The sequence below is a fragment of the Sorex fumeus genome, unplaced genomic scaffold (assembly GCF_029834395.1).
Source record: "Sorex fumeus unplaced genomic scaffold, SorFum_2.1 ptg000047l, whole genome shotgun sequence".
NCBI classification, from domain to species: Eukaryota; Metazoa; Chordata; class Mammalia; order Eulipotyphla; family Soricidae; genus Sorex; species Sorex fumeus.
Genome location: NW_026606104.1, coordinates 36,810,373 through 36,953,455, shown reverse-complemented (window position 1 = coordinate 36,953,455; position 143,083 = coordinate 36,810,373). Strand labels below are relative to the sequence as shown.

Genomic DNA, 143,083 nt, shown 5'->3' with positions numbered 1-143,083 from the left:
TGGTAGATCCCAGTTCCATTCATGGCACTGCCAATAAGAACCCCTGAGCACATGGCGGGGAGTGGTCCCTGAGCACTTCAGGATGTAGCCCAAACCTCTCCCCCAAAATTTCCCCTAAAACTTAGGAGGGGCTCTGTATGTCTGTTGGTTCTGAACCAGTTGTTGAAGCAAAGAAACAGGAATGTTAGATAAGGGGCAAACATAGAATATTGGAAAGAAATCTTGGACACGGAGTCACACACACGTAGCACAAGACAGATCAAAGGAGTGAAAGTTAGAGAAGCAAAATGCTGACTTTTTCCCCCCAGGGAGCAAAGTATTGAGGACACATCATCAGTATTCAGTGACTATTCCTGGTCATTCAAAGGTCACTCCTAGAAGAGTTAGTAATTCATATGTGGTGCCAAAGCAAGTACCTTGACCCTGTACTACCTCTGTCCCAAAGTTGGCAAATTTTAAGGACAACAGAAGTTGTGAGGTCAGAAGCTGGTAGCCAGTCTCAAAGTTAATTGGAAAAACCTGGGGCCCAACCCAGAATTCCCAAGACCCAGGAAGGCTTTATGAAAGACTCATTTATTGAACAGGTTTCTCTCCCAACTTCAGCAAATGAGACAATGCCTGCTTTATTCACATTCAACATGTAATGTGAAGCTAAGATGAGACTTTGTAAGTGACAAGGCGTTAGAGAACGCTTGTGAAATATTCAATGGAATATACCCAGAAAGATCCACTTTGAACATAAATGAAGTGTAAAGATGGTTCTATGAATCAAAGTCAATGTCACTGACTTTGATGTCCCTCGCAATCCGGCAGAAGAAAATGCTCATTATCTGTCCCAGCTAATGAGTTCTCACACCTCTGACTACTGGAAAATTCCATCTCAGTCCTTTTTTGAAGGCTCTCCTCTCTTGAGGATGGTGCAAAAGTCCTTGGGAGTTTGTGCAGTCTACACTATTGGGAAGAAACCTCTGCCCACACTATTAGGTCCTCTGTCTCTGCCTACGTGAAGGAGAAATTTCTGCTGCACTGGAGTCAAGCTTGCTCAGAGTCATTCCTGCATCTATGTCCAGAACTCCTCTACTCAGCTTATAGCCTTTCCTATCAGATTCCTTGCCAGCTCTTCTTTTCTGGACCCATAAAATCGCTCAGTCATAAAAAAAATCTAAAAAATTAAAAAATAAATAAATCTCTCAGTCTTATTCTACCTGTTCTCTGGGAGAGACAATTTCCCAAATTTCTCTTCTACCCTCTCCCTTCTCTGAGAGGCCACCCCAACTCTGGATGCCATATCTACTCTAAAACTATCTCACTCTGGTTACCTGTGAGGGTGGGTTGGAGGGGAGAGCTCTGAGTTCAGGGGACCTGGAAACCTCTGCTATGACTACCTTCTGAGGATGAAGGAGTGGAAACTCCAATGTGAGACCAAAGTCAAAGTCAATATCTCAGAAAAGTAATCACAGACACACAAACATTATGCCCCTCACACTATTGAACAAAGGCTGGTTTCTGGTACATTCATTATGTTGCATTTGATTTTACTTTTAATAAGAGATTTTGTGAACAAACCATGTCCCTGGGCAGAATGTTTCAAGGTTTCAACTGCCTGCCATGTACCTTGACCTCAGCCCCACCAGCAGTTGAATTAAGTCTCCATGTTTGCTGGCTCAGTGGTTTGGGGGAGGCTGATCTGGTTCTTGAAGATGAATGGGCAATGCTGACTCTGTATGGTGAGGCCAGCCCCCACAGATGGTTAACGAAGAAAGGGAAAGATACCGAGCACTACACTTCACCCTCCCTTCGCACTTACTTACATTAGGAAAAATATCCTGTCTCTCCTCCTTCTGCTTTTTGGGTCACAGTTGTTTAATTAAGAGCATGAGGTCACTGTGAAGGAACAGTCAAACAATCCTGGGGATTGTTTCTGTGGAGGAGTGTGAAGATCACAAAGCAAAACTGGATTGGAAGATGGAAATAAACTTTCTCAAAGCTCTTTGGAGAGAAGAGTAGCATAATTGCTGGGGACAGGACTCCATGCTTTTCCTTTTATGAAAGAAAAGAAACTCAAGGCTGATAACAAATAAGAGGGAGAAGGCGGGTAGACTTCCTGTCTGTGAAGAATACTAACAATACCAGGATTGTCAAAGCTGATTATGTATTTACTGTCCTGCGAGCTCAGAAGGAAACACAACATAATAACCGCAGGTCTAGAGGAGACAAAAACTGATGAGAGAATCTCCCCCCACAACAGAACCTGGAGTCAGAGGGTGGAAGGAGGTCAAAGAGAAGTTAGGTGTATCTATAGTGTTTAGAGTGGGTGTGTATTCATGCATTATTTGAGTAACTAATATGAAGGCTTAAAGGTTTTAAAAAGGAAAAAAAAGTGAGAGTTGGGGTCAGGGGGATGACTTAGCAGGCTGAATTATGTGCTTTGCATGCAGAATCCGCAATGTTCATTGCCTGGCACCATTAGGAATGACTCCCAAGCAACATGCTGGGAGCAGCCCCTGAGCACTGCTGGGTGGAGCTGAAGCACAGGACAGAAGCAAAAGACATTTTCAATGAGGGATATTATCCATGGTGGTGGAAAATGGGCACTGGTGGAGAGATGGGTATTTGATCACTGTATAATCGAAACCCAAGCACAAAAATTTGTAAATCTACAACTGTACCTCATGGTGTTTCACTAATAAATTTTTTTTAAAAATCCATTTTATGTCTGCATTTATCCATCTATATATTAAAAGCCACCCCCATCGCCCCCAGAAGAGATCAGCAAGCTTCAGCAATGCCTCCAGGACCCATGCCAGGCTGAATCTCATATCTGGGGCACCCTGGAGGGAGGCAGGTGAGTCCTCCACCACCCAAAGAGACCCAGCAGCTGAAAACCTTCAGAAGCCATCACTACCATGCTCATGGCCGACCTCCATAAGCTTGGACGAGCCTCACCTAGGAATAAATCTGCTGAAAAATTCAGGCATGCAGGTTTTGTTACCAAAATCTCCACGCTTTCACGGAGTGGAAGTCAAAGATGGGTGACCTTTCCCCAAGCCCCCGTTCTTTGGGGACCCTGGCAGTCACACCCCCAAACTGCCTCTGGCACTATATAAGTTCCTTCATAGCCTTAATCCAGAGACTCACAAATAAATCTCAGAAGAGATCAACAAGCTGCAGAGATGCTTCCAAGACCTCAAAGTTGCTGGATGGCAACTGGATGGTTAAAAATTTAACTTCAGGGGCTGGAGCGATAGCACAGCAAGTAGGGCGTTTGCCTTGCATGCAGCCAACATGGCCGACCCAGGTTCGATTCCCAGCATCCCATATGGTCCCCCGAGCACCGCCAGGAGTAATTCCTGAGTGCATGAGCCAGGAGTAACCCCCGAGCATCACCTGGTGTGACCCAAAAAGTAAAAAAAAAAAAAAATTAGCTTCAGTTGTATCACTCCATTCAAAGATTTAAAATTCCTGGAGCGACATCTCATACTCTCTACCACTGATGTACCAGGAGTAGCACATTCCACTGGACAGAATGTAAAGTAGAAGGCAACCAATCTCGATTAAAAAATAGTAGTGCAGGGGGTATGGTGCCAACAGCAGGTCAATCTGTACCTCTGAGGAGAATGTATCAGCAGCCTGATGGTGCCTTCAGATTCCCAGATACCCCAAAATTACTGCTGTGCCTTTGGCCAGACCCCAAAAACTTGGGGCAAAGTTTACCAAGAAAGTAAACGGTAAAAAGTTAGGAAAGTGGGAGACACACCCACAAACCATCTCTGGCTCAGCTATATAATTGGAAGCAAGGCCTCTCTGGTTCCTGATCAAACTGCTTAATGGCCATGATCCCAGAGACTCAAAGACAAAATCTTGGAACCCAGTGGCTTTTGGCAGAGGTGTGTCCGGTCCCTGCAATGGGTTACCAGCACTGGACCACCCCGGGGGGGGGGGGGGGGAAGGTGTCGTCCCTCTGCCTGCACCCCCTTGGCAGCTCAGTGGCCACCATATTCCAGAGGCCATTGGATAGTCAGGTTTGGGCCTACAGTGATGAAACACGTGGGGCCTCACGGGATGGGGGTGGAGTCAGCCCTTTCCTCCCTGCCCCAATGAGACCCCCAAGTCACCACCCACAAATGGCCTTTCTGGCTCCTGATCAAGCTGCTTAACGGCCATGATCCCAGAGACTCAGAAACAAATCTCAGAACCCAGTGGCTTTTGGCAGAGATGCATCTTGTCCCTACAGTAGGTTACTGGCGCCGGGCCACCCCAGGCGGGAATAGGTTTCGTGCCTTGGCCTGTTCCCCTGTCAGCTCGTTGGCTGCCATCCTCCAGAGGCAATAGGATGGTCAGGTTTGGGTCTGCAGTGACAAGACACACAGAGCCTCACGGGAGGGGGGTGGAGCCGGTCCTTTTGTCCCCACCCCAAGGAGACCCCGAATCACCACCCACAAATGGTCTCTCTGGCTCCTGATCAAGCTGCTTAACAGTCATGATCCAAGAGACTCAGGAACAAATCTCGGAACCCAGCAGGTTTGGGCAGAAATCCCTCCAGATTTAATTGTTAAAATTTCAGAAATCCAAAATCATGCAGCCACTATTGCAGCTGAGTGACATCATATGTTATTCATCCAGCAATAGAAAACAGATTGTCTACTGTTGCCTTTTCAGCAGATCTGAGTGTTGGGGTAAAATACCAAATAATAATGGTGGGTCTAGTGTCGAATTATTGAATGTAATCAAAGTAGAGAGAAAGTAATGTGGAAATCATCTGCCCCACAGGTAGCGGGAGGGTGTGGGATGCGGGGTATACTGGGGGTTTTGGTGGTGGAAAATGGGCACTGGTGAAGGTATGGGTGTTTCATTGTATGACCGAGACTTAAAACCAAAAGCATTGTAACTGCTCTCATGGTGATTCAATAAATAAAATTACAAAAAAAAGGGAAAAAAATAAAAAATAATAGTGCACAAGGCTCAACTTGTAACAACATGTTAGTAATCACTTAAACAAGGGCTTAATGGCTTCAGGGTAAGATACAACAATCTTCATGCAATTTCTTCTAAGGAAATCTTTTTTGATCACTTTTAGTGTATTATTCACAACAAACAATACAAAATAAATTATTTAGGTCCTGCTATTGGGGTAGGTTTGGGTGGTGGTTGGGAAAATAATGGTGGTGGGAAGGTATATGATGGTGGTATTGGTGTTGGAGTAATGAATGTAATAAATTATTGTGAACTACTTTATTAATATTAAATTAAATTAAAAAATAGTTGGGCTGGAGAGATAGCACAGCGAGTAGGGCATCTGCCTTGCACCCGGCCGACCTGGGTTTGATCCCCTGCATCCCATATGGTCCCACAAGCACCGCCAGAAGTAATTCCTGAGTGCAGAGCTAGGAGTGACCCCTGAGCAACACTGGGTGTGACCCAAAAGGCAAAATAAATAAATAAATAAATAAATAAATAAATAGGGAAAAAAATTTCTTTGGTGATGATAGGCCCAATCTCTGAGCCCAGATCACCGGAACCTCGAGATGGGGTAGGTAGCACAGAAAATCAGATGGGAAAATTGCACAGAAGCCCACTAGGTTTAATGAACAAAAACAATAGCACAGAAAGTTCAACTAGCACCTAATAGTCCAGCAAATCCTCAGACAACAACTTTAGTAACACCATTATGAGATACATGTTGTAACAAGCGTTGTAAAGCATGTTATTTGGGCCCGCTAAGGAAACAGGCAGGCTGGGTGGAGAACTTGAGACATTGAGGGAGGGAAGGTCACACTGGTGATGGGCGTTTGTGTTTGGAATACTGAATACCTGGAAAGTCTGTATTTTGAACAACGTTATAAGTCATGGAGTTCAAATAAAGTTTCAAACAGAAAAAAAAATCTATTCGGTGAGATGCTGGAGAGATAGTAAAAGAATTCTTTTCTTGCATGCAAATGCTTTTCTTGCACGCAAATGACCCCAGCTTGATTCCAGCACCAAATATGGTCTCCTGAGCACCTCTGAGCTCAACCAGGAGTAGCCCTTGAGAAATGTTGGGTGTGGCACAAAAACAAAACAAATCTTTATGGTCTAATATTTGGATAACCACTCGGCTCTCTTTGTTATTATTTGGTATGTCTTTTTCTACCCTTTCAATTTATTTTGTATCTCCTTTTCTAAAGAGCTCAGGATTTTCATCTCAAAGGAATGTGGTTTTGGTGCCTTTGGGCTACTTCAGGACTAATCTCTTCTTAAGTTTTATTAAAGGTAAAGGCCCTCCCGTTGATCGTCGATTTGCTCGAGCGGGCCCAGTAACGTCTCCATTGGAGACTTTGTTGTTACTGTGTCTGGCATATCGAATACTCTCGGTAGCTTGCCGGGCTCTCCGAGAGGGGCGGAGGAATCGAACTCGGGTGGGCCATGTTGGCCGCTTGTAAGGCGAACGCCCTACCCGCTGTGCTATCGTTTCCAAAACTACTTTACCAACCTACCCCCATCTATCTGCCTAAAATAGTTTCGAGACTAAATTGTTGAGATAGAAAAGGAAAGGGCACAGTCTTCCATTGAAGGCAAGAAAATAAAAAAAATCAGAACAGCTAAGTGACTTGCTCAAACTCACACAGCAAATGAGAACAGAAACAGACTCAAATCAACTGACTTCAACTAATTCTAGTCCTTCTCCATTGTATTAGCTCAAAACAATGACTAGTATTTGAATGAACATGTCTGGGTCATTCAGATCTCAGTACAACTCACTTCCTGACCACCCAATCTAAGTAGTCCCTCAATCACTCATGACCATGCCACTGTTTTTGTTTGTCAACTAATTTTATTTTATTTTATTTTATTTTAGGCACCATAACTTAGCGATAGCACAGCGGGTAGGGCGTTCGCCTTACAAGCGGCCAACATGGCCGACCCGAGTTCGATTCCTCCGCCCCTCTTGGAGAGCCCGGCAAGCTACCGAGAGTATTCGATATGCCAGACACAGTAACAACAAAGTCTCCAATGGAGACGTTACTGGGCCCGCTCGAGCAAATCGACGATCAACGGGAGGGCCTTTACCTTTTACCTTTTACCATAACTTACAATACTGTTAATGGTAGGGTTTCATGCAAAAATCGTTCCAGAACCACAGTCTCCACTAGAGTGGCCACTTCCCTCCACCCTTGTCCCGGTGTCTCCCCATTCTGTTCTTCCCTCTTACTCTGCTATGGTGGAACTTTATGAACATTTTTTTTCATTTTTATTATAGAAACACCATGAGGTACAGTTGTAGACTTACAAATTTTTGTGCTTGGGTTTCAGTTATACAATGATAGAGTACCCATCCCTCCACCAGTGCCCATTCTCCACCACCACTAATCCCAGTATCCCTCCCAACCCCCAACCCCCTATCCCACCCTGCCTCTGTGGCAGGGTATTCCCTTTTGTATGAACATTTTTTTTAAATTCAAATCGCCACTGCATTTTAGGCACACTGATTAACAAAACTGTTAATAATAGGGTTTATGCATAAAACATTGCAGCTAAGAATACTTTTGCACTAGTAAGGACCCCAGACTCCTGGCTAGGCAGTACCAGCCAGTGGAGACTGCACGATAGACCCCTTCTGGACCTGCCTCTTCTCTCCTCATTACCGCAATTAAGAACACAGTCCCCAAAATGTTTCTCTACAGTTTATGTACATGTGTACTCAGTTGTTCATGCTCCCTCTCCTCCCTCATGAATATGTATGAGTTTCCAAAAAATAACCTAGTGGAATATGTATAACCTGTTTCATCTCTCCACCTCCACTATGCATAAAGCCAGCCCACCTACTCCTGCTCTTTGGAGTGTTCTGAAGTTCATGCTGGTAGACATCTTCCCAACTTCAATTGTTTCACTGACAATAAAGCCCCTCTTTCTATTTCAGGCATTCCTGCATTTCTTTTAACCACAACAGACTCAAGGAGGTTAGGTAACTTTCCTAAGGTTACATGCCAACAAAAGCTTCACTCATTGGATTAGGTTTCTGCAAGTGATACTTGCACTTGCAGAAACCCAATCTAAGAACATCAAATTTTACCTGTGCATGCGTTCTCTTACAGCTGAATACATGTGGTTAAGTAAGACGTAAGTGGGATTGACCTGTGCCAACTTCTGGGATATGTCCTTCAAGGTGGACACAACACTTGTTCCCCTCCTTTTCTGCCTTCTTGTAGACTAGCATGCAGAACTGACCAGCTATTCTGGAGTATGAATTGGACTGGGCAGTGCAGAAGATAGGAGGCCCTGACAGAGCAGAGAGATGCACTGACCCTAGATATCCATCCAAGCCTTACTGAGAGTGAAATGAAAATGTCTCTTATGAAATCAATTGCGTCTACCCTCCCTTAATTCATGTTGAACCTTTAGCTCTCAATGTGTCTGCAGATAGAACTTTGAAGCAAGAATAAAGATTAAGCCAGGGCATTGAGGTCAGTCCTTAATCCAATGGGACTGGAGTCCCTAGAAGAAGACGATGAGAAATCAGCACCATGTGAGTCCAAGAGAAAGGTCATGTGAGGCAAAGCAGAGATGTGCAGCAGCCAAAGACATCGAGCTGAATGCTTTCACGGTTTATAGGAACAGCCAGCTATAACATCTTTAAGCTATCAAAACAGAGTTTTTAGGGTCAGAGAGATAGTTCAATGGATTGAGTCATACTTCCTGTGCAGGAAGTCTGGGTTTGATTCAATAACCAGAGAAACAAAAACATATCAGGTTTTATTTTTTTTTTTTTGGTTTTGTTTTGGTTTTGGTTTGGTTTGGTTTGGTTTGGTTTGGACGTCACACCTGATGGTGTTCAGGGCTTACTCCTGGCTCTGTGCTCAGGCATCACTCCTGGCAGGGCTCAGGAAAACACATGGGGTACCAGGAATTGAACCCAGGTTGGCTGCATATAAGAAAAGTGCCCTACCCACTGTATTATCTCTCCAGTCCAAAATACAGTTTATTAAGTTATAAAACATATAACCATCACAGAGACACGATTACTTATAGATTATTGTTCATCAACAATTATTTATTAAGAGTCTATTAGGTGGAGGCTAGAGAGATAGTACAGTGGGTAGGGCACTTACCTTGCATATGGCTGACCCAGGTTCAATCCCTGGCACCCCATACGGTCACCCAAGCCCTACCAGGAGTTATCCCTGAGTATAGAGTCAGAAGTCAGTCTTGATCACTGTTGGATGTAGCCCAAAAACAAATTTAAAAGTCTCCAGTTCTGCTCTAGGCATTTACTATACATTCATGAACCCAAGAGCCCCAAATATCTTGCCCTCTGGGAAGACTGCAGTTAGATTGATTTTTGGATTTTTGTTGTGCTTGGAAATAGGGAACAGAAGTTTAATTTGGGATATGCTGAGTTTGAGATGTCAGTCATACTCAAGTGGGAGAAAATAGATAATCAACACAATAAATATATAAATTATGTAACACATTATACGTTTATAACAATGGGGGTGGTGTGCAGCTGGAGGAACCTGGAGCAGGACAAGTGGAACGAGAACTATGAGGTGGTGAAGAATTTGTTATATTTGTTATAATAACAAGGCAGTCTGGGTTGCAATGAATAGGTGATATTTCAAGAAAGATTTGAATGGCAAGTGGATATGTGGAGGAACAGAATTCCAGGAAGGGAAAACAATTATAGAAATGGCCCTGAACATGAATTGGCCTTGGCATGCTAAAGCATTGTGAGAAGAGATTACACAACAAGTCAAAGAAAAATAGGGCCAGCCAGCTCAGGGAGAGCCTACTAGGTCATGGTAATGTCTTTGGCTTTTATCAGAGGAAGTTTAGAGTCATTTCAGGGTTTTGAGTAGATAAGTGACATGAAATAAATCATTCCATTTTTAAAGAGTCATATTGAGAATTGATGTTGAACAAGATTGCAGGATAAGGATCTATTAGGAAGCAATTGTCAACAACTCAGGTGATAGATGTATATGTTCAAAACAACTGGCAATAGTGGCAATGGTGAAAACTAATTAAAGGGGCCAGAGTGATATACAGTGGGGAGGGTGCTTATCTGGCACATAGTGACTGAGTGTGATCCCTGGTACCCCTTATGGTCCCCTGAGCCCACCAGTAGTGATCCCTAAACATGGAGTCAAGGGTTAAACCCCAAGTACTTCCAGATGTGCCAAAAACCAAACAAAGGAAAAAAAGGTGTTTAAATTAGGGATGCAGTTCAAAGATGGAGCCAATTAAACATCTGATTAACTGGCTAGTAAGCACGAAAAAAAGAAGACATACAAGAATAACTCCAAGTTTTTCATCTTAGCAACCCGAAAGATGGAGTCATTATCAACTGAGAAAATGAAGTGAGGGGAATATTGCAGACATTGAGTTTTTTGGGATGAGGAGGCAGGAGGAAACGGGAATTCAATTTGGGATATATTGGGATTGTGATGTCAATCATAAATTCAAAGAGAGATAGAGGCAACTGTGTATGCATAGTTTAAAGGTACAAATTGAATTTGTCAGCAGCTTAATAATATTAAAGACATGAGAGAGTGAGATTCTCAAGGAAGTGAACATAGATGGAGAAGGAAGAAGATAAGGCCAGAAATCAGGGAATCAGGACGTTCAAAAAATCTGGTGAGATAAGAGAAAAAGGTCATGTCCAGAAAAAGTAACAAAGGGAGAGACTGATCCATAGGTCAAAGGCTATTTGTATTAGACACATAAACCAAGGTGCAACCACTACCTGCTACACTTAGCAACATAGAGATTGCTGGCGGAATTGTGGACGTGAAAGCCTTAAAAAGGCAGATTCAAAAGAAAGAAGTCATATTAAAACACATATATTTTATTGTATATAAATTTTACCACAAGAGGGAAAAAACACTAAAAAAATACTCATATATGAGGTTACAGTATGCAAACTATTTAGAGGGAGGAAAACTGATAGCTGTCATGTACTCTATCTCAGTAATCGAGCAGAAACATCAACAACTGAGAATAAGGTTGTGAAGGAAATGGAGATCTAAGCAGGGAACAGAGTTGTGCAATGAATATGCTGAAATGGGTAGAATGAATGAGCTGAGGACATGTGGCATTTGTATGGAGACATTCGAATCCCACTGGAAGATCACTGTCAGTGTAGTTGTGTATGTCTCACCTCACTGGTGTAGGCACCGAATAGAGGAAAATCCAGTTTTACAGACCCAGTTTTAGCCGATCACGAAACTGTACCTGGGGAAAGAGAAGAGTAAGGATATTCAGGGAGGAGAAACCGTAAGTGTTCATGGAATTACTGGAGGTGCCAGTGTCTGATGGTTATCAGTAATTGGATAGGCAGTACTGTAGTTTGTAAGATATATATGTATGTAAATTTCTTAGAAAATATGTAGTTATTCAAAAGATCAAAATTTTTCTCATACATCTTTGGTCTTCATCCACTTTTACTGACTCACATCTCTCCAAATCCTTATAATTTTCAAAGTATTAAGAGTGATAAAGGTGAATGTTGTTCTATGAATGAGATGACCTTGGGAAGCCATAAGGATGGAACCCAGTTGCTTGGAGAACCAATATTGAGATTAGAAAAGAACTTCAAGTCCCATTGCTAATGTCTAGGGAGGTGAGAAGTTCTGGAGATAGAGTTCCATTTCCAATGACCAGTGAATTAATCAATTATGCTTGTGTAATAAAGCCTCCATAAAAACCCAAGACAGCTTCTGAGTGATAATCAGGTGAAGATTTAGGGAGAAAGGCACATCTGAAAAGAACATGAACACTCCACATCTTTTTTTCCTATATTTTGCCCCTGCATCTTTTCCATCTGACAGTCCTTAGATTTTTACTTGTGTATAAATTGATATTCTAGTGAGAAAATAAATCTCCTGAGTTCTGTAAGACACTCTAGCAAATTGATTGGATCTCAAGAAAAAGTTATGGGACACTTCAATCATCAGGTATTGACGAGAAGCATAGGTAACAGCCTAGAATTGTGACTGCCATGGGAAGTAGAGGATGGTCTTGGGAGACTGAGACTTTAATCTGTGGAATCTAATGCATTGTCCAGAATGTGTCAGAACTGAACTGAATTTTCAGATACCAGTATCTGACAATTGCTTGTTAGTTTAAGGAAGTCCATACAATATCCACATTTCAATTAGATCCAGGAACTCTGAAAAGATTCTGGTTACTAAAAGAGTAAACTGAAAGACATGACGTGGTAGGTTGAGAATTGGATGCATGAAATTGATAATGTCACTCATTGTCATTGGCAAAAGCAAACAGCATGGTTGGGGAGTGAGAGCTAAGGCAAGTGCAGATTATTAGAGGAAAGGTGCTCAAAGAAACTGAGAGGCTTGGAAGTGTTGCATTACATTGGTTTGTCCTTTCTCCCCCCACACCCCCATCTCTTGCAGGGAGCTTAGATTTATTGAATTATACCCATTGCAATGCTCCCAAGGCACACCCAGCTCCATCAATCACTCCCAATCTTCTGTGTGTATTTTTTACCCCCTTTTTATGCTCTTCTTCCCCTATCTGCTAATCACAAATATCCCCAAATCAGACCTTGCAACATGTAGGTTAAATATTCTGAGGGCTCTGATTTTCTGTACATGTTAGTGAAATCTTGCTTTCCTCTTTCCTTCATATCCTTTGCATAGTTAACTTTAGAACAATGTCCTTTTTGTATGGACACAGGAAGACAACTAATGGTATGCTTTTATAGCTTGGGAGTTAACTGACTCTGAATAATATTTACTCCAGGGCATCCATCATATTTACCTGACTTAAACCTCAGTTGCCCTTAGTCCCTAACACCCAAAAGGGGGCTCTCAGATATGGTCTTGGATGGACCCAGGGCAAGTTATAAGCTACCCTGACATCAAAAAGAGACAGGCTAAGCACTGTAAGAAGTATATAAATTAAGAATATGGTCATGACAAACTGTTATGACCCAAAAAGAAGTAACTGAATAAGGATGCTGCTAGGCTAGAAAGGGTTAGAAAAGGTTAGGTTAGAAAAGACTAACCTAGCCTGAAGTCTGTAGTCGGGGATATATAGTGAGATGTCCCCAAGAAGAGCCACCCTTTGAGCTTACTATATCTCTTACTGTGTTCATTAAAAAGTGACTAGAAAAATTAGTATCACTGTACCACTGTCGACCAATTGTTCATTGATATGCTCGAGCAGGCACCAGTGATGTCTCCATTGTGAGACTTGTTGTTACTGTTTTTGGCATATTGAGTATGTCACAGGTAGCTTGCCAGGCTTTGCCGTGTGGGCAGGATGCTCTCAGTACCTTGCCCGGCTCTCCAAGAGGGATGGAGGAATCAAACCTGGGTCGGCCTCGTGCAACAAGTATTAGTAAGAAGTAAATTTAATCTGACTGTTTATATGGATTACTAAATTACTGAGTAATTATTTAGCTAGTAGTTACTAGGAAAGAAGAAAGCAATACGTCCTTAGATGGAATCCTGCCCTTGGGTGGATCTCCTAGTAACCTACAGTGCTGAGCTTTTAGATGAGATTTTGTCCTTAGGCAAATTCCCTAGAGGAATTTCCTTTGAAGGAAGGGCTTCACAACTGTTCATTGTTATGATAATGTTACACCTACATGTAATTGCCCACCCCTAATCCTTCATGATTTCTATACAATTTATGCTGTGAGACTTGAACAAACACCACTGATTATCAGCCAGCCTGGTGCCCCTTTCCTTCATTCATTCATCTGTTTGTCATCCATCATTGGCCAGCTGGGGGGATGATTCGAACCGGTACTCACCAAGGGGACTCTTGGGTCACCGCAGGATAGTGACCACCCCAGAATAACAACACTTGGAAGGATTGTCCGCATGGATACAGACAACATAACAAGTTAAGACTGGCATCAAGAAAGAAAGCAACAGAGAGCAAGCCCCCCTGGGAAATGAGGGGAAATGATCCAAAAATCAGCAGATGATAGTGAGGGCAGAAGGGATCCCATGTAGAATCTGATGTTGTGAAGTTTTAGGATGAGGTGAGGGAGAAGTTGTTTGTATGTGACCATCAGGAGGAAGGAGTCCTCAACCACCAGAAGAAAAATAGCCACTGCATACCCACAAACTGCCTCTGGCACCATATAAGCTCTTTAATGGCCATGAGCCAGAGACTCACAAATAAATCTCGGAAGAGATCAACAAGCTGCAGAGACACCTCCAGAGTGTCTCTCAAAGTGATCAGCCAGTTAAAAATTTAACTCTAGCTGTATCACCGTATTTAAAATTTTAGAATTCCTGGAGCATGCAGCCACATTCACGGCCACTTGACATTTCATACTCTATACCACTCATGAACCAGGTTTAACACACCACATTGAATACAGTGTAAAGTAGAAGGTAACTGATCTTAAACAACAACAACAATAAAATATATGTATACATACATATATATATATATTAGCACAACCTGCAACTATATGTTAAAAATATACAAGGGCAGGGTGAGCTACAATAATCTTCACACATTTTCTTCTAAGAAAACATTTTTTTATTATTTTTAGCAGGTTATTCATAACAAGCAATACATAATAAATGATCCAGCACCTGCTATTGGGGTAGGCTTGGGTGACATTTGGGAAAATTCAAAATAATGGCTATGGGAAGGTGTAATGGTGGTTGTAATGGTGTTGGAATATTGAATTCAATAAATTATTGTAAACAACTTTATAAAAATAAAATAAAATTTTGAAAAGAGAAAATCAAGGAAAAAGGAAAACACCCACTGCTTTGGAAGGCAGCATGAGCAGCAATGATGGGAAGGAAGTCAGATCTCCTTTAGAGAACACATAGGTCAAAGTCAAGATGTGGACACTTAATCATGTAAAGTGATTGAGAACTCAAGAGAGCTCTGTAGCATGTTTCCAGAAAGCAGGGAGGAGTGGGAGAAGGAACCAGACTAGGGCATAATCGAGTCTAAGAGAAGAGTGTAAGGTGCCCCAAATGAGGGTGATATATGTGGGATCTGAGGTCTAGTGGTCATTGACAACACAGGATAAAGTCCTTCCAGAGAGGAGCCCTCGGGGCAGAGCTTTGTGGTAGAGAGGGCTGAGTGTTTGGGGCTGTTTAGCCCTGAGGCACAAGTTCAGTCTTGTGCCTAGAAGGCAAGGAGGGATCTAAGACAGGTTGGGACAAGTTGAAAAGCCAATGCAGGAGCGCCAGGCTTGCTCAGACAGAATCAAGTGATGCCACTTACCTACACTGTGACCTAGTTTTGTCTCACCCAGAGAAGGAATCATGCCCACTTTCTGGGTGTTAGTGATCAAACCTTGAAAGCATTTGAAACATGGTAATGAGAGTCATGAACCTCATGAGCCACCTGACTGAGGCCCCAACTCAAGCCTGACGCCCTCGGAATGTGAAAGTCACATAAGCCAAGAAGTGCACTTTGTGGGTGGAGCAAGCTTGAATTGAGTTCTTTGACTCTTTTTGTGGGGCAGGGGAGAGGGGGTTACACCCGGTGGTGCTCAGGGCTTCCTCCTGACTCTGCACTCAGGGATCACTCTCAGCAGGCTCAGGGTATCATACAGAGTGCCAAGGATTGAACTCAATTGACCATGTGCAAGGCAGTACCCTACTTTCTGTACTATCACTTTGGCCCAGCTCTCTGATTCTTAGGACCAAAATATACCTGTTATAAACAAGACTATTTTCATCCATTAGATAGATGAGGAAATTAAGGATCAGAGTGGTTACGTAGACTGTTCAGAGTCACATAGTCAACCTGTTCAAAACAGGTTGTGACTCAGAGTCACATAGTCAATCTGTTCCTAAGACCAGAGTGATAGTACAGCGATAGTACAGCAAGTAGGGGAGTAGGCTGTTTGCCTTGCACTTGATTGACCCAGGTTCAATCCCCAGCATCCAACATGGTGCCCTGTGCACTTCCAGGAGTAATTCCTGAGTGCAGAGCCAGGAGGAACCCCTGTGCATCGGTGGGAATATCCCCAAAACAAAAACAAGCAAGCAAACAAAACAGCCCTGCGACTTGTAACCAAAAATTCTCAGCTCCACTTCTGCCCAAAATTCACAGTTGAGCAAAATAGCGACAGGCTGGAAAAAGAGCTTTATGGGCAAGGAACTGGCAGGTTAGAAGACGGCAGATCAAGTCCTCAAAGTAATCATCTTGTTTGCACGTCACAGAGTAAAGAAGAACGGAACAGGGAAGCACATTTTCCAGAAGGGTGGGTAGCAGACAGGTGGACACCAGAGTGATCAAACAATTCCCTTGTGGGCTGGTCCACTGAGGAACACTCCAGCTTTTCTGTAAACTCCACCCTCAGAGGTTTCTGAGTAATCTGTACTTATCTTACAGTACGGGAAAAGGACAAAACAGGGACAACTCTCCATTCCCGAAAGTGCTGCTTTGTTTTGTTTTGTTTTGTTTTGTTTTGTTTTGTTTTTGATATTTGGGGCATACACAACAATGCACAGAGCTTATTCCTGTCTCGGCACTCAGGAACCACTCGCAGTGGGGTTGGAGGAGGGACCATATGGGATGCTGGGGATTGGACCCAGGTCCTCCTCATACAAGAAAAGTGCCTTATCCGCTATACTATCACTCTGGCCCCAAGAGTTGCCTGAAGAGTTGCTGGTTTTAAGTTTTGTGTATAACTATTAATTTCTTTGGGCCCTGTTTCTATTCCCACTGTAATTCATCCTTCCATTGCTATGGAAGTTGAGGCATCAACTTGGCTAATCAGGGCCAGAGTGAGAGTACCTCAGGTAAGGTGCTTGCCTTAAGTACGGCTCATCCCTGGCACATCCCATGACACAAGCACAGGCACCTCTCTCTCTCTGTGCCTCTCTCTGTGTCTCTATCTGTTTCTCTCTGTTTCTCTCTGTCTCTCATCTCTGTCTCTGTCCCTCTCTGTCTTTCTGTCTCTGTTTCTCTCTCTCTCTCTCTCTCTCTCTCTCTCTCTCTCTCTCTCTCTCTCTCTCTGTCTGTCTCTGCACTACAATTTGCAATACAGGTACTGAAAGGTTATCATGCTTGTCTCTTTATCTACTTTCATCAAGGAGATGCACATCAAGACAACAATGAGCTTTCATATCACACCACAAAGACTGGCACACATCAAAAAGAACATAACAACCTAACAACCAGTGCTGGCTCGGGTGCAGGGAGAAAGGGACTCTCATTCATTGTGGGAAAGCTGACTGGTCCAGACTTTTTGGAAAATAATATGGGTATTCCTCAAAAAACTAAAAATTAAGGTTTCATATGACCAAGCAATACCACCTCTGGGAATATACCCTGGGGGCCCAAAATCACACTGCAGAGAAAACATTTGCACTTCTATGTTCATTGCAGCACTATTGACAATAGTCATAGTCTGAAAAAACAGACACTAGAAGTTTTGAAAGTATGGGAAGAGTTAAAAGCTAAGCCTTTCAGTTTAGCTCACAATAAGATGCAAGTAGCTGCATATGACAGTTTTAAGAAGAAAAAGCATTTTGATATGCAAAAAGTTAAACATACAGTTTCAGATTTAAAGATTTTTCAATCTTTCTTTAAAAATGTCTGAATAGGGGCCAGAGCGATAGCATAGCGGAAGGGCATTTGCCTTGCACGCAGCCAACCTGGGTTCGATCCCCGGCATCCCATATGGTCCCCCAAGCACCACCAGGAGTAATTCCTGAATGCAGAGCCAGGAATGATCCCTGAGCATCGCTGGGTGTGACCCAAAAAGCAAAAAAAAAAAAGTCTAAGTAGTTTATTTCTATGTAGAAAATCTTAATCTCCTGAAATTTTTGAAAGTCCAGATTTTTCACAAATTCTGGAATTTCATCTTCGTTCCATAATAATTTTGTAGTCTGCAGGCTTATGCAAGTCTTTTCCCTTAGACTTCTCTGAACAAAAATGTTCAAACAATTCTGTAAATGGCAAAAGGCTCCAGAATACTCACAGCTAAAGACTATTATAACACAATTGACGCAGAAGTTTGCTCAATTTTGAAAGAAAAGATCTAGAATAACATTCAGAACCATACAACAGATAATCAGGAATTCCACATAATTTTTATAATATTCATATCTACATTTATGTTAAGAAGGGAAAACATTTCTCTTTGTGTGGTAATACTTTTAATGAGGCATCAACATGCCAAATAAATCTAATTTGTTGATATTTATTTTTTCTATAAGGGGAAAGAATAATTATTATGGGATGCTTTAGGTATTCTACATCTATCTCCCCACACTTATTTTCCTTCTATTTATTTATTTATTGTTTTTTGGGTCACATCCAGCGATGCACAGGGGTTATTCCTGGCTTTGCACTCAGGAATCACTCCTGGCAGTGCTCAGGGGACCATGTGGGATGCTGGGAATCGAACCCAGGTCAGCCATGTGCAAGGCAAACACCTTACCCACTGTACTATCACTCCAGCCCCTTATTTTCCTTTCAATCAATTACGATTTCCCCCCTTGGTACTGGTATTTATGTAAAGTTTTGATAGACATTTTATCAAATGCAGGGTGGGTGTGGATGTTTGGTGCCACAGTGGGAGATGTTCAGACCTTACTCCTGGCTCTGTGTTCATGGATCACTTCTGGCAGTGTTAGGGGAGAGGGAGAGAATCATATGTGGTTCTGGAGATCAAACCAGGATGTTTGGATCTTGTGTAGATGAGGTCATGAGATAAAACCATATTTTGTGGATTAGTATAGCCTCTCTAAGTCTTGATTGCTGTGAAGGCAGGAAAATGATGATAGAGGAGCATCCTGCTATGTGGTCTTGTCTCCAACCTGCATTTCTGTTGAATCAGGTGGAAAAGGCTCTGATAGCTCACCATTAGTTTTTTCCCCTGAAACATGGAATCCCTTCTGGTCTATGAGGAAAGAGATGGTGGAGTCAGTACAGGTTTGCCAAACCCATTTCCCACAAAGTACAGATTTATTTTAAGCCGCTGTTTAAGATTTGAATAAGGTCTAATGACCTGTTTGCTACATTTTCACATTCATATAAACCATCAGCACATTTGTGGAAATGAAATTGTCTTCCACTTCCCATATTTGCATAACACCCTTCAGAAGATTTCTGGTCTCTTCCTGCCTGCCAGACAACTGTTTATGTACTTTCCACTATTAGTGGATTCATTTGCATATTTTAGGATATTGCTAGGTTCTCTCATCAGGTGTTTACATAGCTTCCTCCTGAGTAACTTTGTGTGGCTTATTTTTCAAGATTTATTAAAGGTGCTGATATGAGTAATTCATCTTTTTTTTTATGTTGCTAAGAAATATATTGTTGGATATACCACCACTGATTTACTCTTATGTCTGTATGCATATTAGAGTTGTCTCCAGGTTTTTCTACAAGAATATTTTCTACAAGATATTTTAAAGCGAGAAAGAGAAAAAAGAGGATGGAAGTTGAGCTCAATGTGGATGGGGCTCACATTGCCTGGCGTGTGTGAGGTCCTGGGTTTGATCTGCAGCTGAGTAGCACTGTAGCACTGTCCTCCTGTTGTTCATCAATTTGCTCGAGCGGGCACCAGTAACGGCTCCACTGTGAGACTTGTTGTTACTCTTTTTGGCATATTGTATACGCCACAGGGAGTTTGTCAGGCTCTGCCTTCAGCTCAGTGAAAGAAAAAAAAATTAGTGAAAGCTTAAGACTGAAAATTTTCCCTTTGGGGCTGGAGCAATAGCACAGTGGATAGGGCTTTTGCCTTGCACATAGCCGACCCCGGTTCGATTCCCAGCATCCCATATGGTCCCCCAAGCACCGCCAGGAGTAATTCCTGAGTGCATGAGCCAGGAGTCATCCCTGTGCATTGCCAGGTGTGACAAAAAAAAAAAAAAAAAAGCTTTCCCTTAAAAAAAATTAGAAAAAAACAGAGAGAGAGAGGAGAGAGAGTTCAGGGATCAGGAGCACAAAACTGCATTCACAATACTTCAATACTGAGCACTGCATGGTCCCCTGAGATTCACTGGAAATGGCCCTGGTGGCTTATGGCACTGATGGACCCAGAGTAGCATCACACAGTGAGGGTCTTATATTATCTTGAAAATTTTTGGAGGTCCTCCCCAAAGTTGCTCAGGGCCACCAAGGCATACCCAGTCATGCCCAAGAGGCTTTGGGGAGCCAAGCATCAACCCTAGAGAGCCCATGCATGCAGACGCACACTCCAGCCCTTTAAACTATCTCCTACCCTGGGGGCTACCACCAAGCCTCTGGCTCAACTGACCAAGTATGACTGTCCCTGGTCCCTAGATAACCTCAGGGAGAGTGCCTGTCCTCCAAGGCGTAAAAGAGGATGTGGGGGCTGGGAGCACAATTTCAGGAAGGAGAAGTTGCAGACTGATGGGCACCAGACTGATCAATCAACTCCCTTGTTCCCTGCTCCCATGAGACACACTCCAGCTTATCTGCAGACCTTAAAATTAGGTTTCTCTGTCAAGGCTCAACCTGCCCTGTAGCCTCAGCTTTTGGGTCAATTTTTTTCTACTACTAACTTAAAACCTGAGGGCCTAGAACTCTTGGTTACTTCCAATTAAGTGTCTTCTTCCCAGGGAGACTCTACAAAGAGACCAAGACTAGACATTTTAGAAGAAAAAGTGGGCTGGTTTGGCACCTGATTCCCCTGCAGTCATTTCATGGGTGACTGGCAGTGCTTGAAAAGATTAATTTCACATGGTCTGATGGTCTAGATGCCAGGCCCACGCTCCCTGGAACGTGGTGAGACAAGGGCAAGTGGAGAGCATTCTCAGATAAGTCCATGTTGTCTTGAGGCCTCCATTGTCTTAAACAGCAAGAGTCAGAGACAGAGAGCCCTGCACTTTCATTTGGAGAGCCAGCGTAATGCCAGTCCAGTGGCTCCCCAATGGCTCGACTTTCTATCCTATGTGTACCAATTCTTTTTTTTTGTTTGTTTTATTCTGTGTTCATTTTTTTCTGTTTTTTTTAATTGTTATTATGTTATTATGAGTCCATGATTTACCAAGTTGTTCATGATAGTTGTTTTAGACATTAAATGTTCCAATAACCAAACCCACTATTAGTGTGCCCTTCCCTTCACAAATGTCCCCAGTTTTTCACCCACCACCCCAACCTGTCATCTTTCATGCAAATCAAAATTACTTCCTATTGTTTGTTACAACACAAAGACAAATGGAATTTTTAAATCTTAGATCAATTAATCAGTCTGTAAAAATTGTTCGATTACACAATGATGTCCCTAAAGTCATTGTCTGAGGATCTTCGGTGCTGGATGGTGTTAGTTGAACCTTCTGTGTTAGTGTTTAGGTACATTGAGCTTGGTGACCTTCCATGCAACTTTCCAATAAGATTTGCTGTGTTCCTACGGGGCTGATGATACTGTGTAATTTTGAGGTGTGAAGACCAAGATCTATAGATCTGGAATAATTTGGTTACTTGGAAGTTTGATGAGATTAAGTTGTGAAGCTGGGCTGTTTCAAAATTCAGGGTGTTGAGTATGGCTTTAGGCTGCTGTGCCTTCAGGCAGGAAGGGGAATCTGCCCACCCTCATCCTGAGAAGACCCCAGAGTTCTCAGCCTGGACCAGTCTACCCAGGAAGATTAGGAGGTATCATGTTCTTTTGGAGATGTGACACCAGGCTGTTTCTCAGGTGGCAAGATCTCATTTGTTTTCTCATCCTTTTGTTTTTCCTAAAATTTTTAGAATCATTTACAGAAAACATGACTAAGTGAATTACAAGGGCAAAGCAGAAACACCAGACATTTAGGCTAAATAAACCACAGACAGGAAAGGGAAGTGAAGTCTCATGGGTGGGAGGGGGTGGGGAAGTTGTAGCCCCACATGCCAAGAGTGATACACCACAGTGTCTCTGGCTGTGTTTCCAAGTGGCCAAAGCAAACACAAGAAACAAAGGTTTTTCCAACACTTGGCTCCAGAAAATTCTTCTGCCTACCTAAGGTGCTCCTGAGCAGTGTCAGGCACAGAAACCTGGCCACCCGCCTGAATGTGCAAGAGGTCATGGTTCAGAAACCTGCTTCTTGGAAAACCCTTGGAAGAAAGCCAGGAAACAGCCCCCAAATACAAGACTCTGATAGTCTTTAGAAAGCAGAGTCCAAACTGTATTTCTCAGAACCCCAGAGTTTAAGGATACAAATCTACAGAGGGGCCGGAACAGTAGTACAGTAGGTTGGGCATTTGCCTTGCACAGGGCTGACTGGGTTTGATCCCTGGCTCCCATATGGTCCCCTAAGACAGTCAGGAGTAATCCCTGAGTGCAGAACCAGGTGTAATCCTTGAGCACTGCTGGCTGTTTTCCTCCCACCGTCCCCCCCACCCCCAATAAATCCATAGACAGATACATTTGAGATAAAATCAGAATTAAACAAAATAAGAGCTTTAGTTCCTCTATAAATCTCTAGGTATTTTTATTATATATTATTTTCCTTGCCTGTGAAAATCTCCTGACACCCCCCCCACACACACACATACCAGCTTTTTCCAGAAGTAGTATTTAGAAGCTCACAGAAAACTGAAAACATAAACCCAGTTTAAGAAAAACTGATACATACACTACCCCACATCCAAAAGAACAAAAGCAACCGGTGTTGGTGTGGATGTGGCGAGAAAGGAACCCTCATTCATTGCTGGTGGGAATGCCGACTGGTTCAGCCTTTTTGGAAAACAGTATGGACGATTCTCAAAAAATTAGAAATTGAGCTCCCATTTGACCCAGCAACACCACTCCTGGGAATATATCTGAGAGAGGCAAAAAAGTATAGTCAAGGTGACGTCTGCACTTGTTTGTTCATTGCAGCACTGTTTACAATAGCTAGAATCTGGAAAAAACCTGAATGCCCAAGAATGGTTAAAGAATGAATGAATGGTTAAAGAATAATGAATGGTTAAATAATAATAATGGTTAAATAATGGTTAAAGAATAATAAATAAATAATGAATGGTTAAAGAAACTTTGGTACATCTACACAATAGAGTACTATGTAGCTGTTAGGAAAGATGAAGTCATGGAATTTATATACAAGAGGTACTACATGGAAAGTATCATGCTAAGCGAAATGAGTCAGAAAGAGAGGGACAGACATAAGATTGCATTCATCTGGGGAACATAAAGTAACAAAATAGGATACTAACACTCAAGAATAGCAGAGATAAATGCCAAGAGGTTTACTCCATGGCCTGGAGGCCAGATGCACATGTTAGGGGAAAAGGCACCTCAGATAGAGAAGGGAGGACCAAATAAAGCGTGTTGGGAGGATCCTCCCAGGATGGGAGATGCATGCTGAGAGTAGACTTTAGATCAAACATGATTGCCACTCAATGCCTCTTTTGCAAACCACAGCACCCAAAAGGAGAGAGAGAACAAAGGGGAATGCCCTGTCACAGAGGCAGGGTGGGATAGGGGGGACGGGGGTGGGGGGAGGGATACTGGGATCAGTGGTGGTAGAGAATGGGCACTGGTGGAAGGATGGGTATTCAATCAATGTATAATTGAAACCCAAGCACAAAAATTTGTAAATCTACAACAGTACCTCATGGTGTTTCACTAATAAAAATCTTAAGAAAGAAAGAAAGAAAGAAAGAAAGAAAGAAAGAAAGAAAGATACACAGGAATGGATGAACTCAATGGCTCCAAATAAAATTCTTTGCAACAGGTGTTTAGTAGTATTGACCATCTGTTGGATTATAGTTCTAAGCATTAAAATAAATAACATTGGTTTGTCCTTGCTCCTCCCACAGGAAGCTTAGGTTTATTGAGTTATACCCATTACAGTGCTCCCAAGACACACCCAACTTCATCAGGCACTCCTAACCCTCTATGTATATCTTTAACCTCTCCTTTGTGCTCTTCTCCCCCTATTTGTTAATCACAAATATCTCCAAATCAGACCTTGAAACCTGTAGTTCAAATCTTCTGAGGGCTCTGTATTTTGTATAAGTAAGTGAATCTTGCTTTTCTCTTTCCTTCATATCCTTTGCATAGTTGACTTTAGAACAATGTCTTTCTTGTATAGACCCGGGAAGACAACTAATGCTATGCTTTTGTAACTTGGGAGCTAACTGACTCCAAATGATATTTACTCCTGGGCATTTACTTGACTTAAGCCTCATTGCCCTTAGTTCCTAACACCCCAAAAAGGGGCCTCCCAGAGAAGGTCTTGGATGGACCCAAGGCAAGCCATACGCTACCCTGGCATTGAAAAGGGATAGGCTAAGCGCCAAAAGAAGTATAACAAATTAAGAGCACGGCCATGAACAAACTCTGTCATGACCCAAAAAGAAGTAACTGAATAAGGATCCTGCTAGGCAAGGAAAGACTCACCTGGCCTGAGGTCTGTAGTCTGGGATATATAGCAAGATGCCCCCAGGAAAAGCCACCCTTTAAGTTCAATATATCTCTTACTGTGTTTATGCAAAATGACTAGAAATATTAGTAAGAAATAAATTTAATCTCATTGTTTATATAAATTACTTAATTACTGAGTAATTACTTAGCTAGTAATTACTAAGAAAAGAGAAAGCAATACGCCCTTAGATGGAATCCCGCCCTTGGGTGGATCTCCTAGTAATCTAGGGTGCTGAACTTTTAGATGAGGTTTTGTCCTTGGGTCAATTCCCTAGAAGAACTTCCCCTGAAGAAAGGGCTTTACATCTGTTTATTGTTATGATAATGTTTAACCACACCTATGAGTAATTGCTACCCCCAACCCTTCACAGTTTCTTTATAACTAATTGCTGTGAGACTTGAGAATAAATGGCCAATGATTACCAGCCAGCCTAACGCCCCCAATCCTTCTTTTGTCCTTCACCATTAGTGGCCAGGGGGAATGGTGATTGGCTCCTAGAGCACCAAAGGAGGTCTCAAGTTACCGCTAGTGGGCCAGTGACACCCCCACCAGAATAGCACAGCCATTTTAGGGCGTAAGGCCATAACCTCTGATGTGCCCAGACTTCCAGGCTTTTGTGATCATATTAAAAGGGCTTTCCTAAAACTCCTTCTAGAGAAGAACTTCCCAGACTCACAGTCTTAGTCCAAACAGCTAGAGAATTTAGGAAAGGAGTGAAAGACGCAGAAGAGAACCTGTTACCTGGGGTTGTTCCCTCCCCATCAACTGACTAGGTGGTATTCTAGGGTCTGGGTCAGGGGGTTCCTAGGCCCACTTAGCTTAGCTGCCTAGAACTGAGTGATTGGTTAAGGCAATGGAGTTTCAGGGGATCAGATCGACAGTACAATGCGTAGGGTGCTTGTCTTGCATAATGTCAACCCAAATTTGATTCTTAGGGACCATTATGGTTTCCTAAGCATTACCAGGTTTGATCCCTGAGCATAGAGCTAAGAGTAAGGCTTGAGCAATGCCAGGTATGGTCCCCTAAGGAAAAGAGGAGGAGGAGGAGGAGGAGGAGGAGGAGGAAGTTGTTTCAGAAACATATTCTAAGTGGTCAGGCTGTACAGCAAGTAGGTGCTTGCCTTGAAAGAAAGCAAGTACATGTTCAGCACTAGGTATGGTCCAAATGTCCCCATCTAAAAAAGAGAGAGAAAGAAAAGAATTCCAAGTGGAACTCCCAACTAGATGTTGGCCAAAGATAGACAGTAAGTTCAGAAGTAGCACTGTAGCACTGTCCTCCTGTTGTTCATGGATTTGTTCGAGCGAGCCCAGTATTATCTCCATTATGAGACTTGTTGTTATTGTGTTTGGCATGTTGAATACTTCATGGGTAGCTTGCCAGGCTTTGCCGTGTGGGCAAGATACTCTCGGTAGCTTGCCGGGCTCTCTGAGAAGGGAGGAGGAGGAATCGAGCCTGGGTTCGCCAGGTTGGCTGCGTGCAAGGCAAATGCCCTACCCGTTTCATTTGGACCCTATAATCATTCCAAATTCAAAGAAAATGTGGCCTGAAGGCTCATGATCTGCTTTCTGGAAACTTGAGAATAGAAGCACTTTGATCATTATGAGTTGGACACTAGTGGTTTCTTCCATTTTTCATTAGCTGATAGTTTCTAACTTTAGGGCTTAAATCAGGTTCACCAACAACTCAGCATAAAGCCAAGTTTGGAGTCTGACTCTCTAGACGTGCTTCAGCCACAAAGGAAGAGGAAGAACTACCCTGCATGTTGTTATTTTGAAAGAGCCGACATGACAAGCACATGCCCACGGATGCACGTCATAGGACTGACAGTGACAGTGGAAATGGAGAAGTCTGAGAAGTCATCAAAACACTGTGCATTCATAAGACAGAATACCTGCACCCTTCACAAATAAGCTGAGGTACATTTTTCAGAGGGAAAGAGATATAAACTCTTAAAATACAGATTGCCAAAATATAATTGGCAGCTTCCCATTTTAACAGGGAAAATTTGTTTTAGTTGTAAGTATGCACACAAAAAGTTTAAAAGAAGACATCAAAATTAAAATTAGGTCAGGATACAGAGAGATATTGCAGTGGGTTAGGCGCTTACTTTGCATGTAGCCAAATAGGATTCGATTCCAGGCATCCCATATGGTTTCCCAAGCAATGCCAGGAGTGATCCCAGTGCAGAGCCAAGAGTAACCCCTGAGCATTGTTGAGTATTCCCCCACCTCCGAAAAAAATTAAAACTGGGTGTCTGTAGGCTGTGAAACTGTAAAAGTCTGGTGCTTTGTCTTTCTGTTCATCATTTAGTCCTTTTTCAAATAATGAGCATGGGGCAGAGTGATAGTACAGCAGGTAGGGCATTTGCTTTGCACGCGGCCAACCTGGGTTTGATCCTCGACATCCCATATGGTCCCCGGAGCACTGCCAGGAGTAATTCCTGAGTACAGAGCCAGAGGTAATTCCTGAACATTGCCAGGTGTGACCTAAAAAGAAAAAAAAATCAAATAATGAGCATGGATTGGGTTTTTAATATAATTATTTTTGCAAAACAAAATACAGTGTCTCCCTGTTTCATTTGAGGCTGGGACACACGTCTTGCAACATCACTCCTTCTCCAGACATAGTCCTCTATGGTCATTATCCTCTATGGTCATATGGTTCAGGATTCTCTTCCTTTGCTCCCTGCCCACCCACACCCCAATATACCCTCAGATGTGTGGATGTTTGGAGGCAGGGTTGGGGGTTGGAGACATATTTAGCCAGGCACTGGGGAGCACAGAGTCAGGAATTCTGGAGTAAAAAGCATGAGGTAAGAAGACACCAGCTTGGCAATGGCTAAGACACAGTTTTTCTCTCTCTCTCTCTCTCTCTCCCCCCCCCCCCCCCCCCCCCGCTCTGGAGTGTGTTGCAGGATGCATCAGAGATCAGAGGCCAGGGATAACACAAATAGATGGAATTCCTGACATTACCATCTCTCCCTCCTTCCCTGGTGAACCCGATAAAGAACCTTTAGCTCAGATCAGAAATGTTGTGGGGGACTTGAGAGATAGTGCAGCAGTCAGGCACTTACCTTGCACATAGTCTTCCCAGGTGCCATTCTTGGCAACAGATATGATCCCCTGAGTTCCTCCAAGAGTGAACCCTGAGCATAGAATCAGGAGAAAGGCCTGAGTACAATCAAATATTACCCAAATACTTAGAAGGAAAGAAAGATAGAAGGAAGGAAGGAAGGAAGGAAGGAAGGAAGGAAGGAAGGAAGGAAGGAAGGAAGGAAGGCTGTGGGTTTGTGAATATCTACAGGGTCCATTGAAAGAACTGAATTGCCTCTGGATTCCTCTTTCTCTTCTGATGGTGAAATTCTAACTTCACTTGCCTTGGGCTTCCAAAGTCTCTATAACCCCAGGGATGCATGAAGCCACAGGAGGGAAGAAACCATGTTTCAAAGGCAAAAGAAAAAGCTATACTAAGAATTAATGGGTTCCTATTTGTACTGCAATTTGAAAGAACAAACATTTTATTTGAAGATTTGGAAGGACTCTGAGTTTTCCAGTTGTAATATTACAGTAAATTCAAAACTAATCTGAACTGGAACTTTAAAACTAGATAAATGCAACCTCTGAAGGCTCCAGGCACCTTTCATGCTTCTCCGGGGATAGATCTGCTTCAGGCAATGCTCTGTTCAAGTGCACATTCACTTTTCTTTAAGAAGCATCAGCCTTGAGGGGCTGGAGCAATAGCACAGCGGATAGGGCATCTGCATTGCACGTGGTCGACCCGGGTTCGATTCCCAGCATCCCATATGGTTCCCTGAGCACGGCCAGGAGTGATTCCTGAGTGCAGAGCCAGGAGTAACCCCTGTGCATTATTGCTGGGTGTGACCCAAAAAGTAAAAAAAAAAAAAAAAGCATCAGCCTTGAAGGTTGCCAAACACATCCCAAGTGCAAAGTAGATCTGGAATAGAGGTGGGGGACTTAAGTTACCCCATAATTTGCTAGTGTGTAATTGTTTCCATTGTATCAAATTAAAAAGCTGACCCTTGGTGAAATTAAAGTAACTTGTTTAGGTCAATCAGCTAGCAAAGTGAGACAGATAAGCATAGGCACAGACTTTGCCTGCAGAAGCCCTAGATTTTTTTGTTTTTGCTTTATATTTTTTATTGAACATCCATGAGATAGACCATTACAATGCTGTTCACAATTGGGTTTCAGTCATACAATGATCTAACACTCATCCTTCCACCAATGTACCTTTCCCACCACCAATGTCTCCTGTTTCCCTCCCACCATTCCCCAACCCTCCACCCCCTACCCTCCCCCCCACCCATCAAACACAGCTTATCTCTATGGGAGGCACCTTTCTTCTTTCTCCCTCTCCTTTTGTGCATTGAGGTTTGCAATATAACAGGTCATTGTGCTTGTTCAGGGAATTCAGTATTTTTATTGGGAAGGTAAGGCTGGAGTAGCTTTTTTAACTGGATGGCAACTTTGGGGTGCGGATGTGACTGCCAAAGCTTCCAGAAGTATAGGGAGGTGGGGGGAGGTAGCCCATCCTGACCCTGAGAAAGCCTGGAGATTTCAATCACAAAACCTCTGCTGCAACAAATAATGGATCTAACTATAGATCAGGATTTAATATCTTTGCCACACAGTTCTATAAGCACCACTTGGAGTGACCCTCAGAGCACCATACTGTTGGGTGTAAAAGCAAAAAGAAGAAGAGAAAAATGACTCCAAAATCAAGATAGTGGGGTGGGGACAAGCAGGAGCATGGAAAAGCCATTCTTTGTTTAGAGTGACAACAAAAGAAGAACTCTCACCTTCCACGTTTCTAAATACTCCTATAGTACTATTATGGTGTTTTATAATACTGGTATAGTTTTGTATAGCATATTGTTCTTTTTATTTTTGTTTTGCTTTGTTTGGAAGCCATACGTGGTAGTACTCAGGGGCTACTTCCGGCTTGGTGCTGGGTAGGGTGTCACTCCCAGAAGAACTGAGGAAACCATGCAGTGAAGAGATTTGAACCTGGGAACTCAAGCAAGCAGAGCATGCATGCATTGAGCTTGCTCTCTTTGCCCAAAACTGGGTTCTTTCTTTCTTTCTTTCTTTCTTTCTTTCTTTCTTTCTATCTATCTTTCTTTCTTTCTTTCCTTCTCTCTCTCTCTCTCTCTCTCCCTTCCTTTGCTCATTTTTGAGGAGCAGGATAACATTTGGGCCCATACCTGGCTGTGCTTGTCTCAGTCCAGATTAGGAATCGCTCCTGGTGCTGTTTGGGGATTTACATGCAGTGTCAGGGATTGAATTCTGGTCAGCCTCATGCGTGTAAGCACCTTACCTGCTATACTATCTCCCCAGTCCCAAACTGATGTGTTTCCTCCTTTTTTGTCTTGTTGTTGTTATTGTTGTTGCCACTTTGGTTTTGGGGTCAAAAACACGATGGTACCCAGTGCTTACTCTGGATTCTGTGCTTGGGGATCACTTCTGGCTGGGCTTGGGGGACCTTATGCGGTATAAGGGATCAAACCTGGGTAAGCTGTGTGCAAGGCAAGTGCTCTACCCACTGTACTATTTCTCCAGCCCCTCTCCTCCAAAATATAGTTCTAAATGGTGTTTTGCCAAACACTCAAAAGGTAATTCTTTGAACACTAGGCCCAAACAACCCCCCTCGTCTCTTTCCTACCTCACCCCACTTTCTTCTTGATTATTTGACTTCTCATTGAGCTGGGTAGCAGCTTTTTGTTATAAATGAGTGCATTTCAAAACGTTCCTTTTTCTTCCTATCTCCAACCCTTCCTATGGTGTAGCAAAGAGAGAACATTTGGCAATGGTACTTAGAGCAGAAGAAAGACAATGCAAGGCTGGAGCAATAGTATAGCGGGTAGAGTGTTTGCCTTGCATGTGGTCGAACCTGGTTTGATTCCCAGCATCCCATATCATCCCCTGAGCATCGTCAGGGTGCAGAGCCAGGAGTAACCCCTGTGCATCGCCAAATGTGACAAAAAGAAAGAAAGAAAGAAAGAAAGAAAGAAAGAAAGAAAGAAAGACAAAGCATCCCTTGAGCTTAGGGGCACACAGGCCTTAATTCATCTGGGCTGTCTTCAGACCGATTGTCCTGTGACTATTTGACCCTGGGTTAGGCACTAAATAAAGATTTCTTTTCTTTGTGTATTGCTGTGCTACTCAAAAGTCTTGCCTTTGTTACAGACATTGAACTTGAACTGACTTAAAGGTAAAAACTTGGGGGGTGTGGAGATGAGAAAACCATGTATACCAAAGCCACAAATGTCAACATCATTGCAAACACATTACCTTAACTTTAATACCTTTTTTTCAGATAAAAATTAAAACTGGGATATACATTTTATGTTATTATAACTTTTAAAAAATCTAAGATAAAATCTCCCAGAATGACTGGCCAGATCCAGGCTTTCAAACTCGGTCTTTCTCTACCTCTTTTCTCATCTTCCCTTCCCATTGACCTGCCTCCCTTTCTAGCAGGAGCTCCACACCAGTGGGCTTCAAACTTTCACATCTGCAGGCTGGTCGGTGACTTGGGGATTAAAAACCACTCTCAGTTGAGCAGCAATAAATATTCTGGTAGAATGACAGGAAATTTCTGTCATTGTGCAGATCGGCACAACCCACAGACAGGATGTTGAAAACCATTTCTTCGCACACCCATTCTGGTGGAGACATTAGATCTCAGAGACAGAGCCCAGCCAAAGGAGGGGGCAGGGGGTACAGAAGCCCAAGGCCAGAGCCCAGGGAAAGAGATGAGTCAGAAATTTGGGACCATGTGACATGAGTGCCTGGGGACTATTCAGCACAGACTTCTTCTGCGATTGGCATGACCGATGCACTATTTTTGTGGGGGGACAGTGTCACCCTGTCCTTCCAGGCTTGCATCATGGAATCACATCCTCTCAACTGCCATGCTATTTGTCTCTGTCTGGCCCACAAGAATCCTGCTAACTTGAGCCGGCTCCCTGAACTCCCCATTCCCACAAATGCCTCTGTGGGACGTTACAGACCAAGTTTCTGAACCATGAGACCATGGACGCCAGTGGATTCTATGAGACCCTGGAAGGTCTCTGGTAGGCAGCTGGCCAGCCTGCTCAGACCACACCCTGACTTTCCTGCCTTCAGCAGCACCTCCCTTACACCTGACTCTCTTTTTGGATTCCTAGAGATGGCAGAGGAGGACCCCTGACTCAGGTCTTGACTCACAATAGTCTCCAATCAACAGTAATCATTTGTCTTGCCACTGGGTATGCTCTGAGCAAGTGGCCCACCTGTGGAATAGGAGAGCCCACAGCAGGCACAGAGGAGGGCCTCAGGCAGGAGCTGTCCCTGCAACTGTGGTTGCTCTAGAGGAAATATTCGCTCCAGTCTACCAGCCAGAATTTCCTACTGTTCAGGCTTTTCCTGGATCCTTTGGGCTTTTGAGGACAGAGGATCCTTTTCCTGGATCCTTTCTCTCCCCTCACGCTCAGAATACATTTTTTCTACCCCTTCTTGCCTCTTCACAAGGCCACCTGCTTGCAGACGTGCTCAAAACATACCCTTTTCCCCTTTGGGCCTGACACCCAGAGGTTTTCATTTGACACCCTTCTAGACATGCCCCTCCTCCCCCAAAGATGTGGCTGTGTTACTGGGAGAGGGGTCTCCCAGTCCACTGTGATAGAACCAGCATGTATATTGACTTATAGAGAGATTCTTAGCCCCCACCCGGATCTGCCAAATCCCCATCTTGGGGCTAGAGGCCTAAGTCTTTATTATTTTAGGGGTGGGGAGAGGTTTGGGGCCACACCCAGCCGTGCACAGAAGCTACTCTCAATACAGTGCTTGCAGGTGCGGCAGGGAATAGTTCCTCGTGGTACTTGAAGGACCACGCAGTAGTGGGTTTTAAATCCAAAGCCATAGATCCATATTTTGTAGAGGTGTGCATGCAGTGGAGGGAGGGGAGTTGGCCACACCCAGCGATGCTCAGGGGGTATTTCTGGCTCTGTGCTCAGCAGCGACCCCTGGCGGCAATCAGAGACCCACGTGCGGCGCTGGAGACGGATGGAGGATTAGCCGCTTGCAATGCCAAAGTGCCTTTCTCTTGTACTATCTGTCTCTCCAACCCCTTGCTCTGTATTTTCAAACGCTTAAAAGAGAAGCTGGCCGGGAGGGGATTCAAATGCAACCCCAAGCTCACAATGCGCAGACCTAGGAAGCACCCGGCCCCAGCAGGAAACCAGCAGGAAAGTCCCGATTCCCGTGGTGGCCCTGCCCCTTTTTGGCCCTCCTACCAGGCAATTCGGTCTCCAGGCCCTCGAGTTAGTTACTGATTAATCCTCGGCTTCAAGGAACGAAATAGTAAGACCTGAAGGGACAGTGCAATCCCAGACACAAGCCAGGCGGCCCCAGGAAAGTTGTGCCAGACAGTGGTCAGCAGGCTCCTGAGAAAGAAAAAGAAGCTTGAAAAGTCAGCTGAGACCACGTCCACGTCCCAGGTGCGCTCGTGCTGATGCCCAGGCTCTGAGCAGCCACATCCCACTGGTGCCTGTGCCCAGAATGGCTCGTGCGGAGGACCCACCGCAGCCAGCGGAACAGCAGCCCCCACCCACCTCTGCCGCGCCCACCGAGGACTTCCCAGGAGGTCATCGGGGCTCCAGCCAAGACGACCTGGAATGCCTGGTGTGTCGGGAGCCCTACAGCTGGGTGCGGCCCCCCAAGATGCTGGGCTGCCAGCACCCCTTCTGCGTGGTCTGCCTGAAGCTCCTGCTGTGCGTGCAGGACGACAGCTGGACGGTCACCTGCCCCCTGTGCCGCCAGGTCACCATTGTTCCTGGGGGCCTCATCTGCAGCCTGAGGGACCAGGAGGCCTTGGTGGGTCAGCTGGCCAAGTCCTGCGCAGAGGTGCGGCTCTGTCCTCAGGGCCTGGCGGACCCGGTGACCTCAGCAGCAGGGCTCCCCATCTTGGCGGGAGAGGACGGGCAGGGCTCTGCCAGCGCCAACCGCGTGGCTGCACGGCGCCTGGCTGCTCACCTGCTCCTGCTGGTCTTGCTCATCATCTTCATCCTGCCCTTCATCTACCCTGGGGTCATCCGGTGGGTGCTCATCTTCATCATCATCCTGGCTCTGCTGATGTCCACCCTCTTCTGTTGTCCCTCCACCAGCCAGAGCAGCTGCTGGGCCCGGCCTCAGACTGTCTTCTGCAGGGAGCAGAAACCCAGTGAGGTCTCATCCATTGCCTGAGTGTTCCACCCAGGAGACAGCCCTGGCTCCTTCTGCCTCGGGAGCCACTGATGAACAGTGGACAGGGTAAGGGGCCGTGAACGAAGGCCGGTGCCCTTGGGAGAACAAATGCCAGTTGGATATGGAAGCCAAAGGCAGAGTGACTGAAAGCAGTAGCTACACGCTTGGGTGACGGACTCCCGCCTGCCAGGGCCCAGCTATTTGTAAGGGGGCAGGAGACCCACGTTACTCAAAGCTCCTGGGGGAGGTTTCCTGTTCCCCTTCTTCTAATGCTTCTGCTCTCTGTTTGTGTAACTTCAGGGAAGTATTACTGTCGACCTTATTGCACAGCCAATAGAAGCAGGACTCTTTCCTATTTGCAATGTATCAAGCTGGTCTTATCTATTTATGCTTTATTTTCGTCTGGTGTTTTGAGTCAGGGGCAGTTTGCCCGTCTCTTGGCTGCTCCACGCCTTCCTCCCCAAGATGTCAAGTCCACCTGTGCTCCTATGAACGCTTGCCCATTTGGCACCCAACCCCTCCTAGCCTAAGTAAAGTCTTGGAGATTTGGGGGGTCCCACTGTGTCACCCGAAGAATGGAGGGAGAAAAGTTTATGAAGAGCAGTTCTGGTGATGATTCTGGGAGACCCCTTCATATAATAGCAGAGATGGGGCCAAGGTGGAGAGGAAGTAGGTGAGTCTGGGAATTGCTCCCCTGAAGTTGCCCAGCTTCGTGCCCTCAGGCCCCAATTAAACAGAAAACCTCGGGGCTTCAAGGGCTTCCCCCTGAGAGGGGCCAGCAGCTACCTAGTCCCACACCCCAGAACCCAGCTCGAAGGCTGTTCCTCTTTTCATTTGTTCATCTCGATTCCTATTTGAGCATATGTCATAAAGATAAGAGGCCCCATAAATGCAACGGTCCTCTCCAACAACCCCACCTTTCCCACAGGGCCAGAATCATACCCACTCCAAGGCTTCCTTGTTTCCCCTGTCTACCTATGCTCCCCAACTCTGGGCTGCATCCCATCACTGCTAGCGGGGGACAGCCTTTCCAGTGGCTGGGAGAGTGGGGGCAGGGGAAAGGAGGGAGATGACATAAACTTCCTCCATGGGCCTTATTCAAGCACTGCCCAGGTGGCCTGGGAGCACTCCCCCCTCAAAGTTCATTAAGGTGACTTTGCCTTTGCTAGGGAGGAGAGACAGAGTACAGTCCCGGGAGGGGGCACTGGCCCAGCCCATGCTGATGGGTTGCTGGCAAGGTGCACTTCCCTCTGAGCTCCACCCCCTGCAAAATGATCCACTTGGACTAGATTATTTCTAACCGCCCTCTCCCCAAAGCCCAGGAACTGGGGACACTGGTGGGTCCCAAACAATGGGCTTGGGTCACATCCCTGTGCATTCACACCAGAACAAAGTCACAGGAGGCGTGAGATTGGCTGATCAGAAAATTTGGGTCCCTTCTCCTTCTCCTCTTTTTTCTTATAAGGTGCCTCTAGGACAACTTGGTGATCCTCAGTCTATGGGCCTTACTAAGTCCTGATGCTTAAGAAAGAGAAAAAGTAAGAAGAGAAAGATCCTGTGCAGGTGTGGGTGGATCCATGTGCTTTTCTGGCAAGGCCGAAGGGGCCTCAAGAACATCCTGACTCCTGGGAAGGAGTCATTAATGAGAATTATTTGAAATTTCCTGGACTGGCCTCAGGCATATGCAGTTTTGAGTGGATTGTCCATGGGAGAGAGAAAGAACATTCTCTTCCTACTCACTTCCATGCCCACTGCATCTAGTTCCTGGACCCTCTACCCAGAAGTCCTCCTCCACAAAGACTGATGACACCATTTCTCATAATAATGGGAGGTGGGGGTGTTTATTCTGTGCTCACAAGTACCGGACTCTACCTAAATGCATTATTACATCTATTATCTAGTTGGAGCATTGTGACAACTGTGTGCAGTAGAGACCGTATTGCTGATGAGGAGGCTGAGGATCAGAGAGGGTAGTTCACCTGCCTAAATTTGCACAGTCAGCTATTACCAGCGATCCCTGGAAAATTAAGCCAGAGATTCATTTTTGCTTCTTCATGCTGCCCTGCTTGCTTACAATCTATCTATGAAGATGGAGTCTGCCTGTGGGCACGTGCTGGAGGAAGAAAACTTATGTCAGGTATTAGGAACACATAGATCACTCTAGAGCTCCTGACTCTGCTAAAGAGAAGGAAGAGAAAATGATCTTAAAAAAAAAAACTGGGCTGACTTTCCTGCAGACCTTTACCACCCAGTATCATTCTTCACTTCTAGGGAACTGCATTGGTACATGGTCCCCAACGGATGCACTCTGCTATCTAGCCTCAGGGTAGACGTCAAACCACAGTCGCCATCAGCATCTCTAGAGCCCAGCAGGTCCCTGCCCGCTTAAGGCCCCTGAGAATCTAGGAACAGAACCCCAGAACCCATCAGCAGCCCAGGCTTCCCCAGAGGCAGGCAGAGGAAACAAGCAGCAAGTGGTGCAAAAGGACCAGAAGAGATGACATTAGAGGCAGGCCATGGGATTCAACTCTGAGCTCTGGCCCTGTGTGTGCACAAAAGAAGATACAAAATTTGAAGCCTTTGTTTGCTCATCTGTAAATTGGGGAGAATACTGCATCCTGCCCAGGGCTTCCATGAAGCTACAGGCAGAGATGCCCAGGTTCCACTGGGAGGCCTTTATCACAAATGATTGTTGCCTTTGGGTGAATGGGTTTCTTGGGGCCTCTCAGCTGAAAGAGAGGGAAAACACGAGGGCAGCCTTAATAATGGGATAAATCTATGCGCACTATCTGCCCATCTAGCATTGTAGCACTATCCATGTTAGCCCAAATCTGAAAACAACCCAAGTGCCCAAGAATAGGTGACTGGATAAAGAAACTATGGTATATATACACACAGTGGAATATTATTCAGCCATAAGAAAAGATAAAGTTATGAAATTTTCTGCTACATGGAGGGACCTGGAGAGTTTTATGTTGAGGGAAGTTAGTCAGAGGGAGAGAGACTGACATCAAATGATAGCTCTTATATGTGGGGTATAAATACAACGATGAAATAATGAATACCAAAGACAATGGAAACTAAGAATCTGAAAATTAGTCTTCATTGGGAAACATGCCACTTGAGGGGCAGGGGATAGGACAGGGAGGGGGCAACATCTTGTGGTGGAGAGTAGTGAAAATGTCTTCTTAAACCTGGGACTGGAGCAATAGCACAGTGGGTAGGGCGTTTGCCTTGCATGCAGCCAACATGGTCAACACAGATTCGATTCCCAGCATCCCATGTGGCCCCCCGAGCACCGCCAGGAATGATTCCTGAGTGCATGAGCCAGGAGCATCGCCGGGTATGACCCAAAAAGAAAAAAAAAAAACCTGGAGAAGGGGCTGGAGGGCAGAGTCTGGCAAACTCCCCGTGGCGTACCAAATATGCCAAATACCAGTAACAATGATGGGTCTCATTCTCCTAAAGAGCCTTGAATATAATCTCAGGGATAGGATGAAAGAGACGTTACTGGGGCCTGCTCGAGGCAATCGACGAATAACAGGATGATGAAATGAAAATGAAAGGGGCTGGAGTGACAGCACAGCAGGGAGGGCATTTGCCTTGCAGGTGGCCAGCCTGGCTTCAATTCCTGGCATCCCATATAGTCCCCCAAGCACCACCAGGAGTAATTCCTGAGTGCAGAACCAGGAGTAACCCCTGTGCATCACTGGGTGTGACCCAAAAAGCAAAACAAAACAAAACAGAACAAAAAAAAAAAAACCCAGGAGAAAAAAGTGGTGCTGAAAGTTGGTAACATATTATGTAAGAAACCCCATCAGCAACAGTACTATAAACTACACTGCAAAAACTTATTTAAAAAACAAAAAAGGCATCTCTCAGAGAAGCAGATCAGTGGGTGGGAGGCAATTGGGAACACGAAAGTATTGGTGGAGTGAAGTGGACACAGGTAAAGAGATCGGTGTTGAAACATTGTATGCCTGAAACCCAATTATGAATAACTTTGTCATTTCACAATGACTACATTTTAAATATAAAAAAAATATTAATGGGTGGAGAAGCTGGTTTAGAAAAGGAGCATTTTCCAGCACAGACCAGTCGGTAGAGGACTTTATGTTTGGGTCAGGGGAGAGTCTACAGGTAGAGAGGAACTGCAGAGAGGAGCAGACTTCTCTACTCTGTGCCCTGGAAATCAGCCCTTGCAGGTATGAATTCTGGCTTCATCACTTACATATCATCTCTCTGAGTCTCAGGTTCCTCATCCATGGAACAACCTATAATGCATTCATAGCTTTGCTAGGGGAACTAATGGAATCACCCATGGGAGCACATTTAGGATCGTATGGAGGTAAAGAAGCATGGGAGGAGATAAAGGGAGAGGGATATGGTGAGTTCTGGGAAGCCCTAACAGGAACGATAACAACAGATTCATTTGATTCAGGCTTATTGATAAGAAAGTTTATTAAAAACTTCCTGAGCACGATCAATGTCCTCAATAACAGTGTAATGAAACAATCATTCTAATATAATCCAAACATGCCCTGAGAAGAATATTGCCACATGTTATCACTCAGGCTATAAAGGATTATTATCCAGGGAGATTGCGTCATGGAGAGGTTAAGTAACTTGCTTGCGATCACACAGTAAAGGCATGGTAGTACTAAGGTTGGGGTGCAGAAGCCTCACTGCAGCCTTTGGGCTTGGAGACCCACTGATGTATCAGATGGAACACCCCAGCCAGCTAAAGCATTCGGAAGACCAGGTACTCTCAAACTGGGTCACAGTTACTGGTGTAGTGGGCCCCTGGGGACAAATGCGAATTTGTCCACTTAGCCACCTCCTCTCACCTTACCTTATACCTTTCAGATGGCTGCAGGAAGTTTTCTAGTCTGGGCTAGAACAACAATCCATTCTTTGTTGGGGGAAAGGGGGAGGAAAAAAAAAGAGCATTTCCAGGAATAAAGAAGCTGTCAGCAATTTCCCGAGCTGTGGACAGAGCAGAGAGGCAGAGAGCACCTTCAAAGGGAAATCAGGCCCCAGTTCCCAAATCTGCCTGAAGCTGTTCTTCTGAACTTCACATTCTTATCTAAGGATCTTGAACTCGCTTTTTTTTTTTTTTGAAAGTGGAGGATGTTTTATTGGATCAGGAGAAAAGTCTCTGGAGAGTTAAAAATGCCGTGAAATCTATGCCTCATCCATGTAGTTATTTAACAGATGTTTATTAAGAGCCTATTCTGCTCCAGGTACTGGGCAAAGTATTTCATTTTATTTAATAAGGATGTTTGATCATAAAATGTGCTGAACGTCTTATGTGGGTTCAACTGTTTTATTTTTCCCCCCTCAAAAGATAGATCTCAAATATGACCTTATTTGGGAAAAGGTTTTTTACAGAACTAATTGGGCTGGAGCGATAGCACAGCTATAGGGCATTTGCCTTGCGTGCAGCCAGCCCAGCTGAGCCGGGCTCAATTCCTCCACCCCTCTCGGAGAGCCTGGCAAGCTACTGAGAGTAACTCGCCCTCACCTGTGACGTATTCAATATGCCAAACACAGTAACAACGGGTCTCAAAATGGAGACGTTACTGGGTTGGCTCAAGCAAATCGATGAACAACGGGAGGACAGTGTTGACAGTGTTGTTGACAGAACTAGTCAAAATAATATGAGGTCATTAGGGTGGTTTTAAATCCAATAAGTCTGACATTCCCTTTAAAAAAGGAAAATTTGGGGAATAAGGGGAATAGCTAAAAGAGCTACAGGGGCCAGAGCAATAGTACAGTAGGGTGTTAGCCTTGCATGCGGCTGACCCAACCAGGGTTCAATCCCTGGCATCCCATATGGTCCCTGGAGCATCGCCAAGAGCAATTCCTGAGTACAGAACCAGGAGTAACCCCTGAGCATCGCCAGGCGTAACCCAAAAAACAAAAATAACATAATTAATTAATTAATTAATGTAAAGGGCTAGAACTCATGCCATGTATGAATCAGTCACCAAGTTCAATCCCCAGCACCAAATGGGCCCCAAACACTGCAAGACATGGCCTTACTGGTGCCCAGGTCTTCTGGGCCCAAGTATCTGCATTAAATTGTCCTTCCTGTACAGCTGGGTCGAATCTCACTGGGGGTAACACCAGACCCCCTGAATATTGCTACACACACACACACAAACAGAGAGAGAGAGAGAAAAAGAGAGAGAGAGAGAAAGAGAGAGAGAGAGAAAGAGAGAGAGAGAGAGAGAAAGAGAGAGAGAGAGAGAGAGACAACAGTATATTTGAACAGACCCAGACATGCTCAGGGGAAGATGACATGGCCTTGTGGGGAGAACATCATGTGAAGATGGAAGCAGAGACAGAGGTGACAAGCCTCCTACACCAGCCACTAGAAGCTGACATGAGTTTGGAATTGTCACCTCTGCGGTCTTAGCAGCACCACCCTGTTGCACCTGCATCTTGATCGCTGGCCCCCAAAGCTGTGTGTGACAATACATTTTTGTTGTGTAAGCCACTCCAATTGTTCGGGCAGCCCTAGGAAACCACACAAGGCCCTATCCTGTGTCAACATTGACCTGAGCCCCCAAACTGGCAGCAGTGATGGTGACCGATGTTTATTGAGCATATTCACATCTAGCTACTAGTGCTGGAACTTCCTGTCTAAATTAATTCTCGTTCTTCTATAGCAACCCTATGGGATTATTATTTTTTGAACTTTATCTCATTGAATCAACACAAACCTCTATGGAGGTAGGAACCTGAAGCGGAGAGAAGGTTAAATCTGTAACTTCTTTAGGTGGTCAAGCTGGGATTTGAAAACAAATAATTCAGTTTAGCTCTGAAGCCCTCTTGGGACTGACTGAGGTTCAATCCCTGGCACCGCATCACATATGATCCCCTGAGCTCCATCAGGAGTGATCATTGAGGATCCCTAAGGAAGCATTAGCTGGGTCAGAGAGATAGTACAAAAGTTAAGGCACTTCCCCACATCTGCACCATGACAAAGGTTCAAATCCTGGCACCATGTATGATCCCCTGAGCATTGGCCAGAGAAGAAGAAATGGGAAGATGTTGTCAAAGGGACAAAGTTTCAGTGTATGTAAATGAAATTAGTTCCAGGGGCCATAGTTAACAACACTGTGTTCCTGAACTATGCTAAGAGGTTAGATCCTAAGGTAGATATGAACACACACACACACACACACACACACACACACACAGGATCTAGGTGACTATGTTATTTGTCTTGGTTGGGGTGATTTAAGGTATATATACATATATTAAAATATAAACTTGTGCACTGGAATATATATAATTTTCAAAGGTCAGCTATATCTCAATAAGGTTGTTTATTTAAAAAGAAATATAGGACCAGGGATATGATTCAGTAGTAAAGTGCGTGCTTTGCATGAATAAGCCCTGAATTCAAGCCTAAGCAATGCAAATTAAAAAAGGGGGAAAAGTCATGCATGTGAATATACATATAGATGTATTTGTGTGTATGCATAGTTTATTTTTGTTTCTGACTTAAATATTAAATCACAAACAAAAAAGGGTCTTAATATGAGTTTAATGAAAGTTATTGATTAGTAGCACTGTAGCACTGTCCTCCCATTGTTCATCAATTTGCTCGAGCGGGTCCAGTAACGTCTCCATTGTGAGCCTTGTTGTTACTGTGTTTGGCATATTGAATACATCACAGGTAGCTTGCCAGGCTTTGTTATGCAGGCAAGATACTCTTGGTAGCTTGCCAGGCTCTCTGAGAGGGGTGGAGGAATAATTTACAAGAAACATAATGTCTAATAAAAAAGATTCAATTAGCATCAAGCCAATGTAGGCCTCCTGGGTGACTCCCCAAATGATATTGGTAGGATTACTAGGAAGTCAGGAAGGTAGAATCTGTTTGTGTGTGTGTGTGTGTGTGTGTGTGTGAGAGAGAGAGAGAGAGAGAGAGAGAGAGAGAGAGAGAGAGAGATACCATCCTCCCACTTGACTCACCTTGGTCTCCTGGGGCAGTGCTGGGGTGGGGTTAGGGTGTTCAAACTGGTAAAGTCGGATGAGAACTTGTGTCATATAGACCCTTGTGTCCCATTAGCCCCATTGGTATCCCATCAAGTTGCACTTCAAGTTCACTGGATACGCATTGTATAGGAGTTGATCTCCATCACCCAAGTCCTTAGGAAGTCATGGCCCCAGCCTGGAGCGACAGGTTCCTCTTGAAAGGAAAGAAAAGTCATTTCTGACCTCCACCGGATTTCATATTTCTACACTCACAGAAATGAATTTCAGGAAAAGACAAATAATTAAATAAATTTATTTTATTTAGAAAATATGATGAAGGGAGGAAGAGAGATTCGTGACAGAACATGGGTTTCTCTAGAGGGGTGATAAGCTGAGGACACCCCATAAAGTAAAAGAAAAAAATTATACATTCAAGTTGAGATGAGAGTCACGCCCAGGGGATATACCCTACTTGGTTTTACAAAATTGTTTTTATATGTTTTTTCCCAAAATGCCCTGCTTGTGACTTTCTATGTAGACAATCTATTTCTAGGGTGTTATTAAGGAGAAAAGCTCCAAACTCTTGGTGATATTTTTTTAATGTTCATGTCAGTTGTTTTGTGTTTTTTTTTCTCTTGGTGGTGCTCTGGACTATATGTGGTGCCAGAGATCAAACTGGGGTTGATTGCATGAAAAGCAAACACCTTACTAAGGACAAATGCAAAGTATCTTAGAGAAATATGCACTAGATTCACCCACTAGATATATTAAGGCTACAAAATGACTACTTAATATACAAGAACTGTGGTTGGGGGTGGGGGGTATTAACCCAAGTAGCTTTCTGCCCAAATTTCTGCCATTTAACTTAGCTGATTCCAGTTGATGACCCAATGAACAAAAAGATGGTCAGTTCTTCGGGTCAAAAGTGCCTTGGAAATACTAAGAGCTTTCTCAGCAATGTAACTGTCTCCATGGAAATCAAACTATCTACAACACCCTCCTACCTGACCTTCCTTGGAAGGCATGCTCAGTCCTTCACTACATGTAGGATCCCTGTTTATTTCTGAGTGCAGGTCAGAAAGGTGGACCCATAAATACACTGAGTCACTCGGTCTCAAGTTCAGCATAAAGCATGGTAAGAGAAGTATAGCTCTTTTCAGTGGCATCAGCCACAGAATTCAGTTTCATTCAACAAACACCCAGGCAAAAAAGACCCTACTGATTTTCTAGAAGGCCAGACACCAATGGACATAATTAATAAGTCTTCTGGGGATTTATTATCAGCAACTCATCTATATATAGTTCAACCCATCTTGATATTTCAGCCTAACACAGGACAAGATAGCAGAATCACCTAGATCTCGAATCAAAACCTTACACTCTCTCCTTGTAACTCAGAGATTCCAGTCAAGTTATTTCACCTCTCTGAGCCTCAGTTCCTTCCTCTGTAAGACAAGATGAAAAGCAATATTAAAAACTGCCTGGGGTTGATATAATGTATGTATGTATGTATGTATGTATGTATGTATGTATATATGTATGTATGTATAGCAAGGGCTCAAGAATAATGCTCAAGTCACAAGAATAATGCAAGAACATTTATAGCTCTATCTACAGAATTTCCTGAAGGATTGAATCTAACCATTATTTCAAACCTAATGTTTGATCAACAGGACCAGCAGAGGAACTTCTAAGTTAAACAATTTTATACTCCCAAGGGACGGAGTGATAGTGGACAGGGCATTTGCCTTGCTTGCGATCTACCTGTGTTCAATCCCCAACACTCCATATGCTCCCCTCAGCACTTCCAGGAGTGATCCCTGAGCCCAGTCACGAGTAAGCTCTGAGCATCACTGGATATGGTCCAGAAACAAGCAAAACATATAAATTCCCAGGCTTCTACATTCCTAAGATATTCTAAACCTAAGATATCTATTCCCAAGATAATATAATAGGTAGAACCTATACATTCATTTACTGTGCCTGACACCTGGGACATTGCCACAGCAACCTAGCCAGCCACCTGCATCCACTCTTACTGTCTGTCCTCCACAGATAAGAGGACATAGAGTCAGAAGAATTCTTTCAGAAGGTGAGAGTATCTTACATCATTGCCCCAATTCTCTACAGAATACAAATTCCCGGACACAGTATCAAATACACAGATAAGTCCCTTCATCAGAATATACACTAGAAATACCCAGGGTATCTGTGAACACTAGCTATGCCCGGCTGAACCAGACCCCAGTCCCTGGATATCAGGGTGAGCCCAGGGTGAATCTCAAATAGAGTCACAGATAAAATAGAAGATATCAGTTATATTTGAGTTTCAGATACATGAAAATTAGTATTACTTAGTATAAGCATGCCTGGACTATATAGGAACATATACTAAACCCTCTCTTGTAGATCCTAATTGTTGTATACTTGATATTCACATGAAATTGCACCTCCTGTGTTGGCACATTATATGACTGAAACCCAATCATGAACAATTTTGTAACTGTGTATCTCACCAATTCAATTTTTAAAAATTAATGAAAATTTTTTTAAAAAGAAACTGTACCTCCTGCATTTTTATTGATTAAATCTGGTCACCTAGGGCTCAGCATCAGTATTTTTCAAGTTGACTGTGATAAGGCCCCCAGTATCTCACTCATCTCAGCTCACCTACATCTCTCTCCCTCCTTCCTGGGAAGCATCATATTTCTCCTCCTGGGGCCTGATGCCTGGGTTTCTCCATCCCAGGGCCTGCTGACTGGCTTCTCCTCCCTTCCAATAACCCCTGCGAGCCCCCCTGCCCAGAGCAGTATATCTCTCTACCCTGTCCTGCATTTTCCTCTATCACATTCACCACTATCTGATGGATTATCTTTCTATCTCCTCTTTCACCCCAAAACTTGACTGTCAGTACTATAATTTCACTGAAAACACTTTGTTTCTTTTTCTCTATATCTGCAATAACAAGAACTCAAGAACTCAATGATACTTGGTTTGATGATAATGTTTCTTTTAGCACATTCTTTTGGAGAAGAATTTATAAAAGATATCTAAGTAGAATTTGGGAGGTTTGGCTGTTTTGGTTTTTTTCTAGATGTATCCAGGTGCTTCTCTTATCTCAGTGCTCAGGGGTCACTTACAGTGATGGTGGAAGACCATGTCAGGGATACAAATCATTTATTCTAGCCCACTAAGCTATCTCCTCAACCCTTTAGGGAAATAATTTATTCTAGTCCACTGAGCTGTCTCAGCAGCCCTTTGGAGGAAGTATTTTTTCTGAGAATAAAAAGCAACTAATTTTTATTGAGCGTGCCTTGTGTGCTGAACATCATTTAATGCACTTTTCCAATACTTACACATTTAGTCATTATGACAATATTTCTGGGGGGGTAGTGCATGTAATAGTGCTCAGGGACTACTCCCAGCTTTGTCCTTTGGGTTCCCTCACAGTTGTGTGCAAAAGTCCATAGGTTCAGGGACAGAGAAATAATATAGTGGGTAGGGTACTTGTCTTGCACGCACTCAACCTGATTAAATCCCCAGCATCCCTCTGAGCACCTCCAGAAGTAATTCCTGCGTGTAGAGCCAGGTATAACTCCTAAGCACTGCCAGGTGTGGCCCCCACACAAAAACTAAAACAAACAAAAAGGTTCTAAGATTCAGGGGAAACCCAGATTTCCTGTATGCACAGCATGAGCTCTAAGTCAACTGAACTATATCTCTGACCCTAATGTAAGTACTGCTGGTCCAGGATAGAGTGAAGTAAGGGGAGTGGTTCCCACTGTCCTAGCCTCTCAGTGAGCACATGTTTGGGTTCTGGTCTGCAGGCCACACGTGCAAGTGCCAGGAATCAAACCCAGGTACCATACATGCAAGACAAGTGGCTACTGCTGAGCCACGTTTCAGCCCACAACAACCTTTGAAAGTCATGCGAGACATGACTATCCTCACTTTATAAACAAGGGAAACTCTTAAATGTTTAGTTATGGAAGCTCAGAAGTCTCAAAATCAAACATCAAATTTGTGAACGTGTTTTCTCCATTTTTCCTATCGGTATCCTGGATTATAAGATACTGGGTAAATTGATGCTGTTCATGGGATTTCTAGGATAAGGGGTGGGTGGGTAGCAGGTGTGGTTGTAACTAATCTAACACTCAGAGACCAGTGGTCTGCCCAGGGGCTCTAAGTAAATTAGAAACCAGGCAGAGGCACTGTGCAGTCCAGCAATGCCAGCCTGGCGGGAAACAGCCCCTAGGCAGAGAGTGAATAGGGCAGGTGGAAGTGTTCTTGGCATCCACGTCCACAAGATTATGATGAGTCCATCTTGATAAAGCCCAGAGCTCCAATATAAACCAGATAACCCAAGGGCGCACTCTATAGACCCATTTAATCCCTGCAATAGTCCTGTAAGTGGGAAGAGCTGCTCTTCGTGTTACCCATTGGCCAGTGGGAAGATGAGGAGACTGAGCATTCCACAGGAGCATGTGTCACAGACTATGCACTGGACACTGGTCTCTGACCCCACAGTGTCTTTCCCCTTCCCAACACTGGACTGTCTTCTCTGGGAGAAAGAGCAACTGACTTTGTGGACCCCACCACTCATGATCTGACTCACTAGCTCCGTGGCTTTTGCAAAGCCAAGCCTAGCATCTTGTTTTTCTCTCCACAGAATGGTATGATTAGAAGTCACAGAACAGCTGGGGGAAGACTAACCACTCAGGACCCAAGAAAGCGCTCAATGGACTGATAACACGATTTATATGCAGGAGGCCTAGATTTGATATTTGGTAATAATTGGGTCCTCCAACACCACCTGGATCAACCCACGGATTACCATGGGGTGTGGCCCCCAAAACAAATGAATATCCACTGAGGGGTTAGAGCCATAGTACAGCAGGTAAGGCAAATGCCTTGCATTCAGCCGAGTTAGGTTCAATCACTGGCACCCCCATATGGTCCCCTGAGCACTGCTAGGAGTGATCCCTTACTGCAGAGTCAAGGGTAAGGCCTGAGCACTGCTGGGTGTGGCCCCCAAACAAAACAAAGAACAAAACTAAGAAGAATATCCAGGCTGGGGGTATGGTGCCGCCAGCAGGTCAATCTGTACCTGTGAGGTATGTATGTATGTTAGGTATGTGGGAGACACACCCACAAACCACCTCTGGCTCAGCTATATAACTGGAGGCATGGCCTCTCTGGTTCCTGATCAAACTGCTTAATGGCCTTGATCCCAGAGACTCAGAAACGAATCTTGGAACCCAAAGGCTTTTGGCAGAAATGCATCCTGTTCCTGCAGTAGGTTACTGGTGCTGGGCCACTCCAGGTGGGAATAGGTTTCGTGCCTTGGCATGCTCCCCCTGACATGTCCCCCCGGTGACCGCCATCCTCCAGAGGACACTGGACAGTCAGGTTTGGGCCTGCAGTGACGAGACACGCGGGGCCACACCAGATGGGGATGGAACCAGCCCTTTCCTCCCCATCTCGGGCGAGACCCCGAGTCGCTGCCTACAAATGGCCTCTCTGGCACCTGATCAAGCTAATTGATGGCCATGATCCCAGAGACTCAGAAACAAATCTCGAAACCCAGCGGCTTTCGGCAGGACCACATACAAGATGGTCACCGCCTCAGAGCTTATAGGAAAGCCAGGTATGAGCCAGCGGTGACAGGGCAACTGCAGTCTCATGGGAAGTGGGGTGGTACTGGCTTGTCCTTCACGCCCTACTGAGGTCATGAGTTGCCCCCCACGAGCGGCTCTCCGGCATAGCCATAACACTAGACACATAGAAACCAATCTCGTAATTATCTGGCTCTTTGCAGAAATTCAAAATTGCAAGGCCACTATTGCGGTCACGCAAGATTATATGTTTCTCATAACCAGCTATAGAAAACAAAGTATTTCACAATGCCTTTTTCAGCAATTCTGATTGTTGGGGGGCAGGGGGGATTCTAAACAATGATGGTGCATCTTTTTCCAAAACAATGAATGTAATCAATGTAGAGAAGAGTTAAGTGGAGGTCATCTGCCTCACAGGCATTGGGAGGGGTGGGAGGGAGGTATATTGGGTTCTTGGTGGTGAAAAATGAGTACTGGTGAAGGGAGAGGTGTTTGATCATTGTATGACCGAAACTTAAACCTGAAAGCTTAGTAGATTTTCCCACAGTGATTCAATAAATAAATATAAGAAGAAAAATAATAAATAAATAAAATTACGGGAAAAAAAGAAGAATATCCAGTCAAGTATTCATTAAATGGCTGTGAGCACATACCAAATACCAGACAAAGACCCTAAGGTTGGGCACAGAGCAAAAGACAGGGCAACCTATAACCCGACTCTGAGGACTTTTCAAGTCTAGTAAGATGCTTTCTGTGACAGAACATATTGTAAATTCTAGTGGAATTGGCAAATGATAAAGCACAAACAGGAAATGATCAAAATAACTGTTGGGCCAGGGGGATGGCTCAAAGAGCCTGAGCGAATGCATTGCTCACAGGAATCTCTTGTTAGATCCCAACCCAGCATGGTCCCCAGCACCATGGGAAGAGTATAACCCCCGCCCCACCCCCCCCACCCCCAAGCACTACCAGGTATGGCTCAATTTTTTTAAAAGATTTTTTTTATCACTGTAATATAGACTCTTACAAAGATGTTCATGATTAGGTTTCAGTCATAAACTGTTCCAACACCCATCCCTCCATCAGTGTACATTTCCCAGCACCAGTGTCCCCAGTATCCCTCCTATCACCCCCCACTCCACCCCCAGCCTGTCTCTATGGCAGGCACTTCCCCCCTCTTTCTCTCCCCACACCCTTTGGGCATTGTGGTTTGCAATAAACTGAAAGGTTATCAGGTATATCCCTTTACCTATTTTTAACACTCAGTTCTTGTCCAGCGATCATTTTCAGCTTTTATTGGCATATTGGTCCCTTCTCTATCTTACCTACCCTCCACCCCACACACACTTGTAGTTCATTCCAACCAGTTCTCCTAGGCCCTCTTTTTTCCTGGCGACAAATGTTAGTCTTTATATATATATATATATATATATATATATGTTTTAAATATACCACATTTTTTTTTCTTTCCTGTTCCATGAACAAGGGTGGATGAGATAGTTCTCTGCAACAAGCAAAACCACCTAAATAGGTGTTTGCTAAGCTCCCTAGGTTGGAGGTGCTCAGTATTTGTGAAATGACTGAAAATGCTCCGTAGTCAGCTAATTGGGGTTTGCAGATGTCACCGCAAGAATGAAAACAGATACAGGAAACGAAGACCTGGCGTGCGGGCACTGAACCTCAAAGGCGGGGACCGGGCAGGCTCAAACCCGCCATCTGAGACACTGAAAGCAAAGTCAGAGCGGGTGCTCTGGCTCCTTCAACTCTGAACCCCAGGGTGCTGCAGACGGGCAGGAAGGTGGTCTCTGCGCCAGGGTTCCGCGCTCACGTCCTGCACCTCGGACACTGGCCCTCCCAGAAGAGGGGAAGGCGGAAGGGACGGGCCCTGGCGACCTAATGCTCAGCAGCCCTCCGGCTAGCCACGAGGGCGCGAGCCACAGCCCGGAAGGCGGCCTAGCCCGGCGAGAGCGAGTCCGGCTGCGCAGGCCCAGCCGCGGGCGGGTCGGTGCAATCCCCGGACCAGGGGACGGGAGGGGCGGGACTAGGCGGGGCGGGGGCGGGGCCATGACGAAAGGGGCGGGGCACTGTGGGAGGAAGAACTGTGTGGGGCCGCGGGGGCGGGGCTACAGCGCCTGAAGGGCGGGGCTAGGCGGGAAGGGCGGGACTTGAGAGGCTAAAGGGGCGGGGAGCGCCGCGAGGGGCGGGGCCAGAAGGGGCGGGGCGCGGCGCGGCCGAGCGGGAGGAGCCTGGGCCACCGCCGCCGCTGCCGCCGCCGCCGCCGCCGCCAGGTAAGGGGCCAGGGTCCAGTGGGGCCCATGACGGTGTTTCCCACGCCGGGCCGTTCCCTGCCGTTCGCGCGGCCGGCCCCACGCGGACCGCCCTTGTCCGGCCGGCCCCCGCCGGCCTTTTGCCCCTCCTCCACTCCGACCTTCGTCCCCCGTGTGCCTTCCTAGCGTGACCAGCGCTGCCCCCCCGACGCCGCTCGTCCCGCTGTCAGAGGCTGTCAGAGGGTGTTGCTTGCTAACTTTCAGGGCCGGGAGCGCCCCTAGGAAGCATGCTGGGCGGCAGATGGGGAAACTGAGGCCGGGAGGAGCAGTCAGGCAGCTCCAGAGCGTCGAACACTTAGAGGTCACCCAGTCACCCCTTGAATCCAGGACACTACTCAGGGCTGGGGAGGGGCGAGGCGAAGGGGCTTGCCCAAGGTCACACTGCTTAACTGAACTAACTAACCCTCCCGCCAGGGATGCCCATAGCATGCAAACAATTCTGGGGGCGTCTGGCATTGCCTGTTAGTGGGTTCCTTCTGACTGGCGCCCGGTGGGCCTTGCCCCACTCATGCGGGGCCTGTGGTGATAAGAGAATTACTGTGCTGACTTTGGGTGGTTTTTCAGGCTGTAGAAACTGAGGCTCCAGGAAATGACTTCCCCAAGACCGCACTGCTAGGATGAAGAACAGGGTAAGAACACAGGTTAGGAGCAGGAGTTAGTACCCAGTTAAGGGGCTCTTCTTGCATGCAACTGACCCTGCTCTATATCCTCATGGTCCCTTGAGCACCACAATGTGAAGCCCAATGCCCCCACCCCCACCCCCCAAAAAAGGAAAGGAAAAGAACGTGGTGCCTGGCATAGAATAGGCCTTCACTGTGTCCCTTTGGGGGTGGGGGTAGCGGGTGGGCACACTCAGTAATGCTTTGGGTTACTCCTGGCTCTGCACTCAGGAATTACTCCTGGCAGGATTCAGGGGAATGGGAATTGAACGCAGGTAAGCTGCATACAAGGAAGCACTTTCCCTGCTGTACTCTCTCTACAGCCCCTTCATCGTGTCCTTTCTCTGTCCTCTGCTTACCTGCCATGGGGTCACACTCGGCCTCACTACACTCAGCCTCAGGCCCAACCACTGTAGCTATGTACCAAGTCAGAGTTAACACTTTATTCTCTCTCTCTCTCTCTCTCTCTCTCTCTCTCTCTCAACTTTTTGGAGGTTTTTTAACTTAACTTTTTTTTTTAACTGAACTTTTAGCACACCACCAATGCTCAGGAGTTACTTCTGGTGGTGCTGCTTCCGGAGACCCTATGGGATTTCGGAGATCAAAGCCATGTGCAAGACAAATGCCCTGCCTGCTATACTGTCTCTCTCTCTAGCCCCAACACTTCACTCTTTTTAACCCAGCTTGGGGCCTCCATTCATTCATTCCACAGATGGTGTTTGAGTACCTACTATGGGCCCTTGTGCACCGTTTAGGTGCTGAGAATACAGCAGCAAACAGGACAAGTGTTTCCTTGGGGAGTACACCCTGGAGTGGAATAAAACCTGAGTTTTGGTGTGTGGAGAGGGGCTCCATAGAAAGCACTTCCTTTTAGGCTGGGGAAGTGGCCTGGCCAGAGAGAGAGAGTCCAACCTTCACAGCTCTGAGCCGTCCGGGGCCGTGTCTGAGAGGCTCTGCCGGACTGAGCTTTCCCATCCCACTCCCCAGGGTTGGAGGGAAAGGGCTGTCTGGGGAGAGGGGGATCCAGATGAAGCCCTAGCCTGAGTTGCTGCCTGAAACCTCACACCGGCATCTCCTCCCTGTGTGACCTTGGCTTGACACCAGGTCACCCCACCTCTCTGAACATCCGTTTCCTTATCTCACAACAGGGCCATCATAAGCCAGCACATCAGGGATGCTCTGTGTGCTCATAAACCATAAAACGAGATGCAGAGCGTGGCCTCTGTCGGAGGCCTTGCCCAATCGGGGGTAACAGGGTGCATTTATTCCAAGCACCTTATTCGCGTGGCTTCATGACCCTGTTTCTGCTTTCAGCCAAGAACCCTGGGAGGCAGAGCGGGGAGGCTGAAGTTTCTGCCAGGCTGAGAAAATGCGGTGCTCAGGTCACAGTTGGCATTGCCATGCTGCCCACCCGGTGCCCCCTTGTGTAGGACCACGTAGCTGGGGGAGCAGTCCTGGCTCTGGGGCTGTTCAAGTGAGTCATCTCAGACAAGCTGTGTGTGATTGCTCTGTGCCTCGGTTTCCTCATGGGTGAAAGGCCAGAACTGTGAATGGGAAAGAACATGAAGGCAGCGTCAAAGCTCTGCACAGAGGCTCTCTGGGGGCCTTTCGCCATTTTTCTTTTAAAACATACCTCCCCCCCCCATCCCAACCCTACATCCCAACCCTACTTTCCTTCCTTTTGTTTTGCCTGACCAGATTCACACCTTATTTTAGTTGCAGGACTTGCACTTGCCAGGCTGTGGTCACACACTTTCTTGTGGCACAGCGGGGGTAGGGGGTTTCTAAACAGTGGAGCGGCCAGAACCATGCTCGATGCATGTGGGCAACACTGGGGCTTGTAGCCTCACACTTGCAAGGCAGGTACTTCTGCCACCGAGCCGTGCCAGGGACACCTTGTATAGGCCTAAGTCCTAGGAGCAGTGGGCAGTCCCAATTGACTAAGTAGGTTGCCAGAGCTCAGCACTGTACGTCTCCTAATGTTTGGGCCTGGAGAATTTCTCACAAGCCTGAAATCCCTCTCTCTGTCCTGCCCTGGAACCACCAGGCCACAGGTGGGCCAAACCAGCTAGGCCTGCACCTCTGAGACCTGAACAACACCCGTAGGCGGGGTTTGCTCGTGTCCTTTCTGACCTGTGTGTTTTTCCAAGTGCTAACCAGGACAGACCCTGATTAGCTTTGGAGATCAGATGAGACCGGTGTGTTCAGGGCGGTTTGGCCACGCACGTGATCTGTGTATTTTGTTAACGCCCTTATAAACTCTGGGCTGCAGAGATGAGGGCCTAGCTTCCTTGAAGGTGCTCCTACAGGCAAAAGGGGCAGGAAGGGAAATTTAATCCAAGATTCTACCCTGCTCTGTCAAACCCCTGTTGTGGCTTCCTGGTGGCCTTTCTTTTTTCCTTTTCTTCTTTCAGGGTGTGTGTGTGTGTGTGTGTGTGTGTGTGTGTGTGTGTGTGTGTTTGGGGGGGAGGGGAGAGGGGGAGCCACACCCAACAGTGGCACTCAGCTCAGAGGTAGGTCTCAGCAGAGCTCAGGGCCCCCGGACCTCTGACTTGTCGAGCACGCGCTTTGCCTGTGGAGCCATCTAGGCAGCCCAGCTCTGAGAAGGGAAGGTCCGTGTCACTTGGCAAGTAATGTGGAATTTAAACCTGCTCCTGTGTCTTAACCCAAAGGGAGCCATCTTAAGGATGCTCCTGCAATACCCTGTCTTTGGTCGAGTTGAAACCCTGAGGTGGTCATCAAAGATTTCAAGTGATTCCCACTGCTCCCGTGGGAAGTTGGTGAGGTTGCTGGCTGTGTGGGGGCCTGTGGGAACAGCATTCCTTGCAGAAGGAACATTGTGTGGGGGTCTGTAGGAACAGCATTTCTTGCATTCCACGGAAAGGCCAGAGAGGCAGGAAGGGCCTGCTGGGACCCAGAAGCAGCAAGGGAAGGGTGTAGCTGGAAGAGAATGAAAGGGGGGAGGGGAGAGAAGGGAGAGGATGGGAGGTGATGACAGATTCCATGCAGACAAACCCTAGAAAAACCATGTGAATGGTCAAAGGGTGTTGGTGTGGGTATGGTACGGAGAAGACCTACCTCAGTTAGTGATAGAGCTCTTTGAGTGTGGTGGTGGTGGATAGCTAGGGGCGAGGCAGAAAGGACCAGGAGACTGGGAGGGACTCCAGCAGCGCCGCCCTGAGAGGTAATAGCAGGTGCACCAGGGGCTGGTGGGAGAGGAAGGGCACAATCATTAATGTGCACAAAATGTCACACAGCCTGGGAATCACCCTACCCTTCCTCTCAGTAGCCAGAGCAGAACTGGGAAAGGAATCTTCCCCTTGTGGCATCATCTCTTGGCAAAGGGTGGGGGTGGGGGGAAATGGGGTGGTGCTCCCAAACAATGCTCCAGGCATCTAGGGGTCACTTCCTACAATCCTTAGCCAATGGAGTCAGACAGACAGGCCTGGTGATAGGATGCTGCTCCAATCCAGTGATGCTGGGACCACCCAGACCGCTCCGGAGATGCTCCTGGGCCTCGGGGCTACAGTGTTGGTGCTGGGGGCTGTGCAGTGGTGGAGGTTGAACTCTGGGGCCCTAAGCATGCAAGGCCTACACACCTGCTGGGTTTGGACTGAGCCATCTCTTGCCCCTACTGTCTCTGTCTTACTTTGGTCTGTAGTATGATTATCCAAAATTCTTCTCTGTTGAAACTATTGCCTTGGGAACCTCAGGAAATGCTGCATTTACCACTAGCTTCTGATTTAATTTCCAGATAGAGATTTAAAATAAATGGATTTCTCTCCTAAAATGCTGGGGCAAGAGGTCCAGTTTATAAATGAAACCTAAGAATTCTCCTTTCTAGACCAATGCAGGATACTCTCTCTGTTTCTCTCTCTGTCTCTGTCTCTTTATGTCGCTGTCTCTTTCTGTCTCTCTTTCTCTCTCTCTCTCTCTCTCTCTCTCTCTCTCTCTCTCTCTCTCTCAGTTTCTGTTTTACTTTGAACTTCTGTATTTCTCACCTAACAACAGTGTCGTGGCTGTTTTTATTGTAAAGGGTTTCCCCAGTCATTGCTTTTCCTTTTCCTGGGCTCCAGAACAGTTAGGCCTTCTGGTGACCCTGTAGTCATCTCTCTAGTGATGCTGGTTTGACTGTGCTGTGGACGCTTTTAAAAAGCAGTTGTGGGGAACAAAAGAAAGACAGTAGTGAGGGCACATTCTTAGGATGTACCCGACCAGGTTTAATCCCTGGCATGTGACTCCCAAACACAGCCCTGCAGGACCCTGTTTACTACTGAATGGCCCAGATAATCCTGGAGACTGCAGGGCCTGAGCAGCGCTAAATCCTCCAGACCTCACATTGAATCACCAACCCCCTTGGCTGTATAGCTGGGAGTGGCCTCTGGGCCCCCTAAGCACTCTTGGGAGGTCCCCCACAAAAAATAAAATCAGCTAGGGGGACCAGGGAGGTAGCTCTAGTGGTGGAACACAAGTCTAGCAGGTGTGAAGCCCTAACCAAGTGTCCCCCTTAGCACCAGGTAGCACCATGGGACTGAGCACTGAATTAGGAGTTCCCCCTATGACCAGAAAAAGGGAAAGTGAGAAACCCTTCCCCTCCCAAACACACAGACACACATTTATATGTGACCTTGGCTTTCACGTTCACTGACAGTTCCCATGAAAAAGGTTACTGCTGGCTAGCATGTAAGAAAAACACTAGTTCATTCCTGCATGTTGTTAATAAAAGGCCCAGGTCATGGAATTTTTCAGAATGGTTAAAGCATTTCAAGGTTAAGGACTGGAGAGATAGCACAGCAGATAAGGCACTTGCCTTCAACACAGCCCACTGGGTTCAATCCCCTGCGCATCACCAGGAGTGGGTCCTGAGCACAGAGCCAGGAGTAAGCCCTGAGCACTGCCAGGTGTGACTCAGACCTCTCCCCACCTCCACCCCACCAAAAAATAATAATTTTCAAGTTTAATAGGGGCCATGTTTGATTTTCTCCTTGATGCTGTCTTTGGCGTATCTCGTATCTCCAAAAAAGAAATCCCATCACGTTAGTCACCAAAACAGTGACTAAGCACCTCCTGGGGGTGCTTGCAGAGCTGAGGACCTGTTTGTGGAATGACTCTCTCCCCACATACTTACAGAAACTGCTCAACCACATTTTCAGATTAGGTGACTGGAAAGACAGATATCGTAATTATAGACAGTCAAGATGAAGGACCAGCGAGATAGATGGCTCTTAACAGGCCAAGCACAGGCTTTGCATGGAAGAGGCCCAGGAGCAATTCTCAACACCATGTTGTCCCCTGAGCACAGCCAGGTGTGGCCCCAAAACCAAAAACGATAATAGAAAGAAAGAAACGGAATCCCCAAATTGATGAAGCCTCCCTGGAAAATAATCCAATTCATCCGAGCTCTGAGCTTTGTGATTATAAGGTAAAGGTAAAGGTAAAGGCCCTCCCGTTGATCGTCGATTTGCTCGAGCGGGCCCAGTAACGTCTCCATTGTTGTTACTGTGTCTGGCATATCGAATACTCTCGGTAGCTTGCCAGGCTCTCCGAGAGGGGCGGAGGAATCGAACTCGGGTCGGCCATGTTGGCCGCGTGTAAGGCGAACGCCCTACCCGCTGTGCTATCGCTCCAGCCTTTGTGATTGTAATGGGCGGATATCCATCCTGCCTGGACTCATGACATGGTACAACCCTGTCCCTCTGAGTCAGACTCTCAGCCACAGGCCTTTCTCTTAAGTTCCCTGGTGTTTTCACAGCATGGGACACAGACAAGACCCCCAGGGACCTTGAGAGCTGGGAACTGTCCATGTTCCTGGCAGAGTTCCCTAACTCTGACCTGCAAGGTCCCTTCCCTGCCTTAGGACTTTCGGCTGTCTCTCTGTGAACCACTCTGGAGAATCTCAATTCAGCCTTGCACTGATTCTGATCCCACTTTAGACCGAGGGCAGGCACCTCAGAGATGCCCACTCTCCCTTAGCCGGAACAATGGGGGAACTCCCACCCAACTGAACTGCCTGTAGATTTCCCACCGGGTGCCCACCACCTCCAAGAGCCAATACGTGCCCGTCACCCTCCCATTTGCCCTTTCCTTTCATCACAATACCTACTAGTGATCCGAGGACTAGGACTCCACTGGGACCTCAGCCCCTCCAACTGGTCAGCCACCCCAGGCAAGGGCTCTCTGAGAAAAAAAAAAAACTCCTTTTCTAGGAATCAAGAGCATTGTTGTCTGTAATTAAAATTATCTTTCACTTTTAAAGCACCAATAAGCTTAAAATAGAAAAGTGAGAGCAAAAATGTTGACCTCTAGTCTCATAGCCCCACCAGCGAGACTCAAGGATCATTCATATTTTGATGCACCTTCGTTTTGTTTGGTGAAACCTTGTTTTTGTTTATAAAACACATTGAGTAGTGCTCAGGGGTTATGCCTGGTTCTGTACCTGGGGGGCCTTGCTATGCCAGGGATCAGTCATACCTGGACTGCTCACATTCGAAGCATCTGTTCCAACCCATTGAACTAACTCTGGCACCTGAAACACTTTTTTAGAAACATAACTGGATTTGTATTTTAAATCCAGTGGTATGCTGCCACATACCTCCCTCGGAAATGAAAAATGAAAGTCTCCCTGTCCTTAGGGCTTGCACATTTCTACAGTGTAAACACTGCAGCCTGCTGTGAGTGCTATCATCTTCGGGTGTGGAACTGGGAAGATCTTATGAATCTGTCCTTACTGCCAGCCTGAGCCATCTTAGCATACCATATTGGAATTTAAAATTACAGCATGCTCATAAAAATTAAATACAAAGAAAGGAATTGAATCATCCAGGAACCAACACGCATGCACAAACACACACACACACACACACACACACACACACCCCACCACCACCACCACCACCAAATAGCCACTGTCACCATCCTATGTTGTGGATAGTCTCCTCTACTTTCTGCCTAGTTCAGAAGTAGTCCATATTTATGACAAACAAAAAAATGAGAAACCCAGAAAAGTGTCTGGTACCTCATCCTTCAGAGTTACAAGAGAATTTCTTTCAGCCATTTTTCTTCTCTTATCTTCTAATGCATGTTTGGAGCCGGAGAGATAATACAGGGGTGTTAGTGCACACAGATTGGATCCCCAGGACCCCATTATGGTCCTCATTGTGCTACTAGGAGTGATCCCTGAGCACAGAGTCTGGAGTAAGCCTTGAACATAGCTGAGCATAGCCCAAACCCCTCTCCACCACCAAATAAATAAAAAATTATAGGAAATAAAATTACGCTTGCACTCCAATCTTGAACTTCCTAGTTTGTAGGCAGAGCCGAGCCTACTCAGCTCCGTGACCTCAGGCCTTTGCACTGAGCCCCCAGCCCTGTCAACCAAGCATTGCTGGGAAACCCTGACTTGGGAGCTTCCTCCCAAGATTAAAAAATAAATGAGCAAATAAAACTCCTACTAAAGGAAAAAAGAGTTTTTTTTCTTTTAAAGAGGCAGAAAATAATATTCTGGGGTTTTTGCCTGCACAGGGGCTGCTGGGGTGAAGCATGGACCGTTTGACATGTGGGGAGACCCTAGATTTGGGGCTCTGGAGCATCCTGGGAAATTCCTGATGCTTGGTCTTGTTTTGTCTCCCTTCCTCATCTGAGACAGAATGTGAGCCAAGGGGTGCCCATGGGGAGAGACTTCCTAGGGAAAATCTAGCTCTAATTTCAGCCTGAAAGATAGTTACTAGATGTGCTCCTGTCCGTAGACATTTCGGAACATGGCGAGGACCCTGGACCTAGTGGTTGGCGGTGGGGGCCTCGCTCCCCAGGGCCACTCACACCACCGGATCCTTCTCTCCCGCAGGACTCAGCTGCGCCCACACCCCATGGCCCCACAGGCTGGTTTTTCTGGTTTGCTCCCCACCGGCAATTTGCATATTTCTCTGAAGAACCATCCCGGAGCTGAACAGCCTGTTTCCAGAGTCAGAGAGAGGAAGCCCATCCTTGCTTGTTGAAATCTGGGTGAGTAGTTAAGGTTTCCGTCTCCCAGGAACCCGTGATGTGATTTTAAGTAGTCTTATTTTGAGTATCTTCCCCCCCCCCATGGTATACTTTATATTTATTTATTTTGCTTTTTGGGTCACACCCGGCGATGCACAGGTGTCACTCTTGGCTCTGCACTCAGGAATTACTCCTGGCAGTGCTCAGGGGACCATATGGGATGCTGGGAATCGAACCCGGCTTGGCCATGTGCAAGGCAAATGCCCTACCTGCTGTGCTATTGCTCTAGCCCCTATTTTGAGTGAACATTTTATCTCTCTCCCTCCCTGGAATATAATCATTGTGATGGAAGATCCATGTGGGTCTGTCTCAGGGTGGCCTCCTGGGTCCCCAGCTTAGGGCCTGGAGCCTGCTGCCTCCTCAAGGGACAGCTCATTAAATTAACTGGATGATTTGGGGTAGAGGTGAGCACCTATTAATTTACTTAGGTCTTAGATGATCTTTAAAATTCAAGCAAAACATCCTACTGCTCCTTTTTTTCCAACTTCTTTAATTTTAAAAATTTGAGTAATAATTAATATATAATGTTATTTTAGTTTGGAGTAAATCATGTAATAGTTCCATATATGTATGTTATGGGCACCACAGTCTAGTTCACATCTGTCACTACTTTTCTTATGCTGGAAGTTTCTAAGATTTGCTCTCTTAGCAACTTTGGATATACACACAGTGTTGTTAACCATAGTGATCTGGCTATATATTACATCCTCAGGAATGTAAGTGGAAATGTGTCCTTTTTTTTTCTGTTTGGGCCACACCCAGCAATACTCAGGGGTTACTCCTGGCTCTGCACTTAGTAATCACTCCTGGCAATGCTTGGGGAACCATATGGGATGCAGAAGCTGCAACCTGGATTGACCGTGTGCAAGGCAAACACCTTTCCCCTGTGCTATCACTCCAGCCTTGTCCATTTTTTTTTTGGGGGGGGGATGGTCGGGGCAGAGGTGGGGGGCGGGGCGGGTAAGGCGGGGACAGCCGTATTTCCTAGTGCTCAGGGGCTGCTCCCAGCTTGGTGTTTAGGAGTTACTCCCTGCAGTGCTCAGGGATCATATGCTTCCAGGAGTCAAACATGGGACTTCTGCATGCAAATATGTGCCCCGGCCTTTTGAACTGTCTCTCCTGTCCCGGGAGTTTTTGTCCTTTTTGATCCCCTTCTCTTGTTTTGCCTGCTTCACCCCCTACCCTCCCATCCCCACACCACCAGTCCGTTGTCTATAGCTGTGAGTTTGTTTACATTCCATATACTCTCACCACGTGAGAATTTACAGCACCTGCTTTTCTCCATCTGGTTTGTTTCACTTTGCATAATGCCTTCAAAGTCCATCTAAGTCTTTGCATGTGGAAAGATTGTGTTCCTTTGAATGCTGATTGATATTCCGTTGTGTGTGTTTATACCCCCACTGTCTTATCCATCTATTCACTGAGCCAGATCTTGTCTATTATAAGTAATACCACAAGGAATGTGAGATGCATGGGATTTTTCTTTTTCTCTTCTTTTTTTTTTTTTTTTGAGTTAGTGTCTTTTGGATAAATACTCAGAAGTGGAGGATTAGATTATGGTCCAAGACCATAAGTTTAAACCCTAGTGCTGCCTATATGCACTGAGGTTATCCCGACCACCCCACAGTCTGGGGTCCCCTAAGAGTCAAAAAGAAAAATCCCTAAGTGAAATTTCTGGGTCAAAGGGTAGTTCTATTTTTCAATATTTTTAGGAACCTTGCTTTGTTTTCCACAGTGCAAAAGAGTCCCTTCCCTTTGCTCACCTTGCCAACACTTGTTATTTCTTGTCTTTGTGATAATAGCCACAATAACAGGTATGAAGTGAGCTCACTTTGTTGTTGATCTGCATTTTCCTGGTGTTTTGGGATGCTGCATCCTTTGTAAAGTACCACTTGGCCATTAGTCTGTCCTCTTTCGGAAAATGTCTGTTCAGATTTTCTGCCCATTTTAAAATCAGGTTGTTTGTGGTTGGGACTTTTGGTGTGTTGGTGGTTTGAGTTTCTATTTCTTGTCTTGCTATTTAGTTGTATCAGTTCTTTGTATATTGTGAACTTTGGCCTTTTCACATGATCACGTGACATCCCGTTACTCATCGATTTGCTCGAGAAGGCACCAGTAACATCTCCATTTGTCTGTGTTGCGTGCTAGTGTAGCCCAATGGTGTCTGCCCATTCTAGGAACATGAAGAGCCTCAAACTGATCGTTCAGGGTCTTGACGAAGAAGTCTGACCATCTCATAGGTGGGCGGCCATGTGATCTTGGAATCGTGGAATACAGTCAGTAATGGCTCTAATACAAGCGGTCCTCTCCAAATCTCATTACATGTCCAGCCCATCTGATTTTCGACGCCTTGGCAAACGAGACAGTGTCCCTGATTCTTCACCATCGACAGAGGTCGCAACTCCAGATTCTTTCTCTCATTTGAATGAAGTGTGATACTCCAAGCATAGCTCTTTCGATTCCTCTTTGGGAGACCCGAATAGCATTCTCATCCTGTTTTTGTAGGGCCCAGACCTCTGAGGCGTATGTTAATGCAGGAAGAACAGTAGAATCGAAGAGATGTGCCTGGAGTCGGAGATTCTTCATTCTCTTAGATATTTCTCTGATGCTCTTGAAGGTGTTCCAAGCCACTCTCTTGCCAGGTCATTGGTCATGTTAACTTCTCAACCTGCATACACATAACTGTTGCATTTGGAGATGTTCATTCCACTGAGAGTGAATGAAACGTCAGGAACGAGACCGTTTCTCATAAACATTGTCTCGTGAGATTCAGCTGCAGTCCGACCTTTCCACGCTTGCAGTCGAAGTCGGCCAGCATTTGTGCCGCTTGGGTGTTTGGTGTTATTAGAACGATGTCATCAGCGAAGCGGAGGTGATGTAGCTGCCGACCCCATTCCAGTCGTCGCATGACGTTCTCAAGGGTAGCACTGAAGAGTTTTGGTGAAATGGTATCACCCTGCCAAACTCCTCTATTGACATGGATGATCACTTCCTTGTAGAATGGTGAAATCCTGGTAGTGAATCTGTAATACAGCTCACGGAGGATCCTGATGTATTGAGTTTGAACACCTTGTTTGGCTAGGGCTTTGATGACCGCTTCCATCTCAACAGAATCAAAGGCCTTCTTTAAATCAATGAATGTTAGACAGAGCGGCATCTTGAACTCCCGAGGAACCTCAATGAGCTTGGTTATCATGTGGATATGGTCGATGATGCTGAAACCTTTTCAGAACCCAGCTTGCTCTCATGGTTGTCCTTCATCGAGTGTTCTGCCAATCATATTCAGGATGACTCGTGTGAACAGCTTTTAGACAACAGACAATAAGCAGGTTGGGCAATAGTTGCCAATGTCGTGGATGTCTCCCTTCTTGTATAATAGTACAGTCCTGCTGGTTTTCCATTGGGATGGAAACTTGCATTCAGACAGGTAGCATGTGAAGAGCTGAGCCAGTGTAGTGATGAGTACTGATGGCAGATTCTTCAGGTGTTCAGGCCTGACCTTGTCTGGGCCAGGTGCTGTTCGCTTCTTTACTGATAAAATGGCGTGTCGGATTTCGGAAGGGAGAACTTTGGGAACGACATATTCATCCTGCGGAATTTGGTATGTGGGCAGGTGGCTATTGAAGAGATCCTAGTAGAAGTCATGGATAATCTTCTCCATTGCCCTTCTGGAAGATGTGATAGATCCATCAGGACGTCGGAGGGCAGTCATCTTGGTCTTATAGTTGGCGAAGGACAGGCAGGCATTGCTAATGCTTTTCCTGGCTTCTGCTGCATCTGCCAGCACTGCTACTCTTCTCTCTTTTAGGTCTTCCTTTATCGCTTCTCTGCACTGCTTTGCGAGCTCAGATGTTCACTTGCGGTTGCCTGAGGCTTGCACCAACCACATTGGCAAATAAGCTCACGAGTTTTCGAAGACAGGAGTCTTTTTGTGGCTATCTGTCTCTCGGTGTTCCTTGCACAAGCATGGAGGTGCTGAACCAGTTGATCATATTTCTCATCAATGTTGTCAGCGATGGCATCTTCCCATGTTGCCGCAATAGTGCTGAAGAGACCACTTGGTGGTCGTTCTGGGAGTTCTCTTTTTAAACTTTGCAGCCCTTTCTCCCCACTCTGTGAAGTAGAATTTTGCACAAAGGAGACGATGGTTCAATCCTGTTTGGAATTTTGGGACAACAGTGACATTGGTCAGGCAAAACCATCGATTGAATATGATTGTGGTCAATTTTGTTGTGGAACCGTCCACCTGGAGACTCCCAGGTCCAACATTTAGATTTGGCCTTCTGGAACTGTGAGTTACCATGGATGGTCTTGGTCGACATGATGAACTCAGACAGTCTCTCACCCTGTTCATTCCATTCTAGGCCAGGGGTCCCAATGTGGAGTTCTTCGGCTGATCTTCTCAGTCCTATCTTTGCATTAAAATCCCTGACAGTGATCTTGTAGAAGGTGTGGTCTTCTTTATAGAACTTCTCCAGCTCCATGTAGAACTTCTCAATTTCTCCTTCATCATAATTGGATGTTGGTGCATAGACAACGAAGATAGAAACTGCCAGCAGTGAGCCACATTTATTCAAGTGTAATCGTCCAATTCGGGTTGTTTAGGCATTCGAATGAATCAATGCTTATGGCCAACTTCGTGTTGACAAGGACACCGACACCACCGATGCCTCTTTGTCGCATGTTCCGAGGAACATTTCTTCTTCAGAGTCGAAAACGGTGTGATGTGATTGATGCCTTCTTGTCTCGGTCAGACCAATGATGTCATCCTTGATCTTTCATGCTTATATCATCAGGTCCTCGATGGATGCATCCGATGCCAGCCTACATGCATTGAAAGTGCAGACAGTCATTTTTGTCCTTCTTCGTTTAGGCAGCCTGGTTCGGCCTTGAGATTATATCGGCCTCTCCTTCCTCATCCTTCTTAACACTGCCGAATTCGATATGCCAAAACCAGTAAATTGGCCTTTTATCAGATGACAAATGATTTGCAAATATTTTCACGCACTTGATTGGTTGCTTTTTCATTTTGTGATATTTTACTTTGCTGTACAGAACTTTTAGTTCAGATCCAGAGAGAGAACTAGAGCTAGAGCTAGAGCTCATTCTTTGCATGGGGACCAGCTCATGTACTGGCAAGGCAGAAAGACAGCACATGTGTAGTGGACAGTCAGGCCTGGGCATGAGCAGGAGTATAGAGGCAGGTGGACCGGCTTAGATAGGCATGGGTTGGCCTTGTGGAGGGGTCGGTGCTCATCCAGGTGCAATAGCAGCTGAGTGACATGACCAGCAGAGATGACAGAAAGGCCTCTCAGGCCCTGGCATAGAGACTAGATTAGGGGCCACCAGGAATGTCTTTTGTTGAGTGAGTGAAAGAATGAACTTCACCTGAGTCGAGGTCTGTGCACGTCTGTCTCTCAGTGGTTAGAGGCAGGGCATGAAATGCTTCTTGGATTGGAAGGATGTTTATTCACAAACGAAGAACTAACGTGTAGTTCCAGATACCAGCACACTCGAATGCCATCTGGCTCTCCTGGGTCATAGGTACAATTATCACAGCCCCCATTGGGCCCTGGAGTAGGTACTAAGCCTCTGGGTGCTGCCTCGGTACACTGTCCTTGATTCTTGGTCTATTATTTTATCCACCCCATGGTCTTGGCTGACCCTCTGAGCCTGGGAAATCTGATCCAAGTCTGAGGTTCCTGGAAGTGTTGGAGGTCAGGCTTCCTGGGCAATATTGTGCAAGATGTTAACTGCACTGGGCCACAGTTTCTCCTTCTAGAGCATGGGGTGGAGGATCACCATGCAGGTATAGAAAAAGAGCACTGGGACTGCCATCAAAAGTCTGGACTGACAGTGACTTACTGTGTAACTTTGGGAAGATCACTTGACCTTGTTGAGTTTTCAGTTATCAGAGGGAATCATATTGGTTGTGTACTACCTACCCTTACATGCTAATTGTGAGAATTAATGGATCAAAAAGTAGTTTACAAACTGTCATGTGCTACAGAAATGTTAGTTGGTTGCTGCCTCAGGACAGCAACTTATTTTGAAAAGCTAAGGAAGTTTTAGCTGGGAATGTTTTTTTTTTTAAATTAAATATTTCCTTATTCACTAATAATTTATTTGGCACCAAAGTTTAAACCCAGGATCCTATATATGCAAAGCAATTGCTCGTTCTACCATGAGCCATACCCCTGACTCTATTCTTTTTTTTATTATTGATTTTTATCAAAAACAATGTGATTTACAAATTTGTTCATTATACAGTTGCTTCAAGCATTTAGTGTTCACCTTCCCTCTACCATGATACCCAGTTTTCCTCCCAATCCCAACCTGCTCCCTTTGACACATAAAAAATTTATTTTATATTGCTTATTCCAACAAAACTTTAAGAACTGGTAAATAGAATGATCAGAAAATAAATCGGTAAAGGTCAATTGGTCATTGTTTATAATTTTGACTATATAAATAAGAAAATTAAAACCATTTAATACAGTATTTAAAAAGCCTGTCTGGGAAGGCTTTTAAATACGTCCTCCAATATTTTGAGAACAAAACACTTTATTGCTCAGCTGAATGAGAGGGAATTTATGAAGAGTGGAGGTATCAGACTAGAAATCTCTTGGCAATATGACAAGTATTTAAGACAGAAGTCTGAGGTCGGAGAGACAGTACAAGGGGTATGGTATTTGCCTTGCATGCATCCGACCCTGGTTCAATACTCAGTGCCTCATATGATTCCCCCAAGCACTAGTAGGGGTTGCTCCTGAGTACAGAGTCAGGAATAGCACCCTGAGCAGTGCCAGGTATGGACCCCCAACCCCCCCAATTTATTATTGATTTAATTCGGTTTTTTTTCTTTTTGGGTCACACCCGGAGATGCACAGGTATTACTCCTGGCTGTGCACTCAGGAATTACTCCTGGCAGTGCTCAGGGGACCATATGGGATGCTAGGAATCAAACCCGGCTTGGCCACATGCAAGGCAAACGCCCTACCCGCTGTGCTATCTCTCCAGCCCCTAAAAGGGAACAGAGGTGATGGATGAGAGCTCTGGCTTTGGGCTGTACTCTGCCAGACTCTGGCTGTGTAACCTGGGCCTGATGGTTCCTCAGCAGAACCCACTTCCTTCTCTGCAGATGGGCCTGATGGTAGTACCTGTCCCACAGGTTGAGAACATGCGTATAAACTGGTAGGATCAGTGCCGGCACCCAGCAACACAGACCTTTTAGTCTTCCTGTTACTCATCTATCTTTGCTATGTGCCAGGTACTATGCTGGTTATTTTGTGCATTTATTTTACTTTATTTTTGGCTTTTTGGGTCAAAACCAGAGATGCTCAGGCGTTACTCCTGGCTCTGCACTCAGGAATTACTCCTGGCACTAATTACTCCTGGCAGGATTACTCCTGGCTCGGGGGACCATGTGAGATGCCAGGGATCGAATCCATGTCAGCCACGTGCAAGACAGAATTCTTGCTGCACTATTGCTCTGGCCCCTTGTGCACTTATTTTCTTTAGAAATATTTTTATATCTTTATATGAGTGAGCCCTATGCCAGCCTCTGGTCTAAGTATCTTACAAATACCATCTTGCATGACTACATTATTCACTGCTAACACAGCTCCTCCAAGTCTGTACTATTTGGTCCCTTGTAGGGGAACAATATAAGAAATATAAGCAATATAAGAAACCCCAGTGCCCAAAAGCAAAGAGAGACAGAGACAGAGAGAGACAGAGAGAGAAGAAAAGTGCCTGCCATAGAAGCAGACAAGGGGTGGAGGGTGGGGGGTAATGGGAGGGAACCCGGGGATACTGGTGCTGGGAAATGTACGCTGGTGGAGGGAATACTGTATGACTGAAATTCAATTATGAATGGCTTAGTAATGCTCTAAAAAATAAACAACTTGAAAAAAATACAAGAGCAGAGAGGTGAAGTTGCCTGTGGCCTCAGTATTAGGTGGCGCTAACATGCACCCAAGGCCTTTTCTGCCTCCTCGGAGCCTGACATGATTTGTTCCCTCTTCTCCCATCCTCTGCCCCTTTTCTCCTCCTTTCCTGTCTGCTGGGAGTGAATGGAAGTATGAAGGAAGGGAGAGAAGAAGCGGAAAAGGACCTCCCTCCTCTCCATCTCTCTGCCCTCTCTCTGAAGTACTGCACATGCAGTGCACAGGTGCTAAGGGTGCAGTTCAGTCACTTTAAAATACATGTGTGGGGGCCTGAGCGGTAGTAGAGTGGGTAGGGTGCTTGCCTTGCACATGGCTGACCTGGGTTCAGTCCCCAGCATCCCATATAGTGTCTCAAGCCCAGATGGACCCCTGCCAGGAGTGATCTTTGAGTGCAGAGCCAGAAGTCAACCCAGAACACTGCTGAGTATGGCTCCCCACAAAACAAACACTGTAGCACTGTAGCAGTGTCCTCCCATTATTTATCAATTTGCTTGAGCAGGCCCAGTAATGTCTTGTTGTGAGACTTGTTGTTAACTGTGTTTGGCATATCGAATACGTCATGGGTAGCTTGTCAGGCTTTGCCGTGTGGGAGTGATAATCTCAATAGCTTGCAGGGCTCTCTGAGAGGTGCAGAGGAATCAAACCCGGGTCAGCTGCATGCAAGGCGAACGCCCTACTGCTGTGCTATCCCTCCAGCCCTCGAAACAAACAAACAAAAATGTATGTATGTGTGTATACCCCTGTAATCACCACCAAGTCAAGATACTTGATATTTTTACCACCTGAAAGTCACCCACATCCCTTCTCAGCCAACATCTACTCATACCCAGTGTGGGAAAACAGCTGCGTGATTTCCAGTGTGGGATTAGATAAATGAAACTTCTTGTGCGTTAATGTACATGTCTAAGTCTTCATGTGTCAGAAGCAGATTTGCTGGGGTCTGGAAAAGAGGTATCTTTGCTCTGGTGGATAATGTCACAGCACAACGTGCACCAGTTTACATACCCGAACGTGTACCAGTTTACATGCCCACCAGCATCATATGAAAGTTCCCTTTGCTCCTTATTCACACCAGTACTTATCAGTGTCAGTCTTTTTGGTTTTATCCATTCTTGTAGGAAGTTCTGACATCTGTTTTTCTGATGACTACTTTCTACTCACACCAGTGTTCTGTGGAAGTCCCATTTGTCTCAATCCTCTCCAACATTTGATTCTAATGGTCTTTAGTTATCTATTCTGATAACTGAGCAGCAGTATCTCACTGGAATTTTAATGTGTTTTTCTGCTGAGTAAAGATACTTCCTTTCTTCATATGCTTATCACCCCTGGGTATATTTTATAACATACCTACTCAAATTCCCCCCTCCCCTTCTTTCATTTGTCTCATTTGATTGTCTTAGTGGCTAATAGTGGTTTCATGTATCACAGATAGAATTCCCATGTTAATCTATATATTTAAAATGTGTCTCCCCAGTCCATGCTGTTTGTTTTCACCAGAGCAGCGGGTAGGGCATGTGCCTTGCACACAGTCAACCTGGGTTTGATCCCCAGCTCCCGCTATGGGTGCCTGCCAGGAGTGATCCCTGAGTATAGAGCCAGGAGTAAGCCCTGAGCATCACTGGGTGTGGCCTAATCCAGTCCCCTCTCCCCGTAACAAAGTGATCAAGCAGGCCAGGGAGATAGCCCAAAGTGACAGAATGCATACCCCACTTGCACGAGACTCCGAATTAGATCCCCAGCTCTAATGGCTCATAAGCACTGCCATAAGCAACATTGCCACAAACAAAAGCCCTGGTAGTCTGCAGTATCTCGGACCCCTGAGCACTGCTGAGAAGATCCCTTCCCCCAAATAAGGGATGAACCAAAGTCCTTAGTTTTAATGGAAGCTAATTTTTCCATCCCTTTTTTGGTAGTTGGTGATTTCTGTACCCTATTCCAATAATCTTTTCCTATTCCCGGTGCATTTTTATTTGTTTGTTTTTCTCCTACAGGGCTGGAAATGGCCACAAGAGACAGATCAAGCCAGAGGCTGTCCCAGGGGACTGAGCCTGATGAGGAGGGGGAGATGCGTCTGCCCACAGGCCGGGAGCTGGCCGAGGCCAACCGCTTCGCCTACGCTGCCCTCTGTGGAGTCTGCCTGTCCCAGCTGTTTCCTGAGCCTGAACACAGGTGAGTGCTCCTGTCTCACAGCCAGGGTCCTGCATTTTCAGGAAGACTACGGCTGGCGGCCAAGCAGCCTTCAGGCAGTACTGGACACTTTAAAGAGTTCGAAGCCATTGTCCTGGCCTTGCAGGGCCTCTAGCACCCCTCTCTCAGGGACCAGAGATAGTACAGCAGGTCGGGTGCTTGCGTTGCACACGGACAACTCGAATTCTCTCCCCACATCCCAGATGGTCTCCAAGTCCCGCCAGTAATGAGTCCTGAGTGCAGAGCCAGGGGTAACCCCTGAGCATAACCAGATGTGGTCCAAAAGCAAAAATAAATAAATAAAAAATAAAGAAGGGCACTCAGTGCCCACTTACATGCCCTTCAATAGACAATTTCCTTTTTTGTGGGCAACACCTCAGAGACACCCCTGGGAGATTCTCAGCCAAAATGTGCCAACAGTTCCAGGTGAGGGCCCAAGGATGTGGTGCTGTCAGGGCCCTGTGGTACCAGGAATTACCCATCCCAATGGTGCTGGGGCTTCTCCAGGGCTGAACCCTGCATTGCTCATGGTGTCGGCAATCAAACCACTGTCAGCACACCCCAGAACTTGGGCTAGAGTCTGTGTTCAAATCACCTCCGCCAATTTTTAGTTAGGTAGGTTCATGGGTAGGAGATGTGACTTCCCTAAACACCAGTCTGCCTGGGACTGGAGTAATAGTACAAGAACACTTGCCTTGCACACAGCTAACTGGGTTTGAACCCCGGCACCCTATCTGCTCCCCTGAGTACTGCTGCGGGTGATCCCTGAGTACAGAGCCAGGAGTGAGCTCTGAGTACAGCCAAATGTGATCCAAAATAATTAATAAAATTTAAGGTATGCAAATAAACATCAGTCTGTCCGTCTGTAGCCTGGGACCCATGAGGCCCTCCTGCTGCATCGTGGCAACATGAAATGAAATAATGTCCATCTGAGTTCATGAGAGGATGAGGTAGGTCGCCAGCATGGTGTCTCAGCCACGCAGCAGGCTCCCAGTTAGTGGTCGGGCTGCTTCCTGTTGATGAGCACTTACTTCATTTGGCCCCATTTCCTCACCTGTAGAATGGAGAAAAGACTAAAGCTTTCTACCAAAACAGGCCTTTGTACTGGATCAATAGTACAGCAGCGGGGCTGGAGCGATAGCACAGCGGGTAGGGCGGTTGCCTTGCATGTGGCTGACCAGGGTTCGATTCCCAGCATCCCATATGGTTCCCTGAGCACCGCCAGGAGTAATTCCTGAGTGCATGAGCCTGGAGTAACCCCTGTGCAACGACCAGGGTGTGACCCAAAAAGCAAAAAAAAAAAAAGTACAGCATTTAGGGCACATGCCTTGTACGTGTTTTTATGATATTTAGGCATGATGATTGTCTAAACCCACAGGCATATCCTTGAGCTCAGAGCCAGGAGTACACCCTGACTGTGTGCCCCACCCCTTACCCCACCCCACCCCCGCTGAAAATAAATCAAATAGAAATAAATTAAAGGGGGCATTTCTGGCTACAAGTAATGGAATCATACTGAAAGATTTCAACAGAAGACTTGCTTTTATCACATAGCAATAAATCCAGAGGTAGTTCATTTCAGACTTGATTTAGTACCTCAGAAGGCCTTTGTATTAGCTTCACTAAAGTTCTCTTGGAAGTCCCCTCCTGTTCACAGAGTGGCTGCTGCAACTCCACATATCACACTTTCCCCCAGCCAAAGTCCAGAGCAGGAAGGAGAAGAGCAGGAATTTTTCTCAGGTCTTTGACCCAGTGGGAAGTTTTTCCTGGAGTTCCCTAAGAAAATCTTCTGAATATCCCTGTCATTGGCTAGGACCAGTCACATGTTGAAGCCTTAGCTATAAAAGAATCTGGGAAAATAAAGGTATTTGTCACCTTCTGGGGTCTGGGAGATGTCTCAAAAGGCTCGAGCACATTCTTTGCCCTTGGAACCCCTGGGTTCCATTTGTGATACTGCACAGTCCCTCTACTCATCCCACCGCACCACCAGGAATGCTCCCAATCACTGTGCTGAAAAGTACGTCCCCTTGGTAGGCACTCCGCACCCCCCAGAAAAGGACACTTGCCATGTTCAACCTCAGGGAAAAGGGGCTGGGGAATCCTGCAGTGAAGAAAGAGCATGTGTGAGAGCCTGGACTTGAGGAGGGCACATGATGTTATTCCCTGCAGAGCCTGACACGGCACTGCTGCCAGACACCTCTGGCTTCTTTTCTTATCAATGACAAAAAAAGCCCATAGTCTTCCTGTGCAGGTCATGGATCCTACTTCCACCCCCACGAAGAAGAACGTGCTCCACTCTTGCCCCCTGCCCTATCTTATGATAAACGTAGTGGGCCTATCTCTGATCCACACCTGGCGGAAAAACTGTCCCACCATTAATATATTTCATAGTTCCTCTTGGCTTCCTGTGTTACGTAATTAGCTCCAGTATTGATTCAGAGCCTCAGAAGGCCTTGGGCAGGGCTTCCCTTCCTGATGACAGAAGGGAGGCAAGAATACATCTCCCTGTGCTCCATCCCTCAACACGCTGGCACCCAGGGCCTGCATAGAGGTGGGAAGAGATTTATAGAGTTTGCTCACATAAACCGTGGCTGGGGAATGTCCAGCCGTGGGCCCTATGAGATCGTTCTCGGGTGCATGATGAGACAGACATGAATGTTTCTCATTGGCTACCCGAGGCCTGTCTACCTGTGCTGTATGGTCCATGGACGGTGTTACAAATTTCCAAATGGCCCTGGGCAGAAAAATGGTTCTCCATGCCTATATACTTGCTCTGGGTGCCACCCAAGAGGGCATGCGGAAGTGAGTTATTGCCTGCGTGCCCCTTTCCCATGTACCCCCTCGTCCAAATCTTGTTACAAATTGGGCTGACTTTGTAAGCAATTGACCAGGGATGTTTCCTTCCTGAAATTTTCCAATTTGGCCTGCCAACTTTTTCCACATGGCTGATCTCCATTTTCTGAGACCAAAAACACATTTCCAAAACCCCCTCGGTCTTTCACAGCACACACACACACACACACACACACACACACACACACACACACACACTTGGCTTCAGGACGCTTTAGAAAACATTCCAGGGCTGTCTATCCTCCTGGGGCATTTAGCAAAGCCTTTGAAATACTTGTATCGTGATCATACGGTCAACAGTTGTCCCAGCTGCTGTCCCTTAGAGTTACTCTATTAACCATTGAGAAAGGTGAGGCCGGAATGACAACACAGCAGATAATGTGGCTTGTACACTGCCAAAGGGGATGGATCCCCGGAACCACGTATAGTCCCCCGAACCCCACCAGGAGTGATCCTGAGTGCAGACCAGGAGTCAATCCTGAGCATCGCCATCCAGAAACAAAACAAAAGCATAAATAAACATGGAAAAAGGAGTAGTTTGGAAGAAGAGTGGCAGCCAGTGTGTCCTGGCAGGCTGTGTGGCCTCGAGTCCATCTTCCATCTTCGGAGCCTAAAAGCAGGGGACTTCCAGGGTCCCCATCCTTATCTTAGTGATGTGGAGCCCTGCAACTGAGGCTTGCGTTCAGAGCTAGCATGAAACCACCTAATGACACATTGCCAAGAAGGTGTTCCATCACTAAGGAATACGTGAGCATACAGGTCAAGGAATGTTGGTGGCTGTCTTCCAGTAACAAATGCTCACAGAAGCAGCTACAGACTCAATTGGCCCTAGAGAGGAGGAGGAGCATTGAATGTGGAGTCAGGAACCGGGATTTGTGGTGAGGCTCACCTGGTCCCTTCACTGGTGCTCAGGAAATCGCCAGGGATGTAACTGGTGGTTGGGTTGGGAGGGACAAGCAATAGTCCAGTGTGGCCTCAGGTGCCACCCTTCTTCCAGGCTACTCCTTTCTCCATGTTTATTTATGCTTTTGTTTTGTTGCTGGATGGCAATGCTCAGGATTGACTCCTGGTCTGCACTCAGTATCACTCCTGGTGGGACACGGGGGAACTATATGTGGTTCTGGGGATCCATCCCCTTTGGCAGTGTACAAGTCACTTTATCTTCTGTGTTGTCATTCCGCCTCACCTTTCTCAATGGTTAATAGAGTAACTGTAAGGGACAGCAGCTGGGACAACTGTTGACCGTATGATCACGATACAAGTCGCTAGCAGTCCAGTGTGGCCTCAGGTGCCAGAAGAAAGTGGGCCTGAACCCGGAAGCTGAGTCTCCTGCTTTTCAGTCTCTGTGTCTCTAGATTAGGGGACCAGAGTGATAGTACAACAGGCAGGATGTTTGCCTTGCATGCAGCCAACCCAGGTTCAATCCCTGGCACCCCATATGGTCCCCTGAGCCCCACCAGGAGTGAGCCCTGAGCACCGCCAAGTGTTTCCCCAAAACAGAAACAATAAAAACAGAATAGGGGTGCCTGCCTCCCCATCAGGAGGGAGCAGGTGAAAAGTCATTGAGTCTATGCACAGGCTCTTAGCACTAGTACAGGACAGTTGCTCTGTGGCAGGGGTTTATTGGCCTGGTGGCTGTGGATTTTCACGCATTGCAGCTAGACCACCAGCCACACAAGCAGCTTCACCAAGGCTCTGCAGATCTGAAACGAGCGTCCTTATGGATTAGGAGAGATTGCCAGCTGCCCCTTCACAGAGAGACTGGCTCATTCACGTGCTTCCTCAAAGAAACACATCAATAACACTTTGTGTGTGTCAAATCACAGCACCTGACAAAGCCAACTTCATCCTTTCCACAACTGCATCAAGTTGGCACCATCCGTAGCCCCAACTATAAAGTAGCGGCTGAGGCCCAGAGAGGCAGAGGGACTGGCCCCAGTCCACAATGCTCATGGCCGAGTCAGTAATTGAGCCAGAGTCTGTGCTCTTGACACCTTTGCCCTGCTCACAAGATGCTTCTTGCCATCCATGATCTCCCTCATAGTCGTGACTTGGGCTGTGCTGCTGCCCATATTGATGCCAAAATGGTGCTCGATTCCCTCAGCCATGCCCTGCCCTACAAACACTCAACCCCGGAACATTGCAATAGGGTGAACAATAAGAATCAGAATGGCAAGAGGTGAAATTTATTGCGGGTTCTTGGGTGCCAGATGGTGTCCCCTTGTCACGGAATCTTCTGAAGGAGCCTGTGAGGCCAGCCCTGCCCCACCTGTATTCTCCAGTGGAGGAAAGTGAGGCCCTGACAGAGGAAGGAGGGACCCAGAGGCTCAGCCTCCCTTGGTCTCCTTGCCAAGAAACGAGCTGAGCTCAACCAGCAGTGGTTGAACAGCACCTTCGTGCTAAGTCTTGCATGGAGGGAATTCTCTCCCTCATCTCCTCTCACTTCAGGCGACCAGGGTGGGGGGTTGGGGAGTTGGTTTATCAACCCCTCGTGCAGAGTCAGGGCATCGAGGTCCAGAGAGGGGGTTCCTTTTACTAGGTGCTGTGTCACCTCACTCTCCCTGGAGGAGTGGCAGACTGACCATCTTCCCTATCCCCCATCTCTGAGGGATGCTGGACAGCCTGGCTGCCCCTCCATGAAAAGAGCCCTTGGCCCAGGGTGGGGGTATCAGGGCCCGGCCTCACACTCCTTTAGGGGCAGCTCTGAAGGGTCACCCCCTCTTTGGCACTCCCTGAGGCATCCGTAGAGACTGTAGTAGGCAGCCCCCAGCCCTGTCCGGGAATCCCCTCTTGGATTTGACCCGTGGTGATGCCATGGGTGGGTTGGGGTCGGCCCCCTAGACTCCTCAAGGCTTGACATCTGCCTCTGAACAAATGTCATTGGCATCATTTCAGTCAAGACCCCATCCCACCCACTGCCAGCTGCTGGTCAGAGACCAGTCCCAGAGTCCGGTCTGGCACACACCCACCACAGGCAGATGCAGCTCTTCACTGCCCACGGCCTCCGTTCCTGCAGTTTCTACAGCCTCTTTGCTCCAGCCTTGGTGGGGAAGGGCCCAAAAGCCACAGCATATTTAGGGCTGTCTCTGCCCAAGATCCCCAGTTTCTGTGGATTTGGGTGGGTGCCTACAGTTCACCGTTGTGGACGTGTCAGCTCTAACCCTTCCAGGGGTTGGGTGGCAAGGGTTCTCCCAGGGTTATGGAGGGCTCCTTGGGGCTGTGGTGGCCTCCAGGGCTAGGGTCTCACAGGGTTGTGGAGGTCTTCCAAGGCTGTGGGGTCCTCTGGGGTTGGAGTCTCCCAGGGTTATGGAGGGCTCCTTGGGACTGTGGGGGCCTCTGGGGCTGGGGTCTTGCAGGGTTTCTAGGGCCTCCTGAGGCTGTGGGGGTCTCCCAGAGCTGCGTGGAGCCCTTCACAGCTAAGCCGGGTGCTTCTTGCAGCTCCTTCTGCACGGAGTTTGTGGCGGGCCTGGTGCGGTGGCTGCAGCTGTCCGAAGCCGTCTTGCCAACCATGACCGCCTTTGCCACTGGCCTGGGAGGCGAAGGGACAGACGTGTTTGTGCAGATTCTAATGAAGGACCCCATCTTGGAGAAGGACCCGATGGTCATCACTCAGGTACGCCCATCCCCCCCCTCGCGCCCCCCCCCCCCCCCCCCATCCCTGGTGGCTGCTGGGACAATGGGACACAGCCTAGTCTTGCAAGTCTGAAAATCCCTCAGAGTGCAGAGGGGAAGTGGGACTAGCAGAGTCATGATCAACTCCTGCGATGATGGCCATAGCGCAAGGTAAATGGCCTATATTGAATATTGACCATTAATTTGATTTCTGGCTTAAAGAGCACCTATGGGGTCGGGGAGATAGCACAGGGGTAAGAGAGCAAACCCAGCATAGGACCCCAGTTAGATCCACGTCACCATGTGGACCCCAGAGCACCGCTTAGTGTGGCCTTAGTGACCCTGAGCCCGGCCAGGTCAACCCTGTCATATTCCCAGGACCTAGCATCACGCTGCCATCAGGAATGGCCACCCCCGTGTACTGCTTGGGGGGCACCCCCTGCCAAAGAAATAAATCATTTATTATTGCTGGTTCCTTTACATATATTAATTCATTTAATTCTCAAGGCAACTTTATAAGGTAAAATAATCCAATATCCCCTTTCTTAGAAGAGAAAAAAGTCACAGAGAGGTTGAGTGACTCTTTCAAGGTCACACAGCAGACGTTGAAAGAGACTGAGCCAGGGCTCAAACCTTGGTGTTCTGACACAGAGCTCCTGTTACCCGGCTTCTAAGCTAGGGTGCCTCCTCTTAGAAGCAGCAGCTTTGCCGTGTGCCTTTGGGCAGGTCACTCGCCAGCCCTGTGCTGTGGAGCTGACAGAAGCTCCTGACATGGACTTCTGGTGGGTCACGAGTGCTTCACATTGGGAACAGCCCTGCCCTTCACCTCAGTCCCTGAAATGCTCATGCGTGGCTGTGCTTCCCTTGGGGGAGCAGAAGGAGGCACACCCACCCTTCAGTACTCCCAGCTCAGTGCTCAGCTGTTCTCCCAGTGGTGCCCAGGGATCCTAAGGGCCAGGATCTGGGGTGGAAACCAGTCTTCCCTGAACTCTGCAAGTACTCAGCCCCTGAGTCCTCTCCACACCCCTTTGTGTCCACCTGTGCAAATATAGAGCGGGGATTTTCTTTCTTTCTTTCTTTCTTTCTTTCTTTCTTTCTTTCTTTCTTTCTTTCTTTTCCTTTTGGTTTGTCTTTGCTGTCTCACTTAGTAAGAATCAATAAATACTTGTCAAGGCTCATTGCATTGTAACCTCATTGCTAATTCCCCTTTGCTTCCCTCCTAGGACCTTCTGAGCTTCTCACTCAAGGATGGTGAGTTGATTGTCGATTTTCTAAGTTCTTTTTTTTTTTCTGTTTGGGTCACAACTGGCAATGATCAGGGGTTACTCCTGGCTCTGCACTCAGGAATTACTCCTGGTGGTGCTCGAGGGGGCCATATGGGATGCTGGGAATCGAACACGGGTCGGCCGCATGCAAGGCAGATGCCCTACCCATTGTGATATCGCTCCCAGCCCCAATTTTCTAAGTTCTTAATTCAGGTGGGTGTGCTCTCAGCTAGTAAAGCCAGAAGCCCCTCCCCACCACCACTACCACCAGTCTTTGTGTTTCTGGTGCCGTGAAGGACTGTGCTTATTAGTAAAACTGGGAAGCCAGGGAGCCTTTCATCCATGCCCAGGACTGTGTGGTGATTTATTTTTTGGGGGAGGACAGGGTGTTTGTGGAGGGGGGGGGGGGGAGGGTGCTGCACCTAGTGTCACTCAAGGCTTACTCCTATCTCTGCATCAAGACTCACTCTTGGCTGACTTGGGAGACCATATGGGATGCCGGGGATCGAACCTGGGTCTACTGTGGGCAAGGCAAGCATCCTACCCACGGTATTATGACTCTGGCCCCTAGGTGATGATTTTTAGTATATATTTCACTTATCCTCTTGGGGAAAAGCCCTCTGCTTTTATTACCCATATATATATGTATATGCATATATACATACATATATGTATATATTTGCACTGTAGCACTATCCTCCCGTTGTTCATTGGTTTGCTCGAGCGGGCCCCCGTAACGTCTCACAACAAATTGTGAGACTTGTTACTGTTTCTGTTGTTACTGCATATCAAATACATCACCGATAGCTTGCCAAGCTTTGCTGTGCAGATGAGATACTCTCGGTAGCTTACCGGGCTCTCTGAGAGGGGAGGAGGAATTGATATATATATATATATATATAATTTCCAGATCCTGCCTCATCTCCCCATCTCCACCCACTCCACCCACCACCTGGTCTGGGCTCACCCCTTCTGACCCCCCACTGTTTGACCACACAGCAACTCCAGCCCCGCTCTGGAGGAAGACCAGCCCCTTCCCAGAGGCCCTGGAGGATGTCCCCCGTCTCCCTCCACCTCTGGGCTCTTCATCGTCCCCTCCCTTCTTCCCAGGCCAGCCCCTCTCAGTGTTTGCTTGGGCACTGGGTCTTTGCCCTTGTCCTCCTCCTTCCAGAGAGCTTCTCTCTCTCTTGCCCAGTGACCCTCCTCCAGCTCATTCCTCTGCTCGGCCATCACTTCCCTGCAAACCCCTCCTGGCTGCGCCAGCCCCCACCACAGGGCACAGACTCCTCGCCATTCTGAGGTCCTTGGCTTGAGGCCTGGCTTCCCACCAGCCTGCGCATTGGTAGGTGGCTTCCCCTCCTGCATTCTTCTCGGGCACCTGGCCCCACAGTGCACATTCAGTCGGGGTCTGTGTCGGGACTCAGGAGATGGGACTGAAGATCCCCTTTCTAGATAAGGAAGCGACTCCAATAGGTTAATCAGTTGCCTTGGGGATGCTCGGTAAGTGACAGTGCAGGATGCCACCTACATTCATTTCTGAACTAATGAACAGAGGCAGTGGCTTATAGCAATAGAAGCAAGGTTGGGGTGTGGCTCAGTGGCAGCACACTTATCTTGCATGTGGAGTACCTGGGTTCAGGTGCCACCACACACACACAGACACACAGACACAAACACACACACACACACACACACACACACACACACACACAACTTCTGAACCCTGAAGTGTGAGCAAGGTTTTATAAGGGGCTTTGGGGGATCAGGCCTGCTTTTGGTCTCTTTTGCTTTTTCTGGTCCTGGTAGTCCCTGGCAGGTGGCTCTGCTCCAGCCTCTGCCCAGGCTCTCTGCAGCCCCTTCTCCTCCCGTCCCTCCCTGTCCTCAGCAGGTCTCTCACAAGAACACCTCTGGGTGATGTCATCCTGAGATCTTGAGTCATGTCTCTGGGATCCACTTTCCAAATAAATCCCCACTCGTGGGTTCGGGGACACGTGTCCTCTTGCCCTCTTCCCTTTGCTGCTGTCATTGCTGTACACTGAATCCCACCCACACTTGGCTCTGGGGCGCACACAGTAACCAAGGTCTTGCACCCCTTGAGCTCACCATTTAACTCACTCCTCCCCATGTTCCAGAGCTACCCCTGAACCACCATCCAGCCCCCTGCCCCATTCCCCATCTTACCCCACGCAGGGCTTCCTTTGTTCCCTGAGCTTCCAGGCACGGAGTCTGATGATGAGCAGGGTGGAGCAATGCAGCCTTGAAACCCCGTAAGCTCCTAGCCAAGGAATGGGAATGGGGTGACATTGACTCCCCATTGAGACCCTGGCTTATGAAGAAGCAGATGGGGGAGGAGGAGCAGGGCTGATGGGAGGACACACATGGCAAGGAGCTCCCCAAAAGGTGACCTCTGGGGAAGGAGCTCACGGGCATTGTCTTGGATTATGGATGGATGGATGGATGGATGGATGCATGGATGGATGCATAGATGCATGAGTGGATAGATGGATAGGTAAAAGAAAGGAGATAGTTGGAGAGATAGTATAGGGGATTGGGCACTTGCCTTGCAAGCAGCCAACCCCAGCCCAATCCCCAGCAACACATATGACCCCCTGAGCCATCCCTGATCACAGAACCAAGAGTAAGCTCTGAGCACAGTGACACCACCACCACGTCCCCCGCCCCAGAAAAGGAAGGAAGGAGGATGCATGTATAAAAGGAAGGAGGAATGGGGAACCAGAGTGATAGTACAGTGAGTAGTGTGCTTGCCTTGCATGCAGTCAACCTGGGTTCGATCCCTGGAATCCTATATGGTTCCCCAAGTCCCTCCAGGAATGATCCACGAGCCCCACTGGGTATGCCCCAAACCCAAAATAATTATAATAAGATAAATAAAGGGATGGAGGGGATAGGAGGATGAGTAACTAGAGGAATGAATGCTTTCTTTAGAAAAGGGCTTACAAGCTGGTGATTTATATGCATTTGAGGATTAAACCGTCCTCTGCATCAGAGATCGAGGGGGCAGCGTACACAGCCAAGGAGACTGTGGCCAGATTTCTCCCTGCTGTGAGGTGAGGGGATTAGTCACAGAAACAGCCCAAGAAAGAGACACGAAAAGCTGCATTTCTCAGCGCTTCCTGGAAGGAAGGTTGACCTTTACCGACTATTGTGATCTTAGTCACAAAACGAGGCCCTCCTGGCAGCGGGGTGGAATTTTTGTGGATGCTAATCATTTTATCCCACTCACAGCACCCAGAGCTCTTTGCCTACGCAGCTGGGGAAAAAAATAAAGTCAGTGTTAGATGGAATCTTGAGCTGATGGTTCTGAGCCTGGGTTTCTCCCTCTCCATACTGTTGACATTTGGGGCCAGAGAATGGTTGTGGGGCGTCCTGTGAGATGTGGGATGTTCAGCAGCCCTGGCCACTCCCCTGCTAGATGACGGTGCCATTTTCTAAGTCATGCCAACCAGAGGTGTCTGCCTTGCCAACTTTCCGGGGACAAGGCAAGCATGGCCCTGGCTGGAAAGTACTGCTTCCTTGGCCACCCCCAGGTGGAGGCACCATTTCCGAGCTGTCAGTAATGCTTGTGAGTTATAATTCGAGTTGCTCTCTTGGTCCTCCAGAGAGATAGTGGGCTGTTGTTGCTCAGAGCCCTGCCTGGGATTGAGAGTGTGTCATCCACACCCCACGCATCAAGGTAAGATTGACGCAGACCCCCCAGGGATTGTCCTGGAAGCCCCGTACTTCACGTACTTCGAAGCCCCTGTCCTTTGAAGGGCAGCCATAGTGGGGTGAGTAGAAATGTTGGCATCCTGGAATCCTAGACCCTAGGTCTGTTTGTTCATTCGTTCATTTCTCCAAGTACTCCATCCCTCAGTCAGATGGTGGGGTTTCAGCCTCAGCTCTGTTTTAAGCTTATACCTGGGCGCTAGGAAAAGAGGACAGTTTGGAGCTTATCTTCCTGAGAGGAGCTCAGGTAGCAAAGTTCTCAGTCAAGTCTTCCATGGTGATGAGGACAAACATCTGATGGTTAGGGATAGAAGCAGCTCCAAGTAGATGACCGACCTTTTTTTTTTTTTTTTTGGCTTTTAGGGGTTACTCCTAGCTCTGCACTCAGGAGGAATTACAATTGGCGGTACTCAGGGAACCATCTGGGATCCTGGGGGTCGAACCTGGGTTGGCTGCCTGCAAGGCAAATGCCCTTCCCACTGTACCATCATTCCTCCCTCAGAAGGTGACTGTTGAGAAAGGAATTAAGTGATGCACAGGCCAGAGACTCTGGGGGTTAGGAGACCACACAGTGGATAGAGCACTTGCCTTGCACGTGGCCAACCCCAGTTCGACTCCCAGCACTCCCTCTGGTCTCTTAAGCTCCACAAGGCGTGATCCTTGAGTGCAGTACCAGGAATAAGCCCTGAGCACCATCGTCATGGCCCAAAAACCAACCCAAAAAAGACTGTGACACGTCACAGTAACTGAGCACTCTAAGAGGCGACCTACACACACACACACACACACACACACACACACACACTGCACCCCCTTGGGGAGTAGGACTCAGAGGGACCTGGAAAAGGGAGGGAGGACAGGGAATGGTATATTCAGTGCTCAAAGTAGACAGGCACGTCAGCAAATCCTGGAGGGGAAGACCTTCATTCATGAGCTCCTGCGTCATGGTACAGGGGATCTGCAGATCCCCAGATGGTCCTGGACGCAGGGGGAGCAGGAGCAGCAGAAGTGGCCAGACCTCGAGAAACTGGCATTCCAGCAGGGAGCCACATGACACGCCAACCCACAGATGGAACAGAGGTGGGACAGGGTGCTGGGGCCGAGGAACGGGGGCCTCGGCTGCTCCGCTGTAGAGGCTGATGCAGGTGTTGGGGGTCTGGCTGAGGGGAAATGACTAGGGGCTTTATAGTTTGAACAGCAAATGCAAAGGCCCTGAGGCAGGAATAAGCATGGCTTCTCAAAGAGGCAGGTCCTGGTGCATTAAACAGGGACGTGTAGAAAGTAGGGAAGGACAGGATCACAGGAAGAGACCAGATAATGTCCAACTCTACAGACCCATGGGAGAAATAAGGGTTTTAGTCCATGGGCTTCAGAGAGTTTGCAGAAGGGAGGAGAGAACAGTGCCGGATTAGTGACTTTAGAAACTCAAGTCTCCATGGCTACTAGAGCGTGGGGCAAGAGTGAATGATTAGACACCAGTGAGACAGCCTTGAATAGAAGCTTAGCTCCACGCCCAACAGCCTGGCCCCTGTCTGGCCCCTCACCCGGGGCTGACAGTCCAGAGCCCACGTAGGAGACACCTCGGGAGCTTAATCACCTCTGCAGCTGCCTGGCTGCAGCTCCAGGCTGACTCACTGCTCCTTTGATCAATAGAGTCTGCCTTCGCCACTAATTATAATTGCCGCCCATTAATCATCGTAGCCCAGGCTTGGTTCACTTCTAGAGCTCGGTTATCACCTGGGAGCAGTAGTCTGCAATTCCGTGGCCGTGCGGGAGCTCTTTGGTTAGCAGAACCCTTGCTGACCTAGTAACCCCACATGCAACTGTCTGTTCCCCAGCACGTAGGCACCCCCCACGCCCCGAACCCCTGTGCGGGCAGCTGGACAGGGGCTGCGGGGCTGTAGCAACTGGAGATCCTTGGAGGGACCGAGGGGAGGGCTGGTTTCCTTAGCAAAAAGTGAGCTCACAGCAGCACTGTGGTGTGAGTATAAGACAGCTCAGCATTGCAGACACCTGGCAGGGCTCTCTGAGTCTGTCACACTCATTAAAAGCCCACCGTGGGCCCAACTGCCTTCTCCTGCATTTTTTCCGTTGAATCCTCCAGTGTGCACCGGATGACAATACTGATCCTATTTTCCACCTGAGCAGAGATAAGCTCTTTGCCCAAGAGGAGATGCATAGATACAGTCCCTCCCAGGCCTGCTATGCCATCACTGAGCTGTGTTCTTTGTGCCAGGTTGTTCTAAGGACGGGAAGATAGAGCAGTGAAAAAGACTGTCCTTATAAACCTTCTGTTTCATAGGGAGAAACCAAAATAAACCCGGAGGAGGGAGATTTGGGGGACCATCCTCAGCAGTTCTCAGGACTTACTCCTAGCTCTCTGCCCAGGGACCACCCCTGGCAGGGTTCAGGGGACCCAGTGTGATGTTGGGGAGCAAACCAGCAAACTGTCACTTGCAAGGCAAGTGCCTTTTCTGCTGTCCTATCTCTTCAGTGCCAAGAAACAAAGCTTGAATGGATTATTTGGGGGTGGAGCCACACCCAGTGGGGCTGAGGGGAGCAGGTGGTGCCGAGGTTCAGGACCCTGGGGCTCCCAGGTAGATTATGTGCTCCAGTCCCTTGAGCTATGTCCCCTGCCTTCGATGGACCCTTGATCTGTTTGTTTATTTTGCAGGGCATTGAACTCAGGGCCCCACACATGCAAGGCAAATACCCTAACACTGAGCCACATTTTTTTAAATTTACAGCGGGTAGGGCGTCTGCCTTGCACGCAGCCAACATGGCCGACCCGAGTTCGATTCCTCCGCCCCTCTCGGAGAGCCCGGCAAGCTACCGAGAGTATTCGACATGCCAGACACGGTAACAACAAAGTCTCCAATGGAGACGTTACTGGGCCCGCTCAAGCAAATCGATGATCAACGGGAGGGCCTTTACTTACTTTACTTACTTATAAAGTAGTTCACAATATTTGATTACATTTAATATTCGAACAGCAATCCCTCCACCATTACACCTTCCCACCACCATTTTTATTTCAGATGTGTCCATCCCAAACCCCAACCCCTGTCCCAAAGCAGAACTGAAATAATTTATTTTGTATTGTTTATTATGAATAAACCGCTGAAAATGATCCAAAAAAGTTTCCTTAGAGGAAATTGTGTGAAGATTGTTGTATTTCACCCAGGGACCATTAAGCCCTTCTATAAGAGATCACTAACATGTTGTTAAAGGCTGAGCCATATATATATATATATATCTCCATATATATAGCCATATATATATATATATACATATATCACTGTCACTGTCCTCCCGTTGTTCACCGATTTGCTCGAGCGGGCCCAGTAACTATATTTCCACCTAAGATTGGTTGCCTTCTACTTTAAACCCCGTCCAGTGTGGTGCGCTACTCATGGAATATGAGTGGTGTGAGGTATGCCATGTCGCATAGCCTCGTGGTACAGGACTAGGTTCACTCGTGGGTGAGACTCGGCCCAAGCGTGTGGAGAGCAGCCATGTGCATGGCAGCGGTTGAGTTCTGGAGGTTTTTGGCTGCCAGGGCTGTTGGAGCCACATTTTTAAAGTAAATAAATATGCTGGGCCAGGTACAAATGTCTGCCCTGGCTGTGATCCCCAGCACCACGTGGCCTCCTGGGTGTCGTCCCTGGGTGTCACCCTGAAGGCCCCCAGCAGAAGGTAACCACCCCTGTGGCTCCTGGCACCTCAGGACCCCATCAGCACAGCCTCCACGGGCCCTCACACTGAAACACAGTCAGGTTGGCCACGTATTGCCCAGAGTGACCCCTTGGCCCCTGGGCAACCTCTGAGTGTATCTGCCATGGCAGAGGGGTTTGCCCTGGGTGGAGCAAAATGCAGGGGAAAGAATGGGAGGAACTCTCTGGGGAGGGGGCGTTGAGCAAAGACCATGAGGAAAGTGAGCCTCCCCTAGAAGGGCTGAAGAACGAGCCTGATGTGTTGTGGGAACAGGAAGTGTCAAGCAAGAACTTTCTAGAAGGTTATACCAGGGGTCTGTGGGGTCGTAACAGGGTTTGGATTGGGTTCTAATCATGACAGGAGGGCCGGAGCGATAGCATAGCAGGTAGGGTGTTTGCCTTGCACACGATCGACCCGGGTTCGATTCCCAGCGTCCCATATGGTCCCCTGAGCACCGCCAGGGACAATTCCTAAGTGCAGAGCCAGGAGTAACCCCTGAGCATCGCCAGGTGTGACCCTCCCCCCCAAAAACAATCATGACAGGAAATCCCTCCCTCCAAGGGAAACTCCTGGAGCCCTGGGTTCTCAGACCTGACAGTGCAAATTCAGATTCTGGGTCCCGTCCCAGACCCCTGAGCCTCTCTGTGGGAGACCCTTAGGGTCCCAGAGGGTTTTTCCCCAACTGAATTGGAAATAATTAAAAGATCTCAAAGGACTGAAGCAAAAGGAGCTCCTGTGTCAGTGATGGGGGGAGATGGTGGCACGTGGCTTTTGGGGTACACCAGCATGTCCCACCAAGAGGCACTTGGCAGCCCCGCTTAGCCTACTTTATAAGGGAGCAGGCAGCTGGACCAGGGTCAGGGCTGGGGGACTTCCAAGCAGTCTGGCCTGGTACACGATGGATAGACACAGATGCTTCTCTTCGCCCCTGGCCCGTCTGCTTATACATATGGTTTGGGGAAATTATAAATATCCAAGTGGCAAGATTGTTTCCATGCTTGGTTATAATTGCAACAATATGGTCTCTGGTTAATAAACACTTTCCACATTTGTTTCCTTAAGATGAGAATTCTGGAAATGGAAGTTTTCCAAAAATGAAACTCTTGGGCCAGAGGGAATGCACCTTTTTGTGGTAAAACACTCAGAACATAACCATTTAGTTTCTGATCCATTTGGGAAGGGGTGGGGGAGAGCAGGGACAGTGAGGGGATGGGCCATACCCTTCAGTGTTCAGGGCCGATTCCTGGTTCTGGGCTTAGGAAACCATATGTGGTGTCGGGGATTCATAGCATCAGCCTGAACCCCTGTACCATCTCTCCACCCTCTGACACAGTTCACAGTTCAGTGGCCCTGAGGACAACAACTGCATGGGTCACCTCCACCCAAGGCCTAGTCGAACTGTCTTGCAAAACCAGAGCTTAGTCCCCTGGAACCACCTTCCTACCCTCTCGCCATGGTTTTGTGCATTTCTTTATTGGGGTCACACGCACCAGGTGCTCTGTGACCATCAGGACCCCACAGTGCTCAGTGACTGCTCGGTGCTAGGGACCAAACTCAGAACCTTGCGTATGCCAGGCACATGCTGCACAACTTGTGAGTTAACCCCCCCACCCCAGCGCCCAACCCCACAGGCCCTCACACATGCCAGGCGAGTGCTTCGCCACAGAGCTTTGTCTCTGGGGCTCGTGTGTCAAAGCATCTGAGACATGTTGTCCTGTGTCTCCTGACACTTACCTGGGCGGTCTCCCTCCCACTCTAGTCTCATCGCCTCCACAGCATTCAGGAGTGTTTAAAAGCCGGTCTTTGCTCATTGGGTGAGAAATGCCATCTTGATGATCGGGATTCTTTGTCACGGCGCATGATTCCCTACAGGAAGCTGTGCTCTGGTTTGTGCCAATGGTTCCTGGGGGTTGGGCGCTTGGGATGTTTCCAGAGTTTGGGCTTGGCCCATCCCCCTGGGGCTTCCATGAAGCTGAATCGCCGCCATGTCGTTTCTCTCCCTTTCCAGGGAGCTACGATGCTCGGGCACGAGTCCTCATTTGCCACGTGACCTCCCTCTTCAGCGTGCCCCAGGGAGAGCTGGAGCTCCTCGAAGAATCGTTCCTGGAGAGCCTGAGGGAAACCAGAGAAGAGGAATCTGAGTAAGGGGGCCCCGTGCGCCTGCTTCCCCCTTAGGAGACGGTGCAGAGAGGTAGAAGGAGCCCCTGCCAACCATGCCCGAGCCGTTGTGCGGCCTCTGCGGGTCACTTCCCCTCTCTGGGCTGTCCTCTGTGTTTGCAGAAGGAGACCTGACTTGAGGATTGCTCAGGGCCTTGACTTTCACATCCGCTGGCCCAGAGACCCCACTCCACCTCTGGTTCTCCAGAACAGGCTGGCTTCTGGTCCTTCCTCTCCCATCCACCCGCTCTTTGGCTCTGAGCGGCTGCTTTCTCAGCCATTGAATCCTTTCAGATGGCACCAGAAGGAACTGGAGTACAGTACATATAAGCCTTGTATGTGTCCCACCCCCACTTCAATCCCTGGCACTACATACGGTTCCCTGAACATCAGCTGGAGTTCCCTGAGCACCAAGCCAGCAGTAAACCTTGAGCATCTCTAGGGCTAGTCCAAAACAACACCCCACAAAAAAATAAATCGAGTGCTTACGAGATAATACAGCAGGGAAGGTGCTTGACGTGCACACACAGTCGACCCAGATTCCCTCTCTGGCAGCCCATATGGTCTCTCGAGCTTTTCCAGGAGTGATTCCTGAGCACAGAGAGCCAGGAGGAAGCCCTGAGCCAATAGGTGTGGGTCTAAAAGAGAACGGAAATAAATAAAATGGGGCTTAGAGGAGAAAGGTCAAGTTTGATTCCCCAGCACCACATGGTCCCCTAAGCACTACTGGAAGTGACCCCCAAGCACAGAGCTAGGAACCAGGAGTAGCCCTTAGGCACTACCAGATGGGATACTCCCCGCCCCCCCACACACACACCCCATCATCATCACCATCATCATCATCATTATCATCATCATCATCATCATCATCATTTAAAAATAAAAGACAGGGCTAAGGATAGCATTCTCTGGAGTCATCGTAAAGATGAACGTGCTCTTGCGACAAAGTGCTCGCCCAAGAGTGGCACGTAGCCCAGTAGCTGAATCCTCCGCCTCCCCCTGCCCCCATACCCCTGGGCCACAGAGCAGCCTTGCTATCTGTACAGTAGGGAGTGTGCAGAGGGAAATAACCCGGGTAACTTGGCTAGAGCTCAGTTTTTTTTCTCTGAATGCTTTACCCAGGACGATAAATCTGGGTAAATCCTAGCGCAATAAGTCTGGCCCAGTCTCAGTCCGACCGCCAACACCTGGGCTCAGCATGCTGGCCCCAGTGGCTTTCCCCAAGTGGCCAGGTGGCCCCTGTTCAGCCCAGCTGGGAATTTAACTCTGAAGTCCAATTCAGAGTTGGAGCTGCCTTCTTGCCAGGGTTAGTAGGGCAAAGGCGACGGGACAGGGGTGGAGAACAGAAGAAACCCCGTCGTTTGGAGTCACCTCGAGACACCTGCTCACTTCTCAACCCTGAATCAGCAGTGAAGGGGCGGGCTGTGGGCTCATTTCGGGGATCCCAGGGGCTGCCCGGGTCCCTCGGAAAGTGGAGCTTTACAGCCTCTTCACCATGCCTTGGAATGAAAGAACTGCTTAGCTATTCCTTGGACGTCTTGCTGCCAGGGAGGGCATCTCCCCCACCCGCCCACACCCCATCCCCCCCAGGCAGTCATGCCAGATCCCCCCATAGGACTTGTAGACAGAAGTTCTGGCACAGCCCAGCTCTGCCACCTGCCCCCTGGGTGGCCTTGGCAGTGTGATGCTCAGTGCCCTGGACCTCCATCTCCTCTCCCACCGCACAGGCCCTGTCCTGTTGCCCTCCTGCCAGGGCTCCTGGGACTCACACATAAAAGGTTTCAAGCAGCATGACTTGCCCAGCGGGCCCAGTTGATAAGGTATCACTATTGACTGGCGCTGCACGGTCACCTCTGTCGCTATTGTGTGTGAACCTTTTTCTTAGAAAAAGACTCCGTGTGTGTTATTATAATTAATAGTATGTTTTATGTTCTGTTTGGGGGCCACACCCAGAAGTACTCAGGGCTTTCTCCTGGCTCTATGCTCAGGGATCATTTCCAGTGGGGCTCAGGGGACCATATGGGATGCCAGGAATTGAACCCAGGTTGGCTATGTATAAGGCAAGCGCCCACTGTCACTGTCACTCTCCTCCTGTTGTTCATCGATTTGCCCGAGCGTGCCCAGTAACATCCCCATCGTGAGACTTGTTGTTACTGTGTTTGGCATATCGAATATGTCACGGGTAGCTTGCCAGGCTTTGCCATGCAGGAGAGATACTCTCAGTGGCTTGCCGGGCTCTCTGAGAGGGGTGGAGGAATCGAACTCGGGTCAGCCAAGTTGGCCGCTTGCAAGGCAAACGCCCTACCTACTGTGCTATCGCTCCAGCCCAGCCTGCTATATTAACTGGTACAATACAGGAGCATCCCTTTATTGCTCCAGCACCCATAAGTATTTTGTTATTGTTTTTGTTATTTGTTTGTTTTTATTTTTTACTCAATCTTAATTTACTTAATCTTGGGACTTCTCCGATTGCATCGACAAGCTCCAGGAGGGTCTGTGACTCAGGAGCGCTGGTTCTCAGCGGGTTCTGCTGTAGCTTCTCTGTATGACCCGGGGCACCCCAAGGCCCTCTCTGGCCATAGCCAGCGCTTTATTCACTTACACCAAGTGGAGGATCAGGTTTTGTGGAGGGTCAGGTTTTGTGTTTCTGCAAGGTGAGCTTATCTCTCAGCACCCTGAGGTGATTCTTGCAGTGGGGCGTCCAGCACGAGGGCCCGCCTTTCTGTTGCTGGGTCCCCATCAGAGCCCTGTGGCCAGCCAAGCTTCTTCCGCTTGTCTGGTGCCAGTGCTTCCCCGCCCCTCAGTGTCTTGTCTCTGACCCAGGGCTCACAGAGGTCTCCATTCTAGGCTCACCGAGAGACCAAATGAATACTCTGCAAAAGCCCAGGCCAAAAGGGGCCGGAGCTATGGTACAGCGGGTAAAACACTTGCCTCACATGCGGCCAACCTGAGTTCGATCCCCAGTACTACATATGGCTGTCTGAGCCCTACCAGAGTGAGCCCTGAGCATCGAGCCAAGAATAAGCCCTGAGCACTAGCAAGCAAGGTGGGCCAAAAACTTTAATAATAATAATAATAATAAAACCAAGTCAGGGCAGCACCAGCCAAGTGTTGGGTCTTAGTGGACCCTGGCAAAAGCACTCCTGGAGATGGATGACTCCTGAGCACATCCTCAGACTCCCCGTTTATCCAGTGCCTATTGCCTGCAGGTGGGAGACAGAGCTGGCTTGTGCTCTGCAGACAAAGAAACAATGTTGCAGGGCGGGTACACCAACAGCCAAAGTCCCAGCAGACCTGTGGCCCCGTCTGGTCCAGTCCCCACCTGCCATCTAAGCCAGTTCGTGCGGAGGCATGGTCCCCCAAAGTCATAAAGATAAGCAGGTTCTTAATGGGACTTTCAGAGCTTTTGCTGGGAAAGTGGCTCCCGGAGATAAGCCCTCCCTCTATCAGCTGGAGGACGTGATTCCAAGGGAGAGGGTGGTGAGGGGGAGGGAACACTCCCTGGCAGGAGGTTGGATGGCGGTGAGTGAAGTTTATTTGTGGGCCACAGGAGATGGGCAACAGGGGGCGGTGAGTGGGAGGGGACAGCTCCCCATCCCCAGGAATGTGTGACCTGAGCCTGCAGTCTGGCTTCCTTCCCCTGTGTCTTCAGGAGGCTGACGGGAACACCTGCTCCCTGTCGCCTCCAGCACTCCAGGGCCGTGGTGGAAGGTGGAAGGCCATGGCCGCCAGATCAGGAATCTTGTTCCTTTATCAGCGTAGTTTGTGAAGAGGGAAACCTGTTCCTTCAGGGCTCAGGCTGTGGTGCGAATTCTCACTTCCAAATGCAGTGCAGAGCTGCCACCTCCTCCTGTGTCTGAATTCAAACAATTGGAGTAATTGTAGGTGTAAAATGCTGTGATAATTAGCAGTGACTGGGGACAGCTCTTCATTTTATATACAGAACCGCTACTAAGAATGTTCAAGGGCTGGAGCGATAGCCAGTGGGTAGGGCGTTTGCCTTGCACACGGCCAATCTGGGTTCAATCCCCAGCATCCCATATGGTCCCCCAAGCACTGCCAGGAGTAATTCCTGAGGGCAAAGCCAGGTGTGACCCAAAAAAAGCCAAACAAAAATAAGTAAGTTTAAAAAAAGTAAAAAAAAATGTTCAAGTACTTCAGTAGAGAAAGGGATCGTCAGTTCAGATTCATATAAACCTAAGAGAGAATGCCTTAGCTAAATAAACTTTAGGGAAAATATTCCCTTTGATTCAACAAATGCTTCTAAGCACTTAAATAATCCAAGTTCAAAATAATAATACAAGGGCTGGAGAGACCCTAGAGCAGGAAAGGAGCTTACTTTGCAGGCATCCAAACAAAGGTAGATTCCTGGTACCCAATATTGTCCTCTGAGCTCCTCCAGGGATGATCCCTGAGTATAGAGCCAGGACTAATCCCTGAGCCACTGCCACGTATGGCCCCAAGGCCATTGATGGTGGTGATGATAAGCAGTAGTCCAGAAATTAGAGTACATCACCCAATGGGATACCCTGACATCCATCTTTTTAAATAAGGCAGCATTTAAGATGACTTCCTGTTTTCTTTTGACGATTCATCTCCTCCTGCCTCATCTCAACTCAAGGCCTTGGAGCTGCCTGTGGCATGGCAGAGACCACTCAACGGCAGGCAGTGCCCAGCACACACTGCCCCTGCTCTTCAATCTGTCTCGTCATTGTTAGTATACAGGGCTGACTCCTGGCTCTGCACTCAGGGATCACTCCTGTCAGGGCTAAGGGGACCACGTGGGAAACCAGGGGTTGAACCCATTGTCAGCCGCATGCAAAGCAAGCGCCCTGCCCGCTGTCCCATCTTAGCAGCCCTTCTGCCTAGAAATTTAAATTAAGCCCAAATGGCCACATTTAGGATGTGAAGAGCGCGGGAGGGAGCCGATGACGGCAGCACGCTGTGTCCATCCAGTGCTTGCTGGGTTCTCCTCGGGAACCGATTTCTTGCAGGTTCCAAGTCCAGTGTCTGCTGCCGGGAGTGAAGGGAGGAAAGGCCTCCTCCTTGATGCCCCAAAATTTATGGTCACCAAAGCTCACAGTTGCGCTGCAGCAGGCCCCTGTGAGGACTCACAGGGAACTTGTTCTCTCACTGGCCCGGGGGCAGGAGAAAGCTAAGTTTTGACCTATGACCCTCTGATCCAAAGCCCACCCTTGGCTGATCTCCAAGTCCAGGTTAATGCGTACCACGTTCAGGGCTGCAAGCCAAGCATGTGGGCCATGTTGGGGCTCAGGCCGTGTCTAGAGGAGCTGGCCGTTGAAGCATGAGTCATGTTTAACCGCCGAAGGAGGCCAGAAAAGTCTCTACATCCAGGCCGGTAAGAACTCAGGGAGAGGAGTGTGGACCACATGCCCACATGCTCCGATTTCCTGGAGGGAGAGTGTAGGTTAGGAAGTGATGGGCACTAAGGCGGTGAATAAAGTAGGACCAGGGCCTCAGGGTGCGAGACGGTGGACACTGTCCTCAGGGCCAAGGGATGGGTCCGGAGGTGTTTGCTGACGGTGCCTGTATGTAGGGATTCCTATCTGCCAACCCTGCTGTGGCCACACTCCCATCATCCTTCCCAGTCTGGGGAGGCTCATGGCCGAGCTGGGTTCAGAGACCTCCCGCCCCCCGACCTGGACCATGTTTTGGCCAGTGTTTGTGGACTCAGCTCCTGCCGACTCGGCACCTCCATGCTGATATTCCCCGGCGCCTGTGCCCACTGCTGCTCCTCCAGGGCTTAGACATTTCCCCCTTCCTGATCTTGAGCTCTGCCAGCAGCAGCAGAAATATGCAGTCTTTCTGTGTGCCCTGAGCAGTGAGGGCCGTTGAGGGCCAAAGTATCTCCCCAGTCAGCTCAGGGGAAAATTATCAGAGTGATGAAGAGGAGAAATGGGAGTGGCAGATACTGCCCCACCAGTCAGTCTGTGTGCTGAGCATCTCATCCGGCTGCCCTGGAGTTGGACACGGGGTCCACACCTCACATGTCAGGTGTGGGGAACTCAGATGGGACCAGGTGATAGTTGCTGGGTCATAGACTCAGTGAGTGGCATGGTCTCTCTGGGTAATCTGGGTTTGACGGCATTCGTCGCTGCAGAAAGGCCAGCCTCAGTCCTGCCACATGTTCCCCGCTGCATGCTCTCTTGGTCCTGGGTCCAAGCTTGCCCAAGTGACCTGTCTCTGGAAGCACCACTGCTCCACGGATCTGCACTCACTTTATTTTGGTGAGGGATGGGAGGTCACTCCTGGCAGTGCTTGGGAACAATGTGGTGCTAGGATTGAACCCAGGACTCCTGCATGTAAAGCTGCACCCACTCAGCACATTAAATCTTTCCCTCTCTTTCTCCCTCTCTGTCTCTCTCCTTCTCTCTCTCTTTCTCTATTCCTCTCTCTCTCCCTCTCTCTCTCCCTCTCTCTATCTCACTCCCTCTCTGTCCCTCTCTCTCTCTTTCTCTCTCTCTCTCTCTCTCTCTCTCTCTCTTTCTCAGCCCAGCCCTGACTTTCAAGAGTTCTTTTTTTTTTTCAATGTAGGAGTACTGCTATTTATTCAGCCATTGATTGAGCTGATTGAACTGGGCATGAACTCCACATTACTTTTTTTTTTTAATTTTTTAATTGGATACTTGTGAGATAGACCATTACAAAGCTGATCATAATAGGGTTTCATTCATACAATGATCCAGCACCCGTCCCTCCACCAGTGTACATTTCCCACCACCAATGTCCCCCATCTCCCCACTACTATCCTCCAACTCCCCACCCCCTATCCCCAGCTTCCCTGTATGGGAAGCACTTTTCTTCTTGCTCTCCCAAGAATCTTTTTGATTTGCACATTTGATCAGGGTCGTCACTGGGGCGCGCACGTCACCACGGGGCTCATGCCCCGGGCCCCAGTGCTCCTCGGGAACCCGCACTTTCTTAAATGGTGGTCAAGGGGGCTCACGGGGGGGTGCGCACGCCCCTGACCTGCACACATCCAGGGGGAGGTGTTCCATCCAGGGTTGCCGGGGTACCGATCTGTGCCCCCTGAGCATCGCAGGCCCACGCCCGGACCTCCTACGTGCTTTTGTTGGGGTGTCTGCTGGGGGCGGGGGCGGGAGTGGGGGTGGGATCCACCCTTTAGTTGCCCTGCGTGCGTGCGTGCATGCGTGCGCAGACCCGACTGCACCGGACTGCTGGGCACACACTCTGCCTTGATGCTGGCCGTCCCGGAAGGTGGAGACTCCGGGCCACTGCTCTCCGCACGTATGGGTGGACACGCAGGCTGGGCTGGGCAGCGCCCTCCTTGGGCTGCGCCGTCCCCCAGGGCACCCAATAGGAGAGGAGCCCGCCAGCCTGAGGGGGGATGGCGGCCTGGGCGCAGGACCTGGAGGGACAGGATCACCAACTCAGGGAAGCGGATGCTCTGCCACCCTGGCTGAAGGGGCCCTGGACCCTGACATCAGGACCCAGGCTGTTGGATGCTGGGTGTCAGCCTCGGCCCACGTCATCATTATAGGTTGTGAGGTTCCCTCCTGGAAAGCAGCTGGGCATTGCTGTGCTGTACCCCCAGGAGGAATTTAGGGGACAAGTCAGTTGCAGTGAGCTTGCAGAACAAACCCCAGATGCCAGTGGCAGGCCCATTTCCTTTCGTGATGGGAGGATGAGCTGTTTCTCACTACAGTCGGGTCCAGAAGGAGAGGGAGGGCAAAGAAACACCCATTGGTTGGGTCCCTCATGCTCAGCCCCTGGAGTGTCCCCTGGCCCTAGAAGCCTGTTGGTTGGAGGGATGAAGAAGGAAGGGAGTTAACCTTCGCCAGCCCACGCCCTTCTGAAGTAGAAGTGGGGAAACTGAGGCTCAGAGCCACGGTGCGGCAGGCTTACCGCAGGCTATGTCTGTGGCCCCAGTGCTGTATCTTAGACCCTTCTCTGCTTAGACCCCTCCCTCCCCACCTGTGCATTCCTGTGTGCCGTAGGGACAAGAATAAAGCTCCTTCCCGGAGGAGATTAGCCAACAGAGTTCTCAGTAAATATTAACCCTCCTCCTCCCTCATTATCATCAGTCTCTGCTATCTCTCCAGAGAGTTGTTGTCCAAACTCCAGGTTCAGAGTTCCTGCTGCCAGTGACCCCATTCACCTCCCCATCCTGTCCTTGCTCCCCCAGAGTACCACGAGCTGAATTGTCCAGTGGGGGGTGGTGGAAATGGGGCTCAGGGGCCCCTGGGTGCTCATTGGGGGGGGGCTCCTCCCAGCACTCAGCACCCCCAGCTCGTGCTTAATGCTGCCCTCGCCCTCAGCTTCACATGGTTTGAGCCCTGCCTGGATTTCTACATGTCCCAGGGGGAGGTGGGGTTGGATGGCCACCTGCATACCTGGGTGGGGGTGGGAGGGTGGGAAAGGGGGGTAGCATGGCCATGGGGTCTGAATCCACTTGTTACTTGTGCTGGGTCCGTCTGTGTGCAGACGGTTTTTGACACTGCTTTTGCTATTACGACTATTTTCTTTTGTCTTTTCGCTATTCAAATTGCACCCCCGTTAGGATGGATCCTCCGGGTAAGTAGCAACCCCTGCCCTCTGTCGTCTGCTTCCGGGCTGGGGAGCTACAGTGTTTTCAGCTTCTGTAAACCATCACTGGCCCCCTGGGATGCCATTGATGCCATCCCCTGCTTGGCACGTGCGCCCACCTTCTTCCCAGTGCGGGGGGTTGGCCAGCTGGAAAGTTCTTACAGGGTGTGAGGTATAGGGCCAGCCAAAACAACCAGAACCCCTTTCCTCCCCCCCCCCCAACCCCAGGGCAGCCGAGGCATCCCGGAAGAAGAAAGAAAACCGCAGGAAGTGGAAGCGGTACCTCCTTATAGGCCTGGCGACTGTTGGGGGCGGCACCGTCATTGGTAGGAGCCAGGGGCAAGACAGGGAGCAGAAAGGACCTGCCCCTCCCACCCCACCCCCCCTGCAGATGGCCCTCCATTAGAATTGTTGAGCCCTGGAAGTGGTTAAAGAACTGGAGCAGGGGCTTTGCATGCAGACCCCCAGGTTCCATCCCTGGCTCTGCTTGGTTCCCTGAGCACCGCCAGGGTGGCCCCTCCTCACCCACCCGAATAATCGTCATCGGCCACATCTGTGGAACGGGGTGGCGGTGGGTGGCAAGAACCCAGCAGCGCCCCCTCCCTCCGGACCCACCAAAGGCCATTGTCCTTGCAGGCGTGACAGGTGGCCTGGCTGCCCCTCTGGTCGCCGCGGGAGCAGCAACGATCATTGGCAGTGCTGGGGCCGCAGCGCTGGGCTCAGTGGCGGGCATTGCCGTGATGACCTCGCTGTTCGGGGCCGCGGGAGCCGGCTTGACAGGTAAGGAGTCAAGGCCAAAGGGACCACAGAGAGGTTTTCATGCGGGTGGCTCCGATTTTAAAGGACACGCCAGGATTCTTAGCTGTGGGGCCTCCCGGGAGGTGGAGGGAGAGGGGACTGAGGGGGATGTAGGATTTCTCACTCAGGGTCAGAACTGGCAGACGGTTTCACACCGCCAGGGCCAATCACTCGGTGTGAGTGGGGGAAGGACTTGTTAGAGAAACTGGTCCTGTGGGCACTTCCTGAGAAGGGTGGTGGGACCTATTTGTGATCGTCCAGGATGTTCTGTGGCAGACATTTGAACTTCCTCATTAAAGAAAAAAAAAAGGCACCTGGTAGGGCCGCAGTAATAGTCCAATGGGGAAGGTGCTTGCTCAATCTGAGTTCAATCCCTAATATCCCATATGGTCCCCTGAGTTCCACCAGGAGAGACCCCTGAGCACAGAGCTAGGGGTAAGCCCTGAGCACAGCCAGGTGTGCTTCCCCCACTCCAAAAAAAAAAAAAACACACAGGGAAAGCACAGGGCAGGGAGGGAGCTCAAAGTGCTGAGCACAGGGTTTGAGGCAGGAGCTTGGGCTCTGCCCTTGCTGCCTTGCAGACACTCAAGCACTGGCCAGGATCACTCACAAGTGCAAAGCCAGGAGAAGCCCCTGAGCACTGCCAGGTGTGGCCCCCATTTTTAAAATTTGTTTTGTTCGGTTTTTTGCTTTTTGGGTCACACCCAGCAATGTTCAGGGGTTATTCCTGGCTCTGCACTCAGGGATTACTCCTGGTGGTGCTCGGGGGACCATATGGGATGCCAGGGATTGAACTGGGATCAGCCGCATGCAAGGCAAATACCCTACCTGCTGTACTATCACTCCAGCCCCAGCCCCCATTTTTTGTTTTAATAATAAAGGAAAAAATTTTTTTCATGTACCTGGCAGTCGGGGATGTGACTCAGGGGTCAGATACATGCCTTGGATGTGTGAGACCCTGGACTCAATCCCCATGTCTACAGGGCCCTGTCCCCAGGGCCACCAGGCATGACCCCCCAGAACAATAGAAAAGAAAGAGGCTGGAGGGATGGTGCTTCAGGTAAGGCACTTGCCTGGTACTGGGATGACCCGGGTTCCATCCCTGGCATCCCATATGGTCCCTCAAGCCCCGCCAGGAGTAATTCCTGAGTGCTGAGCCCTGAGCACCACACAGTGCAACTCAAAAAAGAAAAAGAAAAAGGAAGGGAAGGTCCTGGTTACACTTGCTCTCCTGGTACCACCTGGACAAGTGCCCCCCCAGCCCTGGTCACACAGAAGTTCCTGTTCTTCCAGCAAGTGGGGTCACCCCCACCCCCACCCAAAATGAGAATCTTGGTTAGTTTGATCCAGTTTTCCTGAGAGGAGTTTGTTTTGCCTCTGAAGTTTGCCAGTAGGAAAAAATACATCTTTTTTTGCCTCTGGACCTGGATGGAGCAGGGGTTCCAGGCCTGGGCCCCGAGTGCCTGGCCCAGCTCCACCCCTCAGGGGCAGCCCAGCCTTTGGAACCCTTTTACCCTCGCTGGTAATGGGTGTTTTGTTTTTTGGTTTTGGTTTGGGGGCCACACCCGGCAGTGCTCAGGGCTCACTCCTGGCAGGGCTGGGAATGCTCTGGGGTGCAGAGCATCAAACCCGTGTCAGCGGCGGGCAAGGCAGGTGCCCTATCCACTGTACTCTCCCTCTGGTACCTCACCTGAACTGGGGGACAGTAACAGCATCTGCCTCGACAAGTTCAAAAATAAGATGTGTTTGTCCAGGGGCAGGACTCGCATGGTAAGGGGGAGCCAAGAGACCCTCTGGGGCCAATCTTCTGGGCCCCCAGTCATACCCATTCTGGTTTTTTTTGGGGGGGGGGTCTTTTGGGTCACACCTGGCGATGCTCAGAGGTTACTTCTGGCTCTGCACTCAGGAATTACTCCCGGCGGTGCTCAGAGAACCATATGGGATGCTGGGAATCGAACCCGGGTCGGCCGCATGCAGGGCAAATGTCCTATCCGCTGTGTTATCACTCCAGCCCCATTACACCCATTCTTGTTTTGATTCTGGGTCTTCAGGATACAAAATGAAGAAGCGGGTCGGTGCCATCGAGGAGTTCACGTTTCTGCCCCTGACGGAAGGCAGGCAGCTGCACATCACCATCGCCATCACCGGGTGGCTGGCATCAGGAAAATACCGTAAGGGCATACGCCAGGTGGGAGACGTGGAGGGCAGGGAGCACTGCCCGTGCCGAGCCCCAGCCGAGCCTCACCCTGTGTCTATAGGGTGGGTCGGGGTACTCCACTTTGCAGAGGAAGAATCTGAGGTTCAGAGAAATGAGGTGATTTCTCTGACACCCAGAATAATAATACATCCGGCAGGGTGCTTGCCTTGCACACGGCTGACCCAGTTTGATCCCTGGCATCCCGTAGGGTAACCTGAGTGAGCACTGCCGGGTGTGGTCCCAAAGCAACAACAAAAATATGAAAGAACGTCTAGAGAAATGATCAGGGGCTTTGATCTGTCACAGGGGTGAGAAGACTTCCCCCTGGAAGAGGGCCTTAGCCTGGAAGGCTAAGAAAAAGGAAAAGAAAAGAAAAAGGGGGAAAAGTCACATGCCCCTTGGCAGGAATGGATGGGGGGAAGTGGGGGTGGACAGACAAGGAGTCCCCATGTGCTCCTAAGAAATGAGGTGATTTGGGGGCTGGAGAGATAGCACAGCAGGTAGGGCGTTTGCCTTGCACGCGGCTGACCCGAGTTCGATTCCCAGCATCCCATATGATCTCCTGAGCACCGCCAGGAGTAACTCCTGAGTGCAGAGCCAGGAGTAACCTCTGTGCATCACCGGGTGTGACCCAAAAAGCAAAAAAAAAAAAAAAAAAAAAGAGGTGATTTCTCAGCAGGGAGAAGTAGCATTTGACATAGGCTGTAGTTGGAATACTTCATTCTTTTTTTATTAACTATTTAAACACTGTAGCTTACAAAGTTGTTCGTAAACAGTTGTTTGGGGCATTTAGTGTTCCAGCACCAATCCTAGTTTTCCTGTGTGACCTTCCCTCCACCAATTGTCCCCCCCCCCCTTGTGGACACAAAAATAATTTATTTTATATTGCTTGTTAGTACAAAAGTGACTACTGGAAAAATACTTCAGTAAAAGAAAATTTGTGAAAATTGTTAGGTCTCACAATGAGATCATTAAGGCGGTTGTCTGAGGGTTTACTGAGTGGTGTGTTACAAGTGGAGCCTTCTGCATATTGTTTTTTATGTATTGAACTTAGCTGGCTCCTGTGCTATTTTCCCATCTAATTTGGAGTGCTCTTACGGGGGCTGTCAGTATTGTGGATTTGGAGGTGTCTCATTTATGCAGCCGTGCACCCTGGGAGCTCCAGGCCTGTGGAACTGGGCTGCTGGGTCTCAGCAGTTAGCCCTGGCTTGAATCTCTTCCAAGATTAGTCATGATGCTGTGAAGCTGGGCCTTTGTTTACAGGCAGTGGCTGTGGGGGGTGGGAATCCTTTCTCCTCACAGCCACTCTGTCTGGGTGCCATAGTCACCTCCCCCCTTCGAAGATAAGCTGGCACAATGGTGCCTCCTTGGCACCCAGACACGCATGAATTCACAACTGGGGAGTGACCCTGGCCTCCCCCAGCCGGCGCCCTCTGCTCTCATGCTGAGTCTCCTGGAGTCCCTGGCAGACAGGGGAGACCCCACCTCCCCGTGTTCTTCCCCAGGCACCTTCAGCGCCCCCTGGGCCGCCCTCGCCCACAGCCGCGAGCAGTACTGCCTGGCCTGGGAGGCCAAGTACCTGATGGAGCTTGGCAACGCACTGGAGACCATCCTCAGTGGCCTTGCCAACATGGTGGCCCAGGAGGCCCTCAAGTACACAGTGCTCTCTGGTAAGCCCCCACCAGCCCCCACAGCAGTGTGCCCTATTCCCAGCCCTCTCCCGCCCCCCGCCCCTCTGTGTATCCAGAGGCCCCAGAGAGTTGGGCACTGCTGAGCTAAGCAACAGGAAGAGGTAAAGCCACATTCCTGTGTGTGAGAAGGTATCCGGTCTTTGTGAAGGAGAGAACAGTGAACAGCCCGTGCACCTGCTGGCTAATGCCACCTAACAAGCCGCTCTCCACACCCGAGGTCGCAGGCTGCTATCAGTCATGACAGGAAGTCTAGAGGCTTCCTTTGGCGTTCTAGCTGGGCTTGCTTGTGCACGGATCAGCTGTGGGCTTGATGGGCTGTCCTAGATCGGGGCTCCCCTTGTCTGGAGCAAGCGATCGGCTCTGCTTCTTTAGTCTCTCCTGCTCCCGGGGCCAGCCCAGGCCCCCACGTCTGTGGAAGTGCACGGCTGGTCCCTCTCGAGCCTCACGGCTACTCCCATCTCATAGGTCTCAGTGAATCCCATGAGTGAACCTGGTGTGAAGGGCGAGTAGCAGTGAGAAAGGAGGTCTGGAGAGTTCTGCAGGAAAGCGGCCGAGCCCAGGGCAGGGTGAAACATGGGCTCCACCCTGGAGCCTCAGGCATGCCACGCAGAGTGGATCTAGTCCGTGTACCAGAAAGCCAGATTTTTATCTCTGCTGTTTAGCAGCTTAATCCCCACATAGCACGGGCCCCAGCTCCGAGTTAGGGACAGATGTCAGACTTTCCCTCCGGCCCCCGTTCTCCGCCCCGGCCCTCTGTGCTGACTTCCCGCCTCCCCAGGCATCGTGGCCGCCCTGACCTGGCCAGCCTCGCTCCTCACCGTCGCCAACGTCATCGATAACCCCTGGGGGGTGTGTCTCCACCGGTCGGCAGAGGTCGGCAAGCACCTGGCCCACATCCTGCTTTCCCGACAGCAGGTACTGGCAGGGAGGAGGGTGCGAGGTGTGTGGGAATGTGGGTGCAGAGGGGAAACGCACAAAGGGGAGGGGGCTCCACAGTTTCCAGGCTTCTTCCTGGGGAGGAAGCAAGGAGGTAGAGGCCAGATGAGGGTCTGAGTTCAGCAAGGCAGGGAACCTGCCTGCCAGGAACTGCCGGGGGAAGCCAGTCCTTCCAGCATGTGCACCCATGCCTAAGCAAGGACCTGGTGCAGACATAGGGGTGAGGGTTAGGATTTGCGCCTGCATCGGGGCCTGCAGCCCAAGCGAGCAGGGAGAAGGGGCCCAGCCTCTTTCTCCAGGGCTGAGAGTCACTGCAGCTGCCCAGGTCTGTTCCCAAAACCTCTGACCTTTCTCACCCAGGGTAGGCGACCTGTCACCTTGATTGGCTTCAGTCTGGGAGCCAGGGTCATCTACTTCTGTCTGCAGGAAATGGCTCAGGAGAAAGGTGAGTCCAGCTGCCCCACATGGACACCCTTCCCCCTCCCCGCCACGCACCCCAGGTTTCTAGACCAGGCTGACCAGTCCTGTGTGTGAGTTCTCCCTTGCCTAGAAACCCACATGTTCTTGAGTGGGAGGGAAGGGGCAGTGGAGAAACCCAGCTCTTGGGGGGAATTCTCCTCACCTCCCCATGCCCGCCTGCCTTGGCCAGGGCTTCAGTCCACTCTCATCTGTCCCTTCTCAGGACAGTGATGTGGAATCCAAGCCTTGCCCATGTCCAGGTGGGTCTTATTTTAGGGTCCGTAACTCCACTGCCACTGCATAATCTGATGCCTTCTGTGCTTGCTCTGGGCCCCGGGGAGGTGCCGGGGGAGTATTGTAAGACATAGTTTGGTTCAAATCCAGCTCCACGAGGGCACCTGCGGCTGGCTCTTCTGCCCCCAGGGCCACCCCTGACCTCTGCCTGGCCACTCTCCTCAGCCAGCCTCAGCCACAGATTTTGTAAGTAAACAGATAGAAATCCCCCCACATCCACTGCACCCAAGGCTGCTACCCTGCCCCTAGTCATTCCAGCATCCCCCGATAGGGGGTGGCCAGCATCAGCTACTTTGGGATACTTTACTCCAAATCAGGACTTCTGTAGTGCGCAGGGCTTGCTCCTAGCTCTGTGCTCAGGAACCACCTCTGGAAAAGCTCAACCAGGGTCTGCTGCATGCACGGCAAGGGCCCCGCCCACTGTACAGTCACTCTGGCCCACACCCAAGAAATTCTTACATGACCCTGTATATATCGGTATATTAAAACCATTACCTAGATCACACATTTACTGATAAGTCATAACTGGTTCTAAAACAGAATATGTAAAGCTTATATAGTTCCAGGGGCTGGAGAAATAATACAGCGGATAGGGCACTTGTCTTGCATGCAACTGACCCAGGTTCAGTTCTGGGCATCGAATATGGTCCCTCCCCAAGTCTGCCAGGAGTAATTCCTGAGTGCGGAGCCACAAGTAACCCCTGAGTATCACCGAGTGTGGCACACACACAACACACACACACACACACACACACACAAAGTTATGCAACTCCGTATGGGGCCGTGATCCCTTGTTCAAGATGCTGAGTTTGGCCCTGAGCAATAGCACAGTAGGGCACTTGTTCTGCACATGACTGACCCGGGTTCCATCCCCAGCATCTCATATGGTGCCCCGGGCCCACCAGGAGTGATTCCTGAGCACAGAGCTAGGAGTAAGCCCTGAGCACCAACAAGTATGGCCCAGAAACAAATTTAGATGCTGAGCTCTGGGTCAAGTGTGGGTGAGCACAGCCCACAGGCCCCACACCCCCTCTGCCTCCCTTGTAGGCCCCTTACACACAGGCTGGGCTCCGGCCCACCTGGCCCATTTCCAGACACACTGTTCTCTCTTCCCCCCTCTTTCCATTGCTCTCTCCCTTTCCTGTCTCACATTGAGAGATCTAAACAGAAGTGGCAGCGGTGGCCGGTCTTTGTGGCACAGTAGTGCTGCTGGTGCTAATGATAGTTGTGGTAGTAATGACAGACAGACAGACACACACACACACACACACACACACACACACACCCCATGGTCTTCATTTCTCCACACTGGCCGCAGCTCCATGCTCTCCACACAGATCATCTCTAGAGGGGGTGGGGAGATCACTGCACCCACTTTACAGTTGAGTCAGCCGAAGCCCAGAGCTTCAGTAACTCAGCCCCTGGCTTGCAAGTGGTAGAGCTCAGTGTGGCTGGAGGCCATGCAGTCCTGACCAGCCTGGACTGGCTCCCACATTCATTGTCCCCTGCTTTCCCAAGAACATGTGCCAGTACCGGTCGGGACAGTCTGGGACATCATCCACTACTCACTGATCATTGTAACCTACCTGGGCAAGGTTTTTTATTTGTTTGTTTTTTGTATTTTTGCTTTTTGGATCACACCCAGCAATGCAAGAGTTACTCCTGGCTCAGCACTCAGGAATTACTGCTGGCAGTACTCAGGGGACCATATGGGATGCCAGGAATCGAACCCAGGTCAGCCGCACGTAAGACAAACGCCCTACCGGCTATGCTATTGCTCCAGCCCCCCTGGGCAATTCTTTTCCCAAACTACATATACCAGGCCCTGCATGGAATGGGCCAAGCCCATCTGAGTTAGTAATAACTCCACAGCAGCCCAGACCAGGAATCTTAGAACAGTCAGGCAAGGGTGGAGGAGACACAGCTTCTGTCCCATCACTGTATGGTCACCTGGCACCATGGCTCGCACATACTGTGCTCGGTGGACACAGGACAAGTGAGCCAAGAAAGAAAGGGGTTCCACCTTGACTCGGGAGCAGTGGCCTGCCCATCAGCCACACAGGAACCACAGTCAGTAGCCACATCTGCATCAAGTGAGTGGATTAAAAGTGACCAAGGATGTGAAAGCTGGCACTCAGCATGAGCCTGGTGGTTTGGGGACGGCTCCATTCAGAGGGCACACCATGGCCCCACACCCACTCGGTGGCATGGGCCTTGGATGTGCTGGAGGAAAAACTTGGCTCCCCCCAGTTCCCAGGCCTTCCATCACCTTCCAGCCCCTCCTTGAGTTACCCGCAAGGCGGCATCACCTCTCCAGCTGGCCGTGGCCTTGAGTGAATTATTCATCCCTCGCAGGAGAACAGCTTCGCCCTTCTAATTCACTCCAGCTCAGTGTCTGGTTTCAGGCAGCCCTGCTTGTTTAACACCCAATGAATCTGCATGCAGGGAATTCCCCAAACTGCGGGAAAGCTGTCATTAACTGAGTTAGAGATGCAAAAGAGGAATTACCCTAATGCACTTACATCCATTTAAAACAGATGCAACATTTCCTGTATTCCTTTGAGACCTAATAATGAAATGTAATAATGAGTCTCAGAGTTAGGGCTGGAGAGATAGTTCAGCTGGTCCTGGACAACCCAGTTTCAATCCCTGGCATCCCATATGGTCCCCCACTCACTCCACCAGGAGTTAACCCTGAGTGCAGAGAAAGGAGTAAACCCTTAGCACCACTAGATGTGCCCCCGACACACACCAAAAAAAAAAAGAGGAAGAAAGAAGAGAGGGAAGGAGAGAGGGAGGAAGGAAATGAAGGAAGGGAAGGAGGAAGGGATGGAGGGAGGAAGTTTCTTACCAAAAAAAAGTAAACTAGTGAAACTGGAAGACTCTGGCTTACCAAATCCCACATTTACACACACACACACACACACACTCTCCTGAAGGAAAAACGTGCACACCATCACCAAGGCTCTGAGTTTTGCAGGTCGGTCTAGGGGAGAAGCAGCGGCCCCCAGTGCAGTTGGACACCAGCTTCCCCAGCACAGGGGACAGAGTGGTTCTGACCAGGGCTCCAGCTGCTCTGGGAGTACTTGCTCCCTGGAGAACAAGACCTGACCTGGGTGACCCTGTTTCCTTGGTTTTTATTGGGGCTGTGGGTCAGGATGGGTTGGGACGTGCGAGTTTAGTCCGATGGCTCTGATTTCAGGAACTCGGCCGCACCTCATCCCCCTGAGACAGGCCACCTGGTCCCATTTCACAGAGCCGCAGGCTGGGAGACTGAGCTCTGGGCCACTGGCCCGTCTCCGCCTCCAGGGCTGGATCCCTGCCCAGTACCTGACCCCCACGCCCGGGTCATTGCACTCCGCTGGCCTCCTCTGCTCCCTTCCCCCACCTCCATCTGCTCAGTCTCCTCTGGCAGAGGGGTCAGCAGCAGGCAGGCGTGGTCAGTCCGGGTCACCTGCTTCAACAGCTCCTGACCCTGAGAGGCGCCCAGTGACGAGGCCCAGGAAGGCAGTTGTGAGGTGTGGGCTACTGGAGGACAGTGGCACTGGGTGATGCCACACACGTGCCACCTTCACCAAGGGGCCCCCAAGACCTGGGCCAGCTGGTTGGTTCAGTGCCCATGCCTCCCCACAGCCCAGCACACGGGCAGCTCCACTTCCGGGAGGCCATGCAGGCGTGATCAGCCAGCGTGTGCCAACCCCTGCAAATGCCAGCCGTGCCCGCTCCAAAGGAAGACAAAGGACGCAGCTGCCCAGGGTTGGTGCAGGAAACAGAGGCGGCCAGAGCTCGCCAGAAATGTTCCATCCACTTCTCCCAGCGGTTCATCTGCCACCCAAGAGAATGGGTTTGCTTGGGACATAACTGGCCCTCCCCCCCCACACACACACACAGGGTGTTTCTGCAGGTAGCAAAGGTTAGTCTGGGCCCCTCAGAGTGTAGCCACGGTCTTCAGTCTAACTGACACATGCCAGCCACAGCAGGCACAAGACTCTTTCTTCCATGTGTTTGCTCTGGAGTGTTTCTAAACACGAGAGCTGGACAAGGGAGCACCTTGAGACCGACCCTGGCCACAGGTGTGCGTTGCCCCACAGACTCAAGCATCAGGACTGCTTCAGGGCTGGCTTGGTTTGGTTTGGAGGCCACACCCAGCAGTGCTCGGGGCTTACTCCTGGCTCTGCACTCAGGGATCACTCCTGGCAAGCCCGAGGGACCATCTGGGGTGCAAGGGATTGAACTAAGGTTGGTCCTGTGCAAAATAAGTGTCCTACCCGTTGTCTTAATGCCCTAGCCCTTACTTCCGGTTGGTTTTTTTGTTTGTTTGTTTCTAGTTTCTTATCTGCAGGGAATTAGTGGTGTTTGCCTTTGGCCTTTGCCCAGGTGGGGGCCTGGGGGGCTCCTCTCCTTGCCTCTTGCAGGCCCTCAGGAGAATGTCAGGGTCATGTCCACTCAGCAGCTAGAAGCTCAGGGGTCCCATAGCTCAGACATACCTCCTGCCCCATACGTCCCTGTGTGAGCACTTTCCTGTGTCTCCAAGGGCCGAGGATCAGCAGTGCCATAAACCAATAACAACCCAAAAAATTAATCACCTTCCTTCTTCCTTCTCTTCTTTTGGCCTGAGTCCCTGGGGTTGGCGGGGGGGAGACAGGGCAAGGATCACTCCCAGGGATATTCCTTAGGCTCGTGTGCTCAAGCCTAAAAGCAGAGGGGATTACTCCGGGCCACCCTGGGCATGCCCTGGGGGCCATACGGTGGCAGGACTCAAACCCGCTTTCTCTCCAGGCCAGGCCTGTGCTCTAGCTTTCTGAGGCATCTCCCCCCCCCCACCCCATTTTTTTAAATTATTTTTAAATTGTTTGAGGTGGGGCTGGAGTTATAGCACAGCTGGTAGGGCGTTTGCCTTGCAGGCAGCTTACCTGAGTTCAATTCCTAGCATCCCATAACGTCCCCCGTGCACTGCCAGGAGTAATTCCTGAGTGCAGAACCAGGAGTAACCCCTGTGCATCGCCGGGTGTGACCCAAAAGAGCAAAATAAATAAATAAATAAAAATTAATTTTTTTAAATAAATTTTTTGAGGAACTCATAGGGTCATGGCAATAGCTGAGGGAAACACTGAATTGCTCACAGGGTGGTCCCGGGGTCCTGGAAACTGGGGTCCCATTCAGGCTTGCCAAGTGGGATCAGGACCCGAGGCAGGTCAGTGCAGTGCAGGGTGCCGGGTCATTGTCAGAATGTGCTGACCACCATGAGCGTCCTTGAGCGGACAGGGACTGGCCCTCCAAGGGTTCCCAAGATCCTCCCCTTCCCTGGGCGTGCCCTGCCTGAGCCATGAGCCTCCTTCCAGGAGCTCAGCCATGTGGCAAGCCAAGAAGGGAAGGTTGGGCGGGGGGGGGGGGGGGGGGGGGGGGGGGGGAGGTGGCAATGCCCCCCCAGCCCCGCCTCTCGGGGAAGCCGGGGTGTGCTGGGCATAGTCTGTCACCAGTGCTGCAGGGTGCAGGCTGAGCTTGTTGGTATTCATGTGCACCTGGGTCCCTGGGAATCTGGGAATTGTCATTTGAAGTGAATTTGCATTTTGTAATGGAGCAGTTGCTGGCCAGGGCTTCCCGGAGCAGGGGCGGGAGAGTGATGTTAGTCCTGCCGAATGTCTCTGCCTTCGTTCACGGAGGAGGCGCTGCTGCTGGCCTCCAGAGTTAAGAGAGCATGACTGAACATGACTGCAAATTCAGGGCTGGTTTGGTTTGGTTTGGTTTGGGGACCACCCCCAGCAGTGCTCAGGACTTACTCCTGACTCCGTACTCGGGGATCACTCCTGGCAAGCTTAGGAGACCATCTGGGGTGCCAGGGATCGAACCCAGGTCGGTCATGGGCAAAGTAAGTGCCCTCTCTGATGTTCACTGCCTCCCACCACCCCACTCTCTCCGTCCCCTTGGGGGACCCTGCACTAGTCCCTCTCACCTTTCAGCCCACTGACTGACCCACTAACCTGGGCTGTAGAGCTATTGAAAGGCCACTCCATGCCTGAAGCTCCCATTCTGTGGCCGGTTGGTTGCAAGAACCCCAGAGAGGAGCAGAGGTTTAGGGTGTAGTCAGCCCACTGTGATCACCCACTTCTCTATACCCAAATGACCTTCCTGGTGGCCCCTTGGAGCAATAATGGACACCACAGCCCCACCTTGTGGGCACTTTGGGGGTTGCACACTTCCTATGGGGGAGGGGCCGCCGACATTCTCGGGCTGCGGACAGTCTCCCAGCCTGCTGTCCTTTCAGTCACCTGTCTTCCCAGGGGAGAAGCCAACCGGAATGGTCTGACAGAGAATTTCTTTATTTGGGTTGGCTTTGGGCTGGAGGGAATTGAGCGGGGGAGGCCTCAGAACGAAAAGTCTGTGCACCAGCACTTCCAGGTACATCCTGTATCACTGTCCTCCCATTGTTCGATTTGCTTGAGCGGGCCCAGTAATGTCTCCATTGGAGACTTTGTTGTTACTGGGTTTGGCATATCGAATACGCCACGGGGAGCTTGCCAGGCTCTGCCTTGCGGGCGAGATACTCTCGGTAGCTTGCCGGGCTCTCCGAGAGGGGCGGAGGAATCGAACTCGGGTCGGCCATGTTGGCTGCGTGCAAGGCAAACGCCCTACCGCTGTGCTACCGCTCCAGCCCAGGTACCTCCTAGCCCCACAAAATATCTCTTTATTCATTTTTACTGGACGTGAGACGGTTACAATAATGTTAACATTTATGGTCTCCATCTAGAAAGTTACCTTGCTTCACCACCACTAAAACACCCAAGCCCATCCACCACTGCAATGTTACTGTTACCCCAGGACCTCACCACCACCACCACCAGAGGCCTCTGCCATCACCCCAAGTTCCTTCCCTTGTGTCCCCCTTGCACCCTCAGCTCACAGTGGACCTGCCTCTTCTGGGAGTGTCTAAGCCCTTGATTGCTTTGTGTCTTTGTACTCCGCCTATACGTGAGATCCTCTGGCCTTTCTAACAAAGAATTTCACAAAAGACCAACAAGCAAAAATCGGATTCCTTTCATGCTCATTGCACACGAGCTCTCAGTACCCTGCAGTGCTTCGTGTCTGTTGTGTGCACCTGTGTACGCTGATTGCCAAAACATTTTTTTAAACGGGTCCTGGCTCTGACCCCTCCCCGGGTCTCCTCCTCCTCTTCAGTATGACCCCAAACCTCCTCCGACAACCAGTGGCTTCTGTTTCTCCACCCTTCAGCCCTGCAACCTGCATTGGGTCCCCGAAAGGTGGAGAAAATGGCATCAGAGACAGGGCCAGGAAGATTGCTCCATGGTTGTCAGCCTGCCTCATGAGCTGGGGGAGAAGACAGCTGGGATAGAGAAGGGATCAGTAAGTCAAGGATGGTTGGAGAAATTGTTTGGGATGGGAAATGTGTGCCGAAAGTAGATAGAAAACCAAACATGGTAACCTCTCAGTGTCTGTATTGCAAACCATAATGCCCAAAAGTAGAGAGAGAGTATGGGGGAAATTGTCTGCCATAGAGGCATGGGGAGAGGTGGGATGGGTGGGGGTGACACTGGGGACATCGGTGGTGGAAAATGTGCACTGGTGGAGGGATGGGTGTTCGATCATTGTATAACTGAAACTCAAGCGTGGAAGCTTTGTAACTGTAGCTCATAGTGATTCAGTAAAATAATTTTTGAAAAAGAGAGAGTGAATGGCATTGAGCCATTTTCAAGCCCAGGCCACAGCAGCAAATGCACATGGGCTCAAGGACACTCGGGGCACAGCCAAATCAGCCCGACCAGCCTGCAGCCTGCCCACCTGCTGGCCGGGCAGGTCTCGAGAGTGAGCCAGGATCAGATGCACCTGGAAGCCCTGTGCAGGACTTGTCCAGCCGGTTAGCCTAGAATGCAATCCCCACCATGGCCCCTCCCCAGTAAAGAAGGGAAGAAGAGGAAGGCCTTGGGCAGGTGGATGTGAAGGAGGATTGTAAAATAAAGTTCTGGAGGGAGGGTAGTACAGCAGGTAGGGCTCGTGCCTTGAATGTGGCTGACCCAGGTTCGATCCCTAGCACCCCATATGGTCCCCCGAGAACCACTAGGATGATTCCTGAGTGCAGAGCTAGGAATAACCCTTGAGCATCACCGGGTGTGACCCAAAGCCAGAAAAATTCTGCTGGACACAGGCATGTGGCTTAGTGGAAGAGCACCTGCCTTGCCAATGTGAGCCCATGGGTTCAGTTCCCTCCATACACATGAAAGATAAGATTCCAGACCACAAACAGCCAGTAAGACACAGCAGGCCCCAGACCCAGCACCCCATATGGTTCCTGAGAAGTCTCTGAGCACAGAGCCAGGACTAAGTCCCAAGCACCACTGGGTGTGGCCCCAAACCTGACAATTAAACAAAGAAATGAAATTCCCAGAGCCAGGAGATAGTACAGGGGTTCAGACATACGCCTGGCACCAATCTCCAGCACGCCCATGGCCCTCCCAGGGAGAGTGGCCCAGATGTCCCCAGCACTGCAGGGCCTGAGCAGCACCAAACCACTGTCCCAGGCAGACAGGGATTGCTGGTGGGGTCCCTGGTCCTCCTGGGTGCTGCTTGCCCCCCCCACCACCACCACTGGGATATTAGAAAAATAGATCAATAAATAAAAACAGAACTCATGGGGCTGGAGAGATAGAACAGCTAGAGGACTCTTGCCTTGCATGCAGCCACCCAGGTTCCATCCACGGCACCCCCTATGGTCGCCTGAGCCCCGCCAGGAGTGATTCCTGAGTGCAGAGCCAGGAGTAAGCCCCAAGCATCACTGCATGTGGTAGAACTCCTTCCTGGTAGCCCTGCGACCACAAGCCCTCACATCACCAAATGACCCAGCTAGCCAGGGCTCACTTGGAGTGCCCCAGGGTCCCCTGAGCATTGCTTCCCTTGACAAAAAAAAAAAAGAGAGATTTGACCCAGCAATACCACTCCTGGGAATATATCCCAGAGAGGCAAAAATGTATAGTCGAAGTGACATCTGCACTTGTTTGTTCATTGCAGCACTCTTTACAATAGCCAGAAACTGGAAGAAACCTGAATGCCCAAGAACAGATGACTGGTTAAAGAAACTTTGGTACATCTACACAATGGAGTACTATGTAGCTGTTAGAAAAGATGAAGTCATGAAATTTACATACAAGTGGTACAATATGGAAAGTATCATGCTAAGCGAAATGAGACAGAAAGAGAGGGATAGACATAGAAAGATTGCATTCATCTGGGGGATATAAAGTAACAAAGTATGAGATTAATACCCAAGAATAGCTGAGATCAGCACCAGGAGGATTACTCCATAACTTAGAGGCCAGCCGGGTATCCTAGAGGAAAGGGCAGTTCAGATAGAGAAGGGAGCACCAAATAAAGGGTGTTTGGATCCTCCCAGGAGGGGAGATGCATGTCGAAAGTGGACTATGGACTGAACATGTTTGCCACTCAAGGCCTCTTTTGCAGACCACAACACCCAAAAGCAGAGAGAGAACACAGGGGATTGCCCTGCCACAGAGACAGGGGGGATGGGGGGATGGGGGTGGGAGGGATATTATCCATGGTGGTGGAAAATGGGCACTGGTGGAGGGATGGGTATCTGATCATTGTATAATTGAAACCAAAGCACAAAAAATTGTAAATCTACAACTGTAAAAAAATAAATAAATAAAGGGGAAAAAAAAAAGAAACTATATGAACACCTATGTAATTTGCATCCCTTAGTACTATAGCCAGGATATATAAGCAACCCAAAATGTCCAATAACAAATAAATAAAGAAATTGTAGTATATATTAAAAAAAGAGAGAGAGAGAGACAGAAAATAAATAGAATCCCAGAATTGAATTGTGGGTTTTTAAAAATATCTTTGCAGGAGAAGCCCTCTCTCTAGTTTTATTTCCAGCTCCTATGATTTTGACGGGCATTCCTTCCTGCCCATGCCATGTGCGAGATACAACCAAGGCTGGAGTTTACCAGGTTTTTTGAGACCCCCCTCGCCCCCGAGTTCCTAAGCCTGCATCGGGTCGGAAGATGTTTCTGAGCTGTCAGGGGACGCAACTGAAATGCAGAACTGACGGTCCCCCGCATCAGCTCTTAGCTCCTAAGTAACACTGGGAGGGACTAACCCGTCCCGCCCAGGGCACCTCAGCCACCAATGACTTCCTCAGACTGGCTTTATCCATCACACCCCCCACTCCTTGCTGTGTGGCAGGCATGCAGATTGATTTCCAGGACCCCTGGAGCTGGCAGTGGCCTTCCCACTCAGCTGGGGATCTCGGAGGGAGATGAAAGCTTCCTTGTTCCCTGCAGAATAAGTCCTGGAGAAATCGTTTAGCAGACAGCACAGGCTTGGCGTGCAGGAGACCTGGGTTAATTCTCCAGAACCCACTCCTCTCAGGGTCCCCCCCAAGCATTGCCCGGAGCCACCCCTGAGCCCTGAGCTGGGAATAACCCCTCAGACCACTGGAGCTCAGAAACAAACCAAAACAAGCAAAGATTTTGTTCCAAGTCCTTTGCATCCAGACCTCCCCCTTGAAGCAGTTCATTGCGGTGCGAACCTCTTTTCTCTGGGACGTGAGGAGGGGCCAGTCCAAGCCCTCTCTGGCTCCCTGGCTCCCTCCCTCTTCCTCTGCATTGTGTGTGTGTCTGCCTGTGTGCATGCATGTGTGTGTGTATGCGTGTGTGTGTGCGTGCTTGCGTGTGTGTGTCTGTGTGTGTGTCTGGAATGCATTTTGTTTGTGTTAGATGCAGTTCCAATCATTTTCTGCAAAGTCTGTTTTCCAGTTCCCGCAGTCAGGAAATTATTTTTTCCCCCGCTTTCCATCTTATCGCTCTCTGCATACGCGACCCCCTGGCAGGAGGGAAGGAAGAAAAATTGTTTTGGCCTTGAAAGCTTGAGCTCCTTTGGTCCTTGGCACCCGGGAGAATCTCATTATTGACAGCGTGATGGGCTTGTGGGCTGTGTGACATTGCCTCTGGAGCCATTTGATAGATTTCTTCATGACTCTGTGAGTTTGCAAACACCTGGCAATTTCTGCCCAGGGTGGCTTCACTTTAAGAGAAAGCACTCTGTGGGGCCAAAGCAACAGTGCAGCAGGTAGGGTGCTTGCCTTGAACGTGGCTGACCTGGGTTCAATCCCCCGCACTCCCTATATAGTCCATGCGCCCCCACCAGAGTGATTCCCTGAGTGCAGAGCCAGGAGTCAGCTCTGAGCACCACCAGGTGTGGCCCAAACACTGGGGGCGGGGTGGGGAGCCACTGAGTGGAAGAGGCGAAAGGCAGTGCTGAGTGTGGCTTGTTCCCTTGACAGAGGACCCCCTGTGGGTGCAGAAATACTGTTCTGGGGATCTCTGAAAGAACTGGCCTGGGTCGAGTTTCAAAGTATTTGTTTCTGCCAAAGTCAGTGCAGACACCATGACCAAGACCCAGACTCTAAGCAGAAGATCGCTGTGTGGAAAAGCTGCTTCTTGGTTTGGGGAAGGGCTGGTGGGGGTTAAGTCTACACCCATCTGGGCTCAGGACTTATTCCTAGCCCTGAACTCAGGGAGCACTCCCGGTGGTGCTCATGGTACCATAGGAGGTGCCCGGGCCAGCCACACTCAAGGTAGATGCCCTACCCACTAGACTGTCTCTCCGGCCCCAGTACTCAGTTCATGAATCCCCAAAGTGTTGTGGTTGTCCAGGAATCTCACACCAACAGCAGAGGGTAGTAGCAGCTGATGGGAGATGAACTGATTTATCTCAGTTCTGGATTTCGGTGAGGTGCTGGGATTGACCCAGCTCTCACACATGCAAGGCACGTGCTCTGCCCCTCAGCCCCAGCCCCAGCCTGATTATCTCAATTCTGACTGATGAAAAGAATGAGATCCATCACACAGGATGTGAATGTACTTGATGTTACCAAACTAAATATGTAAGAGCCAGACGGTCAGTATAAAATGGTCTGTACTTGACCAGAGGGGCATCAGGGATCACACGCATGGCCACACCCTTAGCTGCTGAACCACTCCCAGCCCCCACTGCATGATTCTTTTTCTTCTTCTTCTTCTTCTTATTATTATTATTATTATTATTATTATTGTTGTTATTATTATTATTGGGCTGGAGCAATAGCACAGCGAGTAGGGCATCTGGCTTGCACGTGGCTGACCGGGCCAACCTGAGTTCAATTCCAACGCCTTTGATTCCTCCGACCCTGTTGGAGAGCCCGGCAAGCTACCGAGAGTATCTCGCCCTCACAGCAAAGCCTGGCAAGCTACCCATTACGTATTAGATATGCCAAACACAGTAACAACAAGTCTCACAATATTACTGGGCCCGCTTGAGCAAATCAATGAATAATGGGAGGACAGTGGCAGTGATGATGATGATGATGATGATGATGATGATGATGATGATGATTGAATCACTGTAGGATACAGTTACAAAGCTTTGATGATTTTCAGTCATACAATGATCAAACACCCAACCCTCCATCAGTGTACATTTCCTACCACCAATGTCCCCTGTATTCCTCCCACCCATTCCACCCCTCTCCCTGCCTCTATGGCAGACAGTTTCCCTCTCTCTCTCTCTCTCTCTCTCTCTCTCTCTCTCTCTCTCTCTCTCCCCCTCCTTCCCTATGGGCATTATGATTTGCAAGACAGACACTGAGAGGCCATCATGTTTGGTCCCTTATCAACTTTCAGCACACATCTCCCATCCTGAGCGATCCTCCCAACCATCATTGACTTAGTGATCACTTCTCCATTCTAACTGCCTTCTCCCCTAGCTCATGAGGCACGTTTCCAACCGTGGAGCATCCCATGGGCCCTTGTCTCTACCGTCCTTGGGTGTTAGTCTTATATTATGATATTTTATATTCCACAAATGAATGCAGCCCTTTATGTCTGTCCCTCTCTTTCCGACTCCTTTCACTTAGCATGATACTCTCCATGTCCATCCCCTCCTGCGTAATTCTTAAGGGCTCCTGGATTTCCACCTCTGAGGTTGAGCACGGGCTTTGATATGCAACTTCTCTGCCTTAGCCCCTTCGAGGCTAAGGCAGATTTCACGTCCTGTGTGATGGATTCCACCTGTCCAGTGGCACTTAGATGCCAGGCATCTGCTTCTATCTCTGGGCTGTTTTGGCTACCCTGGGAGGCTTGTGCCTTGGGTGGCCACCTTCATCAGTGATCTGGGGAACTTGCTGTCACTTTTATATCAGTAATTGTGGCTTCACCTTGTATTTCTGGTGGTGGTGGTGGTGGTGGGTTTTGTTGTTTCTGTGAGGGACGCACCTGCTGTGCTCAGAGCTTACTCCTGAGTGCTCAGGGATCACTCCTGGCGGGGCTCGGAGGACCAAATGGGATGCGAGGGATCAAAACCAGGGTCAGCTGCAGCCACGCACTCTCTCTCTTGCCCTTTCTTTGCATTTCTCAGCTATGGTGGTGCCTCTCCCGCCTCATAAACCCACCCCTGATGACATGAAGCAGTTTCTTCTGCAACTTCCTACACGTACCCAATCCCAGTTTGGTCTGCGGCACCATATGGTCTCCGGAGCACTGCCAGGAGTGACTCCTGAGCACAGAGCTAGAAGCAGCCCTCGAACACCATCTCTCCCCTCCAAAGCAGAGGCAGAAACAAACTGTGAGAAAGGAAATCTTTCCACTGCACATCCGAATAACAGAAAAAGAAGAACTGGGCAGGTTAGAACATGGCAGAAAGCACTTTTCTCTTTAAATACTGTAGGGTTGGAGACTCTTTAATCCAGAATTAGGACTGAATAAGGGGCCTCTGCATAAGAGTAACAGTTGTTATTAGTAGCATCCAGAGAGTTTTTGATCAGTGAGACAGTGAAGCCCAACTGCTGTGCCTGTCTGTCTGATGACTGTGAGGAAGACCATGTGTGCCCTAGATGCCTGCTTTCTGTACACGCCCACATAAAGCCCCAGGACTCAAACTGTCAAATTCACAAGGAAGAGGCCAGAAAGATAGTACAGTGGGTAGGACTCAGGCCCACTCTCAACCCAGTTCAGTCCCCGTCACCCCGTACGAGGCCCCAAGACTCCCTAGGAATGATCCCTGGGTGCAGAGACAAGAGTAAAGCCCTAACCATTGCAAGGTGTGCCCCCCCGCCAAAAATAAATAAATTCTCAAGAAGAGTTCCTGGTTGCAATAGTAGTATATCCTAATTGTCATTGTTTCTGCAGCAAAAAGGATGGCCTTCTCATACTAGTGATTATTGAAATGTTAAGTTCTGGTGTCTTTTGTTCACCTTGAAAAGTGGAGTCTTGGGCCAGAGTGATAGTACAGCGGGAATGGCATTTGCCTTGCATGCGGCCGACCTGGGTTCGATCCCCGGCATCCCATATGGTCCTCCAGGCACCACCAGGAGTAATTCCTGAGTGCAGAGCCAGGACTTAACCCATGAACATCGCTGGATGTGACCCAAAAAGCGAAAAAAAAAAAAGAAAAAGAAAAGTAGAGGCTTTGTGCACGGAATTCATGCCCCTAGAGTGAGCCGTCTATGGAGGGACCCGGGGCTAGAGGCGGGCCTGGTGCACAGCACCTGTATCTCCCCCAGAAGGCTGGAGCCTGCCGTTTGATTCTGGAGCAGAGTCTTGGCCATTTGGGTTTTGAGTTTTTTCCCCTTTTCCGGCATCTACGACCCCTTCTTCCTGTCTCCCCTCCCAGCCATCCCATTTCCTGCAGAGGTGAAGTGTGGGCAGTGTGGCGCTGAGGGTAGAACCCCTGGGCTCACATGTGCCACAAAAGTCACCATCTGAGAACCAAAGAGGGAGGACGGCGAGGGAGGTGTTGCCGGCCGTCTGCAGGGCTGGGCGGCAGTGCTGGCAGCCCGGTGCGACTTGAGGCACTGCAGGATGAGGTTCTGCTTCTGGTTTCAGTTCTAGGTCAACGCTTCCAGGATCCTCACAGTTGGGGGAAGGGGGCTTGGGGCAGGTAGCATCACAGATACTGTACTATCACTGCTGGCCACAAGGGGGCCCCGCACTCTAGGTGTCTGCACCCAGGCCTGGACCATGAGTGGCCAGTGGTTTAAAGCAGAGTTTCTCAACTAGAGGCCTTTTGCCCCCCAGGGGTTCCCAAAGGGGTCCTCAAAGGGACTAAGGGGGTGGGTCACGGAACAAGACTAGGAGGCTGAGCAGTGGGACAGGGGAGTCACTGGAAGGAAAAGGCCAGAAAGGAGCCACGTGGGGTTAGACGAAGGTCGAGAAACACAGCCTGGGGCTGGAGCAATAGGACAGCGGGGAGGGTACTTGCCATGTGTGCGGCTGACCCGGGTTTGATGCCCGGCATCCCATATGGTCCCCCGAGCACTGGCAGGTGTGGTCCCCAAACAAACCACCAAAGCCTCACCAAAAGCACGAGAGAACTAGTCTTAGAGGGGGCTGGAGCCATAGCACAGCGGGTAGGGCGTTTGCCTTGCATGTGGCCGACCCAGGTTTGATTCCCAGCATCCCATATGGTCCCCCGAGCACAGCCAGGAGTAATTCCTGAGTGCATGAGCAAACCACTTCCCGGTTTCTGCACTTAAGGGACAAATAGCCCATGAGCCACGTGTGAAATTGCTGCCCTTTGGGTCACTGTGACTGAGACGGTCCTGCTGTCCCTGGGCCTACCCCCTCGCCCCACCCCTCCCCTTGTCACACCCCCCTTTCCCCCACCCCCCGTCCCACCACACTGCACAGGGCCCGGTAGCTCCCACAGAGGAAGGCGGTGGCACCTGCCAGCTGGCCGGTGCACGTGGTGACCTGGGGCCCGGCAGTCCCTTCTGAGGGGAAGGGTCCCCTCGAGTCTGTGGCCTCTTGTGAGCTTCATGGAGATGGCCCTGACCTCAGCTTGGGCCGGGTCTCTGACCTGCCGTGGGATCTTGCAGATGTCTGTCTCAGTGTGACTCAGTCGGGCACTGGAGGGGCCTGAGCCTGGCCCAGGAACTCAGCCAGTGTCTGTGTCTGTGTGTCTCTTTGTGTCTGTGTGACTGTGTCTGTGTATATGTGTATGTCTGTGTGTGTCTGTATGTCTATATCTGTGTCTATGTGTCTGTGTCTGTGTGTCTGTGTCTGTGTCTGTATCTGTGTGCGTCTGTCTATATCTATGTGTGTCTGTGTGTCTATGTCTGTGTATCTATGTGTGTCTATCTGTATCTGTGTCTTTGTGTCTGTGTCTATCTGTGTATCTGTGTATCTATCTGTGTCTGTCCGTATCTGTGTATCTATGTGTGTCTGTCCGTATCAGTTTCTGTATCTGCATGTCTGTGTCTGTCTGTGTATCTGTATGTGCCTGTGTTTCTGTATCTGCATGTTTGTGTCTGTGTGTCTGTGTGTGTTGGTGTCAGTGTATGTACATCGGCTCCTTGACGTCCGTGGGGGTGCTTCCCGCCCTCCCCTCCAGAGCCTCTGTGAGGGAGCTGCTGAGCCCTCTCTGTGTCTCCCCAGATTGCGAAGGGATCATCGAGGACGTGGTCCTGCTGGGCGCCCCCGTGGAGGGAGAAGCCAAGTACTGGGAGCCTTTCCGGAAGGTGGTGTCCGGGAGGATCGTCAACGGCTACAGCAGGTACCAGGGGCCAGCCCTGCGCTGGAACCCGACCTCCTCCCTCAGGCACAGCCTCAGGGGCAACTCTGGAAAGCAGCAAAGGAGCATCTCTTCCTTCCATGGCATGTGGGAAAGGGGCGTGGGGCGCTGCGCTGCCGTCTCTGAGCATGTTTCAGGGCCTGCATGGGGGTAAAACTCAGGTCTGTCTATATTACTCAGGTCCTGGCTCTGAGTAACTCAGGGTCTTCGGGATAACCCCTGAGCACTGTTGGATGCGGCAAAAGACAAACAACAACAACCAAAAAAAAGAAAACTCAAAGGGCTGAGCAGATGCTCTGCATGCAGGAGGCCTGGGTTTGATCCCTGGTACCGCATGGTCCCCTGAACACTACCAGGAGCGACCCCTGAACAGAGCTTGGAGTTGGACATTCCCAAGTGTGACCCAAAAAACAACAAAAACCAACAGAATTAAATAAGCAAGTGCCATGATAAGTGTTCTGATTTGTAAGGGGAAATTTGTAAGGGGAAATATGCCTGCCTGTAGAATTATTTGGGGGAGGGCCACTGAGCAGTGTGCAAGGCTTACTCCTGGGGACCATACGGGGTGCAGAGTAAATGCCCTCCTCACTCTCCTCCTCACTGCTGCCCATGTCTGCCTGCCTAAAGGAACAGGAAAAGCTGGAGGACATGAGAGACTCATAATAGCAACAAATCTGGGAAACTGGGTAGAGGAGTCATGAAAGAGATTTTAGTTACTAGATTTTTTTTCATAAGAACAGTTTTTTTTTATACTAGAAAAAGGAAAAGAAAAAGAACTAAGGAAACCCTTTACATCAATCTCCGGCTAAAACTTGTCTCTGACATTCATTCTTGAGAGCCTTTGGACACACCATTCTGCACCTCAGTGTTCTCACCTGTAAAATGGGAATAATAGCCCCTCCTTAAGAACAGGAGGACTGAGGTCATGCAGGGACAGGGCTGGCACTTGATGGGGGGTCCTGTGAACAGAAGCAGTTATTAGTACTTGCTATTTGAGCCCCCACCTCGCACCACCCCCGGGCCTGGCTCCACTTCCCCTGCTTGGCTGCCAGCAAAGCTCACTTTCCAGAAAGGAGGCTGAACCAGGGGTTCATCCACTATCCCCAAGGACAGTGCTCCTCACTCCTGAAGAAACTGATGCAGAGGGGCCAGAGTGACAGTACAGTGGGCAGAGCACTTGCCTTGCAGGTGGGTTCAATCCTCAGCACCCCATATGATCCCCTGAGTTCTGCCAGGAGTGATCCCTGAGCATTGCCAGGTACGACCCAAAAAAGAAAAATAAAAAATGAAGGAGGAAAGGAGGGAGGGAGGGAGGGAGGGAGGGAGGAAGGGAGGGAGGGAGGGAGGAAAGAAGGAAGGAAGGAGGGAGGGAGGGAGGGAGGGAGGGAGGGAGGGAGGGAGGGAGGGAGGGAGAGGGAAGGAAGGAAGGAAGGGGCAACCCACAGAGGCTCAGGGTGCTTCTCTCTGCAGGCCCAGAGTTCCGTCCCCAGAGCAGGTGGTCCTGCCCTGCCACCTTCCTCCTTTCCCCAGAGAGCTGCGCCCTGGGCCAGGCAGGCGCGTCTCTCCCGAGTCCCGAGTCCCGAGGGGCCTGGGCCCTGCTCCCCCCAGCCCCTCACTCACTGGGTCATTCCCACCATGGGACCCCCATGGCCCCGCACTGCTCCCGCCCGCAGACGTCCCTGCCATTCTCCAGGGGTGCAGCCAAGGCCCTGCCCCTGCCGTGCCAGGGTCCTTGGGCTGACCCCACCGCCCACCCGCAGGAGCGACTGGCTACTGAGCTTCGTGTACCGCACATCGTCCGTGCAGCTCCGCGTGGCCGGCCTGCAGCCCGTGCAGCTCCAGGACCGGAGGGTGGAGAACGTGGACCTGTCCTCGGTGGTGAGTGTCGCCGGGCCCTGGGCTGGGGGGGGGGGAGGGGGGATACTTCCTTCCTACAAGGTCAGAATGAGGGGGGGCCCAGGGACACGGCACATTCCACCCCTCCTCCCCCAACACTTCCTCAGGTGGAGAGAGGCTGGAGGCTGGGAGGGCCAGGGAGGCTGCCAGCTCTGTGCGACTTGGTGCCCTGGGGACTTTGAGCATCAGGGATGGGGCTGCTCTTCCTGCACACAGTCTAGAGCCACACAGAGCCTTGGAGCGCCCCGGCGGGCGGGGACTTAGCGAGTTCCTGTCACAGCCCTCACACAGCAGCCTGCAGTGGCTGGCCTTCCCCAAGATGACCAGCTGGGACACCATCTCCTCGAACTCCCAGGGGCAAGGGTCCAGTCCAACCCACGGCAGAAGCCCTGGTGCCAGCTGTGAGCAGGAAGGCGAGCTGGGCCTCAAGGTTCACAGCTGGTGCCACGGTTCCCGCCCAACCCAGGCCTCTGCCCACCCACCCTGTCCAGCCCCTACTTTGGAATTTTCACCCTTAGGTGAAAATTTTCCTCCCACTGTCCATACTTCTCTCTCTCTCTCTCTCTCTCTCTCCCCCCCCCTCCCCTGTGTGATGAGGGGGCGTGGCTGCAGGGCCCACTGGGGGCCACCCCCTTGGTTGCTGGGCTGGCACCCGTGCCCCCGTGGGGCCATGCTCCTGAGTCACAGTGCTTGCACACTCGGGATCCTCAGAGATGGCACCCTGTCTTGGGGTGCTGGCGACCCCAAGAGATGACACTCCGGGCAGCTGGGATAGGCCCAGGGATTCAGCCTGCAGCCTTGTGCTTACAAGGCAGCTCTAGCCACTGGACTTCCCCCAGAAAGGCCCCACGACCCTGAAAACATGGGTTGCTGGCCCCAGGGTCCCTGGAAGGGACCTGAAGGGACAAACACCACTTTTGGCACCAGCCAGGCTCAGCTTGGCACCCAGCCTCTGCTGGAGGGGAGGGGAGGGGAGGGGAGGGCCTATTGGTCGAGACTCAGCCTCTCTGGGCCTTGCTCTCCTCATCTCTGAAACAGGAAGTCACCTCCCTCGAAGGGCCACTAGTAGCTAGTCCCTTCTCTCCTCTCCTCTCCTCTCAGGCCTCCTCAGCCTTCTTCTTCCCTCTGGGACCAGAGCCTTCCCCTGCTCACGCTCTGCTCTGTACTCTGTGGTGGCAGCTTCCCAGTTCTCACCTAATAATAGCTCTTTATCCCATTAGGAGCTCGTGAGAAGCAGTAATTAGTGGCAGTTAGCACCGCCTCCGTGTGTGCGGCCCTCCTGCATTCCTTGAAAAGCCTGGCAGCAGGAGGGGTTCCCCGCACACACCTTCCCGGTGCCTGCCGGGCCCCCGCGGCCAGAGCACCTGGGACTTGTCCCAGTCTCCCAGGGCTGAATGGAGCAGGCCAAGGCCAGGCTGCCTCCCTCCCTTCTCCCCTGAGTGGGGACCCTACCTCCCGCGGGGAGCAGGTGGGTGAGGACCCTGCCTCTGGGTGGGGGGGGGCCCACCTATGAGCCTACCCCAAGATAACCTCGTGACCCCAAGGAAAGGCCAGCCAGTTTCTAGAAGTTAGCTGAGAGGCGGGTAAATGGATTGACCTGTGTGGGCATGGCCCATAGTGGACACTCAGGAGTGCGGGTCACTGCAGAGGCTGCCCACACAGACAGGGCCCTGCCCTGCACACATGCTTGCATGTGAGCACATGCACGCGCGTGTGCGCGAACACACACACACACACACACACACTGTGCTTTCTCTGCCACTGGGGCCACAGAGCCCCACTGTGCAGATGTGGAGAGTCAGGCTGCAGGAACTGAGGGACATTGAGGAGGTTGAAGGAAGAGGTTCTTACCCATTCTCGTGGGTCTGAATTTTGGCTGGCTGGAACACAGCAGCCATTCTGGGCCCCGGAATCCGCCCAGCTCTCTGTCCTAAACCCAGCTTCCAAGGGAATGCAGGGAAGGGAGCATATGTATGTGGAGGACCAACCATGTGCCAGGTGCCGTGCCTGTGGTTGCTCTGTACACATGATGCAGCCAGCCCTTGGGGTGGGCATCACTAACCAGGCGCTGTGCTTTGGGCGGGACTTGGAACGTGATCACGAGGCGGAGTCCTGAGCTCCCACCAAGGGTCAGGCCCTGGGGCTCCTTCGCAGGCTGTGGGGTTAGTCACATGACCGCCACCTTACAGACAGGGATGCTGAGCTTCCAGTTCTCCTTTACAGGACTGAGGGGGAAGCACCGAGGCTGGAACCCCCGTCCTTCCCAGGGCAGGGTAGCCACTCACATCCCCCTGCTGTGTGGGATTATGCTGTACCCGGACCCCCATCCCAAACCCAGAGGTCTGCCCAGCCCTGCGTGTACATATGTGCATGTTCTCGTGAACACCTAAAAAACCTGGGTCAAAAAGAAAGGAAAGAGCTGATGGAGCCGGAATGGTAGTACAGCGGGGAGGACACTTGCCCTTGTGTGCCGCTGACCCAAGTTTGATCCCCAACGCCCCATACGTTCCCCAAGTCCACCAGGAGTAATTCCTGAGTTCAGAGCCAGGAGTCAGCACTGAGCGTCACCAGGTGTGGCCCCAAAACAACACAAGAAGAAAAGGAAAGAAACGAGCTCAGCTGTAGACCAGCTCTACTTAAAGGAGAGTGACAGATCTGAAGAGCAATAATCTTTTTGTTTGTTTGTTTGTGTGGGGCAGTGGGGGAGGTGGGAGGCGACCCACAACCAGCAGGGCTCAGGGCTTACTCCTGAGGCTCTGTGCTCTGGGAATCACTCTGGGATATGCTCAGAGGTGGGATGCCAGAGATGGAACCCGGGTCGGCTGCGAGCAAGGCAAGGGTCCTGCCCTCTGTCCTATCACTCAGGCCCCAGCAGTTGTTCTTTTTTATTCCTGAGAAACCATCTGAGGGTTCGGTGTGATTGGCAATTCCGCTGGAAATGCAAGCGTTGGTTCCTAAGAACCCCTTCCACTCCCTCCCCTGTGTTTGCCTGGCGCCTGTTACAACAAAAATCTTACTTTTTAGCCTTGAAGGAATGTGCTGTCTTGTGCTTGTCTGGCGCTAAAGCAGGCCTCCACCCCAGACTGGGCTTCAGGGGCCACGCACCCCAGCACCGAGGCTCTCCTGAGCCAGGCCACCTCCCCCCACCCACTGTGTCTCCAGCCCAGCACGCGCCCAGCACTTTCCCTAGCCATGGGCCATGGAGAAAACCATCACTCTGCTCTGGCCTTGCAAAGAAGGATTTTTTTTTCTTGTTATTTTGGTTTGGGGACCCACAGAGAAGTGCTCACGAGCCCTCCCAGCTCTGTATTCGGGGATGGTGCAGTGCTGGGGGTCATACCCGGGCCTTCTGCAGGCAAAGTATATGCACTCGCCCTTTGAGCTCTCCCTGAACCCAAGAGTCATGTTTTAAAGAGCCTCTGCGGGGCCGGAGCGATGGCACAGCGGGGAGGGCGTTTGCCTTGCACGCAGCCAACCTGGGTTCAATCCCCGACATCCCATATGGTCCCCCGAGCACCACCAGGAGTAATTCCTGAGTACAGAGCCAGGAGTAACCCCTTGAGCATTGCTGGGTGTGATCCCAAAAGCAAAAAAAAAAAAAATCCTCTGCTCTGGTTTTTTGATGAATAGAGCAAGCCGGATTTAAACCCCAGCCCTCAGCCTTTGTAGATGCAGGAACTTGAACCGTTACTTTACCTCTCTTGGGTCCAGTTTCTTTATTGACAACCAATAGCCAACCCTGGTCAAAGAAGCATATCCCACAAATTTATTTCCTACTATGTATCAAGGCCCTACTGTGTGGGGGGTTGTCATTGTCATAGTTAGAAAATGTTTCAAAAGTACCCCTACTTTTCATTCACTGATGCAGCTCAACAAGGAGAACGGGGCATTTCCATTCTCTAAGGAAGAGGGACAGGCACTTCCGACTTCTTGGTTCTTGTCTGAATTAAGATTCATGTCCAAGACTGGAGCCATAGCACAGTGGGTGGGGGTGGGGCTTTTGCCTTGCACGTGGCCAACCCAGGTTCGATTCCCAGCATCCCGTAATGGTCACCCGAGTAATCACCAGGAGTAATTCCTGAATGCATGAGCCAGGAGTAACCCCTGTGCATCACTGGGTGTGACCCAAAAAGCAAAAAAATAAAAATAAAAAAAGATTCATGTCCAAGGGACCAGAGAGATAGTATAGTGGGGAGAGCATTTGCTCTCCATGCAGCCAACCTGTGTTTGGTCCCCCAGAACCCTATATGGTTCCCTGAGCACTGCCAAGAGAAATACCTGAGTGTAGAACTTGGAGTAACAACTGAGCATCGCCGGGTGTGCACTGAAATCTAGACTTGAGCCCAAGGCCTGGAGAAGATTCAGAGGGCTGGGTGCAGAGGCCCTGACTTCAGTTCCTGGCATTACACGCTTCCCCAAGGACCACCAGGGGGACCCTGGTGGCACCTTAGTGCTTCTGGACCGGGGAAGCTCTACTTCACTGGGCCCCAGCATCCAACCATGCAGCCTGCACAGCAGAGCCGAGTGCCACTGGGAGTGGCCCCCAGGTCCCTGGAGCATTGCTTGGGAGTTCCTCCCCCCCCCCAAAAAAAAATTCAAGTCCATATATCAGACTGAAATGCTTGAAACACATGAGTTATGTCATTTAAGAAATGGACATCAAGCCAGAGCGATAGGACAGCAAGTGGGGCGTTTGCCTTGCATGCAGCCAACCTGCATTCCCAGCATCCAATATGGTCCCCCCCCCCCCCAAGCACCAACAGGGGTAATTCCTGTGTACAGAGCTGGGAGTAACCCCTGAGCATCACCGGTTGTGACCCCCCCCCCAAAAAAAATGACATTATTTTCTTAATGATGGAGAGATAGCTCAATGGGCTGGAGCTCATGCTTTCCATGCCGAAGACCCAGATTTGATCCCTGAAACTTCCTGGTCCCCCAGTACTACCGGGAGTGATCCCTTGAGCACAGAGTCAGGACTCAACCCTGAGCGTTGCCTGGTGATACACCAAACAAGCCAAAAATGTCCAGAATAACAACTCAAGGATGGTTTGGTGGTTCCACATAATATAAGGACCAAAATTTTATTAGTCTTACTGTTTTGCCATCCTTCATAGGATGATAAAATTCATGTTCCAAAATAATTGCTGAGGTTCAGGCCATCACGTCTGAATTCCATCCAACTAGATAGAGGAAATAGAAGGAGAGAATCCTACTCCTTTAACCCTCCTCCGATGACTGTCATATGACACTTCTGCTTTATCTCATCAAAACTTGTCCTGTACTTAACTGTATGTGAGCCTGGAGAATATTCCCAGATGGACACTAGAGGTCCGGCCCGTAAAGGAGTCAGGGATACTAGGGCATAGAAGGTTCTGTCTGTTCTGTGCCAGCACTGAGTCAGCTGTGTGTCATAGCTCTGTTTTCAGTTCAGGGAATTTCCCTGAAGGAACCTTTATAGCAGTCCTGTGATTTAGCTGCTGCATTATCCCCATTTTGCAGCAGAGGCAAATGGAGGTCAAAGGGAAAAGAGGACTTGACCAATGTCCCCCAGTGGTATGCAGCCCAGCCCTGCCCCCACACTCAGCTGCAAGGAGAGAATAGAAGCTTCCCATCAGGAGATTCCCTCCCATGCCCAAAGGACTCAGATACTGCATAGAAACTCACTTCATTGTGGACCGGAGCAATAGTACAGTGGGAAGGGCACTTGCCTTGCATGTGGCTGACCCGGGTTCAATCCCTGGCATCCCAAATGGTCCCCTGAGCACCACCAGGAATGATTTCTGAGTGCAGAGCCAGGAGTAATCCCTGAGAATCTCTGGGTATGAGGAAGGAAGGGAGGTAGGGTAGAAGGGAGGGAGGGAGGGAGGGAAGGAAGGAAGGAAGGAAGGAAGGAAGGAAGGAAGGAAGGAAGTTCCTTCATCTGTATTTGGTCAAGCCTGGGGCCGCCTTGAAGCTTCCACCGACACGAGGGTCAGAATGGGCTGTGGTGACTGGCAGCTCCAGGAGCTAAGGGAGAAAATGAGGTTCAGGAGCTTAGCCTGGGACCCCAGGGGAGGGCTGGGCTGGGCCAGCCCCACACGGTCCTCGCTCACTGTCCTCCTGCAGGTCAGCGGCCACTTGGACTACGCCAAGCAGATGGACGTTATCCTGAAGGCTGTGGGCATCCGCACCAAGCCGGGCTGGGACGAGAAGGGGCTGCTGCTGGCCTCAGGCAGCCTGCCCCAAGAGCAGCCTCCCCAAGCAGCACCCACCTCCTCCACCGCCCCTGAAACCCCTGCCCAGGATGGACCAGCCCCAAGCCTCCCACCTGAACACTCCTCCAGGAGCACTGCATCCACTGACCCCAGCCCAGCCCCAACGCCCACCGGATCGGACCCCTCGGAAGGGGCATCTCCGCCTGCCGCTGCCAGCCCCACCACCAACCTACAGAGCTGCAGTCACGGGATGAGCTGCAACCCTCTAGGCTGTCCTGACTGTGCTGGCCAGAGCCAGGGGCCCAACGTGGGACAGGAGTGACCCCAGCAGAGGACTCAGAGACACTCTCCCCAGACATCCAGAAGGGGCACACTCCTGCCTCCTTCCTCTGGCTCCCACAGATTCTCAACCAGGATCATTTCCAACTGGTGGATAGGAGGGTTGAGAAGAAAGGAAGAGGGAGAAAGTGGGTGGTGGAGAGACAGTGCTCCCCCCTGCGAAGTCGCTGTAGAGGCCCAAGACTCTAACAAGCTACAGTGCCTTATAGTCCAACAGGCGGTCCAGGCAACCCCCTGGAGCCCAAGACCCCCTCCCCATCTCCCCAATCCACCTGGCCTCAGCAAGGCAGGTATGTCTGCCTGTTCATCTACCTGGCTCAGAGGCACCATCAGTGCACACCAGGGCAGGGGTGAGGGGAGCTGGGCACTCTGCCGTGGGCACATCCACTCTAATCCCCCAAGTACAGTCCACAGAGGAACACAGCAGGGGTCGACAGGCGCACAGCCCTGATGTAAGGGAGCCCGCCAAGACGTGCCTGGATCAAGCTGGAACCAAGCCTGATGACTGCGGGCCGAATGAGCATGCAGGGTGGGAGCGAGGAGGCTGGGCCCAGTGGCAAGAATGAACTTTCCCGGGGAGGGCTTTGCTGCAGCAGGAACAGAGGCGCAGACGGCTCCAAGAATCCAACAGTCAGCTCTGCCTGTCCGGGCTGCGTGCTCAGTGCTTGCGTGACTTATTTCGGTGGTTATCTTGGTTTTACGCTTGAAGCAACCGAGGCCCAGAGAAGTGAGGAGACCTTGTGTTTCTCACAGACGGGTCCGTCTCAGGCACCAGCAAGACGCCAAAACCACACTTCCGCCGCCACTTTCCTCAGGAGAAGCTTTGTCATGTGCCTGCGCCCTGTCCCTGGAAGTGGGGGCAAGAGGGAATTCTCCCCAGCTGTGCAAATGCAGAAACCAAAGACCCAGAGGGAGAAAGTCCTTGCAGGGAGGAACAGCAGAGCATGGGAGCTGAGCTGGCCCGTGTGTGTGTGTGTGTGTGTGTGTGTGTGTGTGTGTGTGTGTGTGTGCACATGTGTATGTGCGTACGTGCGTGTGTGTGTGCCCTGTTCCATTGAAGAGATTCTTTTTACAACACTCTTTTTGTCCAAACAGCTCGTGTCACCCACAGGATCCTGGACCCCTAGAGGGGAAATGACTCAGCTGAAGCCCCAGAGCAAATCAGGGGGCTGGTCTAGAGCAGGGCACCATACCCGAGACCTCTTCCTGCCTCGCCAGCTCTGTCCCCAGCCCAAAGGGACACACGCCCCCCATAAATTCCATCCACACCAGCCGCTGCTGCCTCCACGAGTCTTTATTGAGTCCGTCGGGCAGACCTAGAGGCAGAGGAGAGGCCCCAGCAAGCACCACGGCCCTGCTGTAGTCAGTGGCCAGGGCCAGGACTGAATCTGGTCAGCACCAAGGAGAGCGACAGAGCCCCCCAGTGGGGAGGGGGGGAGGGGGAGAGGAGGGAGGGAGGTCTCCATGGACAGGAACTGAAGGCAGACAAACCAGGGGGGCACTAGAGCCTCTCCACCCCAGCCCCAAATAAAAGCAGACTGCCTGCAGGGGCTTGGGTCCGAGAGGGTCAGATGTTCAACTGGGTTCTGCTGACCCGAGTAGCCACTGTTCATTCCCTGGGGCCAGAGGAGGTGAGCCATGGCAGATTCTGGTGCTCTGGGAGAGGCCTCCAGGAAAGGGGAACATTTTTAACAAGCTCCAAGGGTGGGGGGGGGGGGCAATGCTGGTGTGATGGCCCACGGGCAGCACTCACTGGGGCCCCACTCTGCAGGCAGTGGGACCCTCCTGTGCTTCTCCAGCCGCCTCGGACTAAGAGGTCTGCTGTCTTCTCGGAGCCTCTGACCAGCACCAGTTGGTCCCAACAATGGAGTGTCCCAGAGAAAACGAGATCAGTTATTACCCTTCCAGGTGGCAGGCCTGGAGCTGGTGGCAGAAGCTGCCACTGTGCACCCCCGTGGTGTGCTGAGGGCTTCCCCACCCCCACCCCCGCCAACACCCACAGCCCGGCTTTGCCGAGAGCTGGTGCGAGGCCTCCACAGCTCAGCCCCATCCCGGGCAGCTCCCTGCGGGTCAGTCTGTGGGGGTTCCGGGCGGGGGCAGCCGCAGAAGCTCGGGCTCAGCGGGGTGGATGCTGGAGAAGCTGACGGTGGCGGCGGCGGCCCTGGCGGGCAGCGGGGGATCACGGGCAGCCTGGCCTGGCAGCAGGAGGTGCGCCGCCGCAGGCTGCAGGCCCGAGGAAATGCCCGAGCAGGATTCGGACTCAGAGTCGGGGCGCAGGGGCAGGGGCAGCACGTGCTGCAGGCTGAGGCCCGGCCGGGCACCACTGTGGGAGGCGCGCATCGATGGCGAAGCCGGGCTAGCCCGCTGCTCCCGGGGACAGTGGGCGCATGGCAGGAGCCGGCCTAGGGCCCGCTTGAAGTCCCGCATGAAGAGCGGGTAGACGATGGGATTCAGGGTGCTGTTACAGTAACCCAGCCACGTGAGGATGTCGAAGAGGCCCGGGGAGATGCAGCCGCACACCGCCTGCAGGGAAGGGGGCGTTAGGCCTGGGGATGCTGGGGGGGGGTGGCCCGACCCCCTCCCCGCCTGGGTCATGGCCGGGGCGCCCCCTGCCCAGGCCTGCTCCCCACCGTGCCCTTACCTGGACGATGTTAGCCACGAAGAAGGGCAGCCAGGTCACAAAGAACATGCCCAGCAGGATGCCCAGGGTCAGGCTGGCCTTCATGGCCTTCCTGCTGTGCTTGGTGGCCAGACGCCTGCTGTCCGCTGACTCTGAGCCTGGGTATGAGAGCCTGGGTACCTACAGGAAAGACATTCTGTGAGTCTGCAGAGAAAGACACTCTCCACTCCCAGTCCCACCCGATCCCAGCCCCAAAGTGATCCTCGGATTTGCTTTATTTTTTTTTAAGTGGGGAGGCAGTTGAGGCCACACCCTGTGATGCTCAGGGGTTACTCCTGCCTCTGGACTCAGGATCAGTCCTGGTGGCATTTTGGAGACTATGTGGGATGCCAGGGACCAAAACCAGGTCAGCTGTGTGCAAGGCAAGTGCCCTACCTGCTATACTAAGGCTCCAGTCCTGACCCTCAGATCTGATCATACCCCGAGCCTTGATTCCACCATGAAACTGACTCCTGACCCTTGGCTGATACCTCACTTCAGTCCATCACAGAAGCCTGGATCTGCAGGTTGAACCTGGACCTTGGCTCCAGACCCAACCCTGACATCAGCTACACAGGAAGCCAGGACCAAGAGATATACCTCGGGTGTGATATACAGAGATATACAAAGGGTGCCTGCTTTGCTCATGGCCAGTCCAGGTTCCAATTCCTGGCATCCCATATGGTCCCCTGAGCATGCCAGGAGTGATCCCTGAGCACAGAGTCAGGAATAAGTCCCAAGCTCCACTGGGTAAATAGCAAAACAACAAAATAAATAGAAGTGGCAGCTTGTATTCCCAGTGTGTGATTCTGCTGTCAGATGAGCCCTACATTACCCAACTCTCAAACGGAGCCTCAAGCCTGGACCAGACTGAGCCCACCTGAGCCCCAGACTAAGGCCTGACCCATCAGCAGTCTGAACCCTGATCTCAGTCCCACATTAAGGCCTGAGTATGGTCCAGTACTTCCCAGGGAGCTCTGTGAAGGGCAGTGAACCCCAGCAGCGCTGCCCCAAACACACATCAGACACTTCAACCCCTTCTTCCCTGCAAAAGACTACACCATAGACCAACACATATGACCAGGAGCCCTCGCCCCTCTCAGGCTTTTTGGGTCCACAGGAACAGGCACACTTGCACCTGACGAGAGGGCCTCCTGCTGACCTGGGCTCATCAATCCCTTTGTAGACAAAGTCTCATCCTATGCTGGAAGCAACAGCTTTATCTTTGCCATTAGCCTCATGTTCCCCTGAAAGTCAAAATTTGGAAGTGGGACCAGACAGAAATGCACGCAGTGAAATCAAAGTTGCTGGTGGTGCAGGTCCCCTTAGGTAGTGTGTGACAGCTCTGGTGACACTGGACTGGAAATCATCTCCAGTCCCAAATGTGGACTCCAACAGCAGGAGTGGGGGGGAAGGGGCAGATGAGAAAGCACAGACGCCATTGAAATGGGGACACAGGAGGAGGTGAGAATTTGGCTTTACTAACTGGCATCCAGTAGCTCCTAAACATTAAAGGGCCTCTCTGAATTGATGCTAAGTTAAGCCAGTCTCTTCACCTGTGTAACTCAGTGTGTCCTTTGGGAAGCTAATGAAATCTACAGAACCTCTGTCGAGAAAATGAAAAGCTAACACTTTTGGGGGACTAGAGAGATCATACAAAGGATAGGGCACTCTCCTTGCATGCAGTTGACCCATGTTCCATCCTTGGCATCCCCTAAACACCATTAGGAGTGATACCTAAGCACAGAGCCAGAAGCAGACCCTGAGAATCACTGGGTTTGGCCCAAAAACAAAGCAAAAAAACCTTATACATTTTTACACACACACACACACAAACACACACACACACACTGTTCCAAGCTTACACAAGGGTCAGAGATCCCTCTGATAAAATCCTTCTAGATATGCATGAAAAGTAGGTGACGAATCCCTCCTCTAAATCATGTGTTGCCGCCAATATGGGTGTTCAGATAGTGGATTCAGACAAAGTGAGAGCCACTTACAGCTACAATTTACACAGATACCCATGTCTAAAGGTATGCACAGTTCACTGAACTCTGCAAAGGATGGGTGTGCTACCTGGAAACTCACTGAGATTCTGAGACACGCCCCGCCACAACCTTCCCTGCCCAATGAGTTCTCAGCTGAGTTCAGGAGGCAGCTGGAGGTGGGTCAGAGGGGGAGATGGAAGAGTGAGGAAGCAGGAAGGAGCCCGAGTCCCACACAACCGTCACTGATGGGGATGCTGTGGCAGAGACAAGGCTAAGACAGATCACCCCAGAGAGCACCCCGGCCAAACTCACCCTGCTCTCAAGCACCCACTGAGCTCACGAGTACTCAGGAAACAACACCCAATCTGCTCATCCGCCAGCCTCCCAGGGGGAGACCTATAGGACCTGTCCATGGTGCTGAAGCTCCAGTAAACTCCCATTCCCACGCGTTCAAACCTATAACACCCCAGCTGTAGGAATAATGGGGTGAGTCCACAGAGCAAAGACTGAGAGGACGTCTCCCTGCAGTCTTGGGGGTTGGGGAGCAACATGTGTAGAGGAAAGAATCGGGAGCCTAAGACAAGAGTCTGGCTCAGACTGCACCTCTCAGCACCTCCTCACTCTGAGGTGGCTTCACATCTGCCAAACAGGGAAAACGGACACTCGGCTTCTGAAGCTGCTGTGAGGCTGCAGATAACTCCTGGGCACACTGTTCCCCCCTCCACCCTACCCCCACACCAGTCAGTGCTAAACGTCGGGTGGCCCTGCTGCTGGCTCAGAGCTCTGTCCATGAGGTTGGGGGGAATGACAGCTGCCGGCAGCGTGGGCGCCAGGACCCAGGCTCTGACTCACCAAGCAGGAGCAGGGCGGAAGGAGCCTGCTTTCCTCTCCCTCTCCCAGTGCACCCTCCCCCAGAGCGGACGCCATGGCTCTGTGCCCACCTGGCCAGCCCAGCGGACAGACAAATGCTTCTGCTAAGGAACCTCCAGAGATCAGCCATGTCTTCACGTGGCTGCCATAATGGGAGAAGACACTAACAGGAGGAGAGACACTCTACCCAACAGGCACATGGACCCCTCAGCCCAAAACAGCCCTGATGTCGGCTGGAGAGAAGCTTGCCTTGCATACGGTGACCTGAGTTCAATTCCTGGAATCCCTGAGCCCGCCAGGAGCGATTCCTGAGACCAGACCCCTGGGTACCTGGAGTGGAATATGGAGTTGTCAAGAGACAGCTCTGCTCTTTTTTTCTTTTCTTTCTCCTTTTTTTTGGGGGGGCGGGAGGCGGGGGCAGTGGGTTTAGGAGCTATTCCTGGCTTAATGCTGAGAGGTCACTCCTAGGGTGCTGGGGAACTTTTGGCTTGGTAAGGATCAAACTTGGGGCTTACTTTGCATTAGGTTGACCTGTGTTCAGTCATTGGCACGCCAAAGGGTACCCTGAGCACCATCAGGAGTGATCCCTTGAGTGCAGAGCCAGAAGCAAGCCCTGAGCACAACTGGGTGTGACCCCCCAGAACAAAAGTCTCAGGCTTCCCACGTGCAAATCATGTGCTCAGCCTATTGATCTTCCTCCAGCCCAAAACAGCCCTGATGGAGGCTGGAGAGATAGTACAGTAGGTAGGGCACTTGTCTTGCACGTGGCTGACCCAAGTTCAATTCCTGGTATCCCATATGGTCCCCTGAGCTGCCAGGAGTGATTTCTGGGTGCAGAACCAGAAGTAACACCTAAGCATTACCAGGTGTGCCCCCCGCAAAAAAAAACAGACAAAATAAATAATACAGAGGATCTGACGAGATTGTGCAGCAGATAGATGCTTGCCTGGCATGTATTTGACCCAGGTGTGGTATCTTGCACCACATATGGTCCATGAGACCACCAGAAGTGATCCTTGAGCACAGAACTAGGAATAAAGCCCTGAGCACCACCAGGTGTGGCACCAAAACTCGGGGAAAATGACAAATAACACAGAGACACTGTGGTTTTATATATTTACTAAAAAATACACAGTGGCAAGAGTGATAGTATAGCAAGTAGGGTGCTGGCTTTGCATGAAGCAGACCTAGGTTCAATCCCTGGCATCCCATATGGTCTCCTGAGCACCAACAGAAGTAATTCCTGAGCATCACTTGGTGTGGCGTCAAAAAAACAATATATATAATTTTATATATTTATAATATGATATATAGTTTTATATTTTATATAAGATTTTACATATATACACACAAATTAGAGACTGGGGAGAACTCTTGGGCAATAGAGCACATGCATAGTATTGCAAGGCCCTGAATTTGATTTTCAATACTGCCTGGTCACCTCGGCACTGCCAGATGTAACCCTAGTCACCCCCTGCACCACTGACCTGAGTCTCACCAGGAGTTGCCCCTGGCCTCCCAGCACCACTAAGGTGGCCCTTCTTTTTTAAAAAAAAAATACACAAAAGAAAACTCCAAGTTTCTTTTGGCATACAAACATATACACAAATGCATAGAAAAGGGACAGGAAAGTGAATCCCAAATTGATCGAAGCATCCCTGGGAGTAGAAGGCTGAGCAAAGGGATCTATCCCTTTCTGGGTGAGCTGTCACCTGCAAGGGCAACTCCCTGAGAGAGTGTCCCTGCTCTGCAGTCCCCCGGAGTGTGGGGTTACACGACGCACCACAGGATGCACATGCTGGCTCTGTCACTGACGAGGCAGGGCACTGCGCCGACCCCACTGTCTCCTCCCCCATGAGCCATCATTCTCCCTCCTGGGAAGGGACCTGATGTATAAGTCACATCTGATCACGAAGAGAGGGTTGGAGCTAGAGTACAGCGGGTGGGGTGCGGGCCTTGCATGCAGCCAACCTGGGTTCAATCCCCAGCAACCCATAAGATCCCCCAAGCCTGCTAGGAGTAATTCCTGAGTGCAGAGCCAGAAGTAACCCCTGAGCGTTGCTGGGTGTGGCCCCCAAAACAAAATTATTTTAAAGATAATAATAAAAGATAAGGAAGAGAAACTGGCTGGCACAGTGCCTGTGCAGGGTAAGAGCCCCGTCCCCACTAATATTATTGGCATCCAATTCAGCTCTTTTGGAATGTCCCTGTGGCGGGTGGCAGTGATGGGGTTTGTTTTCCCTGAAAGACTCTGGTCAGCTCCCCAGAGCCATCTCTCACCGGAGAAGAAGCAAATATGGCAAGCACCTACTGTGTGCCAGGTCTGTGACTGTTTTCCCACACAGGATCTTCCCAGCTGATAAACAGCATTGTCCTCGAGTCACTGGCTGGGAGGGAAAAGAAGCAGGTTTGGGTTGGAGCTCTGATTTGCTCTTGTTGGGGGCCACCCTGGAGCTGCTCCTGGCTCTGTGCTCAAGGGTCATTCCTGACAATGTTCAGAGAACCATGCAGTGCTGGGAAGTGAACCCAGACCTCCAGCCATCTGTGCATGTGTTCAGCCTTTGAGCTGCCTCTCCAGCTCACCAGAGGCAGATTTTGCCCCCTGGCAGCTGGGTGAATGCCCGGCTACACCCGCACGGACCCAGACCACCTGCTCTGGGCGGCAGCGAGCTGCATCAGCTCTCCCGGATGAGCCCCTTTCCCTACTCAGATTCCTGTGAACACAGCCCCCTCTGAGGAGGAGGACGCCGAGACGGAGGGAAGACGGATCACGAAGACGGGCCGCTGCAGAGTGGGTGAGGGAGGCTGAGAGGCTGGGGGCAAGGGAAAGGAGGCGCCGCTGACGGGAACGAAGGGAGGACAGGGGGAGGGCGCCCAAGGCAGGACAAGAATGGCAGTGATGAGGGCTGGAGGAGACAGGGTAGGAGATGAGGTGCACAGAAGACCATGGGGAGAGAGTTGTGAACCACAGGCACACACACACAACTCCTGGTGAGAGAAGGAGTCTGAGGCGACCCCTCTCCCATACTGCGCCCCATCTGTTGAGCTCCCACACAGGCCCCAGACTCTCTCAGACTGAAAACTGCCCCACCCAAGAGGCCCAGCTCTCTCTCTCTCTCTCTCTCTCTTGCTCTCGCTCTCTTTCGTTTGTGCTCTCTCATACAAATACACACTCATATACACTCACACATTTTCAGTTTTTCTTTGCATGCTGGAGCGATAGCACAGTGAGTAGGGCATTTGCCTTGCAAGCGGCCGAAATGGCCGACCCGAGTTCGATTCCTCCGCCCCTCTCAGAGAGCCTGGCAAGCTACCGAGAATATCTCACCCACACGGCAGAGCCTGGCAAACTACCCGTGACGTATTCGATATGCCAAAAACAGTAACAACAAGTCTCACAATGGAGACATTACTGGGCCCACTCGAGCAAATAGATGAACAATGGGAGGACAGTGACAGTGACAGTGATACACACCCTTATACTGTCGCACATACACACACTCACACACACTCTCACATACACATTCATACATTCATACACTCACACGCATTCTCTCAATCACAAACTCTCTACAATTTCTCCCCACACACACTCTCTGATATACAAACTTATACTCTCACACACACATACTCTCTCAGTCACACTCACACAGCTCACACACTTGCGTACTCACATACACACTCATACACTCTCCTACACTCTCACACATATTCTCACATATAATCACATGCATATTCTCTCATATATACATTCATACAACTCTCACAATTCTCTCTCACACACATATATATTACTCATATACACACTTACACACTCTCCCACAAGCACACTATCTCACACACATCTCATATATACACTCAAATACAGTCACACTCACACATACTCTCTCACATATTCACTCTCTTTGATGTAGGGGCCACACTCTCTCACATACACAGTCACACTCAGACAACTCTCACAACTCTCTCACACATGCAGATAATCACATTCACAGTCATACTCTCCCACAAACACATACACACTCTCACACACATTTTCTCATATATATACTCACACATACTCTCTCGCACACACACACTCTTAGAGTCACACTCACACAAACTCTCACATCTACATACACATACAACTCATACAATGCTCATACAACTCTCACAATTCTCTCTCACACATACATAAACTCACATACACACTTAAATACTTAAATTCTCCCACTGAGACAGTCTCTCACACACTTTCTCTCATATATACACTCACATACCCTGTCTCACACACACATACAGTCACGCACACACACTCTCACATATACACGCACACACAGTCACACTCTTTCACATACACAGTCACACTCATTCAACTCTCACAATTTTCACACATATATGCAGATACTCACATATACAGTCATACTCTCCCACACACACCCATACTCTCACACATACATCCTCTCATATACACACTCACATAGTCTCTTTCACACACACACTCTCACATACTCTCACACACACACACATTCTCTCATACATACACTCACACATACTCTCTTTCACACACACCCTCTCTCACATACTCTCACATATACACACTCACACACACAGTCACATTCACACACTCTCGCACATACAGGCACACTCCCCCACCCTGGCAGCTCCTCTCTCCCACCCCCAGGTCCCTGTCTCCACACCCAGCCCACGGGCGCTGCGGCATTTCTGCTGAAAGACCGGGTTGAAACCACCCAGCCAGCCTGTGACCTTTTAAAAGCCCATTCAAATCAGGCCCTGTCGGGGCTCACAGGGACCCCACACACTCTGCCCCGGATGAAGTCCTGGGTTCCATTCCTGGTGGCACAGAAAATTATTTTGAGCCGATCGTGTTGCTAGGCGGATCTGAAGGCTGAAGGGAGACGAATGCTCAGCCTCCAAGACCACTCAGTGCTGCTGTTCCCAACCAGCACCCCTTCCCCCGGGGGATGCCAACTGGGTAGGGAAGGGGGGCTAAGGGTTAAGAGGCTGAAAACGGGAGACAAGGTGGGGGCAACGCACCCCAAGCTCCGTTCCTTCTCCTCGGTCCTTCTAGGTTCCCTCCTCCCTTCCCTTTGCTGTGGCTACTGGTGTGGTAACCAGGCCCACATACTTGGTGGAGGGCTGGAACACACCACACCGTGCGTCACCAGAGATGGCAGAGATGGTTGTGGTGCTGGGGAATCACAAATGCCACAGTGCCAGGGCGTGGCACACAGGCAGTGCCAGAATCAGACTCAGAGTTTTGTGCCCAAGAGGTAGGTGCTGGCCACTCTGGGTCTTCCCCAGGCTCTGTCGGCGCCACCAGGCACAGGTGCTGAGAGACCCCTGCTCCCAGCTGGCTGCCTTCAGCTCAGCAGGAGAAAAGGGCTCATGAACAAGCAGCATCTCGGAAGTAAATGCCCCAAATTCAGGCAGCTTTCCAGGAGATCAGGAAAATGGGCCTGAGAAGGCAGCTTAGGATCCAAGTGGCTTTTTTGGGGGGGGTGCTTTTTTTGAGGGGGGATCACTTTTTGGGTCACACCCAGTGATGTTCAGGGGTTACTCCTGGCTCGGTACACAGAGCCAGGACTTACTCCTGGTGGTGCTCCATATAAGATGCTGGAGATCGAACCCAGGTTGATCACATATACAGTCATACTCTCCCAAAAACACACACACATACTCTCACACATACAGGTTGATCGAACCCAGATCGAATCCAAGGCAAACTCCCTTCCCACTGCCCTAGTTATTGCTCCAGCCCCTGAGCCAAGTGACTTTGGGAGCAAAGTGTGAGCCTGACACTTCTGAACATCCAACAAGAATAGGTTCCCCAAAGATGGTGCCATTAGCAAGGACACTCAGACCTTTGAGACCCAAGGGTCATCCTGCAGGTGGCCAGCCTACATGGCCACGAAGTCTCCTCACGCCTTTGGATTTAGGACTCAATGTGACTGCGATTGATTTGCCTCAATTTCCAAGTAAATGTACAGCAAATGATAGAATTTAGAGGGCTTTGCTGGAGGGACCACACCCAGGAGTGCTCAGGGACTCCTGGCAGGTCGGCGCTTGGGAGTTGCTCCCAGCAGCGCTTGGGCTCGAACCCAGGGCTTTCTGCATGTAGAGCATGCACTCAGCCCTTTGAACTATCGTCCCAGCCCTGAAGAACAGATTTGAGTATTCAGTGGCTGAGACATTCTCTTGGCAAGTTCCCAGGCCCTCACCATGACAGCATACATGATCAGTGTCTGTCTCCCGGCTAGAAGCTAATTTTCAAGTGCCTTCCCAGGGCTGCCCACAGCCAAGCTCTGCACCCGCACTAAACAGGCTCTCAAGCACGAGCCCAAGCAAGTGAATCCCTGTATGCAGAGGTTCCCAGACTTATCCGGTCTACCGCTCCCTTTGTGGGCCAAAAGTCACTTAGCAGACCCCAGAAATCAACCTTCTTAAAGTCAATCAACAGAAAGTGAGTGGCCCCTAATTGCACTCAAGGCTACTACTCTGGGTGATTTCTGCTCGCGTGAGCGCGTGCGCACACACACACACACACACACACACACACACACACACACACACACACACGAATCACCTACTTTGAAAAAGATTGAACAGCTTAGGGCCTGTCAAATACAAGAACTGATTCTGGGGACTGGAGCGATTGTACAGCAGGGAGGGTATTTATTTGGCACATGGCTGACCCAGGTTTGATCCCCGGCATCCCATAAGGTCCCTCGAGCACCGCCAGAAATAATCTTGAGGTCAGAGCCAGGAGTAACCCCTGAGCATTGCTGGGTGTGACCCAGAAAGGAAAAAAAAAAAAGAACTGATTCTGAAAGGAGCAAGATGAAAGGAGAGCTGTGCCAAGGGTGGACCCCAGGGTCTGCGAGGACTGGGCCATCCACTCCTCTCACAGGGCCTAAAGCCCCGCAACATGCAGGGCCCCAAGCACCATTGTCAGGGTGCTGCATCCTCAGGCCCTCTCGTGAAACCAAAAGATTGACAATCCCCAGGAGTGTGACCCCTGGGCTTTTTGAGCACCTGTTGGGAGCTGCTCCCCATTTAAAAAGAAAAATCTGTGGCCAGAGCGATAGTACAGCGGGGAGGACATTTGCCTTGCACATGGCTGACCCGGGTTCAATCCCTGGCATCCCATATGGTCCCCTGAGGAATGCCAGGAGTAATTCCTGAGTGCAGAGACAGGAGTAACCCCTGAGCATTGCTGAATGTGGCCCCAAAACGAAACCCAAATAAAAGTTCAACAGTCAACCGACAATGCCTGCACCCAAAGAGGGCTTCGAGGCAGGAGGGAATGAATGCTAAGTAAGGGGTGAAGTGAACACAGAGTCAGGGGTGCTAAGCGTTACCTACAAGGCTGACTCAGAGATGGGAAGAGAGCAAAGAGGGTGTGAGTTGCCCCTCTTAGCAAGTGATTTGAGGAGCTGCTGCACAGCAGATAGAAGGATGTACGGGCAGTTAAGGGGGAACCCCGGAGGTGGGGTGAGGGCAGGAGAGGAATGGGCAGAAGCCTGAGGCAGGAGTATGCTGACAGTACTCAGGAACAGCAGGACGGCTGGGAGCAGGAGTTGGAATGGGGGATAGGGGAGACCGAGAAGGCCCAGGGGGACAGTGACCAAGCAGTGAAGCCAAGGAGCAGAGGAACAACACCCACAGGACATGAATCATGAGGAGATCGCAGCTTCCAAGTGCCACAGGCTGAGAAGGAGGAGCAGGGAACCTCACAGGTAAAAACATGGGAGGACTCGGCCAGGGCAGCATTGCCAGGCATGGGCCTGTTCTGGAAGCAGAGCCAAGAGGACTAGGCATGGAGAGGAAGAGAGAGGGCAGGCCAGCCCGGCAGCTCAACAAGAGTGCTCCGGCCCCGCTGCAGAAGGTCCTGCCTTCCATCCCTGCGCGAAAAAAAGAAAACAAGGCTGGCGATGAGCTGGAGCAATAGCGCAGCAGGAAGGGTGCTTGCCTTGCACTCAGCCAACATGGGTTCAATCCCCAGCATCCCATGTGGTCCCCTGAGCACCGCCAGGAGTGATTCCTGAGTATAGAGCCAGGAGTAAACCGTGAAGATTCACCGAGTGTGACTCAAAAACAAAACAAATAAAAGAAAACCAGGTTGGATACAGTAGAGGGGTTAAAGCACTTACTTGCACACCTCCCACTGGGTTGCTTTCCCTGGTCCCAGGAGCCCCACTAGAAGTGATCCCTGAGCACAAGGCAGGAGCAAACCCTGGGTACCACCAGGCATGGCCCAGAACCCAAAAGGAAAAAGAAACATGCTAAGTACATGTATAGAACATAGCTTGTGGAGCTGAGGAGGGGTAGAGCACCCCCACGGAGGGCCCCAAATGCCTGAAAGCTGGGAAAGGCCCTGAACAGAATCCCTGGACAGCCATCTGCTAGGACTCTAGAAAGTTCCCTAGAGAGCACAACAGGGGATAGTGTGGGGCCATGCCAGGGACCTTGTTGGCCAACCAGCTGCTGCGCTGGGCTTCACTGTTGTCAGGGGGCTGCCAATTAGGGTACCCAGTGACTGCCAAACCCCTTTCCCCTTCCTGCACCCGAGGCCACACCAGGATGACCTTTCTGGGGCCTAATCCTCCGCGGCCACTCTGCCATCTCCCAGGGGCAGATGGCTGCTGAGAAGAGCAGTGGCCTGCAGGGACCTAAGATGGAAACCAGACTGACCAGGGCCTGGGAGACAGTTCAACAGGCAGGAGTCCCATCTCTCCAGCACCACAGACCCTGCCACCAGGAGCAACCCCTGAGCAGACCCTGACACCTCCAGGGATGGCCCCCAATAATAATAATAATAATAATAATATAAACCTGACCCAACCCAGCCCTTGTGGAGCTTACACGTGAGCAAGAGACAGACAACGATCACATCCATGCTGGGCTCACCTTGCACACAGCCGACCAGGGTTCGACTCCCAGAACCCCATACAGGTTCCCCAGGCACTACCAGGAGTGATCCCTGAGCACAGAGCCAGGAGTAAGCCCTGAGCACAGCCAGATGTGGGGAGAGGGGAAAAGTCAGACAATAGCACCCTGGGACGGAGGAGCAGGGCAAGGAGAATCAACCTGGTGCCTGCAAGCAATAATCAACCTGGGGCCTGAAGGGTGCCTGAGATGTCAGAAGGGCCAGGTGCAGAGTGAGAGAGGAGGGGGAGCCAGAGAGGGCGGCAGGCGCAGACGAGCCAGATCCTGACAAGGCTGTCCTGCCCGTCACTCAGGCAACCGGGGGCCACTGCAGCCAAGGAGCTGCCATAATCACTTAGCATTGCTGCTGTGGTGCCTGTCTGAGGCTGGATCCAGAAAGTGGGTGTTAGATCGGATGCCAGGGGAACTAGTAGGAGTCTAGCAGGGGCTCCAGGAGGGACACCAGCTAGCAAGGTCTTTGGTGAGGGGTCAGCACCAACAGGCCTCAATGAGTTGGGCAGTTGAGCCTCAGGAACAAAATCACTCCTCGGTTTCCCATCCTGGTACTCCCTTGGTGCCATTGGTCCTGATGGAGAAGACGGTGGAGAAGCAGGCAGGAAGGGGAGGGATACCCTGATTCTTCATCTCACTTCCTGTGCACAGGCCCACCCGCGTTCAGGGAGCTGGGTATGACCAGTAGGAAATGACAGCAAGTTGGGTAAATGCCGCCTGTCCAGCTGGCCCCGGCTGGCTGAACATGCCTCTCCATCCCCCGAACCGGCGCTCCCAGCATCCCGGTACCTGCAGCGTATCCACCGCCTGGCCGGCCCCAGTTTGGAGCGAAGCCACCTGGACGGCCTGCTTGCGGGCGGTCAGCAGGATCCTGCAGTAGGTGAAGCAGATGGCGCCCGAAGGCAGGAAGAAAGTGAGCCCCGACGCCACCAGGACGAAGGGCAGGCTGGCCAGCAGACGGCACTGCCCCGAGGCGGGCGCCCGCGCCTGGCCGGCCTGATGCCACCCCAGCGACAGGGGCAAGAAGGAGGCCAGCGCCGCTAGGCTCCAGGCGCCCAGCACCAGCGCCACGGCGCGCACGGGCGTCATGCGCAGCTTGTAGCGCAGCGGCGAGAGGATGAGCAGGTAGCGGTCCAGGCTGATGAGGCAGAGGTTGAGGATGGAGGCGCTGCAGCACATCACGTCGAAGGCGGCCCAGAGCACGCACAGGCCGCGCGCCAGCACCCAGCGCCCGTACAGCGCGTTCAGCATCGCGGGCGGCATCACCACCAGCCCCACCATCAGGTCCGACGTGAAGAGCGACACCAGGAAGAAGTTGGACGTGTTGCGCAGCGCGGGCTGCGTGCAGATGAGCGCGATGAGCAGCGCATTGGCCGCCGCGGTCAGTAGGATGACCACGCAGAGTGCGGCCGCCACCCAGCCGCTGCCGCCGGGCTCCGACGGCGGCCGGGACCCCCCGTCTGGGGTGCTGTTGGTGGGGCCGGGTCCTGGGATCATGGGCGCGGAGGACGGTGGGCGAGGACTTCAGAAGGTTCCCGAGGGTCGTGGTGGGGCGTGGGGCCTGGAGGAGCTGAGAACAGACCTCCCACGGATGGGGGCCTTGCGGGGAGGGGCGCTACGTCCAGGGACAGCGACCCCCGGAGGATGGAGACAGGTTTGGGGATCGTCTGAGATGCAGGGAGGAAGTTTGGGCGGGGGGCACCGGATGAGGAGCTGAGCGCCCCTGGCAGGGAGCGGGCGGGGAGCCTGGAGCGGGGGCGCCGGGTGGGATCAGGGGCTAGAGGTGGGGGGTTTCCGGCCGGGGCGGGAGGGAGGCTCCCAGCGGGCGGGTGGCGGCGCACGGTCGCGCCAGGTCGGAATTCGGAAGCGCTTAGGATGGCAGGGCCGGGGATGGGGAGCCCGGGCTCGAGCGCACGAGCCCCCGGCGGGGAAGGCAGGTCTGGGAGCCGGTGCCGGGAGCCTGGGGCTGGGTGGACGCGGCTGCCGGCGGCGTGCGGGGACTCGGCGTGGCGCGGCCGAGAGAGGAGGAGCCGCGGCCGCGCCTCCGCCCCCTGCCCACCCCGCGGCCCCCGCGCCGGGTACCTGGGGCGCACGGCGCGGCGCGGCTGCGGGCGACTGCGGCAGGCCCCGCGGGGCTGCGCTGGCAAGAGGCGGCGCGGGCTGGCCAGGCGGGCGGCGGGCCGGAGCGTCCGAGCCGGGCAGGCGCCGCGAGGGGCCCGCGCGCGCCCAGGAGCCGCCGGGTGCGTCCAGGAGCGCGCGGTCCCCGCGCCGCCGAGCCTGCGCCCCGCCCGGCGGGGGGCGGGAAGAGCCGAGCCCCGGCCTAGCGGGCGGGTGGGGATCCCGGGTTCCCCCAGCACCACCCTCCCGGCCTGCGGAGGGTCGATCCGAGCACCCCGCCAGCACCAGGGCGCCTCCCCGGCTTCGGCTGCTGCACACCCCCGCGCACCCCTCCCCGCCGCACGTGGCGGCGGCGCAGCGGGAACGCTGACCTGCCCTTTGCAGCCAGCCGGGGACATCGCGCAGCTCGTGGAGGCGGCGGGGAGATCTTGGTGGACCGCTTGACGCCCACATACATATTACATGCAATAACCTATAAAACAGTGCCGTCTGACCTTCCACTGAAAGCGGGCTGCCGGCTCCTGGGATCATTTTGGCAGAAGCCATCCGCACAGCGCCAGACACTGGGAACGTGGCCCTTCCAGTGTTAACGAAAGTGGAACAGACTTGGAACTCCCCAGGCCACGTGGGAGCAGAGGTACTACAGGGGATGGAGCAGGTGTGTGCCCCCCATTCCCACTGCACTTTGTGTCTCACCCACCCACCCGGGCACCAACGCGAGCTTCTAGCCACACTTCACGGATTAAATTTGTGGATTCATTCATTTAATAAATATTTACTGAGCAGTACTAAGCGTCAGGCCCTGTTCTGGCCACTCAGCACACTCTGGTCAACAAATGAGAGACTCAGGGACCAGTGCTTTAGATAGTGGGTAAGGAATTATTTGCACAAGGCTG

At 50.2% G+C, this 143,083-nt stretch overlaps 3 protein-coding genes across 4 annotated transcripts; 2 read left to right on the top strand and 1 right to left on the bottom strand.

The window, feature by feature from the left end:
- Positions 1-9,464: 9,464 nt before the first annotated feature.
- On the top strand, positions 9,465-33,563 carry RNF186 (ring finger protein 186). The gene is given in 3 exon segments (XM_056122923.1): positions 9,465-9,527; positions 32,819-32,863; positions 32,865-33,563. Coding segments are annotated over 3 exon segments (807 nt in total).
- Positions 33,564-49,399: 15,836 nt separating this feature from the next.
- On the top strand, positions 49,400-127,034 carry TMCO4 (transmembrane and coiled-coil domains 4). Of its 2 annotated transcripts, XM_056122806.1 has the most exons (15): positions 50,062-50,123; positions 57,997-58,154; positions 68,134-68,311; positions 74,621-74,795; positions 76,018-76,045; positions 85,508-85,640; positions 94,453-94,550; positions 94,861-95,004; positions 97,074-97,193; positions 98,725-98,889; positions 99,689-99,825; positions 100,207-100,291; positions 117,045-117,162; positions 118,941-119,058; positions 125,182-127,034. In XM_056122806.1, the coding sequence occupies exons 3-15, from the start codon at positions 68,142-68,144 to the stop codon at positions 125,590-125,592; spliced, it is 1,902 nt and encodes a 633-aa protein (XP_055978781.1). In that variant the 5' UTR covers positions 50,062-50,123; positions 57,997-58,154; positions 68,134-68,141; the 3' UTR covers positions 125,593-127,034. The 2 variants fall into 2 exon arrangements, with proteins under 2 accessions (XP_055978782.1, XP_055978781.1); XM_056122807.1 differs by lacking the exons at positions 50,062-50,123; positions 57,997-58,154 and adding an exon at positions 49,400-49,455.
- A 607-nt stretch (positions 127,035-127,641) lies between these two features.
- On the bottom strand, positions 127,642-141,638 carry HTR6 (5-hydroxytryptamine receptor 6). Its single transcript, XM_056122808.1, has 3 exons — positions 140,859-141,638; positions 128,251-128,409; positions 127,642-128,132 (listed from the first exon to the last, which is right to left on the bottom strand). Exons 1-3 carry the CDS (start codon positions 141,564-141,566, stop codon positions 127,680-127,682), a joined length of 1,320 nt encoding a protein of 439 aa, XP_055978783.1. The 5' UTR covers positions 141,567-141,638; the 3' UTR covers positions 127,642-127,679.
- Between the last annotated feature and the right edge of the window lie 1,445 nt (positions 141,639-143,083).

What these genes read in the sequence shown, in the direction of transcription:
- TMCO4 (XM_056122807.1), top strand. Translation starts at nt 68,142, where the DNA reads ATGGCCACAAGAGACAGATCAAGCCAGAGGCTGTCCCAGGGGACTGAG. An exon ending in ACCCGATGGTCATCACTCAG is followed by an intron (nt 74,796 to 76,017) that starts GTACGCCCATCC and finishes CTTCCCTCCTAG; the next exon opens with GACCTTCTGAGCTTCTCACT. An exon ending in GCTGGCATCAGGAAAATACC is followed by an intron (nt 97,194 to 98,724) that starts GTAAGGGCATAC and finishes GTTCTTCCCCAG; the next exon opens with GCACCTTCAGCGCCCCCTGG.
- HTR6 (XM_056122808.1), bottom strand. Translation starts at nt 141,566, where the DNA reads ATGATCCCAGGACCCGGCCCCACCAACAGCACCCCAGACGGGGGGTCC. An exon ending in AGGCGGTGGATACGCTGCAG is followed by an intron (nt 128,410 to 140,858) that starts GTACCGGGATGC and finishes TCTTTCCTGTAG; the next exon opens with GTACCCAGGCTCTCATACCC. An exon ending in TCGTGGCTAACATCGTCCAG is followed by an intron (nt 128,133 to 128,250) that starts GTAAGGGCACGG and finishes CCTTCCCTGCAG; the next exon opens with GCGGTGTGCGGCTGCATCTC.